The sequence below is a fragment of the Mytilus edulis genome, chromosome 13, assembly GCF_963676685.1.
Source record: "Mytilus edulis chromosome 13, xbMytEdul2.2, whole genome shotgun sequence".
Classification (NCBI taxonomy): domain Eukaryota; kingdom Metazoa; phylum Mollusca; class Bivalvia; order Mytilida; family Mytilidae; genus Mytilus; species Mytilus edulis.
This window is the reverse complement of record NC_092356.1, coordinates 21908766-22030155: the sequence shown is the minus strand read 5'-3', so window position 1 is coordinate 22030155 and position 121390 is coordinate 21908766. Positions and strand designations below refer to the sequence as shown.

Here is a 121390-nt window from a genome sequence, read left to right as displayed (position 1 = left end):
AATCCTAAACATTTCCTATTTGACATACGAAATTTTTAGAACATAAAGATGCAGTTGTGTAGGAAAATATCGAATATTGCAGATTTATTCTTTATGATTTAATTCGAAGCATTACAAAGACACCATATTATTAGTAATCAAGAGTAGTATCTAGAGCAACTTTGTGCTGATAGACATGTAACAGTACGTTTTTTACAGAGCATTTATAAACAAGATGACATCTTAGATATTGTTCACTGAATACACCCCCGATATATATGCTTCTACATGTCGGTTCAAAAATATGTCAACAGTTTGATCAAGCATTTTAGTATGTCAATCAGATTAAAGTTTGGCTTCAAATGAAATGTGCATATAATATTTGGAGCCGAATAATTAAGAAAATATTCAAAGTGAACAGTCAACAACTGTTAGTCGAAGACAGACAAAGACACAGCCATGCAGCACATTGTCCCCCAAAAACAGCATACATTTCAAAATCCCCTTTTTTCGAGTTTAATATTTTAAAATATGCCATTTAAAGTAATGCTAACAAGTATTATACTTAATTCCATTTTTTTTAAAGAGAACATTATGTCAACACAGTCTGATCAAGCATTTTAGTATGTCAATCAGATTAAAGTTTGGCTTCAAATAAAATGTGCAGATAATATTTGGAGTTGAATTATTAAACTAGGAGAAAATATTCAAAGTGAACAGTCAACAACTGTTAGTCGAAGACAGACAAAGACACAGCCATGCAGCACATTGTCCCCCAAAAACAGCATACATTTAAAAATCTTCTTTTTTCGAGTTTAATATTTTAAAAAAGCACCATTCACGGAAATGCTAACAAGTACTATACTAAATTCCATTTTTTTTTAAAGAGAAAATTATGTCAACACAGTCTGATCATGCATTTTAGTATGTCAATCAGATTACAGTTTGACATCGAATGAAACGTGCATATACTGACACAGCTGAATGTAATCAGATTGATTTACTTAACAGCTTGATCAGCATTATTTACAAACAGGGAAGAAGTCTTATCACAGTGTTAGCCAGCGGTTAACTAGCAGGTTTGAAATAAGAGACTTAGCTATCCTGCTTCCGTCTCTAACATATTGCACTGAATGTACTGAACTATTATAATTCTTGAGTGACTTCTCGTTATTTCATTGACTTCTCGTGATGTATTAATTGAACAAAAGATATCTTGAGAATCGAGGTATTAATTTGTCATGCCAGGGGCTTAAACATGTGTTAAAGTAAAGTTTGTTAGAGATGTTATTGACGTAAACTAATGGTTTTAATGAGGAAGTATCAGCTACGTACAAGTAAGTCTTAAACTTTGAAATATAATAATAAACGTATATAACCAAAAGCGTTCTTGAGTTCAGAAATAAATACGTTAATTTGTTGTGACAAAAAATAAAAAAGAACCCAAAATAAGCTGAAGGCTATTTTATACAGTACGATATTTACGAGTCTCTTGACGTCGTGTACTAAAAAAAAAAACGTAAAAAAAATATCTAGAAAATAATGGGAAAAACAAAAGAAGAGAAAAACATGCACAAAGTATAAAAAATTAAAATGATGTGGTCTTAAATAGAAGAAAAAAGAACATTTATAGCATAAACACCCAATATAAGGAATATAAAAATAAAGACCCTCTATCCAGATTATCATATACTGCTGCTATGCATAAGGTTTTGCGTTGTGTTTGTTAAACCTTTTTTGGTTCATGGTCATGTTTAGTGTTTATTTTGTTTGTTTGTTCGGTTTATATTTTATATTATTGACCTCTTTAATATGCTCTACCACCTATCAGTTATCACAAACGAATCAGAATGTATAAAGGTGTACCACGGTCTTTCCAGTGGATAACTATATAGTATATGACCCATAAATTAAATGCACCATCTTCATAAAAACAAATTTTGAATAGTAAAACTTCCAGAGTTTGTTTGTTGTGTAATAATCATTTGATAACAAAACTTCCTTTAATATTGTGATCTAAAGATCGAGACGTGGTAAAACAACTCAGTTTTTTGTAATATTCTTACAGTGACCGTTTCACCTCCTTGTTCTTTAATCTTTAATTATAATTACATTAGATGAATGTTTCATTATAAAACGTTGTTTTAATTGGATAATAGCATTATCGCGTCATTCTGAAATTAACATTCATTTCAAATTGGATAGAAACATTTATGATGACATACGTTTCCACAATAAAGTGCACAGGTAAATAAAAGAAAAACTTGATACTACTTATCTTGTTTTCATGATCATAGAAAAAAATATTATAATAAGTATTGAATGCTATTTTAGTAATTTCATATGGTGCGCACATTTTAAGAATGAAGCGCTTTTGCGCTTCATACAATTGTACTTCGATCAACGCTTTTACACCCAAATGAATTTACAAAAAAAAACACATTATATGATTGTCTTATAATTAATACTCATTGGGGAAAAGGTATAATACTACAAAGTGTACTTTTCGAATCCTTTGTCGTTATTTTAATAAGCCAAATAAAATAGTTTTCTAAGACTTTGATTTCCGTAACAAGACTGTACTGAATATATTTGTTTTGCTATGATATTAAATATGTGTAAGATAAAAATATGATGATGAACAATTAAATATGAAAACCATTATCAAGTTTAAATTGTTGCTTTAATTAACAAATTCAACAAGTTACTTTTGTGTTACACTATATCAACCAACGAAACGAATTCAGAACAGCTGTCTTTATCCTAACTTAGTATTTACATTGCCTGAAGAAAAATGAAGAAATGCATGGGGGTTTGAACTGGCTTCAAGTGTATTTAAACACAAACATACTCACTGCGCCAACATCTAGTATATTGTACTTTAATCACTGTTCAGACTAAAATATAATTAACTCAACAATATGAAATGAAACTCTATATAAAACAAAAGGTCAAAATGGTCAATCAGATAATACTTCATTTTGACAAAAGCCTTAAAAGTAAAATTAAATAATGCTGAATATTTAGAAACTACACAACGATGATATGTGAATAAATTAACCGATTTAATTGACAGTGTTTCATCTCAGTCTTAGATTGCTTCCATTTTCACGATCGAACAAATTACGTGGTATGTGGGGATAATTTTATCGAATGAAACCCTGACTGTGTTGCATGATTATGGCATAGAAATTAGAATAGCTTTTACAAATGTGTCCTTTGAAAGCAAATTATATTCGTTTTTAAATCACGGGTCGATCATGGGTGCCACTGATGGTAATTTTAATAGTTTTTAAAAGTATCAGTCTTATAATTGAATACGCCAGACGCGCGTTTCGTCTACATAAGGCTCATCAGTGACGCTCAGATCAAAATAGTTAAAAAGCCAAACAAGTACAAAGTTGAAGAGCATTGGGGATCCAAAATTTCAATAAAAGTTGAACCAAATACGGCTTAGGTAATTTATGCCTGGGATAAAAAAAATAAATAATCCTCAGTATTTTGAAAAATTACTTTTGTAAACAGGAAATTAAAAAATTAATTGTGTCAATATAACATATATAAGGTTAAAATTAAACAGACAACGCCATGGCTAAAAAATTAAATGACAGAAAAACAAACAATAGTTCACAAAACACAACATAGGAAACTAAAGACTGCGCAACATGAACCCAACCTCAAAATGTGGATGATCGCAGACGCTCTGGAAGGGTAAGCAGATCCTGCTCCAAATGAATAAAATAACTAAAATACCGAACTCCCGAGAAAAAAACTAAATCGGAAAGTCTCTAATCAAATGGTAATACCAAAAGCTCAAGCACATCAAACGAATGAATAACAATACTCCAGACTTGGTAAAGGTATTTCTAATGTTGAAATGGTAGATTACAACTGTTTTATAGTTACCTCGACCTCTCACTTATATGACAATCGCATAAAATTCTATTATATTGACAGCGATGTGTGAACAAAGCAAACAGAAATAAAAGGTTAACATGTAATAATATGAGGTAAAACAGTGAACATTGTGTTATAGTTTTAATCACTATAAAAACAAACAAAATGTAACAATTAAACACAAAAAGGCATATATACAAAGCACATAAGCAAAAATGATAGACAAGTATGTAATTACATTACTTCCATATAGGAGTTTATTTTTCTAACAGTGACATTAATCAACGAATGACTGGTTTTTCAAGGAGAAATTTTATTTTTCCATTGAAGGAACTTCACGGAGAACAAATGATATTGTTTTAAACTAATAGGAAGTTTACCTGGTGGGAAAAACATCAACTGATTATGACTCTAAACTAATTTTAAAACCTTCAAGAAATTGTTTGAAAGCTTATCAAGATGAAGAGGAGCTAAATTTTGAAAATGCTTTTATTTCTTTATTTTGTTTCTCTCTTTTTTACCGTTCAGTAGATTTTTTTGTCGATTTGAATAAATTCTACTGTACAGTGTTTAGACTTCCATTTTATCACACCTTTATGGAAATATTTTATCATATAGATTATTAATTTTCCAGATTTTATTGATAAATGAATTGCGTTGTTGGATATCGAAATAACAGGCACAGTACCAATGGCAGGCGAGACACTAGGTACCACAGAACCATTTATGAGTTAAAGCAAATACGGAATTAGATAATAAATACGCAATAACTTCATGCTGGATTACATGTATTACATAAATTATCCTTCCTATTACAGCACTTTGACCAAATTAATGTGAAGTACCTGAACGACCTGCCATTAATTAGACAGAATAAATCTATAATATTGTAAATCTGGATTTATTCGTTATTTGATTAATATTAACTTGTTGCTTCTTCTTCTTCGCTTGCAATAGCATGAAGTACTGCTGGAGAATATGAGTGATAGAATTTAACAATGAAGTTAATATATACATTGTAGTTGGTACAGAAATCCCTATTCATGTTAATGTTGTGTACTGTATAGTTATGGTATAAATATGACAGCCAACTTGAAGATTTTTAACCAAAACTTATAGTCTCAACAGTGATATCATGTGCAAAACTTTCCAAACCTATTTTATGGTGAGCTGATTGTGAACATCAAGATCATTAGTAGTAAAAAGGTACTGAGTATATTTGATTTTTTTCTGCAATGTCAAAATTGAAATGTTTTTTCTTAGGCAGTAAGGTGACATATAAAAAATTAAAAAAAAACTTGAAACAACTAAATAGCAACAAATGTCGGCAATTGAAATTCAGGCTTCTCACCTGGGACAGGCACAAGTATTTATTCTATAGATTGTTGATGTTAATATTAAATGATAAATTGCGGAAAAAATCATAACATGTTCCTTTTTTCTATATTTCATGAAGTATTCGGACAATTCCGGATTGGACACTATATTGAACCATTTTTTTTCTGTTTTGAATTGTAAAGTATACACCCAGGAAAATCGAAAAATTTGGACTGATTTGTTTTTAAGGAATTGAACTGTTCCCCATCTGATGATACGTGTTGTACAGATTCATCTTCACAGAGAACATACAGACTACCATCTTGTAGTGTAGTCATTGAAAATGGGATGGATGGTAATGTTAATGTGTGTATTTTTTCATCGGTATAACTGTACCAACAGAGGTTTTTTTGCATGTCGTCAATGTAGAATATTCTATTATCAGAAACATTTATCTCTGATGGTTGGTTGTGTATTTCTATATGCTGTACAATTTGTTCCGTCTGATAATCAATTATCACTATTCCCCTATCTACACCAACTATTAATTTGTCATTTATCATTGTAATGCCACAAGTTTCCTCAAATTCATAAAGTTGTATGGATTTAAGCTTGTATTTATTGTTTATGTCATACAAATCAATACGTGGATGAATGAACATTTGTTCTATAGTTACAGCCACTGTTGAGTTGTTGACAGCCGTCATATAACATGGATCATCGTCGACTGGTATGGTTTCTACCTGTGATCCATCTGTGTTATATATTGCTAATCCCTCATAAAAGATCGCATACATCACAAGCCTACCATCATCCATCATCACGGCAAGTAGTGTCGCTCTCTGCAGTAATGTGTTGAGTACTGATTTCGAATCAATCTGATAATGTTGATAAAAGTTTATATCTTGTCCAAGTTTGAAGGGGCTTAATTGTCCTTCAACCATGCCTATGAAAAGGAAATAAACATTTTTATATACTTTTCACATAAGGAAAACTTTTGATTTTTTTTCCTGTATTCAATTTACAAATGCCAATGTAACAGTTATGTTGACAATTTTATATTATTTTGATTATTAATTGTTATTTCAGTAAACTATTTCTCAATACAACGAGAATATATAAATTCAAGATAAGGAGCATGTTTGTCATTATAATTTACTGTAAAAAAGGCTGACCTTGTTCAATCATTTTTGTCTTGCAGAACTGACGATTGGCTTCATTTCTTTGGATCCTCAATACTTCCTGTTAAATAAACAATAAAAATAATCAGGAAAAGTCGTTAGAGTACAAAAAAGACATGGTTTTGATTGCTGTACAGCTATCCGTCGGAGATCAAAATCAGTCTTTTGGCGAACGTTCAACGCTTACACTGTCGTCGTATCCGGTCTCGCTACATTTTGGGTTCATACGATTTCTTCCTTTTATGAGTTATACTTGATTGGACTCTCTCTATTCTTACGAGATTTGAACATTGGTGAACAACTGTCGCCTAATTACTTTAACTATGAGCAAAACTTATATCATTGTAAGCTTGAAATGTCCCCTATAAGGCAAAATTTGAACCTATTTAAACGGGAATCAACAGCTTAGTTTATGTAAAAACCAAACAACAAACAATCGAATTACATGTTCACAGTATATGGAGAGTATGACTCTTTAAGATAACAAAACGCAAACGGAACGGTGCCCAAACGTTATTTTTTTGGTATGGATGATTAACGAACCAAAATATCATACCATTAATCATTCGATCGATAAATGATGTCCCAAACGATCGTTTAGCGTACGTACATAGTTTTATTTAGCTTTCATCGTTGTCAATTTTTTTTTCTACGTCAGCCTATTTTTTTTCAAATTTAAATTATTCTTTACCAAAACATCTCTGTATTATAAACTAATCTTGTAATTCATGATAGTTTTTAAGGTGTGTGTGTGTGTGTGTAAGGTTTATAATCCACGTACATGCACAACTTAGTTAACTAACCCTGTGCATGCACGTCGTTAGTCAACCAACCCTGTGCATGCACAACCTTAGTCAACTAACCCTGTGCATGCACAGCCTTAGTCAACTAACCCTGTGCATGCACAACCTTAGTTGACTTACCATGTACAGCATTTAGTTGCAGAGGCTCCCCAAGTCAAATCAGTTTTTGTGGACATTTGGTCCATAAACCCTTTAAATTTAACTGGACTAGACCGTTCTTTACTGGACATCAACATCAAGTTGCTTGCATGGACTAACACAACAGACTTAGTCCATGCATGCATGGACGATTCTAATGCAACAACGTTTGTAACGTTCATTTTGATTGGATAACGTCACTTATTTACATGGCATCAATCGACAATTGATGCTATCGGACGTACGCGCAAGCGCAGACGGCATATGACAGATTTTAAATGCATGTTTTAACGTTGTTTTCTGTCAGTTTCATTAGAATGGAATTAACGCGTCGCCAGTAAACTTAATTTGCGACCATCAAATCCACAATTGATGCCGTCGGAGCTTAAAGTACAATACATTTATCTCCCAAAGGCAACTAAAGCTAACTTAGTCCATGTTTGCATGGACTAAAACAACAGACTTAGTCCATGCATGCATGTACGAAGGCAACTAACGTTAACTTAGTCCATGCGTACATACGTACTAACACAACAAGCAAGGAATTTATTGAATCTGGAATAATTATATATTCCTTGGAATATGAAATGATTTTGTGTATGTTGTTCTAAGTCTTTTTATATAAGATAATTAAAAAACAATGATGAATTTTAGGAACCTATATATACAAATATGATGATCTTCAAATAGGATCACATTTATCTTTTAACAAATCTATAAATAAGAAGTACTTCCAATGTTTCGAAACAGGTTAAGACTCACACACAAAATGCACTAAAACATATGAAATAGATGAAAACTGTTCTTAAATTTACATATTAAAACCAAGAGACCTACCTCCAACGCAGACTTGATTCCTTGAGTGTTGATCTGTAAAATTTATGTTTTTATAGTTATCATATCATACTAAGCTCAAAGCAATATGAGGCATATATAATCAAAGTATTCGATCCTTTATTACTGGGTATGGATTGTTCAGTGTTTAGAAGAAAAAGTGGCAAAATATATCAAAGGGACATTCAAACCCATTTAAGTCAATAATAAACTGAAAACGACATGGCTAATTAACAAACACCAGTACATAAAACACATCATAGAAAACTAAAGACAGAGCAATTACAAACCCCTATAAAAACTGGGGGATGAGTATAACGATAGATCTGTCTCTGAGACGAGCAATGCTATTTATTGTTTAGTTTAGTTATATGGCGGTGGACGAATAATGAGTTATGTAGCATGAAAATCAACAACTAACCTTCGACTATACATTGACAAATTCAAGGAAACGGGAACACTCCGTCAACAATTCACTTTAACAAATATATGTTTGCTTTACCTAGTTGTATCACATTTCCCAAATCTTTAAGATTAAAATGTCTTCAAATGTTTCGAAACATACACACACATATCATTGCACTAAAATATACGAAGAAGATTAAAACTCTTCTCAAATATGCATATCAAAAACAAGAGACCTACCTGTAAAGCAGACTCAATTCCGTGAATACGAGTGTCAATCTGAAATAATTCAAAGTTATAAAGCTAAATCTTAATATTGATTATGTATAACAGTGATGGGATGCAGGTAAAAAATACAATTGCACTAGTTATTTAGATATATGTTTGAAAGAGCTATGTGTGTTTAAAGTCGTTTGAATTTGTCCCTGGTCAAGTGATGCTGTTAAAAATACAGGGGTTATTAAGTATGAGACCTGAGCTACTTACGTATTCTATATATTCTTTAACCGTTTACATATGCATAACTTTGATTTTTTTTAAATACTAAGTATTTTCTACCTTTTAGAATTAACCTTAGCTGTATTTGGCGAAACTTTTAGGATTTTTAGGAGTCTTTTGTAGACGAAACGCGCGTCTGACGAAAATACAAAATTTCAATCCTGGTATCTATGATGAGTTAATTTACAACCACTGGGTCGATGCCACTGCTGTTGGAGTTTTAATTCCCCGATGGTATCACCAGTACAGTAGTAAGCACTTCTGTGTTGATATGAATTATCAATGAAATGGTCATAATTATAAATAAACTGTTTGTAAAACTTTGAGAATTTGTAATACTGAAGCTTTCCTTCCTCAGGAGTAGATTACCTTAGCTGTATTTGGTAGAACTTTTCGGAATTTTTGATCCTAAATCTTATTCAACTTCGTACTTTATGTGGTCTTTTTATCTTTTAGATTCAAGAGTCACTGAGTAGTCTTTTGTAGACAAAACGCGCGTCTGGCGCAAATACAGAATTTCATCATGGTATTTATGATGAGTTTATCCTTTGTTAGAACATCAAAATTTAAATAAAGGTTGACATTTGTTGGATATTCATTGTAAACGATATAATAGTCCATGTATTATACAAATATTTTATGTACCGTTTTGAACTGTTCAAAGGTAAAATGTATAGCTACTAAAATAAGGACATTACAACCCCTCTTTTAAAAAAGAAAAAAACAATCAGACACGCAAACTGCTAGTAGTATAGTTTATGGTTGAAATGTTATGCATTCATGATACGATATTTAAAATACGTATTTGTAAAAGTGGAAAGAAGAATAATTGCTTACCTCATCGAGTTTTTTGTGAATATTCAAAAGATATAAACTGTATATGCTACACAGTCCTTCATCAAATGGTCTGTTCTCTATCCTGATGAGGTCTTCTTGTCTATGTGGATCTAGCTGTAGGACAAACTTAGTCAGGTCTGTCCACAGGCTTTTATACTCTGTATCGGTAATTTGACCTTCAGTGTTGTGGCTGAGATAATTATTCTTGTAGCGACGTAATTCACGTACAGCGTTTTCCTCAGATTGTTGAAGATTGCAGCAATTTAATAAGATTAAACTTGCTAAAGTTATGTCAAGCTGCTTCAACTTGACTGGGTTTGCTATAAACTTGCAATGACAGTTGTGGCCAGATTGGCCTGTATTTTCAGTGTACAACAGATCCCATTGGCAGTAAATCAGTGGAAGTTTTGAGTTGTTTCGACAGTTGATTTTGTCCTTACAGCAATAAGCATTTCTGTGTCGTAAGTGAAACAGTACATGCATTACTGGTAGAGTGCTAAGAAAAGCTTGTAACGACCCTATTCCTTTACTAGAGTAGTCATTTTCTAATCTGGTTCTGAGCAGTGGTTGAACAATCTCCAAAATGACTGATCCTACGATAAAATACCGACGACGGTCATCTGCATCCATCCTTTGGATAAAATACAATGAAAATTATGTACTAATGTAACGATTAAAATAATCTCATCTCATATGGAGTTTTTTTAGAAGGATAATTCTATAGAACTCTGTTGCTGTTTGCTTCCATTCAAGTATTGCATGCACAATTGTAAACTGTGTTGTTGTCAGCTGAATATATAGAACCTTTAAGTATACCATCGGATAAGTAACCAGTATTTCGGTCCTGACGTGATTTTTAGCATATAGTTCCGAGACTCCCTTTGGGTAGATTAAAAGCTTTCAAAGAAGCTATGGTTCCAACTCCTATAGATAAAGATGAACTTAACTTGCTATACATGTGAGAAATATGATAAGAGGTAGAGGCCTAGGCTAAATCTAATAAACTAAATAAAAATTACAAAGGTATAATTGAGTAGTGGATAAATATGTAAGATTTTTGGGAGATGCCAATAAGATATTTTAGAAATAACCTGACTATTAACAGGAGTACAAAACTTAAAATGAAAGTAAAATAGTTCCAGACAAATCATTTTGCTGTTTGTTAAGTGTAAATTGTGATTGTCGCTTTTGGTATCAAATTATCAAGTATTATAATGTCACATACCTTTTAAATTGAACTAGCTAAATGTTTTTTGGAGCTTAAACTAGCAAACATTTCAAAGGCGCCATACATTGGAAATCCCCTTTGATATTAATAGTAACAATCACAAAGCCATGATATTGTTGTTAAGGTAAGCATTCGTCCGAACTTTAAAACAATTTTTAAAAATTGAAAAGAAATATAAAAGAAGAATATTAATTGGAGTTGTGTACACTTATGACAGTTAGTTTTCAAATTCTAAAAGTCTCTTTAAATGAGATAAATTATAAAAAGCCTGTCGTATCCGAAGTATTATTCCACTATTTGTTTTAATATTGATAACGAAATCAACTTTTTATTGGTTGAGACTTTCCCCTTTGACGTCGAATAAAACTTCATATCCCCTCTGAGCGTCGGGATTTCGTTTATAACGTTTTATTCTAATTCTAAATAAACGCTATAAAATGTAAGCGTTTATTTAGAACTAGTCTTGTAATTTGAAAATGTTTAAGACCTAAAAAAACAAAAAAGAATTAATCATTAACTTTTAATCTGTACTGATTATTATTAAAAGAAATGATATGCCGTGTTTTAGTTATAAGAAAAAAGCTGATAAGAAAACAATTTATGGAAATATGGATTCTACCACTGCATCGGGAGTGATATTATATTTATCCACTCGAGACATTTAAATTTGAAATTTAATACGCGAGACTTGCCGAGTTTAAATATAACTGTTGATAGTGGAGTCACCAACAGAAAGTCATGCGATGCCCTCGTGAAATAAGATTTTTCTTGGGTGAACAAAATTCTTCATATCTACCTCAAGTACGATAAATAAATGTATATTATAGTATGATTCTATTAAAAAAACTGATACCCGGGTATTGAATCTGGTATTCAAAGAGTCCTATGTTTGAAGAAAGTCTTGTAATTAAAATTTGAAGAATATTCAAGATATTTTTACGAATTGTAAGCTTTCTCATGATGTGATATATTTAATCATGCGCAAGTTGGTCATTCTACACATGTAGATATTGTGTATCAGCGGAATTTGGTAAAGATCCCGATTTTCGTTAATTTAAATCGATTTGATTAGATTTGACCTGGTATCACAAACAAACAGTAACATGTAGTCAATTAAAGCAATAACCATAGCTAGAATTCTATGGTACAAAAAGCCTTATATATTTTCCGTACTCTGAAATAACAGGCAAAACTCTTCTACTCTAAAATTGTTTCCCCATTTAACAAATAATTTCATAACAAGAAAAAAAAACTTTGTATAGACCACACATTTTTATGATAGCATAATCGAGATCACTAATGTTTTTAATGGGAAGTTGTCTTTTGAAAGACACATGTGTACTCTTTCTAATTGTCACATGTTTAAATACTGTGATTTACAACTATTGTAATACTGAGGATCACGAAAGATTTTCGATCGTTTGATTAAAAACTTCAAAAAAAAAATCTATAAAAGTATTTTCGAAAAGGACAGAATAGACATTTTTATTTTGTTTTTGAACCTTTGCATTTTGAATATATAACAATGAAACTCTATCATTAGTAGGGATTGGTTGGACTTCCAAGGAGGCGACTTCACTTTTTGTAGTACATTTCCGTGAACAGGATACAATTGAATTGATCTATGTGCCAAACAAAATGAAATTGATTTACAATTAAGACGTGCACTTGTTGAACAACAAAAGGTTGTTTTGTTTTTCAGACCAACCTTTCCTGTTTTGATGTTATAAAAGAGTAATTTGCATACTAGTATACTAGCTCTGTCGATACCTCTTACTTACTTACTTTATCCTCTTCATCCCCAGTGGGACATAAGGCCACAATAAACTGCCTCCGCTTCTCTCTGTCCTTAGCCATGTACTGGGCTTGGCCCCAGGTGTAGCCCATTGCTTCTAATTCTGCTGTTACAGTTCTTCGCCAGGTGATTCTAGGTCTCCCTGGTTTCCTTTTTCCTGGTGGTGTCCAATATAGAGCTGATTTAGGTGTGCGTTGTTGTGGTCACTAACTAAAACACGTCAAGTTTCTGAACCATACAGAAGGACAGATTCGATACCTCTGCTGTTTACTAAAGCTATGTCACTAAGCTTGTATTTATCAGTCTTAATGATCATTTACTAGAATGTTTGAATAAAAAGAAATTGTTTTTAAAATCCAGTACTGATATAAAGAAAAAGAAAAATTATGACCCCTTTCTTTTTTCTAGCCACATAACAAATAGCTATTTGTGCAATCTTTCACTAAATTAAGTTATTTCGATAATCTCCTCTTACAAGCAAACATAAATATTTTTTTTTTAATTAGTCAACAAGTTGACTGTACTGTTTTTATACAAGACAATATCTCCGTCGATTACATGTGTATTGAGGTTTATTACTTATTACACATAAGGGATACAAAGACATGCATTCATAAGCAAAAAAACTGTGCGACCCATTTAACATGTTTAGATGTTACATTACATATACCAAAAAAACCTGTTAAATTCAAATATCGTTCAATCATAAAGTTGTAAAACTTTCCCTTTTGAAATAAAGTCTGTTTTGTTACATAATTTACGTCAATTTCACGCTATTTCTGAATTCCTTAACAAATACTAGTAGTCAGACTATTATATCCTGAGACAGATGCAGTATATTTGATGAACATATCATATTTTATTGTATTTTTCTAGAAAAAGAGTGAATAGTATTTTTGATTTTCAATAAAACTTTTACGGCTTTTTGAAAATTAAATTGATATTAACATTAGCTGGGTTGAATGGTTGAACATCTTTACTTAGTTATTTTTGTCATATCTGCCGTACGTGGGCGATCATGATACAATTTGTTTATTTATTTTTTAATTATTCACTAAATTCCAGTGCATATCTTTCTGTCTACATGCATGCAAAGTAAATAAAAGTTTTAACGATTATTTAGAGAAATAAATTTAAAAAAGATCACTGCACTTGGTTCCCAATACATTTGTGTAATACTTGTTTGTATGTTTTGAATTTAAATGTATTGATCCGCCCTGCTCGTAATACTATGATCGTCATACATCATATTATTTAAACGACATATTTTCGTTCGCCATATTGTACCTTTTGACCAGGTAGTTCACGTTTGAATGGTTTTCTTGGTACGTTGTCATAAGAGCATTGAACAGGAAGTGTCTTTATTGAAATATGTAAAATCCGATTAAGGTCAAAATAATGGTAAGTGTTTATGATATTTTGTTAAAATAATTGACCTAAAATCATAGTTTAATTATAAGTTAATTGAATTCAATCCACCATTTCTTCTGCTTTGAAAATCATTGTACCCAGTCAGGAATATTAAAGTTGTTGTCCATTTGTTTGATGTGTTTGAGCTTCTTATTTTGCCATTCGATTAGGGACTTTCCGTTTGGAGTTTTCCTTGAAGTTCGGTATTTTTGTGAATTTACTTTTTAGTAGCCATCTGAATACATTTTTAAAAGTAACCGGTAACCCACAAACATCAAGTAACCATAAGGAATAGCACAATATCATATTTAACTATGTGCAAACGTAAATGATAGTTTTTATCGGCTATATATATACATGTACAACTTATTACTGAATACATATGGATTTGTATTTGTATGGATTTAATATTAGAAAAGTAGTGACGTTTTTTAAAATGATTAATGAGAATATTGACCTTAAAATCGATGACCGAAGAAGAAAAAACAAGATCTAGGTTAACGTTATATTCTTTTAATGCATTGTAGGGTTATCCGCCCTTTGCCATAACCAATAACTAAAGAAAACCTAAAATAATTTAAAGACTTTTTTCAGTTCATCACGTTATCTATAGTAAAATCATTCAATGCATGGTTAAAGAAGAAAAATATTTTTTATTTCCAATTATGGGCCCAAAGGGCATAAACATTACAACATAAATATTTTTTTTATAATACTACAAACAATTAAAAAATAATAATAATGAAAACAAATTTATAGAATAGTTCTTTATATGATCAAACATATTTCATTATAATGTCTGAATATATCATTTTCAAATTGATGATACGGATATGCTTTGTTTTAGAATTCAGATACATGCGTGTATGGATGGCCTATTTTTACGACCCAATTTATATTATGATGTACATATATCATTCTGTTCGAGATATTAATTGCCATTACTTTTATTCATATACAGACTTCTTGCTACAACTTTTTGAACATTTTTTTTATTGTATTATGATTGTATTATTGCATTATATGTCTTAATATTGTTTACTCAATATTAATTAGAAAAAGCATAAAAAAATTTAATTATTTAAAATAAAATCAAGGTGGTCGGTTTAAGAGGAAGACTAAGTATTAATTTTGTTATAATTTATGATTCAAATGCAAATTAAAGTTTAAAAGGCTGACCTCAGTGTTAAAAATTCTTTTCATGAAATTCAATGAATTAATTAAAATGCTAATGTACTTTCTTCAAAACTGTAAATTAATAATTGAAATGCAAATGTATCAATCTTCAGTACTGTAAATTAATAATTAAAAATGCAAATGTATCGTCAAGTCTGTAACATTTTAATATTACTTAACAGTCAGTTCGTTATATTTGTGTAAGTGTTATCACACGGAAACACATTGTTTCTAAAACGAAAGTTAGTGTGGGTATTACATCTATGGTGTGACTAATTAATATTGTTCCCGCTTCCTGCTTATAATTATTTTGCACATTTAAAAATTCTTCCAATGGTTTACTAGTGTACATTAATGACAAAACCAGGACGTTTAATTTAAAAATTATTTAAAGTTTCAGAAGTGACGTGTATAAAATTCTCTAGGATTAGGTTTCAGCAGGATTAAATAAACGTAATCAGTTTGTGTATTTCCTTCTATAAAACTGCACGTACATGTACATTGTAAGTATTTAGTTATACTAGGACTTTCTTCTTTGAACAAATTTCTGTATCAAACATTTTTTTGTTGGTGTAATATTATAACAAGAAGTATGTTGAATAATCGTGTATATACTGTAACGCTTACTGTTATCTGTCACAATGTATAGTAATTTAACTGTTCAAAAATCGCTTCAGCATATATATGCATAGCTGCAAGTATCATTGTAACACACAATCACCTCCCCCACACCTTCTGTTTTTTATGTTTGATTTCTCTATTGATCACGTAAAGGATACAAGCCACCCTCCCCCCCCCCCCCCCCCCCCCCCGCAAATAAAAACAACAACAAAAGACGAATTCAGATACTCCAATATTATTAAACACTCAATAGGGTTTTCATTTTTAAAAATGTATGATCGAATTGATTTGAATACTACATGCATTTTTCTCCATATACACTTTACAACCAAAACTATACATATTAAAGGTGTAATTTTCCACTTATTTACTTACTTTAACTGAATATATATTATTTCTTTTACTTTCAGGTTTGGAAAATAAGGATGACTGTCCAAGTGGTGCTGTTTGTAGTCATTCTTGGTTTAGCTGAAGGTAAAATAAAATTAGGTTACATTGTTATTGTTTTAAAGACCTTTTTCAACCGCTTAATAGAAAATAAATAGTATGATACATGTTCATAGACATGATAATTGTATAGTTGTATGGTTTTACATTTAAAAAAATGTTTTTATGGACATGATAAATATATAGTTATAATTTATATTTTGATTTCTATAGTCTCTCATAATTCTTTGTAGAATGGCACTTGTATTTTAATTTATAAAATTATTGTTTTATTCAATGTATATATATATTATGATGATTGTATAATATGTATTACAAGTGGTGAGACTCTAATAAAATATTGAATCTGTACCTGTATCAATGATCTCACCATCGCAGTATTTCTTTTATTGATTACTTGCCATAGAGTATAAAAACTAATGATTGCTACATGTATCTACATGTAATTATTAGCACTGTTATATTCGTGCTGTCTGTCAATATTGATATTGGCAGCAGTATACAAGCAGGGGCGGATCCAAACATTTTAAAAAGGGGGGATTCCCAACCCAGGATAAAAGGGGAGGGGTTCCAGCTATATGTCCCAATTCAAATGTATTGATCGGCAAAAAAGGGGGGTTCCAACCCCCAGACCCCCCTAGATCCGCCAATGACAAGGTCAAGTTTTTTCAAGACTGTGGGTAGGAAGTTTTTGCTCAATTCATTGGGGGTTTTCTGAATAATTTTAACATAAATCGAATATTATGTGCAGTCAAATTCATAGATTGAAAATAAACTGACAACGCCATGGCTAAAAATAAGAAGACAAACGGACAATATAAGTCGTGGTATTCCACTGCCCTATGATAGCTACATTCTCGCGAGTGCGAGAGTCGATCATCGAGAAGGACTTAACTATTTTGTTTATACTAACAACATAATTTATTTATTAGTCGAGATTTGCCCTTGATGCCCTTGACCTATCTTGTAGAACTGCAAGCACTTTGATATCAGTAATTTGTTGTTTTTGGTCATTTTGTTGGTTGCATTCTGTCATAGATTTTCGTTAATTTTTGTTGGTTTTAGCATACATCCTTTAATTTTATCTAATGAATAATTGCTTAACATGTGTTTATCCCGCCCTAGTATATCTTATTGTAAGCTATTGATTTAAGAAGATGTGGTATGAGTGCTAATGAGACAACTCTTTATCCAAGTCGCAATTTGTAAATTAAAGTAAACAATTAAAGGTCAACGTACGGTCTTCAACACGAAGCCTTGGCTCACACCGAACAGCAAGCTATCAAGGGCTCCAAAAATTACTAGTGTAAAACCATTCAAACGGGAAAAACATTGTGGCCTAGTATTTTTAAAAATTAGAAACGAGAAACACTTATGAACCACATCAACAAACGACAACCATGAACATCAGGTTCCTGACTTACTAAGGACAAGTGCACATAAACTCAGCGGGATTAAACGTTTTGATAGGTACTAACCTTCACTCTTATCTGAAACAATAATATAGCATCACAACATAGCAAGACACACTATAAAATATAAATTCTTTGTGAAATGACTCAGGAATAATAATTCCATTTTTTTTAGGACTGAGAGTAAAACGAGATTTGTTCCAGCTAGCTGAGATGATTGTAGATGCCACAGGAAGAGATCCACTCAACTTCAATGGATATGGATGTTACTGTGGATGGGGCGGTAGTGGCACCCCTGTGGATAAAGATGATAGGTGAGTAGTGAATATTGAATGAAGATCCGGAATATCTGAGTAATTTGAATATATATTTGAGTAACTGGAATATCGGAGCAACTGCTATCTCAGAATAGGGTTGATTGTTGTGGAATATTTGAGGTACTGAGTACCCGGAAAAGGATTAATTGTTGTGGAATATTTAAGTAACTGATTACATGTAATCGGAAAAGGGTAGGTTATCTTGGAATATCTGAGTAACTGATTCTTCAAAAGGGTAGATTATCATGGAATATCTGAGTGACTGATTCTTAAAAAGGGTAGATTATCATGGAATATCTGAGTGACTGATTCTTCAAAAGCGTAGATTATCTTGGAATATCTGAGTGACTGATTCTTCAAAAGGGTAGATTATCATGGAATATTTGAGTGATTGATTCTTCAAAAGGGTAGATTATCTTGGAATATCTGAGTGACTGATTCTTCAAAAGGGTAGATTATCATGGAATATCTGAGTGATTGATTCTTCAAAAGGGTAGATTATCTTGGAATATCTGAGTGACTGATTCTTCAAAAGGGTAGATTATCTTGGAATATCTGAGTGACTGATCCTTCAAAAGGGTAGATTATCTTGGAATATCTGAGTGACTGATTCTTCAAAAGGATAGATTATCATGGAATATCTGAGTGACTGATTCTTCAAAAGGGTAGATTATCATGGAATATCTGAGTGGCTGATTCTTCAAAAGAGTAGATTATCTTGGAATATCTGAGTGACTGATTCTTCAAAAGGGTAGATTATCATGGAATATCTGAGTGACTGATTCTTCAAAAGGGTAGATTATCATGGAATATATGAGTGACTGATTCTTCAAAAGGGTAGATTATCATGGAATATCTGAGTGACTGATTCTTCAAAAGGGTAGATTATCATGGAATATATGAGTGACTGATTCTTCAAAAGGGTAGATTATCTTGGAATATCTGAGTGACTGATTCTTCAAAAGGGTAGATTATCATGGAATATCTGAGTGACTGATTCTTCAAAAGGGTAGATTATCATGGAATATATGAGTGACTGATTCTTCAAAAGCGTAGATTATCTTGGAATATCTGAGTGACTGATTCTTCAAAAGGGTAGATTATCATGGAATATCTGAGTGATTGATTCTTCAAAAGGGTAGATTATCTTGGAATATCTGAGTGACTGATTCTTCAAAAGGGTAGATTATCATGGAATATCTGAGTGATTGATTCTTCAAAAGGGAAGATTATCTTGGAATATCTGAGTGACTGATTCTTCAAAAGGGTAGATTATCTTGGAATATCTGAGTGACTGATCCTTCAAAAGGGTAGATTATCTTGGAATATCTGAGTGACTGATTCTTCAAAAGGATAGATTATCATGGAATATCTGAGTGACTGATTCTTCAAAAGGGTAGATTATCATGGAATATCTGAGTGGCTGATTCTTCAAAAGAGTAGATTATCTTGGAATATCTGAGTGACTGATTCTTCAAAAGGGTAGATTATCATGGAATATCTGAGTGACTGATTCTTCAAAAGGGTAGATTATCATGGAATATATGAGTGACTGATTCTTCAAAAGGGTAGATTATCATGGAATATCTGAGTGACTGATTCTTCAAAAGGGTAGATTATCATGGAATATATGAGTGACTGATTCTTCAAAAGGGTAGATTATCATGGAATATATGAGTGACTGATTCTTCAAAAGGGTAGATTATCATGGAATATCTGAGTGACTGATTCTTCAAAAGGGTAGATTATCATGGAATATATGAGTGACTGATTCTTCAAAAGGGTAGATTATCATGGAATATCTGAGTGACTGATTCTTCAAAAGCGTAGATTATCTTGGAATATATGAGTGACTGATTCTTCAAAAGGGTAGATTATCATGGAATATCTGAGTGATTGATTCTTCAAAAGGGTAGATTATCTTGGAATATCTGAGTGACTGATTCTTCAAAAGGGTAGATTATCATGGAATATCTGAGTGATTGATTCTTCAAAAGGGTAGATTATCTTGGAATATCTGAGTGACTGATTCTTCAAAAGGGTAGATTATCTTGGAATATCTGAGTGACTGATCCTTCAAAAGGGTAGATTATCTTGGAATATCTGAGTGACTGATTCTTCAAAAGGATAGATTATCATGGAATATCTGAGTGACTGATTCTTCAAAAGGGTAGATTATCATGGAATATCTGAGTGGCTGATTCTTCAAAAGAGTAGATTATCTTGGAATATCTGAGTGACTGATTCTTCAAAAGGGTAGATTATCATGGAATATCTGAGTGACTGATTCTTCAAAAGGGTAGATTATCATGGAATATATGAGTGACTGATTCTTCAAAAGGGTAGATTATCATGGAATATATGAGTGACTGATTCTTCAAAAGGGTAGATTATCATGGAATATATGAGTGACTGATTCTTCAAAAGGGTAGATTATCATGGAATATCTGAGTGACTGATTCTTCAAAAGGGTAGATTATCATGGAATATATGAGTGACTGATTCTTCAAAAGGGTAGATTATCATGGAATATCTGAGTGACTGATTCTTCAAAAGCGTAGATTATCTTGGAATATATGAGTGGCTGATTCTCCAGAATAGGGTTGAATGTTATTGAATATTTGAGTAACAAAGTAATCGGGAAATGTTACAATATTATAGAATATCTAAGTTGATGAGACTGATTTCTCAGATTAAGTTTATTTAAGAAAACAGTGACAAATAGTTCATGCGTATTATTCATGGAGAGTTAAATAGAATAAAGAAATGGGGTCATACAATTTCCGGTAGATGAAATCTAAAACTGTCGTTTACTGGCGTATTGCTTTAGATAATGATTTATTAAACAACTTTTTACACGTTTTTACACGTTTTTTGTATGCTCAGCGGTTTTGTTCATATTGAAATTCTATTTACATTAAGACCATTGGATGCATACAAAATAAAATCTTAACACCTACATTGTATACATAAAACATGTTATTGACAATTAAACGCGTGTTTAAATAAGTTGTAACAAACACCGGTTAATATTTGTATAATTTAATTTCAATTCAATGTTATTGTGGATGCCAGCCATTTGAGTAGATGACAGAAATCATCCATCTACACGATTCTTTAAGTAAACTATGCCTTATTTTATTTATTTTCTCATAGGATTTTTAATTGTATATACTATTTCCATATACATTTTTCATGTAAGTTCACATAACAATAAGAGTAAACCCAAGTACTAAACAACAATGTGTCCATAGTACACGAATGCCCCACTCGCACTATCATTTTCTATGTTCAGTGGACCGTGAAATTGGGGTCAAAACTTTAATTTGGAATTAAAATTAGAAAGATCATATAATAGGGAACATGTGTACTAAGTTTCAAGTTCATGTAACTTTAACTTCATCAAAAACTACCTTGACTAAAAACTTTAACCTGAGCTTCGCACTATCATATTATATGTTCAGTGGACCATGAAATTGGGGTCAAAACTATAATTTGGCATTAAAATTAGAAAGATCATATCATGGGGAACATGTGTACTAAGTTTCAAGTTGGTTGGACTTCAACTTCATCAAAAACTATCTTGACCAAAAACTTTAACCTGAAGCGAACGGACACACAGACGGACGGACGGAGGCACAGACCAAAAAACATAATGCCCCTCTACTATCGTAGGTGGGGCATAAAAATACAAGCCTTCATTCAGGTATAAGTAAAAAATAGAGCAGGAAGTCATGTTCTATAAGGGTAACAGCTCCTTTTTACATATTGCGCCAAAGTTACCCGTTGAATAAAAGATATAAGCGGAGATGGTGTTTGTTAATTTTACAACTATCCACCAATACTCAATAAATGAACGTAACAAAAAGTTCCTTCACTCTTTTTTTTTTTTTTTTTTTTTGTCAGGCATTTGGAATTCTCTTGTTTTATCCATGTCGTGCCAATAAAAAAAATTGCCGCTGACCCCTACTTTATTTTCATAATTTTATGAAATATTGTTTAAAACTGAGTCATTTCTGAAATCTTAGATAATTCCTTGTTATCTTTTTTTTACTTTTTTAAAGAAAAAAGGACTTAAGTATATAAGAACAATCTGAAGAGAATCACCTCCCGCCAAATTGTAAATGACATATATCTAGAATCAGTCACATGGTGGACACGGACAGGACCTTATTTTTTTCTGCCTTTTTAGTAACTTTCAATGTATAACAGTCTTTTGTTAAAAGCTTGTTGTTTTGAAACAAAGTAGCGAACAACCTCAATAAAACTCTTACTCTATTTTAAGATGTTGTCAACAGCACGATGACTGCTACGGTCAAGTAACAACTGACCTTCCAGACTGCTCACCAAAATGGAATCACTACACATGGAAAATCCAGGATAAAACAGTTGATTGTCTAGGTACGTACCATGGTTGTGCTGATTAATATACTCATCTGTGTTTCAAAGCAGAAGACCGTCAATAATTTACTCTTTTGGCTAAATATTGTAATGAATATTAAAGAACACAACAAATAGACAGGTTTAAGTAGAGATGTAGGACATATACCCTTATTGTAATACAAATTATTTAAAGAAAATCTTCTAGTGGTACAGTACACATTTGGCATTAAACTTCTCAGTAGTACATTTTTGTTAAATACAAGTAAAATGTATGCGTAATACATGAACAATGAACAGTCATGTCCATTGGAAAAAAACACCTTTAAAATTTAGGTATTCATGTATAACTTTGTATCAAGTGCATTAAATATGGCTTATTTCATATCAAACACAAGTTCGTCTCTGACTATATAAAAAGTTTCAATACTTGTTTAAAACGACTAGTCATGTCAACAGTTGTAGACTTGTGTATTCGTAGTTTCTTGCACCATCCTTCAAGTAGGCAATTACATTTGTTTTTGGACATGTACCTCCATGTTAAGCTTACATTTGTCAGCTATGCACATGACATTTTGAATTAATTAAAGCTTCGGCCATTTTTTGTCTATTTTCCAACAGATACAATACTGCAACACTGTCTCAAAGAAAACGCTCAACTATAGGTGCTGTATTTTAAGGAAACAAGAAAAGGGGGGGGGGGTGTTAAAGTAACATTAATTCTGGAATGCCTCATTATTGTTGTCTGCTATTCTAAATTACTCAAATATACAATGCAATTGATGAGATATATCTTTTATTTCAACAGATCAAACGCAAAAAGTCAAAAGTAAAAGTTCCGCCATTTTATTCAAGCGCAATGAAAATTGTCCAAGACGTATCTGTAACTGTGATAAAGCTCTAGTGGAATGTTTATACAAAAACCAATATCATAATGAAAACTACAAACTGGATAAAGGATTGAAATGTAAAAGTGCCGACAAAAAAGGTCAAATGTAATTTAGGTCAAATAAAATGTGCGCGGGAAAGACAACGATAGCATACAGCACGAATATGTTGCTGAAGATCTTCTCTCGAATGTTGCTGCCTACCACTATGGACATTGACTTTCATTAAAGACGTTGGCTTTGAAAGACCTAGGAACTTTCAGTGACATTCTAGAACCTAGTTTAGCAACGACCATTTAACTTCAAGGTCTGTGTAGGGGTAGGGGAGGAGCGGGTGTGGTTTTTACTAAATAAATATTATTAATATCTCCAATTTGAGGGAAAACATATTCTGTTCAAGCAGAGGACACAAAAATATAATGAATCCAGATTCCCCCTATTTCTTATATTGTTGAATTTAAGAACAAAATATTTGACATACCCCCCCCCCCCCCCCCCCTGAAGTTAAATGGTTGCTTCTTATATCTTCTTTTATAAATTTCATTCTATTTAACATGTTTAAGGGTTGGGGAGGGAAGGGGACGGTACGTTTTTTTTTTTTTTATCAATTTCAATTTAAGGGTTGGGGAGGGAAGGGGATGGTATGGTATTTTGGTGCCCCTAAAGACAGTGGAAATACTAAACATTTTCAGAGTTCTTTAGTCATTTGTATTTCACATAGTTTGATAAAATATTCCTAGAGAATAAAGTTATTTATATGGAATTGTATTCGTCTGTTTAAACATTCTGTCGCTTGCTTATCTGCTAAATGATAAGGTACATGCATGTGTGAATTAAAAAGAAAGAGAGTATATCAGAGGCGGATTTAGAGGGGGGGCCCAGCCCTTTTTGAGAAAAAATTTGGTTGCTTATATAGGGAATCACTGAGGCGTGACTGAAGCGGGGCCCCCTCTTAGGTCAGTCAGTGGGCCCCCACTTATGAAAATTTCTGGATCCGCCACTGTATATTGAACAGATGAATAAGTACATTGTTTTTTACTTATTTTCATACGTACACATCTGCATCGGTCAACACCAAAGTAAACGGATGAGACGACAAAAATAACTTGAAAAAATATCTGGAACCAAGACAAAAACACGACACAAATTATAAACAAAAACAAAAATTCCGAAAGCATATAAAACAACATGTTATAAAACTACAAAATATCGAACGACAAATTAAAGGAACGATTTTTGTTGGTTATGTCCGTTAAATATCTGTTTTTCGTAAATGCTTTTGTTATGAGTTGTGCCATAATTTGTCTCGTTTGAATTTCTTTACATTTTTCATGTCAGCGCCTTTTATATACGACTATACGGTATGAAAGTTTATAATTTTTGAAGGCCTTAATGTTTACTACCACTGAGTTTCAGCTCTGTTGGATAATTGTCTCAATGACAATAATACCACATCTAAAATGTATATGGATCATCTTTTATTTTCATTTTTTCTTATTTCTATTTTCTTCAAACGTGTCTGTAATTTGAAGGCCTGGTATTTGATTTGTGTCTGTCAAAAATACTGTCCTAATAAAATCTAGATTGCTTAATCTGTTTAAGAACCAACAGAGACATATACATGTATACACATAACATTAGTTACTTAGTGTGCTAGTGACCTAATACGGTATATATATGGGGTCAGTAAATTCCATGTGGGTTGAGAGCGAAGCTCGAATTCCCATATTGAATTTACTTACCCTGTATATACCGTATTAGGTCACTAGCACACTATGTAACGAATTTATCTTACCGACTATCTTAACGTGTGACATTTAGATTAGAGATCGACCTATCAAAATGAGCAAGTCTTCAATACTGTCAGCATTAAGAAACTACTTCCATTGATCCCACAAAAAGAGATGCAAACAGTAACAACTTGTTAGGTTTAAATGTGTTTTATGAATTTATTTCAATCTTAATCATCAATTTCTTTAAGATTTTTTCTCAGTACCGTTTTGTTTTTGTAAAGGGACGCAACACCACTACTAACCGTGTATGAAATAAGCCCCGCCTCCCTTCTAACCTAATATGGAATATTTAAAGGAACGTAACTCCACTACTAACCGTGTATGAAAAAGCCCCGCCTCCTTTCTAACCTTATATGGAATATAAAGGGACGTAACTCCACTATTTATTAACTGTGTATGAAATAAGCCCCGCCTCCCTACTAACCTAATATGAAATATACATGGTCTCCACGAGGACGCTTTTAACCAATCACATTCCTATAAAGGTTTAGGAGGTAAGATAATATGTGTATATATTTCTCCCGAACCAATTATATGAACAGTGGTATCAAAATGTGTTTTCGTATAAAATTGGTAGTCACCAACGTCAAACGTTCAGTTTCCAGGTAAACTCCAGCTATCGCAGTCTCACTGATGGAAATCATATCATCTTTTCATTTTGATAGTGAACTCAGTTAACAAATAAGCAACATTAGGCCGCAGCACAACCCCAACAACAAACACAACCAACATCGTATAACAACAAGTTCAAAAAGATGACAAATGCAAAACAATTCTAATGGAGAAAAACCCGCCTAATTCGTCATGTACACAACAATTAATCCGCTTTATTACAAACTCTTGGTGAACAGACACATACATATTGTGGCGGGCTTAAATATGTTTGATGGTGCTCAACTCTCCTTTACATAGGACAGAGGTGTAACAGCACAACATATAAATAGTTAAAAAAATTATAAGATTTGTACAAATCACAGAAAACACTACCAAAAAACACAATAGACACAAAGTACAGTACTGTGAGTTTTCGCATCATTATCAGTCAGAGAAAAACATGATCTTGTTTTCATAAACTTTATCGCTTTTTTGTGCATTTTTCCTTTGATCTTTTTTTGTGATAATTTTTCATATCATGCTACTCCATGTACTCGTTTGAGGTGGAAAATTATCGCTAGAATCTAAGCAGGCACGTGGCGTTGCTAACGTAATTGACATGAAATTGACAACGTCGTCATAGGTAAAATAGCGATAAACAGATTATCATTGGTCATCTCAACTCGATTGCCTTTCTCGTTGAGATGATCAACGATAATCTATAAATAGTTTATATCATAATAGGCATAAATTGGCATATACCTCATCTATAGATATATCTGTTTAAAGCTTATTGTGCATCTACATATTGTATACAATCAGATGTCAACAGGACAAACACAGGGGATGTCACAAAAAAAAAAAAGGTTTTCACCGGGGAAACTAAGAGATAACAACACTCACGGTGATCGAATTTTCATAAAAATTATTGCCATAACTCTGTAACATGCCATTTAATTTTATTAATACACCATGTAGTGTAAAACAGGACATTTAGAAAATGCCTGTACCAAGTCAGGAATACCACAGTTGTTATCCATTCGTAAGTTGTGTTTGTTTGTGCTTGTGATTTTGTCATTTGATTACGGATTTTAATTCATTTTTTGAATTTTACTCGGAGTTCAGTATTTTTGTGATTTTACTTTTTTTGAATTTTCAAAATGTAAAATAGATCATGGAAATAGGGAATGTGTCAAAGAGACAACAACCCGACCAAAGAGTAAAAACAACCGAAGGACACCAATGAAAAAATCCCGCACCCGAAAACGGACTTCAGCTGTGTTTTGTATATAATTTTTATACATGTAATACAGCGAATTATCTAAAGTTACTATGTACGCAAAACATGTTAGTTAACCAAACTATCCTGTGGATATCCGTTTACTGTAATAGGCGCAATCCTTCTTCCTGGTGTGTACAAATGTACTTATTTATGTCAACTACTCAAATATTCTAAATTTTAAAGTAAGGGGTTACATTTTGTAATAATTTGATAACAATACAGCAGAATGGTAAGTCCTTTTGTTACGTGTTTAACTTTTTATCCACGCGTGAAACTTTTTTTTTTTTTGTGGATTTTAGACACAGGCGCTTGGGTATATGATACAGATTTTTTGGGGGATTTTTTTTTTTTGCTGATTAAAATATTAAATTTTCTATATTTATAATACATATCTATCACTTCTGTGCATGTCTCACCTAGTTTCGAGTGATTTAAACGACCCAGAGAAAATACCCAATTTTACTATCCATACTTTGTTTCTTAGTATGGATAGAAAAATCAAAAAAAAAATCTGTATCATATACCCAAGCGCCTGTGATATTAGATAATGGGGAAACTAAACTCTATCTTTATTTTTCAATGAAAAGCAAAATTTCTATATTCTTTCAGTGAGACATAATGATCATCATCAAATTGAGAATGAAAATGGGGAATGTGTCAAAGGGGCAACAACCTATGTAAGATTGCTGTTTTCGTTACGTCGCTGTAGCAAAATCAAAAGGAAAACAATAAAATTTGACGCCACTAGTTTACTTATCTTAAACAATTCAAAGAACTGGTTTTACACGTTGCTGATAGAAAGATATCCAATGGTTTGTAGTAAATCACCTAAGAATAAAAAAAGTAATTATAAGTATATTTTCTTTAAATTTCCTTCAATATATTTAGAAATTATGAAAAAACAACAACAAAGGTTCAACTGTCCAGAGCGGCTGTTTGCCAGGTTGATATGATCAGATCAAACTCTTGGCATGTTGTATTTTTGTCTTCGTCGAAAAAGAACTTTCGAGTTTCACAGCTTTATTTTTAGCAGGAATTAGGAATTCGAAACTTTTTTTGGCACGAAATCAAGAAGACATCATCCCCCTCCCCTTTTAAATTTGACAAACGCTTTTACATCTGGACTTACTTTAAAGACTTAGTAATAACCTTGCCTTTGATACAACCAGTCAAGTAGTGATCTAAAAAGTTTCCACAAACTACCTTTGTATACTGGCTTTTTTATTGACATCACGAAAACCATTTAGTATGCAACAAAAATCTATCAATGTAGAACTTCGTGGCGTTATGTGTGATTTTCATTTATATACATATTATATATTTACATAAAAGGAGTCATTTTTGAAGAGATGTCCTTTGGTTATTTTGGCTTTGTATATATTTATACATTGCTCAAATGGTAAATCCTGTTCAGTGTCCGATTGGATGGATGAGCTATTCATTCCACAGTTTGAGTTCTGTGGATTAAATAACATAGGTATGTATTGCGTTACAAATAGATGGGACAGAGGGTTTTAAATATATTAAGAAGACACAAAGTAAAATGGTAGTACATATTTACTATAAAAATACAATAGCAGACTATAACAATTAACAATTACGCCTCCATTAGATATTGGTGTTATTGTGTCACTATATTTTTCACAGTATTAAGGGAGCTACCATTTGATTTTTATGGGGGGGGGGGGGGGGGGGCTAGGATGAAATTTGAAAAAAATAGGCAGGACAGGAGTTTTGAGTAAAAAAAAAAGGCAGAATGAGACACTTTGCAAAATAAAAAAGGCAGGATGACAATTTAGGTAAAAAAAGTCAGGATAAACTAATAAAATAAAGGCAGGACCGAATAGAGTTAAAAATAAAAAGGCAGAACAGAGATTACAACTAAAAAAAATGCAGGACAAAATTTTTCAAATAAAAATCAAATGGTAGCTCCCTAAGTATCCCTGCTCAGTCTAGAAGGGGTTTGAATAAGTTATTGTTAACACTCTTTGCCTTCTTATTAAAACAATTATAGTTTAAATAAATCTTCATATTCTATGGTCACAAAAGGGGTTAACACGGTGGTGACCCTGTGCTAAAGTGGATGAAAAATGTTATTAATGGTGTATTTTTCATATTTTACTCCTTATTTATAAAATACCTAAATACAAGTTATTAATATACAAAATGTATTTCATTTTTTCTTTAACTGTAAAATAAATGAAAATAAAAGAGAAATCTTTCTAAAATATTATATACAAAAATATGTGAATTTTAATACACTTAATTTTACTGATAAACTCGTGATTATACTAAATCCATCAACACCAAATGATGTAAAAGCAGTTGTTTCTTTTATTAAAGGGTCATTAGACCTGAGGAAAGGAGAACAATAACTGTTTTTATCATATATATATCTCTTATAATATTGTCGAGTTTTCATTATGTTTGATCATGTTTGTTTTGTCAATGTATTTGCCATAACCAAAATTGGATTTTGTCTGTTTTGCAAATAAAGAATTGGTATAAGTAGGAAGGTGTCACAGTGGTATGATTTATGTATAAAGCAATAAACGAAAAACAAATATGATGCACAGCAACAATCTACAACCACTGAATCAAAGGATCCTCGTTTTGGACAGGCACTGCCACATGTAGAATATGGCAAGGTTAAATATGTTTGCTGGCTCTAATCCCTTTATCTTGGATATTTTTGTTACCTTCTAATGTGAGTTTACTGTGCGATGTATTTATCATGATTTTTGGTCCGAGACCACAATTATTCCGTAGTGCATTTCTTTCTTTTAAAACATAAATGAAAATTTAAAAAATCCCACCTGCGCTTTCTCAACGAAATTTTTACAGTGTGTTGTACTACTTTTGGGACAAATTATATCAAAATTATAGAAAACTTCATCGGCTCTAACTCAAAATATGGACAATTTTATGTTGAAATCTTTTGACAGCTTCCGAAGTGCTGATTTTTAACCTTTTTCAGCTGGACCAAATCACTACTTTCCTTTAAAATTCTGGACCCAAATTTTTTTTAAAGTGTAATTTCACCCCCTACAAGCAATTTGAGACATTAAACATGGATAAATAAATTTGGAATGGGTATAAAAAATTTTTGTAATATATTTGCTAATATAGATATAAGAAGATGTGGTTTAAGTGCCAATAAGACAACTCTCCATCCAAGTCAACATTTGTAAAAGTAAACAATTATATGTGAAAGTACGGTCTTCAACACGGAACCTTGGCTCACACCGAACAGCAAGCTATAAAGGGCCACACAAATGACTAGTAATAAAACCATTCAAACGGGAAAACCAACGGTCTAATCTATATAATAGAAAAACAAGAAACGAGAAACTCTTAACCTGGAATATTGTTGTTACCTTCCATTGTGCGATATATGAATGTTTAACAGGGGCGGATCCAGCCATTATAAAAAAGGGGGGGGTCCCAACCCAGAGTAAAGGGGGGGGGGGTTCCAGCTTTATGCTCCCATTCAAATGCATTGATCGGCCAAAAAAAAGGGGGGGTTCCAACCCCCGGAACCCCCCCCCCCCCTTCTGGATCCGCGCCTGTTTAAAGAACCCATTGGTGGCCAATCTAGTTAAAAACCGATCTCTCATCGTTCCGATTTCTGATATATTGATTGGTGACCTTCGGCTGTTTTCTGTTCATTTGTCGGATTGTTGTCTCTTTGACACATTCCCCATTTCATTTCTCAATTTTAATAGTAATATAATTTTTTTTTAAATAATAAAGGAAAGTGATTCTCTCCAAAAGATATCAGGGAATCTAACAAATAGGAATAATGCATTTGTTATATTTCTCCGATCTACGATGGAAGCAGTAACCCACAAGTAAAAATGTATGAGAGATCGATTAAGGGAAGTTACGGAATTATTCGGGTTATGTTGTGAGGGATGTATAAATACCAAGACGCATCCGGTTTTATAGAGATAACACAAGTCTTTCTGGAATTAAACAACATTGAATAGAATAATTATGTAGGAGATTCATGGGTGTCCTTGCGTCAGGACCATTTCTGCCTCTTATTAACAGGCCGTCATTTTCATGGCCAGTCCAATACTTTTGTTTCAAATGATCAGATTTGTTCTCATTCTGAAATCTATCAAATATTTGCCACTAGACTTTAAATATATGACTTTATCAATCTAAAATCCGGGGTCTAGCCGCATTCTGAAAAAGTTTTAACGGTCAGTTATCTTATATTTGACCCTTTACACCTTTCAGAGACCAAAGCAAGTCACCATCTTTGCCAATTATACAGATGTTGTTCCTGGTGCTTTAGTTAAATTTTGGACAAATTACAATACTAGAGTCAAGTGCACCGTAGACCTGGATAATCAAGTTGACTACTACATTTTCACAATGTATGGTAAGCATTTTTATAGTTATTTTAACACTAGACACATGAAACTGAAGATGAGTGTACAACTCATATGTGCATCTGCTCTTTAACCATTTTTTTTTATAATTTTCATTTTAAGGTGGTACCTAACACTACAGGGAGATAACTCTGTAAAGTTAGCTAAACGTTTTAATTACGTTGTGTTGTAAAAGAAATATTAAGCTTCTCAATGATCAAAATTGGTGTTTGTCAAATTGCTATATAACCAGTGTAATTTTTCTGACAAAACGGTTGGTTCAATTTTTTTTTAATTTTTATCTTTTTGTTTATGTATTTTATACTTTGACAAAATTTTATGAAAATTAAACGAGCCAAATTATTTTTAGTAAAAGTATTGGGTACCACCTTAAGCATGGAACTATGTTAGAAAAGAAAATTATATAAAAGTTTATATATATTTTTATTTAATTATGACGTTTGATTATTTTCCTCGGTAGTTTTGTTATTTACTTTATACTACAGTTAGTATTGCCAATCATCAGATTAAAAAATATTAGATTTAAGGTGTGTATTTAGTTTTCAAATGCACACCTGATTTTATCTGCATAAAAATGAGAATAGCTATGGGAAATGTATCAGAGAGACAACAACCCTACCAAAGAACAGAAAACAGCCGATGCATGGGACTTCAACACAGCAAGAAAATCCTGTAGTATTATACAAGAGAAATTTGATAAAAATCATACCTGAAGAGTTATCAAATTCATGGGTCACTTCCTGTCCCTCTTTCTGTCTAGCTTCAAACACAACAGCATTACATCCTGTACCAATAACCTGACCTAGGTCAAATGATTCCAGGAACAGTTGTCGAAAAATTGGACTGCAACCGGATGTTGGCTTCAGCTGGCCCCTTTAACGAAATGTGAATTAAGTCAGTGAAAATGGACGTCACACTAAACTCCAAAACATATAAATGAATTAAAATTTAAAACATACAAGCACAAAGGCTCCTGACTTGGAACAGGCGCAAAAATTCAGCGTGGTTAAGCAATTTATGTGAGATCTCAACCATCTACCTATATATCTAGCCTATGTAGAATAAACAAACACAAAGCAATACGCACAGTAAAACTAAGTTTAAAAGATGTCAAAACAGGTAACGAAAGAAACTAAGCAAATTATAATGATACATAAATAACAAAGGACTACTAGCAGTTACTGACATGCCAGCTCAAGGCATACATTCTATATATGATACTGTATATATATATATTTGCAAGCTGATAGCAAGAATAAAACACAAGTCATACTGTCATGATTTTTCTCAATCCGATCAAGTAACAAATCTTGTTTTCTTCAAAATAAAATAAAATGTTTCATGTTTAAGGGAAGGGGAAAACTGGTTTGTTTGTATTGACAATTAGCAGGATAAAAATTAAATTCAAAACTGATTTTGAAATAATAAATCTCGTTCCTATATAGTATTTAGTAAATTCGAAAAATAATATATATGCCCCATATAAAAGACGAATGGTAATCATTTCCTAAATAGGAAAGACTTAAAATTAACTTGCCATTGATCACATTGCCATCTTTAAAGGACGAGTGCCTGGTGAGCCACAGGAATTAACTAGACGTGACTGGATTGCACCATTTAACAACTTTACAGAAACACAAAAACGTGGTTTCCGTGGCCTTTATGACTGTGACGGATGCGGGGGATTTGTAAGTAATCGTATATTATATTAAACAACACAAAAAAAAATACTGTAACATAGACACCAGCGCAGCAGGAACTTCTGAAACTTCTGAAACTTCTTTTGAAACTTTTTCTAATGAAATCAAATTGAAAAAATGACTTTACAGAAGATTTGAAAATTATTCAACTTTTTTCATAAAATGATTGGGTTTTTTTTAACTGCAAAGTAATTGTTTTAGGAGAAGATAATTCATTTTTTAACCATTTTAAATTTGAGAACAAATACCTGAAACAAATACCTGAATGCCTGTTTTTATGATAGATCATTTTTGCTATATTATCGAACAGACGACCATACGATCGGCATTCCGCAATCATATGCAAACCTATCGTACTTCATTTCTCGTCGACCTAATATTCCAGTCGAATGAAGCCAACATTGCATGCACCAGCCTTAGACTTGCATGTCAAGAAACAAAGAATATTAAGCTAGCATTATTCTTTTTACATTTTGCTATATAAATGATATACCTTCATTAATTGAACAAAATAAGTGTTTTGTAATCATGTTGGTTGCAGCTAACTATTGAAATAGAAGAAATGAGCATAACGAATACATTAAGGTCCATTACACATTATACCTTGACTTGCATATAAACTGGCATTGGTGAAAAACGGTTAAGGATGAAATGTCTTTTCCCTTTTAGATCTTTAATTGTAGTTGTACTGTAATGGGGGTTGCAACTCCCTGGATAAGAAAATTAAAAATTATCATTGATTTAATCATTTATGTTTTTTTATTGATGTTATCATTTCCAGAATACTGGTTTTAAGAAATGTGACCGAAGACTTGTTAACGACTGTTACAAAGCCAACGCTGTTTGTGAAAAAATTATCATTGATTTAATCATTTATGTTTTTTTTTCATATTTCATTTTATTGATGTTATCATTTCCAGAATACTGGTTTTAAGAAATGTGACCGAAGACTTGTTAACGACTGTTACAAAGCCAACGCTGTTTGTGAAAGAGATGATAGACATGAATGCAAATGGCGACTTATTGAACCATGTAACTGATGTTGAAAGATTATTCACAGTATTTGTGTTTGAATTTATTGAACCATCTAATTGATGTTCAAAGTTTTTATGCCCCACCTACGATAGTAGAGGGGCATTATGTTTTCTGGTCTGTGCGTCCGTTCGTTCGTTCGCTCGTCCGTCTGTGCGTCCGTTCGCTTCAGGTTAAAGTTTTTGGTCAAGGTAGTTTTTGATGAAGTTGAAGTCCAATCAACTTCAAACTTAGTACACATGTTCCCCATGATATGATCTTTCTAATTTTAATGCCAAATTATAGTTTTGACCCCAATTTCATGGTCCACTGAACATAGAAAATGATAGTGCGAAATTCAGGTTAAAGTTTTTGGTCAAGGTAGTTTTTAATGAAGTTAAAGTAACATCAACTTGAAACTTAGTACACATGTTCCCTATGATATGATCTTTCTAATTTTAATTCCAAATTAAAGTTTTGACCCAAATTTCACGGTCCACTGAACATAGAAAATGATAGTGCGAGTGGGGCATCCGTGTACTATGGACACATTCTTATTTATACTCTGTATTGGTGTGTGAATTATTGCTTGTGTTTGTAGTAAAACAAAAAAATAGATCTAAATTATAGGGGAATTAGTTGTTTCATAATATTATGAACTGATGGTCATTTTCATTTTTTCATTGTTGTGGTATCGTTCGATTCTAAATAATCTTGTTTATTTCAGTTTAGTCACTGTACGGTTTCCAACAATGAGCAAAACCCATACCGTTTAATAAGCTATAAAAAAAGTTCCACATGACAAAATGTGATTTAATTCAAATGAGAAACTAACGCCCTGATTTATGTACAAAGAAATGATTCAGATCAAACAGCGAATTTGACAGACAGTAGCAAACCAAAACTACTGAATGATAGGCTACGGACTTCGTACAGGCACATACGAAATGTGATGGGGTTGAACACGTATGATTGCCCTACACCGTCCCCTAGCGTTGGAAGTGTTGTAACAAGCCATTAAGACCAACATTATTATCAAAATTCGTATGTTTCGTCATCCTGAACATGCATGAAATATTTGTCACTGAACGTTAAGCAACCAACAATCAATCCATAATTATAATACGGTTTTACATCGGATGACAATGTTTTTCTTGAGCTAAAAGTGAAACATTTTTTTCATGTCCCGACTCCGTTGAATTTTTAAAAACTAAAAAATAATATATGTGTATTATCTGCAGTAGCATACGACCTGTGTGATTATTTTGATAATGGTCTGGACCGAAAAGCTGAATTTATATAAAGAGCGCGAGGTCATCAGTGTGGCATTTGTCGAATTCCATCAAATTATCATTTCATAACATTCCCAATTACCATCTGAACTACATGTATGTGTTATTCATATATTGTTAAAGTATATATATAAAGTTAATAGTTTGATAATTGTTTTCGGTACATTTAATAAGGTGTTAATCGTGTCTTTGGTTAAATTAATCAACCTGGGTCCAGTATTTATCATTTTCGCTAAATCATGTATTATTATATGCAGGGGTAGTAACCTCACCTTACACATCCTCAGTGGTTTCATTTTTTCCAATTTTTTTTTGTTATCTTGTTTTTGAGAAAAAGAGGTGGAAGGCAGCAAGGAAACATTCAAAAGTCATTTACGAAGAGAGAAAAACTGACAACTAATGGCAATACAAAGAATAGGGTGTTAATTATAAATTACACGGAAACCACAGGCACTTGTCAAAGAAAAAAACCTATATACCTTAATATTACATAAACATAAAAGTATCTAACATGAAGGTGTACACATGTATATAAGGGGATAAAATTATGAGACAAGTGCCTGTGACCTAACAATCAAATTTATGCTATGAACATCAGATTCTCCAAATAACTAATTAAAATGATATAAGTAAATCATGCACGTGCTCTTAGGGGTTGCTTACATCGGACGAGCACGCCTGAATATGTGGTGAGGATGAACTTATCAATCATACAATTGTGAGATCTCATCCTTCTCCTTCTATTAGTTTTTATGCCCCACCTACGATAGAAGAGGGGCATTATGTTTTCTGGTCTGTGCCTCCGTTCGTCCGTCCGTCTGTGCGTCCGGTCGTCCGTCCGTCTGTGCGTCCGGTCGTCCGTCCGTCTGTGTGTCTGTGCGTCCGTTCGTCCGTCTGTGCGTCCGTTCGTTAGTCCGTCTACAGGTGCGTCCGTTGATTTCAGGTTAAAGTTTTTGGTCAAGGTAGTTTTTGAAGAAGTTGAAGTCTAATCAACTTGAAACTTAGTACACATGTTCCCTATGATATGATCTTTCTAATTTTAATTCCAAATTAAAGTTTTTACCCTAATTTCACGGTCCACTGAACATAGAAAATTATAGTGCGAGTGGGGCATCCGTGTACTTGGGACACATTCTTGTTTTCGTCTGGTTCAAGCCGTGTGTTGAAATAAAAAATAATATGTGGTACGATTGCCAATAAGACAACTATCCACCAAAGTTGAAATGACATGAACGTAATCAACTATAGGTAACGATACAGCCTTAGACCCATACGGTATAGTCATTTGAGAAAGGGAACTACTTTACAAATTGTGAAAGAGGTAAAACGAGAATACTAACAACCTGATTTATAAAAACACAAATTATGAAAACAATAACCGACAATCACTGAGTTACAAGCTCCTGACTTGGGACAGGCACATAAAAGTCACTGTGGCGGTGTTAAAAATGTTTGATGCCTAGTTTTGAGTTGTCTGTATCATTATGGTTCTGTCTTACTAACCTTAATCCTGTATCTCCATTTATTCATTCTTAAAAATAAACTCCGTGGATGGATTCTTCAGTAATAAACCTATTCGACACATGAATTTTCAAAAATAAAATCGCAGTAAATTTGAATAACTGGTGATTACTTATTCGGGTTTGAGAATAAATTATTGCCGTCTATTGTTTGATTATAGTGCAGTGCTGTACCTATAGTTGTTAATTTCTGTGTCATTTTGGTCTTTTGTGGACAGTTGTCTCATTGGCAATCATACCACATCTTCTTTTTTTGTATATTCAGAAAGATTAGAATTTGACACTTAATTGTCTCATTTAAACCTTCTTTTGCCTTAGTTCCAATAAACTTTCTTTTTTATTTCTATTAGAGAAAAAAAAACTTTATCATAAGACCGAAGTGCTTTTCAGGATTTACACCTTCATTGGGAACACGCAATGCCAAATATTTTAAAGCCAGGGATGTATAGTCGAAATAGTACCAGTTGAAGAGCTGTAGGACCAAAGGGGATCGAAAGAAAAATACACAAATCTATCTAACTTACAGAGTCTTCATAATTTAAAATTTCACCTCTATTTTAAAAACTAGATGTGTCAGTGACACGAATGACCTCGTCTCAAAAAGTTGAAAAATCTGCAATTTCTATAATACATGTGGACACAAACATGATGGTTGTCTGTTATAAATCAGCTCAAAATCTGGAGGCGTATAGAAAAAAGTGTTTAACTGTGATTTTTACTAACAATTTATCAAAGTCTATTATAGCCCTTAATTTTGGCAAAAATTAGTCGAGCAGAACAAAACTTACACTTGATCTGTAACTCATCTTGGTTAGCTCACATGCAAAAAATCAGCCCAATATCTGAAAGAGTTTAGAAAAAAAAAGTCCTTATAACTGTGATTTTCAACAATTTATCAAAATCCAAAGCCCGTAATTTCGGCAATAATTAGCGGAGCGGAACGAAACTTAAACTTGATCTGTAACTTAGCATGGGTAACTCACATACCAAAAATCAGCCAAATATCGGAAGGCGTTTAGAAAAAAACTCCGTATAATGATTTGTTGCGGAATGATGGAATTTTGGAATTTTGGAATTACGGAATTTCGGAATTACGGAATTTCGGACAAAGGGTAAAAGTATATGGCACCGATAACTTCGTTGCGGGGCCATAAAAAGAGGTATGAACGCGTCTGCTGATTAACAGGTAATGCCAGGGGTGGTTAACCTCGAGGCCGTCAACACAATGTACTGTCTAAACAAAACACAACATACTAGGCTAAACCAGTTTAAAGTTAGCCTTTTTTTTTATCAGTATATTTTCCCCATATTTGGACAAATAACATTCCATCATGATATGCCTTGCTCTTTAATAGTTATCCCATAAGGACGCGGTGTATCAGTGTAAGATCATCCCGATGGCCGGAGGCCATGCAGAGGGTGATCTTACACTGACACACCAAGTCCGAATGGGATAACTATTTTACATCCCTGCTGTTCAAGATTAGACGAAAAACCATTTACAATTCATAAAATCTAGTTTAGAACGCCACACAACCATTATAATATACTTTATATATTACTATATGATGTATACCCTTTATGACCCTCTAACACGATGAGTAGAAATCAAACAATGTCAACTCGCCCCACTGGCCAATCGGCGCACACTATATCGCCACTTTATGAAAAAATCGCCCCACTCTTGTAACCGACTCGCCCAACTTTAAAGAAGTGTAAAATCAAATTGAACAATCAGTCTGACAACTCATTTATTTAACGAAAAGGGTTTAAACCCCACTGAGTAAAGGTCTGCCAACTCGCCCCAGTTATAAAAATATCTTGCTTCCTTTAAGTATGTTAAATTTCTAATGGTTCGTATCCAGTCTTCCTGGTGAAGTGGTATGTGTCGTGGCATGATATGCTAAAGGTCTTGAGTTCGAATCCCAGCATATAAACTGGATATTTTTCTACGTGAATTTTGATAGATAGTCTTCTCCGTATAATTAATTATAAGTTTTATACTGGATTTGACATTCCCGCCAAAATGTTAACGTGAAAACAAAGGAAAGCATGCATAACTTTCTTCACTTTTTGTGACTTGTATGTTTTTTACGGAATATATTTGAATTTTTATAGAATTTTAAGCTTTTTAGTGTCTCATAAGTCGTTTTTATGGCTGGATATTGATTGTTTTATGTGTATATATTTATATAATGTTGCTTATATTTATGTCAATCAGTATGTGACACTTTAATAAACTATTTACTTACTTACATAACAAAGAAACTTAAACTGGGGTGATCTGGTACAGATCACCCCTGTTAGAATAAATTAAGGAGCTGGGATGTAATTAACAAGAAAACATGATTTCTGCGTCAATATACTGAACACTAATTTGAATCATTTTCACTCAATTTAAGCTTATTATCACCATTGTAACTCTTTAGCACATATATCATGCTTCATGTATTTGTGAAGTAAGAGTCAAATACTAAGTTATTAGATCATTTATCAGCGATACCTGTAAAATAAGGTAAGACCTTTTGAAATATGAAATTTTCCTTTTTTCTTATGATTTTATCATGTCTATTTTTTTTTTTTTATTATTTTGTCGTTCTATATTTCTTCGTTACTTTATTTATTTATTTCTGGTTTTAATCCCAGAAATTCTTTCACACAGTTCTTTGAAAATGTAGCAATGTTTTATAATAGAAGGGTTGGGGTTTACAGACTAGAGAATAATGGCTAAAAAAAGAAGGAAAAGAGAAAAATTAGAAAAATTATTGAAGATTAGAGAATAAGGAGGTGCAAAGGTGTAAGGAATAACTATTGTGGAAAATGAAAGAATAAGTTAATAATTTTTTTTTATTTCTTATTACAAAAATGAACGATATACAGAAATAAAGCCTAAATAAAATAATATAATTCATAGAAAAAAGAACAGTAAAATCATGTAATTGCTTGAATGTTACAGAAATACCACTATTTTCAAAGATCAAGAAAAATGCCATGTATATTATAACAAAATATTAATATTATTATTATTTTATTATTATCATTTTCACAACACATCACGTACAGTTTGTCATATCATGTGTTTTTTTTATAAATGTCCTTGGAGATCGTCTGTCCTGCCATGACGATTTTTTAGGGGGAAAAGGGTGGGAGGGGGGGTGGGGGGGGGGGGGGGGGGGCGGGGGCTTAAATGAAATTTGAAAAAAAGGCAGGACAGGAGGTTTGAGTATAAAAAAAAAGCAGGATGAGCAACTTGGCAAAAAAAAAGGCTGACAATTTATGTAAAAAAATTCAGGATAAACTAAGAAAAAGAAAAGCAGGACCGAAAAGAGTGAAAAATAAAAAGGCAGACAGAGATTACAACTAAAAAAAAAAATGCAGGACAAAATTTTCATCCTAGCCCCCCATAAAAATTAAATGGTAGCTCCCAATAAGTTAAATTAAATCCAAAATATATTATATTGCATCATTATGAAATATACAAATAGGTATAATATGGTTTATTTCTTCATCTAAATTATGAGGGTCTGGATGGGGTTTAAAGAATAGAAATAAAACTTTACAGGCACAAATTATGGCCCCAAAAATATAGAATAGACAACAACTAAAATATAAAGACAGCCTTTATTAAGAATAGACAAAAAAAGAATGGAGAATAACGGGGTTTAATATAAAATATAGAGAATAATATGGAATATTTTTTTAAAATAGTAGAAAAGTAAAGAATATTTAAATGAAGGATCCACCTAAAGAGACTCTGTTATTAATTTTAAAATTCTGAACATTTATTGTTTTTTTTTATTCCATAAAATAAAACTACACTTAGTCTAGCTCTTTATATATATTATTTATTAAATTACAGTTCTTCAAAACAATACTTAATTGAGATGAGCAGAATGGCGGCACTAAATAACAAAATCATCCCTATTGAAATATCCATGCGGAGCCTAAAATCAGAGGCAGCCGCTGGCTCTCGAGGAAGAAGATACTCCATCAGCACTAGATCTAGTTCTACATTCTCGCAGAATGATCTGAATGAGGCCATTATGAATATGCTTCATTCAGCGCCAAACCAAACATGCCGAAGAATATGTGTTGGTAAGTCCTCAATATGTACATGTAACAACACGTGACTATTTTGATAGGTTAACGTGAGAGGGGGCGGGGCAATGTCTTCAATTTGAATAAAAACTCGGAATAGTTGAGTGTACGTCATCAAAAACATAGCAGCAACATTGCAAACATTCCAATAATTCAGAAAAAATATTTTGATGTCAATATGCGATTTACAAATTAAATGATAAGTTATTTTTGAAGTCTTATCGAGTCGTCAGGAGAAAGAGAAATGGAGCACCAAAGGGAAAATAAGCCAACAATCTTACAATTTCACATCTCATGTGAAACCCGAATATTCAATCTCTGTTCATATATATGGAATATGGAATATGGGCTCATATCACTTTTCAAAGTAACCAATCAAATTGCATCATGAGCAGCTGACCTCGATGAATATCATATTTCTGGGTTGATAATTATTGAATCATCCCTAGTCATCAAAAGACACTAATCTGTATCAATAATTGTGATATAATTGGAAAAATTTTGTTTTTTAGTTATCTAGACTACATGCAATTTTTTTTAGTTAAATGCTATTAGGCTCGAGGGTATAAAAATTTCAGAAAAAAAATGAACATTTGTTTTTCATTACAAATTTTATTTATTACCTTTAGTAGTTGTTACTTTATCAAATGATACAAAAATCATTCAAAAAAATCATTTCGTGTTGACCCCAGATGACTTTTAAAATGTATATAATCATTGAAAAAGTTCCAAATTATCTCCCTTTGATGAATGCCATTTTTTTGGCATTAAAATTGAAATATCTTTTTTTAACTCATCGGTGACCTATTAGATGTTTTATTATAATTTCCATATAAGCTGTACTGAAACTAAACTATTGTTAAATTTGAGCGATTTCTGTAATAAATTTCTTTTTTTATTTCGATATTAACTTTATTTCTCTTCTTAGTTCAACAGAAAAAGCACCTTTACAAAAATGTATGCTTCTTTCGAATGCAGATTGTGAGCGCAAATGAACGGTGACCCCATGTTTTTATTTATTTTTCTATTTACTATAAGATAAAGTTAATTTATAGAAAAATATAGAGAAATTTTATATTAAATAAAAAAAATTGACCTTCATCAAGAACGCCCTAAGTCTAATATTACAAAGCCAATGATGTATAAGAATCAGAACAGATGGAGAACTATAAAACCAAATAGGATATGCGAAATGACCAAACTGATTAAAAGCTCACTATCTTAATAAATTACAAGTGTGGACACAGATCAGTGTGGATAATTATGAGTGTGGACACATATCAATGTGGAAAATGTGGTTATTTAACATTTTGCTCTTACACACAGTGAAAGTTATCTGTTGCCCTCAAAGGGTTTCATAAGACACTGTGTTGCACGTACAGTGACAGCCAACATGTACAAAACACTAAACAATTAGAAAGGTCGTTTATTAAATATTTAGTTCTAATTTATAAACGGATATTTTTTAGAAAGTTTTTTAACGATTTAAAAAAAAACCTTGTGACTGAGATAGATAGTAAGTATACTGAATTATTCCTAACTTACGACAAATCTTAGTCTTAAGTTCTTTTTTGAAACCCACTCCAGTTTCTCTACAAATATGTGAAATAAAAATTAACGTCATATTGATACATGATTTGATGAGATCCTTTGCGTGATCTTACTGTACGGTATAACACATTTGAAATTATCTTTCTCAATGTGCAAACTAGGCTGTATCATTCTTTTATTAATGGAGAATCGTTTGTTATTAATGATCATAATTGTGAAAATTTCAGTAACGATTCGCATTTCAAAACCCCCTAAATTAAAATTGAATACTTCGACGGATTTATACATTCCAGGGAACCCAATCTCAGTTATTGGACAGAGAAAACAAATGGCAAAAATGCTGGCAGTTGTTTTACTTCCATTATTGATATTGACAACCATTACAGCAGTGGATTTTTCTAAATCCTTAACAAGTTACATCAATACCGATGCGATAGCCGAACAAATAGAATTTGGAGTAAAAGTTGGTGGTTTTCTACTGGCCCTGCAAAAAGAACGCGACATGAGCTCCCTTTATTTAAGTCAACTTGGTCTCGATTCAAAGAGAGAATTATTGCTAGCTTATCCGGAAACAGATGGCGCTTTAGATAATTTATCTTCGTGGCCTGTTAGTCCGAGTAATAAACAGAAACAATACAAGTCACGTGAGCATTTCGTCAATTTTCTAAATAGACATCGATACGAACTAGATTCTAATAATGCGACAGCGACTGATGAAATAAGTTTTTACTCACAGACTATTGAAATATTTATTAAGTGGATGTACGACTCAGTCAGTGAGTTCGATACTGGAACTATTTGGAAAACATTAGTGGGGTATCAAGAATTGATAATTGCGAGCGAGTATATTGGCCGAGAGAGAGGCTATGGAATATATTACTACGCGACAGGTGCATTCATGGACCGCAAGCACTATTTACTCTTTATGGAAAGCCAAGACAGCGCAAGAACACATTTTGCATCTGCTAGAATGTATTCTGTTACGGCTTCTGATATTTATCATACAGCCCTTGACGCTCAAAATCAAACGCTGCGTGTCATTAACGATTTGAGAGAAGATATCAAAGCTAATAATTCATTAGTCTCGGAAGGATCGCTTGAAAAGGCAAAACGGTGGTATGCAAATATGAGTATCTACATGGATGTTATGAGATCTGCACAGATGAAGTTAACCGCTAAGATCAACGGACTTCTGAAAAACAACTCCAATGCTGATATGAAAGAAATGATAATTGCGGGTGTTATCTTTTCTGGAATTGTAATAATAAGTCCAGTGATAATAATGTTTGTATACAAATTGACATCAAATATTCAGAAGTACTCATTAAACATCGCTAAGAAGTAAGTATAGTCATAAATATGGAATTGATGTTTTATTTCATAGTCATTCATAATGGGTTTAATACCTGACTTTACAGTAGGGATTGTTCTCATTGTTAAAGGCCATACAGTGTCGTTAGGTTGCTTTATCGTTGACTTTTACCCTAAATTGTGTAAATTGCATTCATTCAAACTTTTATGTCACTACCAAGTTGCGTTAGCTGATGCGCATAAACAATAGGCTGTTTGGTCTTTAAGGAATGACTGTAATATTTTTTCTGTCTATGAAGAAATAACATAAAAAATTTGGTGCACACTGAATAACGCGCGTAGCGGGTTATTTAACAGTGTGCATCGATTTTTTTTTATGCTATTTCGAATACTATTTTAGACTTATTAATAGTAGAAAACCATGAAAAAACGTTGATGACGTTACGGTCACATGACTAAATTAGGTCTATGGGCTGATAACAAAATAACGTCAGCCAATCAGAAGACGTTTTACATCCAAAATTAACTTATCTACACATGTTTTGTAAAACACATGTACATTTATGAAGAAATTGCATTTATGTTGTTTATTTTTTTGTGTTCAATGAACACACACTTATATATTCATCACACACTTGTTACTTGTTATAAAAGTTTTGTTTTTTTTATCAAATCTACAGTTTCGACCGCTTTAGATGTTAATGAAATTTATTTTAATGTTGTGGTGAAACTGCACGATGATGATGCATGTATTTATAACAAGTTTAATCTCGTTAATTCTGTATTTCTGTTTATTGCATATTAAAGAACCAAAGCAGTAAATAGAGAAAAGAAGCAGAGTGAAGCCGTTTTGTTCCAAATGTTACCGAGGACAGTAGCTGAGGACCTGAAACAGACAGGAAGCTTCAATGCTGAACATTTCACAGAATGTACAATATTTCAAAGCGACATGGTCGGTTTCACCCAGCTATCGTCAAACAGTTCACCCTTTCAAGTGACAGACATGTTGAACACGTTGTTTTCTTGTTTTGATGATAGGATTAGTATCTATGATACCTATAAAGTGGAAACAGTCGGAGATGGCTACATGGTGGTATCAGGTTTTTACTTTTATTTTATTCATTACTTACTAATTAATACTTACTTATTCGATAAGTGCTAATATTTCAATGATAACTACATTTGTAAATGTATGGCGGCGGTTTAAATAACGAGAGGTCTAAATTGTTCGTCTACAGTAATCAGTAGATGTCCTGTAAACTCTCGAGTTCTGATTGACTACATTCTTGAATGACAATAATGCTATAATTATTCTTCAAAATTCAGATTTGTCGAATTTACTCTCTTGGATTGTTTCATATTTTTTACAAGCCTTTTCTAGCTTACTGCTAGTATGCGGTATAGGTTTTGCTCATCGTTGCGTGCCTTACGGTTATCTGTATTTTTACACAGTTTTGTAATTTGGATATTGGTCTCACTGGCAAAAGAACCTTATCATCTGTTTTTGTATCATGTACTAGTATATGAATATATTTATTATCAAAAACGCCAAACAATCTCAGTTAAAACTACCAAAGGTTAATTTTGCTAGACGGAGTTTCAACTTTTTGTTTAAAAATATTAGTCAAACCATTTCCGTGACGTCAGCCTATTCAAAAACGGGCTCATAGTTTCTTTTTCAAGAACCAACGCTTATCCATTGTATCTATAATGCATAATTCACAGTCAGTGGTCATTTTAGTAAAGATATATCATGCATTTTATATTTTAAGGTGTACCGAGACGGAACGGATCGAGACATGCATCTGAAATAGCCACTTTGTCCCTAGATTTGTTATATCATGTAAACAAGTTAGAACTTCCACATTTATCTGGTGTAAGGTACAAGCTCAGAATAGGATGTCATTCAGGTAAATTTTATCAACTCTGAAACAACCTTAAGAAAAAAGTAAAATCACAAAAATACTTAATTCAAACGGAAAGTCCCTTTAATTAAATCTAACCGGGCTAATCAAATGACACAACTCAAAAGCTAAAACAAATCAAACAAATGGATAACAACTGTCATATTCCTGACTTGGTACAGAGATTTCTTACCTAGAAAATGGTAGATAAAGCCTGGTTTTATAGCTAGCTAAACCTCTCAATTGTATGACAGTTGCATCAAATGTCATTATATTGACAACGATGTGTGAACAAAACAAACAGACATAATAGGTAAAATTTTCATAAAAGGGTTACAGCAGTTAACATTGTGCTATAATCGTAATCTAAATTAAGGGTTTGTTGATGGTGGGATTAAAAAAATTTGTCTAATTACATGAGAATTTTCCTTTTCCCTATGTTTGACCAATACAAACGAGTTGATTGCTAGATATGCAGACTTGTTAGTTAGAACACATAATTCTACAGTTCTATCAAATAGATTTATTGAAGACCCATTGGTGGCCTTCGGCTGGTGTCTGCTCTTTAGTCGGGTTGTTAGTGTTTCTTTGACATATTCCCCATTTCCAATCTCAATTTTATTATTGATATTGTGTAGGTCCAGTAGTAGCAGGTGTGGTTGGTTCAAAGAATCCTAGGTATTGTTTGTTTGGGTCTACAGTACGAATAGCAGCATTGATGGAATCATCGGGAGAAAGTAAGTGGTGTTAATGTTTTTTTTTACATTTTACATAAAATAAACACTCAGTCAACATTTCGTTTCGGAAATGCGACGAAATCGGTAAAATTGGGGACCACTAAATAATGCGGTATAAGGGACAATGAAATCAATTCCACTCACAAACAATGACACAACGTACAGTGAAAAGAATGTTATAATGTTTGGCTCGATTCCTACCCCCTCATCCCCCACTCGAAAATATGATTAAAAAATGGAATCAAAACATATTTATTGCTGGCAAGACGTAAAACCAATCACATGTGCAGCTTAACATATATTTTCGAATTTCGCCATTTCATATTCTACTGTAAATAATAGGGATATGTGATTTCATTGAAATTTAGACAACTATTATTATATATATCTACCAAATGATTTTAGCAAGGATTTGTATAGTTAGACTATACAAATCCTTGATTTTAGTATATTTAAGCAGTGATAGGTCGCTATATGGTCATAAATTAATACATATTTAATCAATTCAGTTTTATTGTATAGCAAACAAAATACAGATCAGCCACTCCTCTTACTCCCTATTGAGCACCATTGGTGGATTTGAAATGGAAGAACGACAAACGATGACTGTTTTTGTAAGTTTTGCATTGTTTCTTTTGTTGTACGTTTCATGTTTGTTAAATAAATGTTCGATAGGCTTGTTTTTGACTTTGTTGTCAGACATTTGAAATACTCTATGTAGTGCCATTAGAACTTTAGCCCGCTAGCTTATACCCGTTTATTTTCATAATTTTATTACATACATGTATAGTTTACAAGTTACTTTTGATAATCTTATTAAACCTTTGTTACTTTTTCATGGTCTTTAAAAGAAAAAGATGTCAATATTACACAGTATGCTAGTGACCTATATTACGATATTATACTTGATTATGAGACAAAAGCAAAACAGAAAACCTAAGACGTGTATGGCCTCCTAAAGAATCAGTTTTTTCTCCTACACTTTTGAAACTCATCTTCTTCTTCTTCTGGAAGTCCACCCTATCTGCAGGGTCACCGCATTTAAAAATTTTGTTTATTTTTAAAATTGCGTTATTTAAAATTCTATCTACTGGTTAAAATTTAAAATAATATTAACAGAGTTAGAATAGGATAAAACTAAAAATTAGTTAAAACAGGAACTTGTATGTACACTATACATTTAAAATTATAAAATGGATAAAAGTATAAATGTAATCTTATCAGTTGTTTAAATTCTCTTAGCAAAGGAAAGTGAAAGGAACTCATCATAAGGTTCTTCAATGTAAAATTACCGCCTTAGTGTTCTCGTAGCAGCGTGTTAGCATTCAGAGGTCGTGGGTTCTTGCTGTTTCTCCAATCAGCACGTTGCATTAACGAGTAAGAACAAAGACTGGTCGGAGACATAATAATGTATAAGGGGACTCATGTTTTCCTGCGGACTGATGCTTTGTGAACTAAGACTTTAAAAATCCAGCTGAGTGTGTAGGTCTAGTACAATCAGTGTTTCACTCTCATACTACATTAACATTTTCTCGTCCTGAATATACATATTAATTTGAGGCTAGACGTCAAGCAACCGTCCAACATCATCATCAATGTAAAATAAATTGACAATGTTAGTCTTGTTTATAATGTTCTATTATATTACAGCGGATTCCATTGAGTGTGTAGCGAAAGGTAATATCTTTGGTTAGCTTGCTTGTTAGCTGAACCGTGAAGTCATTATTAGGTCAGGTATACTACCCGCCTTTCGAAGTAGCATAGTCCAACATACAGATTAATAGGTTTTCTGTCGGACTAGTCTATTCTTAAAGTAGGGTAGTTTACCTAACTTAACAATGACTTCACGGTTCAGCTAACAAGCAAGCTAACCAAAAATATTACCTTTTGCTACACACTCAATGGAATCTGCTGTAAAAAAATCATAAAACTGTTGTAGACGAAGGATGAATTGAAGAAACACAACTGTCCAGAAACGACCTACTGGTTGATTCAGAAGGATTTCCAAGACTGGGAAGGTTATTCTACTATTTCAGATGCCTCATCATTTGGATATTCATTTTGAAATGATGTTTCTTTTATTTTTGTGTGTGTAATATATTTGTGTATCTCTTTTATTTAAATAAATATGATTTTTAAAGTTCAAACAAAAACAAACCAGAGTGCACACACTGAAACGTCTCGCCTCCTTTTCTAATAATTGATATTATGTTGATAGTCCTAAATATAAATCTTTACTACAATGTATACTTCACATAATCAAAGAAAATGAGGTCAAGGACTCAAGGTCATATAAACCAAACAAGAAATACATGTACACCTTAAAATCATTCAATACACTAAATATAGTTGACCTATTATAGCTTATAGTTTCTAAGAAATAGATTTAACCAAAAAAACTAAACATTGACCAATTCAATGAACCATGCAAATGAGTTCAAAGTCAGATGAACCATGCCAGGCAGACATGTACAGATTACAATCTTTAATACAACAGATGAAGTTGACCTATTGCTTATAGTTTTATGAAACACAGACCAAAACACAAAAACTTAACACTGAGCAATGAACCGTGGTAATGAGGTCAGGTCAAATAAAATCTGCAAGACTGACATGATTATGATAAAATATTTCCATACACAAAACATATTAGAAGAAAAGACCAAAACTCAAAAATTTAACATTGACCACTGAACCATGAAAATGAGGTCAAGGTCAAATGATACCAGACAGTTGGACATGTACACCTCACAATCATTCCATAGACCTATTGCATACAGTATAAGATAATAGACAGAAACACAAAAAACTATAACCACTGAACCATGAAAATGAGGTCAAGGCCAGATGACACCTGCCAGTTGGACATAATCATCCCATACACAAAATATTGTCGACCTATTGCATACAGTATCAGGAAAATAGACCAAAGCACAAAACCTCAACTATAACCACTGAACAATGAAAATTAGGTCAATTTCAGATGACACCTTGCAGTTGGACATGTACACCTTACAGTCCTTCCATACACCAAATTTAATAGACCTATTACTTATAGTATCTGAGAAATGGACTTGACCACAAAACTTAACCTTGTTCACTGCTCCATGAAATGAGGTTTAGGTCAAGTGAAAACTGTCTGACGGCATTGAGAACCTTGCAAGGTACACATACCAAATATAATTATCCTATCACACATAAGAGAGAAATTAACATTTCAGTAAATCTTGATTTTTTTTCCAAATAGTCACAGAACCATGAAAATGAGGTCAAGGACAATGAACACATGACAGATTGAAACTTCGTAACCTAAGGCATCTATATACAAAGTATGAAGCATCCAGGTCTTCCACCTTTCTAAAATATAAAGCTTTTAAGAAGTTAGCTAGCATTGCTGCCAACTCCAAATCACTATCCCTATGTTGAGCGTTCTGCAACAAAAGCCACAAGCTGGACAAAAACTATAACTGAAGAACAAACTCATTTCCAAACTTCTATCCTTATGCCACCTGATCTATTTGATAATATATTCAAAGTAAAACTCTTACTTATTTTCTTTATTCAAATATAAATATAGCTTCTATTATAAATATCACAGTCTAGCAATACAGCACATGATTTTATCACAAATACACATTAAATAAATCTAAAGCTTGAGTATTTCAAACTAAATAATATATTTCTCTTTTCATAAGAAGAAATAAACAACTTCCAGAAAAAATACTTCAATTGTACAAAAAAAAGAAGAAATCATTTTCACATATATAAAAAAATATCCCTATAATGTAAAATCACATTTACTACATGGCACCATGATTTAACTCTATGATAATTTACTATTAAGCCCTGCTGAGTGTCAAAAATCTACGAAATAAATATCTAGTGAAAACAAGTTGTAATACTGCTATTCGTTTAATATCTGATTGAAATACAGATTTTGGGTCTGTCATTTGTTTGACAACAATCTGGTTCTACTTTATGGTATAAAGACCTTTTGGGGTCCTCTGGGTTTTTCATAACGATATACACCTTCAAAAATTTGAAAGCTAAAATTTCGTTGGCTGATGTAATGATTACCATAACAGAAAGTAGAACACATTCTCAGATCCGGACATCCTGGCATTTACATTTTTCAGGGGGTGATGCCATCAGGAATCCTCTAGATTTTTCATCTATTTGAAGGTGATTACTGATAATTTATATTTCGGATTTATTTTTAACCAGAGGTTATAGTATGTTAAAAATCAAAATGGAGATATTATATAGTGTCTTTAACAATATTAAAAGAGTAAAATTACTATATTCAACTGGTAACGATATATATCAATTAAATTAATTTGCATTAAAGTCTATGGAAAATCTAGAGGATTCTTATCCGCATCACCTCTCAACATTGTGTACATAACACAAATGCTAATCATTGATTGGTCTGAGTTACATGTTGTGATGTCACTGCAGATCTGAAAATTGTTGCAGGCAAAACTTGAGACACAGGATCTGTATTGTAATTAGATAATCAATTCTACATCTTAAATGACTAGACAAAAAGTGCAATAAACTCTTCATAGAAAACTCTCAACTATCACAGACACAACTTGTAGTATTATTTAAGTTTAAGTGCAAACAATTATAACATACAAATAGGGAATTAAAATCTTAATTAACATTTAGTAACATTCATCCTTAAGCATGTTCACTCCTCTTGTTTTGTTCTATTTTTGCCAGATATTTGGAATCCTCTGGTTTTATCCATGTAGCGCCATTAAAAATTTGCCTGCTAAATCATACTTTCTTTTCATTATATTTTATTACATAAAATTTTAAAAGCCATATTGGAAAATCTTATAAAATATTTGTTAATTTTCATTGTTTTTGAAAGCAAAAAGGTGCCAATGTTAAACAATGAAAATTCTATGGCTGATATCTAGAAAACAAGCACACACTGACACATCAATTTTTTCTGCTTTTTATGTTACCTTAAATACATACTATCAATCTTAATAAGTCTTTTAAAAAGCTTGGTATTTGGAAACAGTAGAAAACATTTTTAAAACAGCAATAGAGTGTATATATACTAAGTAAAAAAAGTTAAGCAACAAATATTTAATCTTATTTATAAATAAATAACTGATTTTTAAGTTTTTAACCATAAAAATAAGTATGTAAATCAAAAACTTATTAAACTCAGTTTAACTACATAAAAGGATGTAATTAAGCAATTCCTATTATAATATGCAGAAACAAGATTTTTCTTATTTTCAAAACATGCCACATTTTTAACGCACTAATAGCACCAATAAATAACATAACTAATACATGAACTACAAATACAACTTAAATAAGGTATTTTGTGAACAAACCTAATTTTCTCTCAAATATCACATTTGGTCCGAGACCACCATTGTCGTCCCTTGATTTTCGTTGTTCACAAATATAGTCCCTAGTGTTGACAGTGGGTTACTTGCCATTAATTTTTATACCCCTTCCAAATTTATTTCTCCATGTTCACTGCCTCAAATTGCAAGAAGGGGGTTGAAATTACACTGTAAAAAAATTTGGGTCCAGAATTTTAAAGGAAAGTAGTGATTTGGTCCAGCTGAAAAAGGTTGAAAATGAGCACTTCGGAAGCTGTCAAAAGATTTCAAGACGCCCTAAACATAAAATTGGCCATATTTTGAGTTAGAGGCGATGAAGTTTTCTATAAATTTGATATAATTTGTCCCAAAAGTAGTACAACACACTGTAAAAGTTTCTTTGAGAAAGCGCAGGTGGGATTTTTTTTATTTTCATTTATGTTCTAAAAGAAATGCACTACGAATTAATTGTGTTCTCGGACCTAAGAGGTGAAATCTGTAAATATAGAATTTGTACTCTGGCAACTTCCCTAAATGATTTGATGGTGTCAACTTGTCAAATAGCATGAAACTAAAGGATTTAAACTTTTATTTTATAGAATTTCTGCCAAAACGACCAATTTTGACATTTTATGGTCAAAATAGGCATTTTATAACTTTTTCAATATTGATGCATAAATGTCATCCTGACTTTCTATCTGACAGGTTTTTATGTGTCAATATTTGTGTTTCTATGCCTTTACCTGCTTCTTTTACTTATTTATGAACTCTGAATCTACAGAAAAGAAGTTTATCTCAGATAAAATGTGCAAAATGTGTTGTATGAATGACCCTTGTCTAACGCCTTGTTTGGATGAAGGCAATAGTGGGGAGCTTGGTATATAAAATTTGATGTCCATATTAGAGACTTCACTAAATTTGTATCAAATGCACTTTACAATGTCTATTGTACCTGTTCCATTTCACATACTATATTTCTTTTCTTCTGTAGGATAGCAAGTGGTTTAAATATAAGCCTGTTGAGAATAAATTGCATGAAAGTTTTTCCCTAAAAAGGCAAAAATCTTTGTTTCAGCCCATACTGCTTGTAAGAAAAGTTATTTGCAAGAGTCTTTTTGTGCTCAGATTTGTTGTATCATGTCACATGAGTATAGAAATGATAAAAAAGACACACATTTTTATTTTTTATAGCCTCAATATGCATTTTTAAATGTAAATATGTGGCACGGCCTTAATTGACCCTAAATTTTTTCCAGTCTTACTTGGCCTAAGACCCTTTTAAACTAATATGATATGTTATTTGTAACTTTTCTTTCCATTTAAAGTACTTTAAATACATATGTAAGGATTATTTATAACCAAAAAGCTTCACAAATTTAAAATTGCTGGAAAATATTACATCTTCATGTAAGGCTCCACTTCATTGAAAAACCTGAATTTTTAGGCGCAGGCTCATATAAATTTGACTTATGAATAATTATGCCAAGTCTGATAAATCAAATGAGTACTCTATTGCTTTTAGTACATGATAAGTTATATATTAAGGCATTTAACAAGTATTTTTTTGCAATATTTAAATTTTTAAAGCCCCAAATGTTGATAGTTGAAATTTTTCAATTTTAACGTCAAAATTTTACACGCAAAGATGAGTATAGAACTAAACTTAATGTCTATAATATACATCCTATTGTCATGAAACTTTGTAAGTAGTGTTATAATACATTAAGCTTTGTTCATACCAAGTTTTTTTAAGATTTGTCTACTCTTTCTACCCTATTAGGTCCGAGACCACCATTGTCGTCCCTTGATTTTCGTTGTTCACAAATATAGTCCCTAGTGTTGACAGTGGGTTACTTGCCATTAATTTTTATACCCCTTCCAAATTTATTTCTCCATGTTCACTGCCTCAAATTGCAAGAAGGGGGTTGAAATTACACTGTAAAAAAATTTGGGTCCAGAATTTTAAAGGAAAGTAGTGATTTGGTCCAGCTGAAAAAGGTTGAAAATGAGCACTTCGGAAGCTGTCAAAAGATTTCAAGACGCCCTAAACATAAAATTGGCCATATTTTGAGTTAGAGGCGATGAAGTTTTCTATAAATTTGATATAATTTGTCCCAAAAGTAGTACAACACACTGTAAAAGTTTCTTTGAGAAAGCGCAGGTGGGATTTTTTTTATTTTCATTTATGTTCTAAAAGAAATGCACTACGAATTAATTGTGTTCTCGGACCATTTATCAAACTAGTAATGGGCAATTGAATGTGTTTCGAATGTAATGAGTTATCTCCCATTTATCAGCACTAATTTACATGTTCCACCATGTATCTAAATTGGTCTTTAAAATTAGGGTGAAGTTGCAAATTGCCTTACCGTAGATTAACTGTTATAAATATATGACATTACATGATCAAATCAAGAGAATTTGTACATGATCTTCTTTTCTGCCTTTTCATCTCTAGCAAATCTGGTTAAATTATAAAAGCTTTATAAAAACTTAATTCAAAATTCAATTTTGCATCTTTTAAAACCTTTAACATGTTTAACTTAACGAATTTCTTTAGAAATTAGCTTTCCATTTTTCGAAAAAAAATGTTAAAATTCTGATGAAATCATTTTAATGAGGTCCAATCAATATTCAATTGGCTATACTCTATATGGGTAACATTTTCAAAGCTTTTCTTCAACATGGGGATAAAATTATCAATAATTTTTATATAACCAATAATCTCTTTCCAACAGTTTATCAACAGAACAAAATAATCCCTAAAAGCAGGGGCGGATCCAGCCATTTTAAAAAGGGGGGGTTCCCAACCCAGGACAAAGGCGGGGTTCCAACTATATGTCCCCATACAAATGCATTGATCGTCCAAAAAAAAGGGGGGGTTCCAACCCCTGGAACCCTCCCCCTGGATCCGCCACTGTAAAAGGTATTAATTTGTTCCTTTCAATTATAAAAATACTAAAAACTACAGCATCAATAATTAGTTGGTTCTGTCTGCAAGACAATTTTATTTGATATTTGACATTCACCTCGTGGATTACACCCTAAGATTACAAACTGATATTCAATGCTAGACTCTAATCCAAATACACGATGGTCTTGTCGTCCATATAAAGGAATGGTTTTCCATGCTCTACTCTGGCCTAAGGGTCTGTATAACAGAAAATGAGATATTTGTTGGTCAACTGTGATGTCCTGCGGACTTGAGCTGTATACTTGTATTGAAGACGTAAACTGGCGACATAAACTTTCAACTATCACAGGCACTGCAAAAGAATGACAGCTAAATATAAATATATTCAAAGGTGGGGATCTACAATTTTATAGGGACCGGCCGCAAGTGAAAGAAAGTTGGGAGTGACACTTGTAAAAAGTCTATGCAATAAGCAAATATGTAGCTCATTAATAGGGGCCGAATCCAAGCAAATCAAATATTTGGCTGGACAGCAATAATTCACTTATGCTTTACATTAACTCATGACTTAATATGTACAGTTGAGGAAAACTTGCATTACATGGATATTTAATTTCATGGTTTTCAAAATGTCTGCATTTAATCATACTACAAATTTGATATTCGTTGAACATTTCAATTCTCTGTACCCACGAAATGGATGGAAATTGGTATCCAAAGAATAATAATGAATCCACAATAGTTTCTTTAATAGTTATTCTCTTATAGACATTTGTCTCCCTTTGTTTTCTTTAAAATCATGTTTTTTTATTTAGGTTTAAACAGGATTCCTGGTAAAAATAGATGCAAGAAAAAAACCATTTGTATTTTAACATCTATTAATAGCCTACCTGGTATAACACTTTCACTATGCATCAAAGTTGTACATTGCACCACTTCAGAATTAGGGGATTTCCCTGACAAGTTGCTAGCACTAACACAGAAATAGTATGTGGTCCCTTTACACAGGTTGTCTAGCAGTATAACTACATTAGCATTATTGGATGGCAGGCCCTTAGCCACAAGTCTGTCATCTGGTACATTCTTCACTATCACAGTTTCCTGTAAAAAGAAAATAATATAGTGGATACTTTTGAGGCCTGTCATTGGGGTGTCCAAGTAATCACATAATCACAATTTCCGGCCTAAGGAAAGGAACATTCATGCTATGTTTGGTTTCATTCAATTCAGTGGTTCTCTAGTAGAAGACTTTTGAATGCATTTCCCATATGGTCCTATCTTAAACTAAGCCCCCTGCTGGCGGCCATCTTGGATGATGGATAGGCTACAAAGTAGCAACACTTGGTCAGCATCTGATAAGTAACATTCATGCTATGTTTGGTTTCATTCCATTCAGTGGTTCTCTAAAAGAAGACATTTGTATGTAATCCCAAAGGGTCCTATGTTAAACTAAGTCCCCCCACTGGCGGCCATCTAAGATGATGGATCGGCTACAAAATAGCAACACTTGGTCAGCATCTCATCACGAACATTCATGCTATTTTTTGTTTCATTCCAATCAGTGGTTCTCTAAAAGAAGAAATTGTATGTATTTCCCATAGGGTCTTATGTTAAACTTAGTTCCCCCACTGTTGGCCATCTTGGACGTTGGATTTGCGACAAAGTAACAACACTTGGTAAGCATCTCATTAGGAACATTCATGCTATGTTTGGTTTCATTCCATTCAGTGGTTCTCTAAAAGAAGACATTTGTAAATATTTCCAATAGAGTCCTATGTTAAACCAAGTCCCCCGCTGACGGCAATCTTGGATGATGGAATCGCTAACAAAATAACAACACTTGGTCAGCAACTCATAAGGAACATTCATGCTATGTTTGGTTTCATTCCATTCAGTGGTTCTCTAAGAGAAGTCATTTGTATGCATTTCCCATAGGGTCCTATGTTAAACTAAGTCCCCAGCTGGCAGCCATCTTGGATGATGGATCCGCAACAAAAAAATAACACTTGGTCAGCACCTCATAATTAACATTCATGTCATGTTTGGTTTCATTCCATTAACTGGTTTTCTAAAAGAAGTGATTTGTATGCATTTCCCATAGGGTCCTATGTTAAACTAAGTCCCCAGCTGGCGGCCATCTTGGATGAAGGATCGGCAACAAAGTAACAACACTTGGTCAGCACCTCCTAAGGAACATTCATGCCATGTTTGGTTTCATTCCATTCAGTGGTTCTCTAGAAAAAGTTCAAAATGTAAAAAGTTTACGCCAGATGACGACGGTGTCAGGACGCCAAGTGATGAGAAAAGCTCACTTGACTCTTCGGGCCAGGTGAGCTAAAAGGGATACATGCATAAGGATCTTTTCTACATTTTGTATCATACATCAAATTAATAAACAGTAGGCAGATCCTTTATGAAAATGTAAATGAATAATTACTGTACAGTTAACTGCCTCCATAACTATCATAAAACAAGAATGTGTCCTCAGTACACGAATGCCCCACTCGCACTATCATTTTCCATGTTCAGTGGACCGTGAAATTGGGGTAAAAACTCTAATTTGGCATTAAAATTAGAAAGATCATATCATAAGGGACATGTGTACTAAGTTTGAAGTTGATTGGACTTAAACTTCATCAAAAACTACCTTGACCAAAAACTTTAACCTGAAGCGGGACAGACGGACGGACGAACGAACGGACAGACGGACGGACGAACGAACGGACGAACGCACAGACCAGAAAACATAATGCCCCTCTACTATCGTAGGTGGGGCATAATATCGTAGGTGGGGCATAAAAATTAAGAAGCACCTAAGTAGGGACAATCAGGCCCTTATTTTGTCCATATATTACTACAAGTTATCATGCATATTCTTTAATTGTTAAATTTTGGTACAAGGAATCGAAATAAAAACAAATTTGACATTTAACTTGTTACCATGGCAACAAATCAAGAAAAAAATTGTTTATTTCATAAAATTTCTTGATTTCCCTTGTTTTTCTTCAAAGTTTAGATATACTTTAGTTTGTCAAAGTATGTGCACATCCAAGAAACAACTTTATATTTGGTGAGATTTTGTCAATAGTTATTTGATGTTTCTTGGCTGCACATAATGACAAATTAAAATGTTCAACATAGTACAAATTTCTATAGGCACAAGCAGACTTTGAAAAAAATAGGAAATCAAATATCCACACAATTTGCGAATTTTCCTTAATCCACTTAAAAGAGGGGAACAGTCAAATTCATAAATCAAAAATGAACTGACAACGCCATGGCTAAAAATGAAAAAGACAAACAGACAAGCTCCGTGTTGAAAGCTGTACCTTGACCTATAATGGTTTACTTTACAAGAGTTGTCTCATTGGCACTCATCTTCCTATATCTAAAGGGGCCTCTGTGGCTGAGGGGTCTAAGTAGTTACTACTGTAATCACTAGCCAGTCAACACTGAGGTTGTGAGTTCGAACCCTGCTTGTGCAGGTGCACTTGACTCTAATCTTAATTGACTAGGACTGTCAGTTTTCATATCTCAAGTTAAAGTTCACATAAATAAAGAAATCAACAATAGATACAAACCTCAATTTCAAGCGACTTCTGCTCTTCAGAACAGTAATGAATTTCATACTGATCAATAACATCATGTATACTTTGTGGTGCTGATAAAACTAGTACTACACAATCCTCACTCCTCGTACACCGGCTGACATCAACTATTGGTGTCATTGGAGCTACAAAAATGAAGATTTAATATTTACATTATGTTTGCTACTAAAATTCAAAAGAACAACTACTTCATAAAAGATTTCCCTTAGCTCAATATATAATATATCTTTATGGCAAAAAATAATTGGTGACTGTTTTTGAGATACATGTGTAACCATTTGAAAAAATAAGATGTCCATGGATTTGTTTTATATGAAATGTATGACTTTTGTGTAGAAATAAAACTTAAATAGTATGGAAAATATATAAAAAAAAAAGAACATGTCCATTTTTATGTTCAGTGGATTATAAAATTGGGGTCAAAACTGCAATTGGGCATTAAAATTAGAAAGGTCATATCGTAGGGAGCATTGTGTACTAAGTTTCAAATTGATTGGATTTCAACTACATCAAAAACTACCTTGACTAAAAACTTCAACCTGAAGCAGGACAGATGGACAAACCAACAGACTCACAGACAGAAAATCATATTGCCCCTAAGTAGGCCATAAAAAGAAGTGGTATTGCAATTGTTAAAAAATTGACAAAATTGCATTACTACATGTACTAATTATTGTGATTTTAGGAAATGGTACATCCAAATAGTACTACCAGTTAAAATGAATTTATTTGCAAACCCAGCTATCTAATTGCAATTTTTGTAATTATAAAAACATAGTGAAACTGTCTTAATCAACCATGATATATACTGCTTACCCGACAAATAATGAAGGTCTCGTAGTACGCCTTTCTCTTTTCTAAAGTCAACAACTTTTGATGCTAGGGATTCTAAATCACTCTGCTGACTCTGAACACTTTGACAATCAATACTAGCTTTTAGTAACCTGACAACAAAAGAAATACAGAGTGAATTCCAGTTTATAGATTTTTGAGATTTGAAAATTAAATGTCATGAATGTTTAGAAAAACAAGAGGCTCTCAAGAGCCTGAATCGCTCACCTTAATTCTTTTGGTTAAATCTCTCATCAATGATTATTTTGGCTTTTCAATTTATTTAAATGTTTTTTGGATCGTCCTATTTTCTTCAAAAGCCAAAAAAAATAATCATTTTCTCCTATGTTCTATTTTAGCCATAGGAGCTATGTTTCTTGACATACAAGGAAATTAAAATATAAAATTTATACTAGATACTCTGAAACTCATTTAGCCTAAGTTTGGCTGAAATTGATACATACAGCAGTTTCAAAGGAGAAGATTTTTTAAAGTAAGTCAACATGATGAACAAATTGTGAAAAAAGTCTTTAAAGGGCAATAACTCCTTAAGGGGTCAATTGACCATTTTGGTCAAATTGACTTAATTGAAGATCTTACTTTGCTGAACATTATTGCTGTTTACAGTTTATTTCTATCTATAATTATATTCAAGATAATAAACAAAAACAGCAAAATTTCCTTAAAATTATCAATTCAGGGGCAGCAACCCAACAACAGGTTGTCTGATTCATCTGAAAATGTCAGGGCAGATAGATCTTGACCTGATAAACAATATTACCCACGTCAGATTTGCTCTAAATGCTTTGGTTTTTGAGTTATAAGCCAAAAACTGCATTTGACCCCTATGTTCTATTTTTAGCAATGGCGACCATGTTTGTTGATAGATCATAACTTCGGATACAATTTACAAACTAGATACCATAAGGAACATTCAGTTAAAGTTTGGAAGTATTTGGCCCAGTAGTTTCAGAGGAGAAGATTTTTGTAAAAGATTACTAAGATTTACGAAAAATGGTTAAAAATTGACTATAAAGGGCAATAACTCCTAAAGGGGTCAACTGACCATTTCCTTCATGTTGACTTATTTGTAAATCTTACTTTGCTGAACATTATTGCTGTTTACAGTTTATCTCTATCTATAATAATATTCAAGATAATAACCAAAAACAGCAAAATTTCTTTAAAATTACCAATTCAGGGGCAGTAACCCAACAACAGGTTGTCTGATTCATCTGAAAATTTCAGGGCAGATAGATCTTGACCTGATAAACAATATTATCCCATGTCAGATTTGCTCTAAATGCTTTGGTTTTTGAGTTATAAGCCAAAAACTGCATTTGACCCCTATGTTCTATTTTTAGCAATGGCGACCATGTTTGTTGATAGATCACAACTTCGGATGCAATTTACAAACTAGATACCCTAAGGAACATTCAGTTAAAGTTTGGAAGTATTTGGCCCAGTAGTTTCAGAGGAGAAGATTTTTGTAAAAGATTACCAAGATTTACGAAAAATGGTTAAAAATTGACTATAAAGGGCAATAACTCCTAAAGGGGTCAACTGACCATTTCCATCATGTTGACTTATTTGTAAATCTTACTTTACTGAACATTATTCCTGTTTAAAGTTTATCTCTATCTATAATAATATTCAAGATAACCAAAAACAGAAAAATTTCTTTAAAATTACCAATTCAGGGGCAGTAACCCAACAACAGGTTGTCTGATTCATCTGAAAATTTCAGGGCAGATAGATCTTGACCTGATAAACAATATTATCCTGTCAGATTTGCTCTAAATGCTTTGGTTTTTGAGTTAAAAGCCAAAAACTGCATTTGACCCCTATGTTCTATTTTTAGCAATGGCGACCATGTTTGTTGATAGATCACAACTTCGGATACAATTTACAAACTAGATACCCTAAGGAACATTCAGTTAAAGTTTGGAAGTATTTGGCCCAGTAGTTTCAGAGGAGAAGATTTTTGTAAAAGATTACTAAGATTTACGAAAAATGGTTAAAAATTGACTATAAAGGGCAATAACTCCTAAAGGGGTCAACTGACCATTTCCGTCATGTTGACTTATTTGTAAATCTTACTTTGCTGAACATTATTGCTGTTTACAGTTTATCTCTATCTATAATAATATTCAAGATAATAACCAAAAACAGCAAAATTTCCTTAAAATTACCAATTCAGGGGCAGTAACCCAACAACAGGTTGTCTGATTCATCTGAAAATTTCAGGGCAGATAGATCTTGACCTGATAAACAATATTACCCCATGTCAGATTTGCTCTAAATGCTTTGGTTTTTGAGTTGTAAGCCAAAAACTGCATTTGACCCATATGTTCTATTTTTAGCAATGGCGACCATGTTTGTTGATAGATCAAAACTTCGGATACAATTTATAAATTAGATACCCTAAGGAACATTCAGTTAAAGTTTGAAAGTATTTGGCCCAGTAGTTTCAGAGGAGAAGATTCTTGAAATAGTTTACGACGACAGACGACGACAGACGACGACGGACGCCAAGTGATGGCATAAGCTCACTTGTCCCTTCAGGACAGGTGAGCTAAAAAGGAATGTACAATTTCATGGTAAGTTCAATACTGATTATGATTTTCTGCCTATGCACAGCATTTAGCATCTTTGCTAGCCAAGGGTTACGATCCACTCCCCTCCTCTCCACTCTAATGGCAGATTAAGCCAACAATTTTGTGAAAACAATGTTGTGCCATCTATCCGTAGATTAAACTCACGCCCATTCAGAATACATTATTCTTGACCAATGGTAGCACTTGAACTCTTCAATTTGGAGGTGAAAACACAGTAGCATCTAGATTTTTCACACTTGGAAAGACAGTAAACGAATATATATGTTGACATTCATGCATTTGTGCAAGAAACATACACAGAACTTCTATTAGCATGATTAGTTGATTAAAAACATTCAAATTGTCACTAGTATAGTTGTATGTTTAGAGATGTAAAAATTTGTTGCACAATAAGCACGTGACAATTGTTTAAATACACTTTCTACATTTATGTTATGATCATGTTATAGGCGCTTTTTGATTGGATGCAGCCAGTTTCGACTGCAACCAATGAAAATCTCTACCTTGTGTCTCCGAAATTCTATCTCAATCTGCCAAGGGTGGAGAGGAGGACAGTGGATCATAACCCTTGGTTAGGGAAGATGAGCATTCAGAAGTAATTATTAACCAAAAACATGAGAAAAAGCCACTACATTTTTAGGCACGTTATAATAAATTTAAGTGTTCTGAGATATGGTGTGTTTGTTTGAAGTTGTTTTAATGTTAAGGAACTCCAACTATATTGTTTTTTAATTAGAGTTATTTAAATGACTGACAGTTCACTGGGGTAAAGCTGATGACCGTAACTGCATTCACGGTCATCCCAAGATGTCGGATGAAAAATTAGGTCAGTTTCTGTATTGTCTGTTAAAGTGTTTCTATATCATTTTCTTTACAAATCTTACATTGAAACGATGTAAATTTATAAAAGAATCACTCGAAAATCACTAATTACTTCCGAGAAATGTGCATGAAACGGGAAATTCGATTTGAAAAAATCGTTAAGATGACCGTAAATCATAATCAAAATATTTTCAAGATGACCGTAACATAAAACAAGGATGACCGTAATTGGTAAAAAGATGACCGTAACTTGTAAAGGATGACCGTAATTTGTAAAAACTGACTGTAATTTATATAGGACGACCATAACTTTTATAGGATGACCATCAATTCTAAGAAATATCCGTATTGTATTCAAAGCTTTTTTGTTGAGTTTGTCGATCTCAATAAGGGCTCGGTTAGCGGATATAAATATGTTTCATAAATTTCTTTTTAACCTGATTTTTGTGACAAAAATGTCGGTTATTGATTTGGGGATGTACGGCGGGCGGGCGGGCGGCAATCAAATGTTGTCCGTGCATTAACTCATGAACCGTTCAACCAAAGCTTTTAAAATTTTAATATAATGTTACTAACAACTAAATAAAGGCCAAGTTCAATAATGGCGATTTTGACTTTTACCGTTCAGGAGTTATTGTTCTTGAAAGATTGAAAAATGGAGTTTCCAGTCGTGTCCGTGCATTTACGCATGAAATGTTCTACCTAAGCTTCCCAAATTTTAATATGTTGTTACTGATGACAAAATGGAGGTCAAGTTCAATAATGACGATTTTGACTTTTACCGTTCAGGAGTTATGGTTCTTGAAAGATTGTGAAATGGCGTTTCCATTCACGTTGTTACATTTACTCATGAACCATTCAATCTAAGCTTTTCAAATTTTAAGATGTTGATACTGATGACAAACTTGAGGTCAAATTTGATATTGACGATTTTCACTTTCATCATTCATCAGTAATGGTTCTTGTGATATTGCCAGGACACAAATAAATATTAATAAATCCGGTTTGCTGTCGTTGTGACAGCCTCTTGTTTTGAACTATAATATAATTGGCCATATTTAGGATTTATAACAATGATAGTAAATTGCATATTTCTCGTAAACAATGAAATATTTATTGATATTAAAATTTGAAGAAACATGAATGTGTCCCTAGTACACGGATGCCTCATCTACACTATCATTTTCTATGTTTAGTGGACTATGAAAATGGGATAAAACTGTAATTTGGCTTTAGAATTAAAAAGATCATACCATAGGGAAAATGTGTACTAAGTTTCAATTTTTTTTTAACTTGAAGCTGGACAAACGGACAAACAAACAGACGAACGGACGAACGTACGCACAGACCAGAAAAACATAATGCCAATAAATGGAGCATTAAAAACATTAATAATACATACGAATATTTGGTAATCGAGCCCATGTGTATGGTTCCAGAGGAAGCAGATTAAAATCTTAATTTGTCTTGATATATGCAGGCGGAAACACTTTTTAAATAGAACAAAAGAATCGAAGCTCTGTGTTTATCGAGAAAGCGATAAATGTTAACTGTAATGTTTGATATAGTAACAAAATTTTAAAAAGTTAATAGAAACAAATAAAACGACAATTTTCTTATTTTAAAAACACCATTTGCATAAGTTTTCAATGTATCTATTACATAGTAATGCAAAACAATAAGATATCAAGTCGACGACATGGTTCTTATCGGGGCCTTTTATAGCTGACTATGCGGTATGGGCTTTGCTCATTGTTGAAGGCCTTACGGTTACCTATAATTGTTAATGTTTGTGTCATTTTGGTCTTTTCTGGATAGTTGTCTCATTGGCAATAATACCACATCTTCTTTTTTATATATAGTATCTAAAGTTGGATGTAGAAAATGCATAACCTCCGATTTTTTTTTATCACGGACGGAGAACATATCAATCTTTTAGTTCAGAAATTTTCGTGTCTGCCCTTCCATTATGTGAATCAAGAAAAAATTCCCCAAAACAGGTAACGATTGTATCGAAAAGAGAAAAATCGAGTGCACCTTTTTATGTTAAGGCATGTTTGGGGTGTATATTTTGTCTTTAAAACGTACAAAGCAAAAGTATTTTATATAGCATCTCGCTTCAGATTTTATCATTATTATATATCAAAGCTACAGGTTGACTTTATAACGTAAAAAAATGACAGTACGAAAAGATGAAATATATGGGTCAAGTGAGATACCTATCTAATGAATCACAAAAACAGAGTAGGTGTGTTCGAATAGCTATTGTTTCTATACTTGACGACAGTCTTTTAATTTGGATGATGAAAATGGATATCTTCGAAAAAATATGATTTTCTTGTGTGTGATAATTAGGGTTTATAATCTTCAACCACTGAAAATGTTTAGTCTGCCCTTCCACGAAATATTTAATTAGAATTTTTTAAATGCTTAAGAATTTTCAAAAATTCCATCTGACATCCGAACAGACAATATTTTTAAGTTGAATCAATGCAGACAAGATCATTAACTAATGCTCATTAGCTAGTAGATACATTTGTCTTTTAAAATATAACTTACATATAACGATCGATCGTAATGGTGCTATGTGGATAAATTTATCAGTTTTCAAGAGCAAAATTGGCAGAGCGTCATCCCTACAATGGCTTCCATTTCTACGATTGTGAGCATGAACTGGCGTAATCACTAATGGGGAGATAATTTTGAAGAAGTAGAATCCTGACTGTATGAATAACATTTCTGTATATATACAAATTGACAACGTTCCGCCTTGTGATACGCTTTTCGTACAATACTATTTTAAGGATCTACTTTGCTGGAGCTCAACTTCACTCGTTTATTCGAATGATATTTTCAAAATATTTCTGTTATTTTATTTGCACGACAAAATGAAAGACTATATAATATCAATGGGTGTACATGCAATTTTTTGGCATTTTTAAAAATGTGTGTTTATTATATGTCATTAAAAGGAATCCCAGAAACAAACAAAAATCTTTTGTCGAGCAGTTGAAGGCTGTGCACCCCATTTTTTTTTTTATTATGCTTGTAAGGTGTCATTTGATCGTGCTTTTGTGGCATGTTTTCCCTTCCTGTTCATTTGCATGTCTTTTGGCAATCATTTGATACAAAAAGATAGTTATATAATTACGGATATTTCTTAGAATTGAGGGTCATCCTTTAAAAGTTACGGTCATCATTTACAAATTACGGTCATCTTAATAGCAGTTACGGTCAGCCTTGTTATGAATCGCTGATTCTGTTACGGTCATCTCGATTATGATTTACGGTCATCTTGGCGATTTTTTCAAATCGAATTTCCCGTTTCATGCACATTTCTCAGAAGTAATTAGTGATTTCCAAGTGATTCTTTTATAAATTTACATCGTTTCAATGTATAATTTGTAAAGAAAATGATATAGAAACACTTTAACAGACAATACAGAAACTGACCTAATTTTCCATCCGACATCTTGGGATGACCGTGAATGCAGTTACGGTCATCAGCTTTACCCCAGTGGACAGTTGTACCCAACTAACAAATTATAATTTAGGTCTACTCACTTTTCATTTAATGAACAGGCCTCCTGAAAATACAAAGGATTATATTTTGTTTACTGTGTTATCTCCCCTTAACTGCTTAATTGGGATTTTATTACTTTCATAAAAACTATTTCGTTTGTGATAAAATTTTTAAACATTTCCATTTCTTTTCTTGAAATTTATAGGTCAATTGTGAATTTTATTTTAGATATATCTACTTCTTTTCTTGAAATTTTAAAGTTTAATAATAGGACAAGTGTACTTGATAAATTTGAAACTTCTTTTTCACTAAAAATAAATATCATAATAATTGATAATTTTAAAAAATACTGCAAATTACTATCAAATATGAAACGAAGTTTAAAAATTTGTTCCTGTACATGATGTTTATTGTACTAATTAAAAATAAAGTACTTACCTCAAGGAATTCTGGGACATTTTCTTTGAGAAGTTCTTTTGCAAAGTTTTGTAGTGCTTGAGATGACCCCTGTATTCTTTCAATGGCTTTTACCATATCTTCCATGTCATTTTGTCGAATTCTTTCTTCATATTCAAGGTCAGCAAGAAAAAAATTCCTTTTATTTTCTATTTCGGCCATTAAAGCATCACAATGCATATTTATTTCGTCTCTTCTTCTATTTATAGCTTGCTGTTAAATAGAAAATATAGAAAGTTACATTTCTGCATAATGACTTCTCAACCACAAGAGACATATAAATACAAGAGATAAAAACCTAGGTAGCATCTATTCCTGTCAAGCTCCTCTTGCGATCTCATTTAAAATGTTGAAGAGCAAAATTACCAAAAATATACAAATTACTCAGAAATCCTCTACATTTTTTATCTGTACATAAAAAATGAAGTTTGAATTTTTTTGGATAAAAATATATGTCTTTTAAAATTCAAATGTAATATTTGTATCAATTCTTTGAAAACTAAAGAAAAAATAGAAGGAGTTATCTCCCATTACAAACCATTTTGCAAACTGGATATGACAATTTCCATATTCATAAGATGTTGCATTATATACATGTGCTAGCTGCTCATGTATAAATACTAGAATTATGCATTTTATCACTTTCCCATATCATTTATCATGTCAAAAGAGATTCAAAAGATCACATGCATGAGAGGAGGAATTCAAAAAACAAGATTTGAATCTATCTAGTAAGTCAGATAATAAGCATTGTCATTTTTTAAATCTGTGAGAGAAAATTTACAAAAATCATATTGCATCATGATCATGATATAAAATAATCTTTGAAATTAAGCAATATATCATTGTGTTTTTGAAACTGTTTCTTTTTTTTGTCATGGGCTTAAGTGGCCTGGTTTTCATATACAGCAATCACTACCCTGCCTGTCAACACTAAGGTTGTATGTTTGAAACCATACATTGTAGGTGCATTTACAGCGGATTCTATTGAGTGTGTAGTGAAAGGTAATATCTTTGGTTAGCTTGCTTGTTAGCTGAACCGTGAAGTCATTATTAGGTCAGGTATACTACCCGCCTTTCGAAGTAGCATAGTCCAACATACAGATTAATAGGTTTTCTGTCGGACTAGGCTATTCTTAAAGTAGGGTAGTTTACCTAACTTAACAATGACTTCACGGTTCAGCTAACAAGCAAGCTAACCAAAGATATTACCTTTTGCTACACACTCAATGGAATCTGCTGTAACTAACTTTTTTGACTGGGAATGCTAACTTTCCCTGCTGACATTTACTGGTTTTTAATGGTACATTTTCTTTATCAATAAAAACTCATAACTGGCCAACGCAGTATAGTCGAGCATGCTGAAATTGGTGTTAAAAACAAACAATTAATCAATCTATTTTCTATCAAATTATACTTTGATGAATATAGAAGTCATCCTGATTAAGAACTAATAGTTATAAGATGTGGTATGAGTGCCCATGAGATACCTCTTCATCTAAGTCACAATTTGTAAAAGTAAACCATTATAGGTCAAAGTAATACCTACCTGCATATCTTTTAGGTTATCTCTTTGGCATTTTAATGAAGTTGTAACATGTGCTTGAGTGTTGTCTAGTTTGGATAAACTGTTGTTTAAAGAAATCTGAAAAAAATAAGTAGAAAATAAATTGAGTTATCTCCCATTCACAGATTGTTTCATTTATTCAGATGTCACATCACCAATTCAAAATCTGTATATATTTAACCATCTTTAAACACAATTTTTGCATCTCTCTATACTGTAAATTCAGAAATTATTGCGTGCATTTATTATTGCGATTTTGTCATTTTACACTTGAATGCGATTTTAATTTTTACGATTTTGAGAAAAGTCATGCTTAATTCTGTTGAAATATTACAAAATGCGAGTTTTAATTATTGCGTTTACAACTCAGTCGCATTATTCGCAATAATAAAAACCTCGCAATAATTTCTGAATTTACAGTATATCTTACTTTAAGAGTTTAAACTTAGTACATAAAACCAGTGTTATCAGGGGCGGATCCAGCCATTTTAAAAAGGGGGGTTCCTAACCCAGGACAAAAGGGGGGGTTCCAATTACATGTCCCCATTCAAATGCATCGATCGTCCAAAAAAAAGGGGGGGTTCCAACCCCCGGAACCCCCCCTCTGGATCTGCGCCTGGTTATTAACTACTATAAATATGAGAAGAAGTGGGTCTACTTTGAGACAAGGGAGGATGACATGAAATTCTCATTCAAAAAGTCAATCTAATAGAATCATTTTATTTGTAACTAACCTTAATAATAAGAACAACATAATAATATTTTGAAAAAGGTGACAGTGTCAGTAAGGATGAACGGTTATTTAATGAAATCTGAAAAATTATTAGAAAATAAATAGAGTTATCTCCCATTAACAGATTTTTCATTTTTATTCAGGTGTCACACCACCAATTCCAAATCACTGTATATATATTCAACCTTTAATCTTTATATATGATTTTTACAGTTGTAGCTTTCTTGAAACTTAAGGTTAGAATTTAACTTAATACATGTGTATTTATTTCTTATCAGATCTGTAAAATGGTTTTTGTGTAAATTCATTTAACAATTGCTAGTTTGCGTTCAACAAGACAATAACATCAAAACACATTATTATATCAGATAAGGACTACCATTATGTTTCCAAAGTATATATATGTATGACTTCAGTGTTTGTTTTTTTTATTTGATGTTTCTTTTTTTATGATTATTAATTGTCATGACAAAGGACATTAGCAGTATGAAATCATAGCAAATCTAATTTTTGTAATTACCTTTAAATCTGAATATGCATCTTCAATCAAGATTATGCTATGTCCTCTATGGCACTCCATACTTTTACATTTTGTACAACATGATTGTGAACATTCCGAACAATATAAAGTTAATTTCTCTTTATGTAATGAGCACTTTCCTGAATGAGAAAACGTCTGTATGGATTCAGTCTTTTTAATGAGATCTGTTCTTGGTTCCACAATTTCGTGACATGAATACGGCTCTCTCGATGGATGAGAATGTCTAAAGCACCTGCTGCAATATGAAGAGCAGCAATCAAGGCAAGATTTTTTGGCAAGTTTTTTCAGTGACGAATCACAATGCTGGCATAAAATAGGACTTTCAGCAATTTCTTCTATAACTGTTTGAACTATATGTTCCTCGACAGGTGAAGAAGATTTTTGTTTTTCTTTCTCTCCTTTCCGTTGGTCTTCTTTGTATCGACATATTATATTTTCAAGGGCTAGAACTCTTGGTAGACTACTAATTCCTCCACTAACATAACAGTTATCACGACACACAGGACAGCGAATGAAATTAAAATCAAACAGGTGTTCGGCACATGGTTCTCGACATAAAACATGAGAACACGGAAGTATGATTGGATAAGAATATAATTCTAAACAGACTGGACATTGAAGATCATCATCGACATCCATCTTTATGTTTCGGGTTGAATTGCTAGACTTGCAGGATTTTGACTGTTGTGCAGATGTGGCAGGGTTGGTTGGCCAGTCTATGCTCGACCACAAAGCAGCATTGTTGTTCTAAAAATATAAATAAATAAAAAAGCATCAGTAATAAAGACAGATTGTTTGTTTCCTGCTAATTTGTTGTTTGATGAAACCTGAAAAATAATTTTGAAAAATAGAGTTATCTCCCATTAACAGTTTGTTCATATGTATTCAAGTGTCACTCTACCATTTCAAAATCTCTATATATTCAATCATCTTTAAATAAAAATGTATCTGTAATTACCTTTAAGTTAGATTTTATATATAAATTGTGAAACTACTATGAATATTGGAAGAAATGATATGTTTTTAATTTAACTTTTGAAGTCAAACTTGTTAAACACCCCTAAATAAAGTATCTATAGTGAAAAACTGTATTTTCATGGATTATGTGATTTCAAGCCCTTCTGCCATTTAGCTGTAATACACTGTTAAAGTTTTTATAGATAAATTTTATGCCACAGCTGAAATTGTTCGATTAGAATTTATATGTATGACTTTTCGAGAAAGTTATACCACTCTGGCCGGGCCAAAATCTGATATTTTACAAATGTTTCTTTATTTGAATCACAGCTTATGTTTTCTACCCCAGACATTATATAAGATTGGTTTGGCTATATTTGGCAAAACTTCTCAGAATTTTAGGTTTTAACTCAACTTCATAATATGACTTGAACTTCAACTGTTTTAATCCAAGCCCCACTGAACAGTCATTAGACTAAACATGTGAATGGCATACTGAATTACATGAGCAAGGTATCTTCTACATGTTTTTTACTGATCTTTTGGCAAGGTGCACTTAAAAAGCTTGTTTAAAATTCATAAAATTGTACCTATTACTTTACATGCACAACTTTCATAAAAACTCTCACTATCTCCTATTACAAATCCTTTAAACATGTTAAACAGTAAGTTTAGAGTGTGACAAGAGGGAATTCATTACATAAAAACTAGCGCTATCTTCAATTATGCACCCTTTAAATATGTTAAACAGTAAGTTTAGAAGGTGACAAGAGAGAATTCATTACATAAAAACCTAGCACTATCTTCAATTATGCACCCTTTAAACAAGAAGTAAGTTTAGAAGGTGACAAGAGAGAATTCGTTACATTTAATTGACAGGTTACTTTAGTTATATCATACAACAAGGGTGTGAAGAGGATTTAATAACGATTACCTAAAGATTTATTATTGACAAAATATCTTTGTACCTACGATTCTCTGATATTTTTATCATTAAAAGTTAATATAAACTGTCCATAAAGATAGGCTACTGCTATTTTAATAAAACGTAATTCAATACTGTAATATATTTAGTATCTTATACCTGTCTTGAGCAATATAAAATGAGGGAGAAGATACATTTATGATTTCTAAGTATTCTAAAATAAGCCTGAATCCAGATGGAAAATACATTTCTGCACAGTTTGACCTGGGGAGACTTCCCAGGCCCATCTAGATCAGCAGATAAAATCATTCAAATTACAAGAAGCATGCATATATTTATTTCTTTTGTTGGTTGCTGGATGTCCATGTAGTGACAAATATTTCATGCATCTTTGAAGAAAACAAATTTTATTATAAATGCATTAGGTCAGTCCTGTAATACAAGCTCTGGGTGCAAAATAAAATATATGTTCCTCCACTGCTTAAATAACTTGAAATAACATATCTTATGCTTTTTATGACTTTAAAGTTTCATTTTACATGGTAAACTAAAGTTCATGCAGAAAATAAGTAAAGTATACATTCACCTACCATATACAATGCTAAATCAACAGAATCATCCATTATCAATGAAAATGTTCCTTAAAAAACACCACACAAAGTAAGAATTGCTTATCAAATCTTTCCATTAACATATGGCACAGCTAAATTCATTTTGAAAGTCTTCCAATTGATAAACTCTGGCAATACACAGTTTAACTGTAATCCAGTTTAATCAGCTTAAGATTAAAGTTAACACTATTTCACAGTGGATTTTAAGTTTGACATATGTCTGCTTGCATGTATTATAATCAATTTACTTTTCTTATAATCAATACATAAAGGAAACTAAAAATTAAATACACAAATAGTCTTTATGTACAGAAACAGTATCTGATATAAGAATGGAGAAATATCAATTTTTATGTTTCAGAGTTTAATGAAAATCAATAGTTTAAGCAATTTCCTTTACAAAACTAGAATTAAGACTTTATAAAATTAGATGACTTGGCAGAATTCAATATCAATTAATAGAGTCGTGGGTTATTTGTCAATGAGACAGTAACCCAAATATACGTAACACGTGAAATCCAAATATAGAGATATAAGAAGATGTGGTATAAGTGCCAATGATACAACTCTCTATCCAAGTCATAATTTAAAAAAAAATAAACCATTATAGGTCAAAATTAATTAAGGTCTTCAACATGGAGCCTAATGACTGACACTCGATGATGCATGCTATAAAGGGCCCCAAAAAATTACTAGTGTAAAACCATTAAAACGGAAAAACCAACAGTCTAATCTAAAAAACGAGAAACGAGCACCTCTTAAAACAAAGCACATGATTACAAACGACAACCATCCAACATCAGATTTTATTTTATTGTAAAATAGGTGTCTTTTTGTGATTCTAAGATCTAACATTTTAGATTAAAGCTGCACTTAAAAATTTAGATAAAAATCAATAAATCTGTTATTTGAAGTTGTTGCAGAAATCTTTCAAATATGCAAAAGAAATCTGCAGTATATATATTTCAGAGCATGTTAAGGTAGTGTATAAAAAGAAATATCGACATACCTCACAATTCTGAGATTTTCCTATTTTTTACTTGAAATAAGTCCAATTAAGCTAACAGACGAATTTTTTATACAGATATAAGAAGATGTGGTATGAATACATTATGAGACGACTCTCCATCCAAGTCACAATTTATAAAAGTAAACCATACTAGGTCAAAGTAGGAACACAGAGCCTTGTTGCCCCTTTTTCATTTAAGAAAACTGCAACCAAATCTTAATTCAACTTTTAACTGTTAAAATCTCACCAGTTTGCATGCTGCTAACATTGAGGTGCATTTATAATAGAATTAAAAGGCAATATTATCATACATGAAATTTATTATTCAATTTCATTCTATGGAGGTAAATTTCATTAAAATACCCATTCAGAAAGTAAAAAGAAATCATAAGATAAAAAATTTATATCATATTTTAAATAAAATAAATATACGTTCAAATTAAATTCAATTCATTTTGCACCTATAGGAAATAAACAAACCATTTAAAATTGTATAGAAATTCATAACAAAACCTCAAATCAAAGTTATACCTTTAGTGAAATTTAAAAGCAATAAAAATCTTTTTTGAACTGATACCAAATTTAATCTAATAAACATGTTTTAACAGTTATCAAAAAGTCCAACTTTTCAAACAAACTTTCTTAATGATTCGAAACTGATGTAAGGGAAAACTTTTAAATAATATGATTTAAAATCTTATTTTGTGATCTAAAAGTTGAACATTTCATTTTTGCACTTTTTTTAAATGTCAAATATATAATACCTGTTACCAGCCTCCAGACTGAAAAGTTGGGTAAAATTAGTTTATTTTCTTTACGTTTTACATATTCTTTTCACTAATAAAAGGAAATAATCTGGACTTCAAAGACATTACATATAATGCTTACTACACATTTCAGGACATTGATGCTGCTTAACCAAAATGTCCATCAGATGTAACAAATTAGAAAAGGGAGGGAGGCAGGGGACACAACTTCTTTTTTTTTTGTCTATGGGAAATAACTTAACAGTATTCTAGGTCAGATTCATAATTTAAAAAGAAAACACTTAATTCATATATTAGTAAATTACAATGTGTGTTTTGATTTGCAAAGCAGTCATAATATTCAGAAATAGTTTTGTGAAAAACAAAATCCCAAAATAAAGATAACATCAGAAATTATTACATTTCCAAGTAGTCTTATTATAAATGCTTAATTTTTCTTGTCCTGAACAATGCATGAATTATCTGTCACTGTACTTAAAATAAAAAATAATCATTTTAGTATTCATTTCTTGCGCATGGTACCTTTCAAATCCACTGCATTTGTTTGCACAGGTCCTAAGTCAAAAACATGATGTTCAGAGGTTGTTTGTTGATGTGGTTCATAGATGTTTCTCGTTTCTTATTTTTTTATATGGAGAAGCCACTTGGTTGTTCTGTTTAAATTATTTTACACTTGTCATATTTTGGGCCCTTTATAGCTTGCTTTTTCAATCTGCACCTCCATGTTGAAGACTTACAGTACTTTGACGTATTATGGTTAAATTACTTTTACAAATTGTGACTTGGATAGAGAGTTGTCTCATTGGCACTCATACCACATCTTACTATATCTATTTAAAATACAAAGCTATCAATTGATATCCAAGATATACCTTGTGACAATCAAAAGCACTGGATGTATTTAAAATACAAAGCTATCAATTGATATCCAAGATGTACCTTGTGACAATCAAAAGCACTGGATGTTGAAAGCCCATATTTCCAACAATAGTCTTATCATTATTCTGTTTATTAGAGAGTATACAGTATCTACCAATTTCACCTGATCAGGCTATATTTTAATTTTCAATGCAAGTGACTTTAATCATAGAATATGATGTTTATATTGATTATTTAAATAGTGATGCTACCAGCCTATTCTATGTTTGAACATCACAAATCAATAAATATGAATTGACTTCAATAACATTGTGCAAACTTAGTAGTTCAATACAAAAATCTGCATGTATTACATTAAAAAGTATAGAATATTCAATAAGATGCTCGGCCTCACCTTAGTTCTTATAAAAATAACTTATGCTCCCTCACCTTAGTTCTTATAAAATTAACTTATGCTCCCTCACCTTAGTTCTTATAAAATTAACTTATGCTCCCTCACCTTAGTTCTTATAAAATTAACTTATGCTCCCTCACCTTAGTTCTTTTAAAATTAACTTATGCTCCCTCACCTTAGTTCTTATAAAATTAACTTATGCTCCCTCACCTTAGTTCTTATAAAATTAAATTATACTCCCTCACCTTAGTTCTTATAAAATTAACTTATGCTCCCTCACCTTAGTTCTTATAAAATTAAATTATACTCCCTCACCTTAGTTCTTATAAAATTAAATTATACTCCCTCACCTTAGTTCTAATAAAATTAACTTATGCTCCCTCACCTTAGTTCTTATAAAATTAACTTATGCTCCCTCACCTTAGTTCTTATAAAATTAACTTAACTTGTAAATTCTGTGAAAGATAAAAGCTAGGTCAATACCAACCAGAAAAAAATAAGGAAAACTAAAATGATTTTTTAAGTGCAGTGGCAAATATTTCATGCATTGTTCAGGACAAGAACAAATTAAGCAACCCTTCAAATAAATAGGTGCTGTAAATTTTGGTTGTTGTAAATTGAGGGTGAGACATAAATACTACCACTGGAGAAAGAGATGATTTTTTTCAGAATAAAATGTTACTAAAAAATCACAGTACTAAACAAGTTAAAATACTGATTCTGAGACTATTTTTTTTAAACTAAAATTTTAACATCTTCAAGTCCATAGTCATATTTTGTACGTTTCTAAAAATTTAAAAACCAAAAGAAGATGCACATTTGACTTTTATCAATACTCATCCATAACACACGTACATCAAAGAATTTACACACACAAAATCAAATTTTAATTTGAAAAGTCATCCCGTCCTAAGTCACATATTGTAAAATATATCCAAAACTTAAAATTCATTTCACTGTTGTCATAAAACTAAGTACCATTATAATTGTTTCTTTTAAAGTTTAACAAGTAAAAGCTCCGAGAGATGATCACAAACACTTAAAGGATTAGATATATTGTATACAAATAAAGGTATTCTATCGGTAAGAGGTTTTGTCAACATTTTACGGCTATTATAGCTATAAAGATCATTCTGTGTCTATATGAAAAGAAAACTCGATAGGATATAAAAATATTATGGTTACCAAGTCACTAAATTTAAAGTCAACAATTTGAGATGATGTAAAGGAGAAGAGGGCAGACTTTTAAAGCTTTAACAATATGTTAACGGAGATTAAGAGCCATTATATCTAAATCTGGTTTGGGCTTGCCTCAGGACTATTTTAAGTTTTGTGTGAACTTCAAGGTCAAAGGATAAAATGAATGACACTTATGCTTCCATTTATCATAAAAAAAATTATGTTTGTTTGAATTTACTGTACCATCCATGTTTTAAGTTACATTTTTCCATGTTTTAAGTTACATTTTTCCATGTTTTAAGTTACATTTTTTCCATGTTTTAAGTTACATTGTTTCCATGTTTTAAGTTACATTTTTTTCATGTTTTAAGTTACATTTTCCCCATGTTTTAAGTTACATTGTTTCCATGTTTTAAGTTACATTTTTTCTTGAAGATTGAATCGATAATTCAATGTCTTGAGAAAATAAAGTCGGTCAATGTCTTTGGGACAAGAACTAATTTAGCCATTGACCATACAATGTGTTATAGTGCTGTTTTCAGTTTGCATCCAGAATGTTAAGGTGGTACCCAACACTACAGGGAGACAACTCTGTAAAATCAGCAGAACGTTTTAATGACGTTGTGTTGTAAAAGGAATATTAAGCTTCTCAATGATCAAAATTGATGTTTGTCAAACTGCTATATAACCAGTGTAATTTTTCTGACAAAACGGTTGGTTCAAAAAATATTTAATTTCTATATTTTTGTAAAAGGGTCAAAGTAAATAGTTTGACAACATTTTATGAAAATTAAACGAGCCAAATTAATTTTAGTGAAAGTGTTGGGTACCACCTTAAAACTACAGATAAATCAAGAGGTGATTCAGTTACTGGGAGCATAATAAAGATTTCAGGTGTATTTTTACAGAGACAGCAACCCACCAACACATATAACCAAAGATATCTGGAGGCCTATGTCAACATACTGTCAGTCTTTAACAAAAGACATGTGTCTGAATTAACAATTTCAAAGCTTTGTTATCAAGACCAAATTCTCTAGGAATTGAAAATCATTAAAATAATACAAAACATAGAACCTCATGGGCTCCAGAGGCTCCTGTTCTGGGACTTTTAGGAATAAACTGAAACACAACACTAAAAGACTGTTTGGTGAACACAGACCTATTAATAACACGATGTGTCCTTAAGTGTACTGAAGCATCACTTTAACCATGCTTAGTGTTTTAATACAAAACACTAAATGATGATAAATTTGGTAAAGGCAACATGAATAATTCATCAGTTTAAGCATAAAAGATGCCATACGCCACTGGTATGCATAAAACTGAGCATGAACAATGAGTCTAACAATAATCCCTTCTTAAGCACCATTCGGGACATACTAAGTGTTTAAACGTCTTATGATGTTTCAATATTTACAAAAGATATTACATAGATTCTTCAAAACATACAATGTCTATGTCCTTAAGCCTATAATGGGTTGACATAAGGACTTAACATTTTTGAAAGAATAAAAAGTGTATGCATACAAATATTCGGTACCAATATTATATTTACCAAACGTATACTATAAAGAAAATTTGTTAACTTTTCATAGCACAGAAATTTTGCATGAACCTTAAATATACAATTGTAAACGTCTATATTTCTTTTTTTTTCTAAACTTGAAGTTTGGTTTTTATTGATTTAAGATAAATCAGACTCGTGTTCTGCAATATGTAAATTAGAATAATATTTAAGCCTATGAATCTTTTAATTAAGGTAATGTCAGGGTACCCGAATTGCACCCATTTGGACAGTTTTTTAACCTACGTTTATTTATACTTCAGACACACGTTTTCATCATATGTTTATTTTGTAGATATATCATTATTCATTGTATATGGTTTCACCAATTTAATTTTGAATCCATATGGAATCATAGAATAAACGGCTGCGCCATGAGCACATGATACGCCCGACGTCTTGTGTGGAAGTTTTATGCAATAATCATAAATAGTTTCTGAGAAAGTTTTAAGCAATAACCATATATTGTTTTTGAGACACGGCGGGACATGTGAAACCCCCAACCCTGTTTTTTTTTACAAAAAAACTAAATATCACTAAAATAAAATTTTGAATCAAAACCAAAATGTATACAGATCTTTAGATTAATATAACAAAGAAGTGTGTAAAGTTTTAAGCAATATTCATAAATTAATTTTGAGATACGGCACGACATGTAAAAAAAACCTCCCCTGTTTAACAAAATACTCAATAACTCCAAAATAAAGTTTTGAATCATCACCCAAAAGTATACAGATCTTTAGATTAATATAACAAAAAAGTGTGTAGAGTTTTAAGCAATAATCATAAATTGTTTTTGAGATACGGCACAACGTGTAAAAAAAACCTCCCCCTTTTTTACAAAATACTCAACAACTCAAAAATGAAATTTTGAATCATCACCAAAAAGTATACAGATCTTCAGATTATTATAACAAAGACATGTGTAAAGTTTTAAGCAATAATCATAAATCATTTTTGAGATATGGTGCGACATGTAAAAAAACCCTCCCCCTTTTTTACAAAATACTCAATAACTCAAAAATAAAATTTTCAATCATCACCAAAAAGTATACAGATATTAAGATTAATATAACTAAGAAGTGTTTAAAGTTTTAAGCCATAATCAAGAATTGTTTTTGAGATACAGTGCGACATGTGAAAAAAACACACCCCTGTTTTAGTTACAAAGTGCCGTAACTCAAAAAGTTTTAATCTTATTTTCACCAAAAAGTATACAGATTGTTTGACCATCATAAGAAACAACTATATTAAGTTTCATGAAATTTGGATAAGTCGTTGTCAAGTTACGGTGCAACATGTTTACGCCGGACAGACAGACGGAGGGACGGACAGACACCGGACATTTGTATACCATAATACGTCCCGTCAAAATTTTGACGGGCGTATAAAAATTGGTCTAAACAGACCTCCAAACCATCAATGATTCTGAAATGAGGAGTACCCAAATTGCATCCATGCTTAAATTTGCATCGTCAAAAGTATAATAACAGAGCTTTTGTTTAATTTTTTCAAATATTTTAAACAATTGGATATAAGTCCATGCTTACTCTTCGTTTTTTAAGGAAAGGATACTTGTAACATATTGAGTTTGCTCATTTTGAAAAGATGACATTTTGATGACGTCGCATGGTGACGTTTCAGTAGATTTTGCTTTTTCAGTAAACACTTCATCTGTTGATAAATACTATGAACAATTTGTGCTTATCTAAATATTTTTACCTATGTTGAAAGACGTGCATAGTATCAAACTATAAAACTGCTATTTTCGCTAAAAAGGTGCAATTTTGGTACTCGTTGCAATTTGGGTACCGTTACGTTATATGTATATTATATGAAAAGTTTCTGATCTTTAACAAATTTCAGGGAAAAAGACATAGTTAGACTTTTTCACAAAGTGTCCATTAGAAATTTAATAGGGTCAGCATGACCTTTATAATTGCCAAGAGTTGTCAGATCTTAAGCCGCTTTTGATCAATAAAAAAACTCCAATGTATTTTATAAATTATCATTTTCATAAATTGGAATAAAAGTAATTTCATAGAAAACAAAGTACAATTGATATGATTTACACTTTTAAGGTACATTTTCTAAAGAGACAATTTGACAAATCAAAAAGATCATAACCTTATATAATTGCTCAGCATTGTCAGATCTTGTTTTACATCAATATAAAAAACTTTAAAGTATATATATATATATCATAAATTTCATTTTGTTTTACATCAATATAAAAAACTGTAAAGTATATATATATATATATCATAAATTTTCATTTTTATAAATTTTCAAAATTTCATTTTATAGAATGAATTACATCTGTAAGATTATAGCTTTTGAATTTCAAATATTTTTTCTAACAGTAGATAAAATGTAAGTAAATTTTAACCTACCTTACCTTTCAGTCAAATGTCATGAATGTATACTAAAGAGTCATAGTCCTAATCTGTATCTATAGTAAAACTGTAAAACTTAAGATTGTTCACATATCAGTTTTGTTTGTTTCTCCATTCAATGAGAAATGCCATATCTTATACTGTAAATTTTAAATTAAACTTTTCAAATCTGTATGTATTATAATAGATCTGAAGTGGTTTATTACGGGGGTCGAAATCTCTCTCGGTATGATGTTATAGTTTGATAAGGCAGTATGTTGAACAATACTTTTACGAATCTGATGTGGGTAATATTACGGGTGCCTTAATCTTTCTCGGTATGATGTACCTTGATAAGGCAATAAGTTGAACAATACTTTCTCGAATCAGATGTGGGTAATATTACAGGTGCTTTAATCTCTCGACATAAGATGTAGCCTGATAACCCAATATATCGAACAAATTACTTTCTCAAACAGAGCTAGCTAGGTGAAGTTCAATTGGCGGAATAATAACGGTTTATCTTACGATTATTAGTCACAATGTTTGTTCAATAAAAAGTGAAAAAGTAAATTGTTTGACTTGGTAAAAATAAAATAAAATGGAAATGTGACTGCATTTAACTGATCTTTTGATAAATTACAATTGGTGCATGATTCAACCTGTGATAAAAGTTTTATGAATTTGTTATAACTGGGAAATTATTCTAACTGATGATTTTCAAGATATAACACACAAGGAGGGCATGTCAAGTTTTCTCCTTTGAATAAAATAAATATAAAATTAAAGGTATTTGATGTGGGTGGGGAGGGGGGGGGGGGGTGTCTGAATATTTAAGAAAAATCAAAATCAAACGATTTATAATAGTAATAGTTGAATAAACACCTAATTTGCCTGAAAGCTTAGTGTCTTATATAATGAACTGAAATTTTTAACTACATAATACTTAAAGAAACAACATATAACAATTTACATGATTTTTTTTATATGTTACGTTTAAAAACATTTTTTTCATTTTAATATTATTGAACATTGAAAATAGTAGATCTGTTTGAGCCAACATTAATTTAAAAGTGCCAGTGGCGGATCCAGAACTTTGTAACAGGGGGAGGGGCACCTACTGCCATAACGAAAGGTGGATCCGCCTATGAGAACATTCTTATTATAGCGAAAGTAAAGTTGATTCCAAACCGTTCTCTATGAAATGCAAAAATAAAATTCTCCTTAATTTTATTAGTATTTTAATTTTTGTACATGCAACGCTTATCTCCCCTGATTTTAGTTCAGAAGCAGGAAATGCTACATTGTATATGGTTTTAGGCAAACTTATTTGTGCATTTTGTTGCATAATGTAGCTGTAAACTACAAAATGTAACTTAATTTGGTGTTTTAAGACTTTTCTATCCAAAATCACTCTGAAATAGTGTTGTAATTAGGTCTTTCCACTTTTCTGTGGAAAGACCTATTGTTTTTCTTCTGATTATTTTTTTTTTTTTTTTTTTCTTCCGCCTTATTTTGTTCTTGCGATAAACATTTGTTTCGCAATATGTCACTTAGATATTTGGTATATGATATCGAACAGTTTATGCGCTTTTGAAATTTACCCTGCGTAAACGAATACTTTTCTTTGTAGGAGTTATCTCCCCAAACACTGTTTTCCTTGTTAGCGCATCTCCTTCGCAACCGTAAAATATTATGACAAATTTATTTTACAAAATTGCTCGTTATATCCTTCGCATGATTTGTCCTATTTTGACCGAAGTGATATGAACGCTCCATATGAGAGTTATTTCCCCTTATGCATTTGATATAAGTGATATGCATTTCTATCTTGTAAACCATAAGTGCTAAAGACCAAGGATCTTTTGATTTGAGGTCCTTGGTCCAAAAAAATAAAAATTAGGTCAAGGTCAAAGGTCATGGTCATATTCCAATTTTTGAATTTGGCTTATTTCCACTAATTTCAAGAAACTGTATAAGATATCGACAAATTATTTTTTCTAAATTGTTAGTTGCGACATGTTGTAACACGTAAATTTTGATTGCAAGGGTACGTTGAATGTAAAAGTGAGTTTTCTCCCCTCTTGTATTTAAAAATACGTGTATGGTGATATAACTGATTAACCAAATATAATTAAGTCCTATGGTCTTTTGATTTGAGGTCCTTGGTTTATGACCTTGAAATTGATCTCAAGGTCATAGATTAATTTGACGTTCCAGTTTTTGACCTTTGCTTTCAGCTCATATTTATACATGATATATCCATGAGACTTTTGGCGAAAGGTATCAAACCATCCCCGGCGAGAAGAAATTCATGACTTCATGAACTATCATGAATGGTTCGTGAATGTTCATGAATGGTACATGAAAATTCATAAATAATTCATAAATGAAGGTTCATGAATTTAATTCATGAACTGTTCATTAAAAGTATTTTATGAATGTTCATGAAGTTTTGATGAATCACTAGCTGCTCATAAAAATTCATGAAATGTTCTTTAAAAGTATTTATGAATGTTCATGAAGTTTTGATGAATCACTAGGTGTAACATTTATAACTTACATCACACGTATAAATAAGTATCATAGGTACCGTTTCGACCATTTAGAGTAGAACATTTTACCTAATTATTCGTGAAATATCATAAATGTATGGTGTTTTTATTTTTTTATTCCTGCAAAATAAAAAAATAAAATAAGATGAAATAGAAGTTGTAGCTGTATTTTAAGATAGATATTATATACAAAACTAAAATTTTAAAAGGAAAACGTATATTTTAATGAAAGTGAAATACATTTTCAAAACATTCTCAAACACCCATATTAAGGGGAAGTAACTCTTGTGATTTTAAATTTCTACAAACCGGCAAACCCCGCAAATCGGCTGTTTCCGTAGTCCAACGGTCGACCGATTTTGAGAAGTTCACTGAAATACCATAACAGGGACGAATCAACTTCGGGCCGATATTATATGGGACGAGATTGACACCTTGACTTAAACGCACTTGCAAATATGACGTCATATGATTACGCTGGATAACAAAAATGGAGAATCCAAACGCAGATGTTTTCAGATAAGTATTTGATTTAACATATAATGATTATGAAATACAATTTGTTGAGGCAATATAAAACATTTAGGATTTTAATCTGAGCAAAACATCAGAAAGTTTAGGCAGACAATAAATTAATGAAGAATGATAAATTGATATATTGTTGTCACATTCATAACAGACATATCGTAATCTGACATGTAAATGGTACATGGGTATATATGATAATCTGATATGTAGAAATTAAATTGTGTGAATAATATTCATCGTAAATTAACTTGGTGAAACGTCAATAATAATTTATAAGTCGCCAGTTTCATCTTCAAGGGTTAAAGAGGGGGGGTACTAAATTTGAGTTTAACTTAAACTTCCAATGCAATTTAAGATGCATAATGCTGTTTCTATTGAATGTATTGCTTCATACAATCATTACCTCTTGAACAATTGATTCTTTGTGGATATTTTTGTACTTTTAGGGGATTAAATATGAGCTGCCAGCAATGATATGAAACAGATTTTATGCAGACTCCATTTTAATACCTTTATTCAGCAATTATTGTTGGAAATACAGAGACAGCAAGTTTTGAATTACAGAAAGGAAGAGAAGTTTATATATCACACATAATTTTTATATTAGTTAATCAGTTTGTGGATTTACCAGTGATAATTCCAGTGGAATCTACTGGAACAATTCATGAACAAGAAAGGTTCATGAACATTTAAGTGTTCATGAACTTCAATGTTCATGAACAATTTATGAACAAAGTTCATGAACAATTCATGAACAAGAAAGGGTTCATGATCATTGTTGTTCATGAACATTTAAATGCTCATGAACCTTTCTTGTTCATGAATTGTTCATGAACATTAAAGTTCATGAACATTACTGTCGATTTTCAGTTCATGAATTGCTCATCAAATGTTCATGAAGATATGATGAACTGTTCATGAAATCTGTTCATGAACAGTTCATGAAATGTTCATGCATATTCATGAATTATTCATTATCATCTCACAGGGGATTTAACCTTGAAAAAAACAACCGGAAGTGACCTTGTGTAAACCGGAAGTAGCTATTTTTGTACTTTATTAATAAAAAAGTATATAGAACCAGATCTTTTTGGAATCAGTGTCAATTAAATATTCAAATATTATCGGAAGTAACATTTTTCAAACCGAAAGTAACAAATTATCTCCCTTATTTAAAAAATATTGTATAGAAACCATATATTTCTGGAATCAGCGTACAATAACCTATCAATTGACGATTGAAATGACATTTTAAACTTAATTTTACAACTTTCATATTAAAATACATTGTTTTCAGTGGAAAGACCTTCAATTGTTCTCTGAACAATTGGTTTTTAATTTTTTAAGGTTGTTGTTATATTCAAAATATGCAAGATATTAGATTTAAAATTTTACATATTTGCAACGATTTATATTCACATTTTTTCAACTTTAAAATAAAAAGCTCACAAAAAGTAGTTTAAAATTATAGAATTTAAAAATCTATTTACTATTATTATCCATTTTATCAAGTCAAACTCATTTCAAATCACAATTTTTTTCACAACAATACATCGTGCATGCACCCCAATTTTTAAACTCAAAATAGACAGAAGCGAAACAAATAATTACCTGGTATTCAAACAGCATCCTAATGTGTTAAAACTTTCACTCTAGGAACCATTTAACTTAGGTCCCATAAAGACTCCCATGTGAATAAATTTAGAAATTCACATGACTTATAGAAGCCAGGTCTTATTCACAGAAAATGTTTTAACTTCACTTTCTATTATAGAATTGTATTAAAAGTAATTTGTATATTTAATGAGTTTAAATATATTCAATAAGTGTTTAATGTGCAGAACGTCAATCAATACATATCTCTTGTTCATACAATACGGGGCTCCATCTAGGTGAAAAATTTGTATTCATGAAGTTCACAAAAACAACATGTAGTACAGTATATTAAATGCTCAATTTTTTTAAGATAACAAATCTTGATTTTCAATGATATTTAGAAGGTGCAGGGGTGGATCCAGCCACTTAAAAAAAAAAGAGGGGGGGGGGTATTCCAACCATATAATCCCCATTCAAATGAATTGATCGTAAAAAAAAAAAGGTGAGTTTCAAACCTGAGAACCCCCTCCTCTGGATCGACCAATAGGTTGCTCTAGATGATATTCCGTTTCCGTTAAATTCGAAATTGAATACTTTATCATGTTTATCAATGATGAAACTAGTGTGAACAAAATGTTGTAATAAACATGTATTAGTAAAGAAAATATGAAATAAATAGATATCTCTTGAGGGGCCTGTGAGATCTGAGAATTTTATCTATTGTATCACTTAAAGCTGCTCATTCAAGGTTGTAAATTTGAACCCTGCACGTAAGGTTCCACAATGTTTCCAATAAAAAAAAATTGACTCCACAATATTATTCAATAGTGCTTAAAGAGTTGGTTTTAAGTTCCCACAAATCTATGACTTAGAGACCTCATAAGGTGTATGTACTCACCTATAGGTCATAATACTGTCTTCAACAATAAGCAAAACCCTAACCATTAAACCATCAAATAAGCTATAAAATGTTGATTTAGACATGTTGGTAGTGTTACAGACCATTTGAATTTCAATTAGAAACTTCTAACAAATATTTTATAAATCATATCATTTATTAAAAACAAGGCTGTGCTAGCTCAGCTTAGTTTTATCATTTCTTCAACCACAAAATATTTAGTGATATATGCACCCTTTAAATACCCCCTTGTCATTCAAAATGAAAACAAAGACATTTTAAATGTAAGCAAAGCTTTTCTTGTGAGCTATTGTAATCTTGAACAATTAAACTACCAGGTTCTTTTGTTACTTGGAGTTAACGGTTCTTTTTTTATCAATAAGTTTAAAATTTGAATTCCATTCAAGTTTTCATTTCATCCTGTTAACAATGCATATCGAAATATTAAATTCTCTTTAACAAAATCCAATACACATCAAATAAATTCAGCTATTTTAACAGTGTTCCCTTTTAACATCTTTCGCACAATCTATACATTATTAAAAATATACGAAGTCTTCTTTTTAAATATAGTTTGATATTAATCAAACTGCTATAGATCTGGGTTTTCTTAGGTTACTACGAACCCAATACAATGCAACCTTTATTTATATGTATAATAAACAAATATATAACTCAAAACATTCTCTAAAACAGTTTGAATTTCTTTAAAACAATATTAAAATCTTTCGATTTTAAACAAATATATATACTCAAAACTTTCTCTAAAACGGTTTGAATTTCTTTAAAACAATATTACAATCTTTTGATTTTAAACAAATATTCAAGTTCTATTTAAATATTTGCTTTTATCAATCAAATCCTAAAATATTATAAAATACACTTACAGAGCTAGAATTGTGTAATTAAACCACTCGATATTGTAAAACAATATGTACAGATCGTGTCAAGTTGACAACTTAAAAACTTGGCAATAATATAATGTCTTATTATATGCAATGTTATGATATGATTTGTTTAATATGCTTGGTTTAATTTAAACATATTTTTTTCTGGTAGTTATGGTCTTCTAATCAAAGGTTGTAAATTAAAGATCTTTTTATTTTTTTAAATAGGGAATTAAGGCATTAAAAACTGTAATTTTTATAAGAAAACATGAAGTCTTATTTCTTAAGGTAAAAAACATCAATGTTTTAAATATATGAATGTTTAGAGTGAAAAACAATTTTCCCAAAATTTTACTATAGATCTCAATTGGTTAGAATTTCACCCCTCCCCCCCCAAAAAAAAAAAATCAATAACAAAACCTCTGGACACCCTGCCCACAGAAAAAAATCACAAAATGACCCACTTTTTCTCTAGCAAAACTTTTCACAATAAATGCATGTTTCTTATTTTTAACAGCAGCAAATAACAATCTTTAATCTGTATGCCTATTTCTTTTTTTGGTGGAAACTCTTGACATGATGATGATAAGATTGGTTCAAAAAATTAAAAAAAATATTTTTAAAATAAGGTTGAATTTGTATGTATAACAATGTCTACTAATTTCGAAATTCTTGAAGTTCAGTAACTCAAGTGGCATCTGATTAGCAGTTAATTTGTAAAAATGATTAACTTACAGTTTTAAATCAGACTGAAACTGCTTACGCTTTTTTTATTGCATTTCCTTAAAACTGTAAGGAGCAGGGTCAGATCCAGCCATTTACAAAAAAAAGGGGGGGGGGGGGGGTTCCAAATCTAGGATATAGTGGGGTTCCAACTATATGTCCCCATTCATTGATCGTCAAAAAAGGGGGGTTCCGACCCCCCTGGATGCACCACTGAGAAATCTCTATATACATTATATAGGTTTCAAATAAAACTGACCTTATAAGAGCATCTGACCTCACTTCACTTCAGATGGGACATATCCACAACTACATTTGTATATCATAATTCCTAGAGTCAAAACTGATGAGAATTTTAAAACAAATTAGCTCTAACTATATTATTCAGAAGCATCATATTTTTAAATCAAAAGTAAAAAAAATATAACAAATAAAAGGTATCCCTTACCTTAGAAATTTATCTTTTTACTATTATAGTAACACATACTATTACCTCAAAGTAAGTAACAATCTCAAGTTAATCCTAGATTATCCAATAAATACATTTTTTCTCAATTTCTTATAATAATCCATATACTGTATATATACTAAAATTCTAATCCAAAAGCTACCCAGCTATTTAAACATGAGTATTATATATAAGGCCAATACACAAACGACCCCTACCTGTTACAGTTGACACAAAGACAATTTTATCATATAATCTTAGTTGTAATCTAAATGTTTTGGCATAGTTTAATAATCCTATCACATCAAAAATTAAACTATCAATTAAAACATCAATAAGAAGTTATTGAAGCATACAACTGAATTTGTTAAGTAATTTGTATAAAATAGTTTAAAGTTGTTATATTGCACCAGGAAATCATTCGATCAACAAGGGGGTTCATATTGTTTAAATGCATATATAGGTTTATAATTATGCATATAATGCAATTTAGTGAGTTTTGGACGGGAGCAGTATATCTATGGTCAATATATATGTTCCTACAGGGGCGGATGCAGGAATTTTCGAAAGGGGGGGTGCTAACCCAGGGCACCCAGGGCAAAGAGGGGGTGCAAAACATATGTCCCGATACAAATGCATTGATTGGCAAAAATAAAGGGGGGGTGCGCACCCCCGGAACCCCCCCCCCCCCTGGATCCGCCACTGTCCTAGTTTTGGCAAATCTGAAATTTGATACATTTATCTTTATGCAGATCCATTGAAATGCAGGCTCCTAATTTGAGACAAACACATTGAGAACTTTGCTAAAGTCAGAAGATATGCTTATTTTGTTATAAAGAATTGAAAATGTACAAAAATGGAATTTGGGGCACAACACAAGATCCAGTCTCCCAGCTCCATCTTTATTTTAATGTTGGGTTCCAGGCTCCTCTTATCCATAGTCTGAAGTTTGAGACTCTGTTAGGCACAGAGCTCCAGGGCTCAATGATTCTGCTATGAGGTCTAGTACTAAGGTCTAGTCTCAAGATTCAAGGGCTTGAGGGTCCTATTGTGAAGCCTGTATTATAATCTCATGCAATATACAAGCCTATTCATGCTTACATCAAAAACTTAAAATAGAGTACCTTGTTCTTTCTTGATCTTAGGTTAGACTTGTCTTTGTGCCTTTCTGTACTCCAAAAACTACACTGGGCCATTACCGTTTCTTGTCTCTAGCAGCACCACCGCTACAATTAAAAAGAAACAAACTTTGTAAAGTCTTACAACTCTGGAACAACAAACGAACTCCATAAATATAAAAGAGGGGCAAAAATATCAGAGGGTCATTCAAACTCATAGATTGAAAAACAAACTTACATATTTGTTTTTCGTTCATTTTTTTACATAAATAAGGCCGTTAGTTTTCTCGTTTGAATTGTTTTACATTGTCTTATCAGGGCCTTTTATAGCTGACTATGCCATATGGGCTTTGCTCATTGTTGAAGGCCGTACGGTGACCTATAGTTGTTAATGTCTGTGTCATTTTGGTCTTTTGTGGATAGTTGTCTCATTGGCAATCATACGACATCTTCTTTTTTTTTATTGTCAACGCTGTGGCTAAAACAGAAAAACTTTTTAAAGAGTAACAGACAATCAATAGTACGCACTTAGACACATTATAGAAAACTAAAGACTAATTTAGCAACACTAAATCCACCAAAAACTTGGGGTGACTTCAGGTGCTCCAAAAGGGTATAAGCAGATTTTGCTCCACATGATGCACCCGTTGTGTCTGATTCCAACAGACTGCATCAAATTTAAAAAATATAATTTTCCTTGACACAAAATTCAACAATGTTGTAAACATCACACAAATTTTAAGAAGATATATACAGCAACCATGATAGCAACCACTGGCGGATCCAGGAGTTTTTAAAATTCTACATACAGAAACTTAATATAAATTATGTATTTTGTTTTACACATGAATCTGTGTAAACACTTGAAAATCTATAGAAAAGTACCCCACCTGTAATGCACCCATAATATGATTCCAAAATAAGGCTTGTTCCTATCTTTGACATGTTTGATATACAAATATAAGACCAAGTATTTAATTTGTATCAACTGAATAGGATTTACTTTTCGCAAGTTAACAGCCCCTAATGCTAAAGCAAAGAACCAAATTAAATATATATGCAATAACTTTTAAATTAAATTAAACTTGCTCAAAGAAAAACTATAAAACAACAAAAGATTTGAAAACTGAACAGATTAAATACCTTACAATATTGTTGAAATAGATCTCTCATTTTTTCCCCACTTTTCCATAAATATGTAAATGGATCAGGTTCAGTTATGTCATCCCGGTAAAATATCTACCGTTAATTAAAAACGTCTCAATGCATTCAATTTGTCAAGTAATAAATTGTGCTTTTATCACGTATAATCTTTTGACAAAGTTAAAAATAAAATCATGCTTTAGTACTCGAATGGAAACCTTACGTGTCTACAGATAACATAAAGGTATACCCATTTGTCATGGGAATTAATTATTCGTTTAACTTTGAAAGTGTACATGGAAATGTTGTATGTGTTAAAACTTAAATAAGTAATAAATCGTGGTCGATTATTCTAACTATTGTTATCGTTACCTGAACAGGATAAAAACTTCAGAAGCCCGCGATTTAAAAATCAATGTATATGTTTTCTTTCCAGACAGATAAATCCATTCCACTTAAATGCATTTTAAACCTGAAATGAAATTCTCCTTCTTTTTATTATTGTAAAACCATTCAACCAGATCATAGCATCCCTTTCAAACATATTATTAATCCTAATGTATATATTGAAACTTTCCCTCTAAAGTATGGACAGGTAGAAACCTATATAGAAAAGTCATCCCATCAAAGATTTTGATTTGATTTTCAATTCATAAACTACTTAATATTCAATTTTGGCTTAGGACATTGGCTTACAGTTGTATTATCCATCGTGAAGTGCATTACCGTATTATTTCTTATAAATATTACAACTACAACATAGTGACTAGTTCATGATGAATGTGAATAAGGGATCATGATTTTAGATTTGAAAGAAATATGACTTTTTAAGAAAGGCATTCAAACTGAATTTTCAAATTTTTAAAAAGGAATATCATTTTGGTAAAACCATTATCTGCATCTTTGTTTAATACCCAATAAATTTTCAAATGGTACCATTTTCTTCAATTATTTCAAAAACAGGTATGAATTAAAAAAAACCAACACGTTTGCTAATGGTTATAATTATTCATATAAAGAACAAATCAGGGTAAAACAACTTTTTATTTTATGTATTTTGAATTTTTCGTGGTATCAATAAGGAATTTGGAATTTTCTGATTATTCATACCGGTAAGCATGGTGAGTCGTCAAATATTTTTTTTAAGGTAAAGTTGGTAAATTTTATATGTCTGCTGACACAAGCATTAAAATTAATCCCATTTTAATTAAAACTAACTAAATATGCTTATTTGACATCATAATCCAAATGTATAGGATTAACCATAGAATTAAATTAGTGCATATAATTTACAGATTAACATCTGTCTGATGCTACTTATAATAGTCAGGCATTACTTAAAGTTAAAACCATAAGTGAAAACTTTATATTTTCCCCTTAAAGCAATTGGTTGATAATAAGTTTTCTCTAATTTTTGTGCTATTTTCACATTTTTTGATCTGTGTGAGAATATTTCTCCTCACTATTGAAAGAGGGCAATATCTAAAAATAGCAAAGCAGAGTAGGGTATGTCTTTGCTGCAACAATGGAGACATTGAAGATGAACTACATTTTCTTTTAAAATGTTCCTCTTATAACTATGTGAGAGATAACCTCATTAAAAAATTAAATTATAATGTCCTATTGAACAACAAATTACCTTCCTTATCACATAACTTGCTTAGGCAGCAACCATTTGATTTTCGGGGGGGGGGGGGGGGGGGGGGGGTTATGGTTTTTTTTTCTGTACAAACTTTTTTTTTCGCGACAAGTCGAAAACAATTTTTTTCTTTCAATTTTAGCATTACATATAGTGGCAGCTGAGGGTGAAACAAACAATTTTTTTTTTCTCAGAATCAAAAACAAATTATTTTTTTCTCCAAAAACTGGAAACAAACTTTTTTTTCCAAAAAAAAACCATAGCCCCCCCCCCGAAAATCAAATGGTTGCTGCCTTATATCAATTCTAAATAGTAATTCCCAAACAATATTAAAAATTGTTGTCAACTATTTGAATGAATGCTTGTTGGTGAGAAACTCATTATTAAAAGGTACTTGATTTCTGTAATAATGTACCTATATGCTTCTCTTTTATTTTTATATATTTCTGTCATAATTATCCACTGTCACTCCTTCATTGTAAATATGTTATTGTAGTTTGTCTTTAATTTGTTGCCATAACCATGATTTATTGTCAATGTGTTTGAGTGCTAATATTTATCTTATCTTATCTTAAGGTGGTATTTGGGTGTCTTCCTCCATCTTGGATTGTAAAAAACAGTGAACAAAAGGTCCAGATTTTCTTAGTCTGTAAATAATCAAGTTAGCAAAATTTGATGCAGGAATGCAGATATTAAATATGAATTTTCATTTAAAAGAACCAATTTATAAGAATATAACTTATAAATATTAATATTTTTGCAAATGTTGATTATTTTTGTTTGTTTTTTATGTATTTTTTTAAATTGCCATTTTAAGGGGAGGTAACTCTAAAATAGTGCATTTTCTGAAGGATTCTACATGGAATTTTCCTATTTTGTATTTTAGCCGGAAAAAACTCACAATGACCCTATCTTTTCTTTTGAAATTCTCAAGGCATTGTCTGATTGAAAGCTATATCTTTTCCTTAAGTATTTAACAATTCTATCATTTTGTTTAATTTCTAACCACAAAACAGTGTTTTTTCCTGTATAATCCTTACAAAATGTGTTATTTTGTCGCGTCCTGTAGCTTGAGAAAATGGCGGTGACCTATCATTTTTATTATATGTTTCAACATATATCAATAGAAACTATGTTTTGGCAAAGTATGAACAAATTCTATCATTTTTATTTTAGACTCTGGCATACCACCTTAAAAGTGAAATATCTGTTCTCGGCAAATGACTAGTCAAAATTTGATTATGATGTCAAAATGTTTTTTTTTTCTTCTAAATTTTCCTATTGTGACGTCGTCATGAAAAAAGGCAACCATTTCTGATGACGTCGCACATTTTAAGAACACAAGTTTCTGAAAATCTTTGAAAAAGAAGGATAAAACTCATCAGAGAAACAGATTTTTTTAAACCGGGACCTCAGGATTTCTAGGATAAGCCCTAGAAAACAAACTACTCCCCCCCCCCAAGATTATCTTGATATACAAAGAGAGATAACTCTTAATTTTAAGTTTTCTAAAAATAAGAGAATTTATCAATTATTTTACATTTGATATATATTTTAATAATATGATGTTTTTCTTTTTTATATTTCAATAGTATGTATCGACCTTTTTGTCTTATGATTCAGTTCACAGGCACTTGTCTTATCCTCCCCCTGCTCCCTCCCCTCCCTATATGAGACAATATCTGAAAAAGTCTAATTTCCATGTCCCGCACTTCACCAGCAATTATTTTTTTATTCAACCATCTTTTTTGAAAATTTTAAGTTTTAGTATAAACTAAATTATCTAATGCACCATGGCCTGCCAATTAAACACTCATTCTTATATTTCTTCCAATAAAATATTGTAATTTAAATGTTCAACCCCCCTAAAATCATGTTGTCCCCTGTGTTTTTTTGAAAACTAAAACATTCAAATAATATCCAAATTAACTAAACAGGCGTCCGATTCTCACATATATGATATATTATTTAATAAACTTGCCCCTAATTTGTCTTTTTATAATATAACTATAGCATGTAATAAAATTTTGCAAATTTTAAGAGAAAAAAAATTTGTCCCCAGGGGTGATATCCCTCCTGTTACCACTGTTTCTTTTTTACCTGTGGAAACGTTTACAAGACCAAAAGTTATTTTCCCATTATGTATTGTGAAGAGCATCATTCCCTGAATGTATTAGTACAAAGAAATAGTTGGAAAGGCGGCCAGGTTTAAAAATTCAAGCCCATCCAAGGTAAGAATTTATAGAAAAATACTTATTGGTGTTCTATCCTGTTATAGCCTTTTTTTTACACTTTCTGAGAATATTTTTAAGTGTGCACCACAAAATTAAGTGTGTTTTTATATCATCTTTTTAAAAGTTATATGTCACAGGAAATACACTTACATTTAATGTGATAAAAAGGACAAAAACTATCGCGTAATTCCTTTCTGTTACGTTCTGTCATGTTACCTGATCAAAAGTAACAGCATAACCATCATCGGTAACAGGAAGGATGTTCAAGACAATTTCACTGAAGAATCGAACAGTTAATCTACTATATGCCAACCATTTCATTTAATATAAGTTATCACCCCCATTTCAAATAAATTTCAAAATAATATACAGTATATTGAATAAAAAAAATAGGTTTTTTGCTTTTGATAACAGCAGAGAACATTGTGCAATTCTAGTATAGTAGATAGTAACAGAAAGGAATTTATTTTAGAATTTTTCATTACCACAGTGGGCAGATTTTTCATCTTGCAAATACAGTTTCAAAGGATAAATGACATTGTTTGCTGTTATCTTCCAATTGTGACCAATCTAAAATGATTTATTTTTCTTAAACTTTAAAATTAAGCAGAAAAATCCTTTCTGTTACCAACTCTGTCCTGTTATAATACCGTTGTCCTGTTACTCAAGATTCTTTCATGTTACCGACATATCTGACTATATTTAAGTATTATTTCTAAACCTTTTGTATTGCAAATGCTAAAATCAATAATTGGCATTTGATAAACTATTGCAGGATATACTAGTAAACCACAAATAGTGTCTTAAACTTATTCCTTATTCCCATTAGAAACTTTTTAAAATTGATTAACTCTGGTAACAGGAAAGAACTGGATTTTTTTTGTACCATTTTTTAAATTGCCATTGTTTCCTTATTAAACAAGTATTTGAATTACAGACAACAGTTCCTAGATCCCCAATGTGTGTTCTTCGATTTGTGCTATTAAAATACCGGGTCTAAAGAATTTTTTTTGTTTTTTTCTTATTGCCAAAAACTAGACTTTTTCAGATATTGTCTCATATATATAATGACATGATATACCTTTTTTTCTGAGACAAGTACCTGTGACATTTCATTGTGATTGGTTGACTATTAACAAACGTTATAACCGTGGAAATTCAACTATTCATTAACATCATCAGAATGAGTCACAATAAAAAATGCTAGGGATTTTCAATTCATGACTAGCTCCTTCTCTTTCTTCTTTCCTCGGTATCTTCCTCCATTAGTTGGAGTACCGCAGCCTTACTATGCAAAGGTTGGTCATACCTGACAGGGGAGGATCCAAGCATTTTCCAAAGGAGGTGGGGGGTGTTCCGGACACTATATAAAAAGGGGAATTCCAAACATATGTCTCCATTCAAATGCATTGATCGCCAAAAAAAAGGGGGTCCAAACTTGAAGATCTAATCAAAATAATCCCGAAGGGAATGAAAGTAATTAAGTGCCCTGACACAATATCCATTCCCAATGATTAATTTTAAACCCAATGTAGCATTATAAAAACTTAACTATGAAAAATAACAAATCTAAGATTTTTTTTTATAGTTTCTAATAAAAAAGTATGACCAAAATTTCATACACGGCCGTTCTGTGTTATAAGAAATATGTAATACCTGAAGCAAGACACGGCCAAATACAGTACGCACCATATGTGACAGTTTGGTGCAGTGGATAAGGACCAACAGTTAGTGTACGGTTTGCGGAAAAAAAGATTGTATCCAGTTTATAAGGATGACAAGGATGTACTTAGGTGAAATTAAAAGAAACAAGAATTTTACAGTCACTGTTGCGGATCCAGAACTTTTCATAAGGCTAGGGGCCCTCTGACTGACCTAAGGGGGCACTCCAGTCATGCTTCAATGATTCCCTATATAATCAACAAATTTTTCCCACGAAAAGGGCCCCCCCCCCCCTCCCTGGATCCGCCTATGTTTAAAATTGATAGTTTTAGTTGGAAGAGCATTAGCAGAGGCGGATTTAGGGGGCCCAGGAGGCCCGGGTCCCCCTTTTTGGGGAAAAAATTGGTTGCTTATATAAGGAATCACTGAAGCGTGACTGGAGCGGGCCCCCTCTTAGGTCAAACAGTGGGCCCCACTTATGAAAATCTCTAGATCCGCCACTGATTAGATAAGGAACAAAAAAAGACTAAATATATTGATAGGTCATGGAGCTGCTTTTCGAGATATTTTATTTTAAAAATATGGCGGGAAAAGGCTGACTCGGACTTATCTTATATCTGCATTGGTTTTATTAGGGTCTCAAATCAAAAGAATAAAAATCAAGAATATGCTTAAACTTTGGCAAATGACCTTCTATTGGCTATTCAGTATTGTATGAAAAGATAAATGATTGTTATATATATATATATGGAGTAAAATATTTACATTGTATCATATGGAAAAAAAAACAAGGAGTCCGAACATTTCGATGAGATGCCGTAATAATAATTAAATTGTTTTGAATGTTTTTTATTATGATAATTCTAACTTAATGATATGAAGGAAAGGAGACGAGTTTTACACGATTGTGAACTTCGGAAGCTATCATGGTTGGAAATCGTAGAGGATGTAATTATTTTCAATGTTGTTCATTAAATCAATGCTTTATTACTTTGTGTTTCACAAACTTATAACAGATGCAAGTTAATGAAATGGGTCTGTAATTTACTGCCCTTTGTTATTGTTGTACCAACTCTCTCGACTATTGAAAAGTTGTTTAGTTAATTATTTTACAAGTTAATGAAGCCTTGCGACAACCCTGCCTGAGGGGTCTTTATGTTGCCTGTTAAAATGTCTAGCCTATCGAACACACCATTCGATATGAAAGTAGCAATCCAATTGGTGTGAAATTCATTTTTACCACCCTATCAGAACCTACCTGTCGTGTTTAGAATTGTCAATAGTTCGTAGTTGCATATGCATGCCACAATTGCCACAGGAAATAATGCAGGCACCAGTGAACAATCTACCAATCATGAATCATGAAATTGTTCAACAAAAAGCTGAGTCAATTTTATGATAAATGAACAAAACAATGAAAGATACGAAAATTTGGTGACTAGTTGTATGAGTCACCTTGGAAAAGAGAACCGAAACATACCAGAGGAACACTCAAACCCAAAAGTCGATAAAACTGATAACCGCGCCATGACTATAAACTTAAGGTAAAAGACAACAAGACAAACAATAGTATACAAAAAACAACATTGGAAAAAAATAATAATCAAAACGAACCCCACCAAAAACTGGGAGTGATCTCAGATACTCCAGAAGGGTAGGCAAATCCTGCAGTGATCATGCATATGTGGCCGCCGTCGTGTTGCTCATGTACAAACTCGATGATTAGTCTAATTTGGATGGTCACATTCAGGGAAAATGGACGGATTGTAGTTACGACATTAGGAACATATCCGTTATCATCTGTGAAACTAATATTACATAATGGTAAACCAGCTCATGACGGCATCCGTAAAACTAACAAATGGCGGATTTCAACTTTGCCACTAGGAACTCTTGGTGAAATAGCTTTCTTGTGAGCAGTAACCCTCTACCAAGGAAATCATGATAGGAAATACAAGCCATGGAAAATTGCATCAACTGGAAAGTCATGCCCAACAACAAAACAACACAAATAAAAGAAATTATGTCCTCTGGTACCAAGTTGCCCACAACAGTAAATATACAAAATAGTTATCTGCTTTAATTTAATTATAGTCCTGACAAAAAGGATAAGAAACAGACAAACAGAGGTCTAAAAACCCATTTGGATCACGCTATAAAAATATGTTCATCTTCAAAAAAAAAAAAAAAAAATATTCCATTAATGTTTCAGTGTTTTATTATCTCAACCCTGACCAACCTATAGGTAGCTACAATGTATAAGTAAATTGTTAATTTTCTGTTTTGTTTTGTTGTCTTTATTTTCATTGACCTAAAATACACTTTATTTCAATCATTTAGCTTGACGTAGTTATTTTTTTTCTTTATATTATGTATAGATTTCTTGAAACACAACAAATATAAGAGGAGAACTACAATGCAACATGCAGAAACACAACACTAAAATGTAACAAATACAAAAACGAACTATATATAATATAGCAATGGCCATTTTCCTGACTTGGCACAGGACCTTTTAAGAAAAAAAACAATGGTGGGTTGAACCTGGTTTTGTGGCTAGCAAAACCCACTTTTATGGCAATGTTTAAAATAACATTAAAATGACTTTACATGACAGGACTACAATACAAATAAATGGGAGAACATATAGGACAGAGAAACACGGATAAAAGTTATCAAAAGGTACCAGGTCTATAATATAATACGCCAGACGCGCGTTCCGTCTACACAAGACTAACCAGTAACGCTCAGATCAAAAATGATCGAAAGCCAAAACAAGTATAAAGTTATAGAGCATTGAGGACCAAAAGTTCCAAATAGTTGTGCCCTACATAGGTTGGTCCCCTTCGTAAAACATTCAGTATGCCTTCGGAATATACAAATATTGTCAAGAATTTCAATAACGGCCGGGAAACAGACTATGCCCTACACGACTAAGGTTTTCTGTCTGGGATAAGAATATCCTTAGCATTTAGAATAATTTATACTTTTCAAACAGTAAATTTAAAAAAAATGACTATATAATATATATACACATGAATGATAACATCGAAGTGGTGACTAATTACAGAATATAAAAACGAATACATAAGGGTCATTCTAAAAAAATGTCCAAATTCAAAACCAGAAGATTTATAAAAATGATAAGCAAGTCTAAGATAAAAAATGACTTTAATTAGAACTCTAACTTCTGCAAAACATGAAAATACAACTTAACATCAACATGAACAATAACTTTTTTGTAAAAATATCATAAAACATACCCTTGCTGCTTGCAAGTGTCCATGGAGTTACCGATTAAGAAAGCACTGATATTTAAAATTGGTCAATTTCAGATTATGTGTAAAGTCAAAATAATAGCCTGAGTATCCAATATATGTGTTATCAAATTACGTCCACCTTATCCTAAGTTCCAAAGAAGTGAATTTTTCACTTTCATACTTTAGGTAGAGGCATAGTAAAAAACAACTTTGTTATTTTTCTCTTAAATCTACTTTGCAGGATCAATTTCATTTGTTTAATATCCCATTGTGTAAATATTATTACTTATATCATTTGAGAATCTTCTTGAATAAGTTTATTTGCAATGAATTAAATATTTAAAAGTAAAAGAGGATGGTAACACAAAGGACAAAATATAACAACAATGACATAAATAGTATCATCAATGACATTTTCAGCTAAAAAAACCGTTATTTATCAAAAGGAAAGAAAAAGTGTTATAAAGAAGGTATCTGTCAAAGAGGATTTTAACATAAACTTGGTTATTCTATGATTGTCAGAAATTTCTTAAGATTATTCACTTTAAAACATCATATCAGTAGGACCAGTAACTCCAAGGACGTACCAAAAATAGATGAAATACTTTTCTTGTAAAAAGAAATTTGAAAAAAATGAAATATTAAGAATTTATAAATTTGCAATAAAGAAAATCAATATGTCTTTTTGGTCCCTCATTTTATGCTTAATTTGACTAAATTAAGAATGCACAATACCAAGTCAAATGTTTAGTTTTCTGAGAGCACTTTCCCACAATTGATTGTCTACAAAATATTTTTGTCCTACAAGTCTTGGTTTAGGAATGACTCCTATGATCTTATCCATACCGTACCAACATTTATCTCGAACTGCGAGTGGCCAATAAAACGTACTCGTTCTTAAAGTCTTTCCTAATCTATGCATACAAGTGACATATACTTCAGCTTCATCACAATCTATTACTTTGCCAGGATATGGCTTATTGTCATATTCAACGAGAACATAACGATCGACTAGGTATTGAGGTGTTACATCATTTGGATCAAAATTCTCAATAGTATCCTTTTCCTCCATTTCAATATCTTTCAAAGCTGCTACAAAATGATTTGGAACCCAGTTTTTCTCATTCATATCTGTTCTTGTTGATGTCCACATTACATAAGCTGTTTCAAGGCCTATGTTTTGTCTAGGTAGGATTAACCTATGAAGATCATTGCGAACATTTGGATTGCCTAGCATAGGATACACAGAAAATAATGGTCTGCACAAAATACTTGAAAGTGAAAACAGTTGCCAGATTCCCATATAAGACCTGTTCTTTGTAATTTTCATTACTTCCTGTTTGTATACCATTTCCACTTTTCGCAAAGATAGTCTTTCATTTGGAATATACTCATCTGAGTACATGGCATAAGTCTTTGACAAAGCGTTGTTTGTATATGAATTATCTGTACCCCGTTTAAGGTAATCTTGGTCTAGGTAGCAATCCTTGAAAATAGTCTGTTCAATAATCATTCTGACCCGAATCTCTTCTGCTCTTTTCTGGTCACCAAAGGCAAATACACTGCCTGTATAAGGTAGACAATTACCATCCGCTCCAATCCTAACAGGAGTCAATTCAAGTAATTCTTTCTGAGAAATATCCTTTGGAAATATTTGAAGAGAATCCTCATCAACACTGATGCCTGTATTCAAAATGGATGGAAAATAGTTGTAATCTATGTTGAACTGTTGTCTTTCTATCTCGTTCTGTATCTTGGTGCACATTTTGTGTACATCAGTAAAAGTTGTACAACTTGCCAAATTATTTAAAGTCTTTAAGAAGAATGCTTCTCTGGTACTAGAATCTGTATCTTTAGGGACATATCCATCAGGTTCTTGATGATCACAGGATTTTTTATATTTTGTTTTAGCTTCTTTATCTTCTTCCCTCTTTTTCGAACCACTTTCTTCTGGAATTAGCCCTCTCAAATTGCTGTCTTCTCTATCTTTTTCTTGGACATGTTTGCTATTTACTATTAATACTGCTTTTTTCCAATTATGTCCATATTCCGAACAACTCTCAACACATGTGCAGCTGACATCTCTGTACCAAATTTCCCCACATATTGACGTTCTTATCTGATGCAATTTGAATGTTCCAGGTACAGCTTTTAGATTCTGAGATGCTAGTAGATGTGTTTTTTCTGCAATATGTTCTTTTACAACTTCATACAGCATCACCAAGGATTCTTGCTCTTGAATACTCTCCACAAAAGACTTTGCACTTGTGATGTCCTTTCCACGTAAAACTAAATCGTTTGCTGTTCTCTTTAGTGTGCCACCAACACCATCAGGGACCCCTTTCCCATGTCCACTCTCATGAAAATTCCAAGTAGCCTGTAATCCTCGTTTTGACATTTCCTTTGATAACAGAAAAAAGTTACCCTTCTGACGGTACTGGCTGCATGGGCCATCACTGAAGAAATGTAGTGTGTCTACATTTTTGTTCTCATTTATAATTCTATCTAAAATCGGATCAAGAAATGCCCAGATAGCACTTGGATTGTGGTCTAGGCAATCCGAAACTCCGCAAAACGTTTGGGTTCTTCCTTTAGTGTAATACACACCTGTGTGCAAAGTGATTTGTTGCTTGGATGCACCGAAATGCATACTTTGAATTTCTGTTGAAAGCTTGCAAAGGAAGTTCTCAGCAAAATCAATGTGTATTAAAACTTCATTTTCTTTTAAGTTTTCTTTCATTTTCCTGTAGTGATTGAATTGGTTGGTGATATTGAAGGTGTGGACTTTGAATCTTTGCATTTCACTCGAAAATGTGTCTATCAAACAATCTATACTGTCAGTTACCTTTTCCTTAACTGTTAGTGTGACTTCTTTCTCTTGATTATTTATAAGTCTGGTTTCCTTCTTTGTTTTCCACTGAAACCATTCAATATTTATAGTACTATCAGTTTCTGATTGAAGAATGACATCTTTGCATTCCATACATCTTCCGTACATGCAATCCATTTTGTTAATGTCACAGGCAAACATCTTAACGATCTCTTGTAGTCTTTTCGATGGAAGACAGTTTAAACCGTGAAGAGAATTGACAAGAAATTGCATGTTTTCGTGGTATTTGCATGCGCATGTTTCTCTATCTGAATCCTTCGGTGGTTGAACCCAAAATGGGCGCATTCTGCAGAACGTTGGATAACTGATCTTTATATCTGTATTTTCAAGGATAAATCTTTCGTGAATAATCTCAATACTTTCGGTCATAACTCGTCTTTGCTTCTTTATTCCATTCTTTGTTACCGTATCCTTGATTCCTGGTGTGATTCTACTTATGTCATCTCTTTCATAGAATGAGCAGACTCTGTCTGTCAACCTTTTACTTAGTGAGCCTTTCTTTTGACGTTGTCTGCCTGCTGTAAATCTAAATTCATTAACTGCTTCTGTAATGATTTTGTATTTTCTCATTAGCTTGCCCCGTATAATCTGTGATAGTGCCTGCTTTCCTTTGTTCTTTGATCTGTACTTATTCATTAGTTCTGCATTTAATGTGTATTGGAACTGTAGTGCTTTCTTTGCTTGATTTTTCATTAATCTCCTTTTAGCTCTGGATCCTTCACCTTTTTCAGTAGACCAATGTCTTAGAAGTTTTCTGGCTTTTGACCTTGGAGTGTCTTGACCTGTTGGTGTATTCAAAGAGGATTTCCGTTTCAATCTTAACAGGCGCATCTGAAGCCTATGTGCAAGTCGTTTTTGCTTTGCAATTTCCAACCTTAGCTGGTCATTGTCCCTGTAGCACTTTGCCATCAATCTTTTCTTCCTGCGTGTACTGTGATGTTCTGGAGGGATTTGTTCTAGAGCTGGTTGTGGTGAAGAAGGCGGTGTAAGAATGGTGTGATTACTTTTCTTTCTTTTTCTTTGTTTTGATTTTATTTTCCTCCATTCTTTTCTCTGCTTCCTTTGTTCTCGTGGTGTCATTTCAATGATGCGTTTGCGCTTTCCAACACCTATGTCACTTTGATATTTTGATTTACATATTGCCAGGAATTCTGCTCTTCTGTTGGGGTCACTGTCTCTCTTTTCTCTATAACGACGTTGTTTTTCTGCGTTCGTCAACGGCATGATGCTCTGTAAAATAATTTAGATAGATAAGATGCAAAATAAATGATAATTTAAAAAATGCATCATGAGAAAAACGTAAAATCATATCAAATTTCGAATTCAATAAACATACAAAAAGATTATTTTTTTAATCTGTTTTTTTCCCTGGTGTTACTATTCTTTTTGATGTTTGTGGTTGTATTATTCTCTACCGAACATGTATAGAAATGTGTTATTAATTATGAGTTTAGGTTACCTATTTACTCAATATATTTCTTATTTATAAATGTACTTTTTTTCATTGTTGACGCTTTATTGTTGTTTATGTGTCCAGTGTGTTACCATTATTTTCCCTGGTGTTACTTTCTAACTGATTTTATAATAGTGCATACGTTTTGTATTGTTTACATATATCATGACTTACACTCGTCTGTTTTGGTTTTATATAAAATCGAAAAATGTTATAAAATTCTTTTATATCATCTTTTTCAAAGGTTTAATTAAACATTTGTTCCTTCACATAACCGATTCTGTCCATTATGTTACTTATTTTTAGGTAACATAATGGACAGTAACACCAAGGATATATTTACGGGAAAACATTACCAATTGAAAAATTACTGCTCCCCAGTCACAAAATAAAATCTCATGTGCAACGTATTTTCATAAGCATTTCGCTTGTCTATCATTTTTAGTTTATGCTTATTTATAAGACAACCTTTTTTTAATAACATCATGGACCTAAAAAATACTTATGGTGAAGTCAATACAAACCTAAACACTGAATTTCTTTGTATTATACCAAATTGTCGTCTGCTTTTGTCACAAGATGTCTGCAAAGGAAGTTGTCTTCAGGGATCCATCATTAAAGAAGAGTTGTTGTAAGGTACATAACTCTTACACATTCTAAATTGTATTTGGTAACAACAAGGACATGGCAGATGGCACCTTTGATTTTTAATATTTTTTTCATTTTTTTGTAATTCTTATTGAGATATATGTTCACATTTGTAATTAACAAAAACATTTGTGATGTAAAACTAGTAAAAACTATGCATTTTACTTCACAAGAAAGTTGAATTCATTACAGTAAGTGCTTTCAATGGCGAAATCACATGCAAAATAAGAGCAATCTGGAGGTATTGAAGAATATTTTTTTCCTTATAATCATACCCACAAACATTAAACTGCCGTTTCTGAATCTAATTTGTGTCACCATTCACAGTACAGTACATGAAACTTGTATATATTGTATATTTTTGTTGGAGTCTTTCGTTCACAAGTATTTGGACAAAATTTGAGAATGACCCATAAAACAACCTAAACCAGCACATAAAAAGTCACGAACGAGTTAGCCGAAGAGATCGACGCACAAAGTGACGTCACATTTGAATTTCAAAAAAATTCACAAAAATAGGATAGAATTAGGATAGAATTCAATATTAGGTTTGTAATACGAATATAACATTTATTAATAACAATAAAAATTACAATACAAATTAATATGTACAATTGTGGTAGAAATTAGATAATTAATTGTTTTATCTATAGCTAGTTATGAGGGTGTTTCTTCTAAATTAAACTGTAAACCAAATATATCGTATAAATTTAATTGACCTAAACTAAAATCTAATAAATGAACTGGGAGATTAATTATCTTTACCATAACACACTAATACAACAGAAAAAAATAAGATTTTCAACTACAAACGATAAGACATTTGACAAAATTTCGTTGAAAAAAAACAAATATTACATCAAAACTAAATACATGAATTTTGGATAGAAAATAAAAGTACCTTGACACGTCTTATAGCAATGCGAACTCAAACTCAGCAAAACAGTCACACTCGGGAATAAGTCACGTTCGGCATTAAAAGATCAGACGACGTAATCATGGTAATGACAAACTACAGTCTAACGCGTCACCGGTAAAAATGTCCTTAGTTACCGCTAATACTTTGAGTTCTTTATTTCGTTCTTTTTTTGCATTTTACTTATTTGGTTACAGACTTAAATCAAAGAATCCAGATCTTTTAATTAATTTTTATGGTGTATATTGTGATGTTACACCACTGTGTTAGGTTATTGAGATGCATTCCGGGACGGGATTTTCTCGCTGTGTTGAAGTCCCATGGGTGGCCTTGGGCTGTTTTCTGCTCTGTGTATGGTTGTTGTCTCTTTGACACATTCCGCAATTTCGAATGCAATCTCAAATTTATAGTTTAACCCCATAACACCCACAAAATATGTACCTTATACGGAGGATACTTTCAGTCGTCTTTAATTGTTTTACGCTCGTTGTTTTGTGTGAAATCAGATTTTCAGATTGTTATTTTTAATTGTTGCGATTAAGTGATCACGGGGCCTTTTCTTTACATGTGTGCGTGTTTAGCTCACGTACTGTTGTGATGGCGGGAAGGTTATGTCTTTTGTCTTTAATTTTATCATGTTATCTCATGAGCAATCCCATTTTTTTATAGACTAGTCTACGAACATCGGATTGTCAATAACATTTTATATTTTTAAAACATCGCTTTTTATTGTAAAAATATACACAAAAATCACTACATATTAACAGAGACATATAATATTATATGTCTCTGATATTAAATTCAAATTAAAATTTTTTTTTCATTATTTAATCACAGCGCCCTCTCCTTTCGGGAATTTCAAAATTAAACACAATAATTCACACTAATACATTTATTTTATTATAGTGTCGCATATTAATTGACAAACTATTTACATATCACAGCATTCAATAAAACAATCAATACCCAGTCATCAATTTGACATATGAGACACTTAATTAACATATGCTTGATATACATGTATACATAATAATATAGTCTCGCAGTAAAATTCATAATTTTAAGTCATAAATAAAAAAGTTAAAACATATTTATGCATTTAAAAGCATATATATAATTTTAGCAAAAAATAAAAATCTGAAATGAACACTCCATACCAATCTTTCTCACTCCGCTTATTCTGATTATGTTAATTGTAGGGGTGCCAATTGTGTCAGTACACTGAACATACCGAAAAGTGATTGTGTAACGCATAATTCATTAAAGTCCAGTTTGTGTATAAAGGGAGATAACTCGGATTGATATAATTAGTATTTTCTCAGGTAGATCATTATAATCAAATATATACAGATTTGTAATAACAAGCAATTGCCAGTGACAGCAAGATTGTCAGTTTTGAACGATTCCACACCTTTCACAGCCTTTTATGAATATCAATGGTACTGATTTCTTCGTCTGCGTTCAAAATATCATTACCCGCTTTTACTTAATTACATGCTAAATATAAGAAATATATTACTTAAGATTTAGTGCATTTTTCAGAAGAAAAAAAAAGAATAGTCAAAGAAGATAGTGATAAACAAATATCATAGATTCGCTTTTTATGCCTATGTGTCTTTGAATAAAAAAACTGCATAAACTTTTTTCATCATGTTCATTAAAAATCTTCTTGCTGGATCTTTTCAATTATCATTTATTCATACTTTTTTTTTATTATTAAATTATCGAATATCTGTGCCAAAAACAATCAAGGCGTATATAAATTATGCATGATTGTTTAGTTCATTTACGACTACCAGATTTTTTTCATCTTACAATCTGCTTCAAGTGAAGTTATCACAGGGGGGGGGGGGTCTCAACATGGGATTTTGGGTACAGGTGTGCAGCTGGGATTTTAAAAAGACCCCCCCCCCATTCATATATTGAATAATTGTGAAATCCCTACCTATACATATATTTCACAGCGAAATCATAACCCATTCATATATTTTTGACCCATTGATATATCACAATCGGTCAATTACTGCTTATTGATATATTTCCTCGGTAAAATTGCACCCCATTGATATATTTGACGGATCAAAAAAGGGACCCATTCCAGCGGCACATATGTAAATACCTTTATATAGGAAGAGACCCCCCCCCCCGTGGAAGTTATATACCACAATGAATATATTAAAGTTATCAAAAGTACCAGGATTATAATTTAGTACGCCAGACGCGCGTTTCGTCTACATATTATGATTGGAATTAAGGGATGGTACACATGTATATAACTTTTCCCCCTAGTAAACGGGAGATAATTCAATTCAAACAAATCTAAAAATTTATGATATTTGGTATCAATTATGCATGATCTTATTTTCCCGTAAGTCTCTTACGAAATATCGTTTTTTTTAAACCGGTCTTGCTAAGTTGGGAAGCAACAAGGTTCCCTTTCCCATTGCACATAGATAATGTCGTATTTAAACGGACAGCGTTGTTCGTAATTTGTAATGTTTTGGTGTATTTTTGTTATTCCTCTCATCTTTTTTCTTTTCAACGTTTTTACGATTTAAGCGTTACATATGAGACACATGCATTGCTCTGGTACGATTATATTGTTTCATGTTACCAACCTCCGTAATGACATATAATCAATGTTTTGGTATAAATAATGAGCTTTTCATAATTAATACTTGAAATACTTGACTTAAGGTAGCACAATACAAAGATTTTTCATCCCCAATCCGACATCTTTAAACTGATGTAATTCCACTCATCTTTCTTTAAATTTTATAAATGAGGTACCAAAAGAAAGAAGAAGGATTAATCTTTCTAATTGTGATAATTTCATTATGACATAATTATTACATAATAAATTGTTATGTAATTAGTTGCCATTCTGTGATGTCCATACTTGAATGAATTTAGCTTCTTTGTTCTTCATAGCATCCTAAAAAAATTATAGATTCTTGCACAACACAGTTTTACCTCCAAAACTGTGTCTCAGATTTTTCCTATTGTATTTCATTCTCTCATAAATCTTCAATGAAGTTGGCAACATCAATTCATTATAGACCACAAAATTCAATTGGGTATAAAATTTGTTCTATTGATGTTTTTGGAAATCTGAGACACAGTTTTGAAGGTTAAGCTTTCTTATATAAGAATCTATAAAATATTTTGGGATGCTATGAAGAACAAAGAAGCTAAATTCATTCAAGTGTGGACATCACAATATAGCGACTAATTACATAATAATTAATTATGTAATAATTATGTCATAATGAAATTATCACAATTTGAAAGATTAATCTTTCTCCTTTCTTTTGGTACCTCATTTATAAAATATAAAGAAGGATGAAATGAATTACATCAGTTTAAAGTTGTCTGATTGGGAATGAAAAAATCTTTGTATTGTGCTACCTTAACTTCTTTGTTGTAAATCGAATTGTGAAGAATGCTCGAATATCATAAGACAGAAAGCAACTTCGAAAGTTGTCCACCGTGACCGTTCCAACATAATATAGAAATTTATTAATAATTAATGTTACTGAAAATTACCTGTATGTTAAAGGCATTCCTCTAATATTTGAAATAGCTGTATTGTCATAACTGCTGGCCGATTCCTCTACACCAAATGCCTCCTCTGTAATAGGAGGAAGTGGTATCCGACAGTTTCGTGGATCATACGGTTCAATTGACCGAAACTCGTATACTTCTGCGTGATCAGATATCTCAAGTTCTGTATATCTTGCTCCACTTGGAACTACTTGAGTTGGATAACCAGGAGACTCCACTTGAACAGCTACACAATTATAATTATGTAAAAAACGATTATTATTGGGATTGTTAAGAAAGAAAAAAAAAGTTGAAAAGCGAACGGATAATTAAAAAAAATATCTGCTTACAAATACATACAAACTTATGGCATGTTTTGGTTTCCCGTATTTTATTCAGGTAAACTAACCAGAGAAGATTATATTTTGGCAGTGCCTTACAGAAAACAAGTTTATTATATTTCGTTAAAGTCGTCCGAAATCTAGACACCTTGTAGCGTATAAGAAATTATTTTTTATTGTACAGAGAAAATTGAAAATTAAAAACTTCCTTTAAAAAGCACCCGACTTCGGACGAGCATAATTTCTATATTTTTTTCAAAGATTCTAAAGTATTCCTTTGATTGCGATTGATTGATGATTGACAAACGGCACACATGGCTGACACAGGATAACTTACAACCAATAATGAGTTCACTTAAAGTCCAAAAATTATGTTATCGACACTATAAAGCTTCAATAAATGACAAATATCGTTACGAAAGTAAACTTATTTGAAACGCCTTTTATAGTTTACTTTATATGGTATACGATATTGGGTTATCTCAATATTGAGGTCCGTACTGTTACTTAGTTTACTTCCATACCTTCTTATTTCCATGGAGCCTGTCATGCTACTTTAAAAAAAAATAATATTTAGAAATTCAAAAATCGTCAATTAAAATATTGCAAGGTATGTCTTATTTGGTTTCCGAACAAATCAAGATAGTTCAACATCTGAAAAAGGCATACTTTTACATTTTATATATTCAGTTTTCCAGAAAAGGATTGTTTGTGCTGGCTGGAATGAATTGAATAAAAAAGTGTTTAAAAGATTTACAATAAATGACATAAATTAGGAAATTAAGAAACAAACATGCCACTGCTGGTGGACGTTTCGTTCCCTAGGGTATCACCAGCCCAGTAGTCAGCATTTCGGTTTTGACATGAATATCAATTATGTGGTCATTTTTATAAATTTCCTGTTTTCAAAACTTTGAATTATTCGAAAAACTAAGGATTTTCTTGTCCAAGGAATAGATTACCTTAGCCGTATTTGGCACACATTTTTGGAATTATGGATCCTCAATGCTCTTCAACTTTGTACTAACTTGTTTGGCTTATATAACTATTTTGATATGAGCGTCACTGATAAATAAAGGCAACAGTAGTATACCGCTGTTTAAAACTCCATGGACAAAAAACAAAATCGGGGTAACAAACTAAAACTGAGGGAAACGCATTAAATATAAGAGGAGAACAACGGCACAACATTAAAATGTAACACACACAGAAACGGACTAAGCATTTGATAAAATCCTATGAGACTAACAAATATGTAGACGAAACGCGCGTCTAGCGTACACAACTATAATCCTTTAGCCTTTTTCACAAAAAATCTAAAGTGTAAAATTAATTTTACGATAAAAATATTTAGTTGAATTGTCAAGGAATATCTTAGACTTACGATAAATTTTACATTAAGATTTTTTGTAAAAAGGGCTACTGGTACTTTTGATAACTATTAATTTATCAACTTTAAAGAAAAATATACATCTTACCTTCCATAATGATTCTGTATGTAAAGCAACCTTAAGTACAATTTAGAGATAGGATCTGTCTATTTTTCTGTAAAAAAATCAACTTTAAAGAAAAATATACATCTTACCTTCCATAATGATTCTGTATGTAAAGCAACCTTAAGTACAATTTAGAGATAGGAACTATCTATTTTTCTGTAAAAAAAGGTGACAAAATAAAGGATGGAAAACACCTGTTCTTAAAATAACTTATCGATTGCATAGTTTATCTAGAACTTGTTAAGCAAATTCTTATAACCCTGGTACCTTCCATAATGATTCTGTATGTAAAGCAACCTTAAGTACAATTTAGAGATAGGAACTATCTATTTTTCTGTAAAAAAAGGTGACAAAATAAAGGATGGAAAACACCTGTTCTTAAAATAACTTATCGATTGCATAGTTTATCTAGAACTTGTTAAGCAAATTCTTATAACCCTGGTGCCTTTGATAACTATTATTATAGTGTCACATTAGAATCTATAATTATAACATTTAAAAATTTGGGTATTTAATCGTCAAATGTGAATCCTATAATTCTATTAGCAGAATGAAAAATTGTTTTTATGAGTTTTTTTAGCTCTAAATATGTCCATCCTGACATAAAGAAATATTAATCGATTCATTTTTGATTTTCTATGAAACTATATGATTTTCATTATAAAGTGTAAAAATGGTCAGTATGGTGACAAATGAGGAAACATTTGAAAATTTAATGAACCGAAATACCTCACGGCTACTTTTGGTCTTATTTTGTACATAAATATAATATCCTTTGATTAAAGCATGTCGTGAAGTGTCAAAGTAATGCAGATTTTTGAAAACTGCGTTCAAATATCAAAAGGGGGGATTTTAAAAAATTGAAAATTTTAGACATTTTTGACAAATTCTCGGTAGTCTCCCATCATTGCCCATGTTAAATGAAAACGGCAATTTGACTATTCGTACCCGCATGCGGATATGCGCAGACACTGCCATTTTACTTAAGGGACGGTGCAATATTTATCAGACAGGTGGGACCGGTGCAATTTTGTTTTATCGCATAATAAAAGTGAATGTCCTATACTTATTTGGGCTGTAAAAACTCTATGTCCTATGACTTGAATACAGAAAAAAAGTCTGTGTCGTATTACATTATAAACTGGTCTGAAAAAAGTAAAATGACAAAAATACTGAACTTTGAGGAACTGACATATTCTGAAAACAGAAAAGACCATATTTTGACTGGTCCAGCACTGTTTGTATATGACTTAATGTAATCTTAACAGTCTTTGATCTCATTTTTGCGAATTTTAAAATGAACTTGGATTTTCAAATTAGTGTATAGAAATCTTAATTGTTTTTTGACCTTATAGAATATCAGGTTGTTTGGTAGATTGGTGTATTGCTGTAAAATGTATGAATTTTATTAACAGGCAAAAAGAGCTAAACTTTTCAGTTTTAGGCAAAATTCAGATAGTCAGCTTTAAATTTTTTCATAACTTTTCCAAATCAACTTGGATTTTCATATTTCTTTACAGCTATCTTATTTCTATATTAATCTTACAAAATACCAGGTTGTTTGGTAGATTGGTGTATTGCTGTAATTTTTATGGATTGAATCAAAAGGTAAAAAAATGTTAAAATTTTCAGTTTAAGGCTAAATCCAGATAGTCAGATGTATTTTTTTTTATAACTTTTTCAAATCAAGTTGGATTTTCATATTACTCTATAGCTATCTGATTTATATATTTATCTTACAGAATGCTAGCTTTTTTGTTTGTTTGGTGTATTGCTGTACAATTTATGGATTTAGTTAGAAAGGTAAAAATTAAGGCCAAGTTCAGTTAGCCATCTTTAAAAATTGGTATAACGTTTCCCAATCAACTTGAATTTAATAATACTCTACAGCTATCTCAGTTTTATATTGATCTTACAGAATGTCATGTTATTTGGTTGTTTTGTTTATTTTTGTCAAATTCTATGATTTAATAAAAAGGGAAAAAAAACTGCATCAAAGTCAAAAACTTGTCTGCCTTTGCTTTAAAAAGATCATAATTTCTTTCTTAAAAAGTAGAATAGATAAAGACATTGTATATTTGAAATATAAACATGCACTTAGTTAGTAACACAGCATATGCTAATATGTCTGGAGCTATAGTCCCTGAATTTAAATCATTTCCTTTATCAATAAGGTATTTAAAAAATTGTATACAAATGGAGTCATTGGATATTTAGTTAATAAAAGTGTTTGATTGTTTACAATAGTTAAAATAAATCTTCATGTTCTAAGAAAAATATGACAAAAGTTTCATACATGGCCGTTCTGTGTTATAAGAAATAGGTAATACATGAAGCAAGACAGGGCCAAATACAGTACCTTGACTTGTTGAACACCAGATGTAAATCAGTGTCAAGTAAACTATAAAATAATACTGGAAGTGACATTTTTTTTCAAACCAGAAGTAACAAAGTATCTCTTTTAAAATAAATGTCTAGAAACCAACTATTTATGAAACCAGCGTACAATAAGCTATCATTTCACGCTGGACATGACATTAACCAAAATTTTGATATTTCAGTCGTATCAAAATAGATTTTTTCGGATGGAAAGACCTTCAATATACAGAGGGAGCAATATTTTCAGTCATCCATTATTGTTTTCTACTCACTGTGAGTGAACTCATGCTTTCAGTTTTGACAATGTCCTTTTTAATGGTGCATTTTAGTCATCACAGGGCCTGTTCGTTATATGTGTTAAACGTATTGAGCTCACTGTTCAGTTCAGAATGCGATAAGGTGATACCTTTTGTCTTTTCTTTTTATCATGTTGTCGCATTAGCAATCCCATTTCTTTCAACATGTTCAAGACCAGTCTACGAACATCCGATTGTCAATGAAATTTTTACATGTATAAAATATCGTTTATAATTATAGAAATATACATAAAAATCACTATATATATAAATATTAAATTCAAATTAAAAATTTTCATTTTTTTTTAATTTCTTAATCTCAGGGCACTCTTGGGCATTACAAAATTTAACACAATAATTCATACTTCAACTCCAATCTTTTTCACTCCGCTCACTCTAAATTATGTTGCTCAGTCGATTAGAACATATAAACATGCATGCATAAATCACAAAAGTCCAGTTCTTGAATAAAGAGAGATAACCCTAGCTGATTGTTATAATTAGCCTTTTCTTTTTTAACAGGTAGAGTGAGTACAGTTACATAATAAGCAATGGACAGCAAAATTGTCAGTTTTGATCAGTTTATATAATATATATACACATGAATGATAACATCGAAGTGGTGACTAATTACAGAATATAAAAACGAATACATAAAACAACCTAAACCAGCACATAAAAAGTCACGAACGAGTTAGCCGAAGAGATCGACGCACAAAGTGACGTCACATTTGAATTTCAAAAAAATTCACAAAAATAGGATAGAATTAGGATAGAATTCAATATTAGGTTTGTAATACGAATATAACATTTATTAATAACAATAAAAATTACAATACAAATTAATATACAATTGTGGTAGAAATTAGATAATTAATTGTTTTATCTATAGCTAGTTATGAGGGTGTTTCTTCTAAATTAAACTGTAAACCAAATATATCGTATAAATTTAATTGACCTAAACTAAAATCTAATAAATGAACTGGGAGATTAATTATCTTTACCATAACACACTAATACAACAGAAAAAAATAAGATTTTCAACTACAAACGATAAGACATTTGACAAAATTTCGTTGAAAAAAAACAAATATTACATCAAAACTAAATACATGAATTTTGGATAGAAAATAAAAGTACCTTGACACGTCTTATAGCAATGCGAACTCAAACTCAGCAAAACAGTCACACTCGGGAATAAGTCACGTTCGGCATTAAAAGATCAGACGACGTAATCATGGTAATGACAAACTACAGTCTAACGCGTCACCGGTAAAAATGTCCTTAGTTACCGCTAATACTTTGAGTTCTTTATTTCGTTCTTTTTTTGCATTTTACTTATTTGGTTACAGACTTAGATCAAAGAATCCAGATCTTTTAATTAATTTTTATGGTGTATATTGTGATGTTACACCACTGTGTTAGGTTATTGAGATGCATTCCGGGACGGGATTTTCTCGCTGTGTTGAAGTCCCATGGGTGGCCTTGGGCTGTTTTCTGCTCTGTGTATGGTTGTTGTCTCTTTGACACATTCCGCAATTTCGAATGCAATCTCAAATTTATAGTTTAACCCCATTACACCCACAAAATATGTACCTTATACGGAGGATACTTTCAGTCGTCTTTAATTGTTTTACGCTCGTTGTTTTGTGTGAAATCAGATTTTCAGATTGTTATTTTTAATTGTTGCGATTAAGTGATCACGGGGCCTTTTCTTTACATGTGTGCGTGTTTAGCTCACGTACTGTTGTGATGGCGGGAAGGTTATGTCTTTTGTCTTTAATTTTATCATGTTATCTCATGAGCAATCCCATTTTTTTATAGACTAGTCTACGAACATCGGATTGTCAATAACATTTTATATTTTTAAAACATCGCTTTTTATTGTAAAAATATACACAAAAATCACTACATATTAACAGAGACATATAATATTATATGTCTCTGATATTAAATTCAAATTAAAATTTTTTTTTCATTATTTAATCACAGCGCCCTCTCCTTTCGGGAATTTCAAAATTAAACACAATAATTCACACTAATACATTTATTTTATTATAGTGTCGCATATTAATTGACAAACTATTTACATATCACAGCATTCAATAAAACAATCAATACCCAGTCATCAATTTGACATATGAGACACTTAATTAACATATGCTTGATATACATGTATACATAATAATATAGTCTCGCAGTAAAATTCATAATTTAAGTCATAAATAAAAAAGTTAAAACATATTTATGCATTTAAAAGCATATATATAATTTTAGCAAAAAATAAAAATCTGAAATGAACACTCCATACCAATCTTTCTCACTCCGCTTATTCTGATTATGTTAATTGTAGGGGTGCCAATTGTGTCAGTACACTGAACATACCGAAAAGTGATTGTGTAACGCATAATTCATTAAAGTCCAGTTTGTGTATAAAGGGAGATAACTCGGATTGATATAATTAGTATTTTCTCAGGTAGATCATTATAATCAAATATATACAGATTTGTAATAACAAGCAATTGCCAGTGACAGCAAGATTGTCAGTTTTGAACGATTCCACACCTTTCACAGCCTTTTATGAATATCAATGGTACTGATTTCTTCGTCTGCGTTCAAAATATCATTACCCGCTTTTACTTAATTACATGCTAAATATAAGAAATATATTACTTAAGATTTAGTGCATTTTTCAGAAGAAAAAAAAAGAATAGTCAAAGAAGATAGTGATAAACAAATATCATAGATTCGCTTTTTATGCCTATGTGTCTTTGAATAAAAAAACTGCATAAACTTTTTTCATCATGTTCATTAAAAATCTTCTTGCTGGATCTTTTCAATTATCATTTATTCATACTTTTTTTTTATTATTAAATTATCGAATATCTGTGCCAAAAACAATCAAGGCGTATATAAATTATGCATGATTGTTTAGTTCATTTACGACTACCAGATTTTTTTCATCTTACAATCTGCTTCAAGTGAAGTTATCACAGGGGGGGGTCTCAACATGGGATTTTGGGTACAGGTGTGCAGCTGGGATTTTAAAAAGACCCCCCCCCATTCATATATTGAATAATTGTGAAATCCCTACCTATACATATATTTCACAGCGAAATCATAACCCATTCATATATTTTTGACCCATTGATATATCACAATCGGTCAATTACTGCCTATTGATATATTTCCTCGGTAAAATTGCACCCCATTGATATATTTGACGGATCAAAAAAGGGACCCATTCCAGCGGCACATATGTAAATACCTTTATATAGGAAGAGACCCCCCCCCCCCGTGGAAGTTATATACCACAATGAATATATTAAAGTTATCAAAAGTACCAGGATTATAATTTAGTACGCCAGACGCGCGTTTCGTCTACATATTATGATTGGAATTAAGGGATGGTACACATGTATATAACTTTTCCCCCTAGTAAACGGGAGATAATTCAATTCAAACAAATCTAAAAATTTATGATATTTGGTATCAATTATGCATGATCTTATTTTCCCGTAAGTCTCTTACGAAATATCGTTTTTTTTAAACCGGTCTTGCTAAGTTGGGAAGCAACAAGGTTCCCTTTCCCATTGCACATAGATAATGTCGTATTTAAACGGACAGCGTTGTTCGTAATTTGTAATGTTTTGGTGTATTTTTGTTATTCCTCTCATCTTTTTTCTTTTCAACGTTTTTACGATTTAAGCGTTACATATGAGACACATGCATTGCTCTGGTACGATTATATTGTTTCATGTTACCAACCTCCGTAATGACATATAATCAATGTTTTGGTATAAATAATGAGCTTTTCATAATTAATACTTGAAATACTTGACTTAAGGTAGCACAATACAAAGATTTTTCATCCCCAATCCGACATCTTTAAACTGATGTAATTCCACTCATCTTTCTTTAAATTTTATAAATGAGGTACCAAAAGAAAGAAGAAGGATAAATCTTTCTAATTGTGATAATTTCATTATGACATAATTATTACATAATAAATTGTTATGTAATTAGTTGCCATTCTGTGATGTCCATACTTGAATGAATTTAGCTTCTTTGTTCTTCATAGCATCCTAAAAAAATTATAGATTCTTGCACAACACAGTTTTACCTCCAAAACTGTGTCTCAGATTTTTCCTATTGTATTTCATTCTCTCATAAATCTTCAATGAAGTTGGCAACATCAATTCATTATAGACCACAAAATTCAATTGGGTATAAAATTTGTTCTATTGATGTTTTTGGAAATCTGAGACACAGTTTTGAAGGTTAAGCTTTCTTATATAAGAATCTATAAAATATTTTGGGATGCTATGAAGAACAAAGAAGCTAAATTCATTCAAGTGTGGACATCACAATATAGCGACTAATTACATAATAATTAATTATGTAATAATTATGTCATAATGAAATTATCACAATTTGAAAGATTAATCTTTCTCCTTTCTTTTGGTACCTCATTTATAAAATATAAAGAAGGATGAAATGAATTACATCAGTTTAAAGTTGTCTGATTGGGAATGAAAAAATCTTTGTATTGTGCTACCTTAACTTCTTTGTTGTAAATCGAATTGTGAAGAATGCTCGAATATCATAAGACAGAAAGCAACTTCGAAAGTTGTCCACCGTGACCGTTCCAACATAATATAGAAATTTATTAATAATTAATGTTACTGAAAATTACCTGTATGTTAAAGGCATTCCTCTAATATTTGAAATAGCTGTATTGTCATAACTGCTGGCCGATTCCTCTACACCAAATGCCTCCTCTGTAATAGGAGGAAGTGGTATCCGACAGTTTCGTGGATCATACGGTTCAATTGACCGAAACTCGTATACTTCTGCGTGATCAGATATCTCAAGTTCTGTATATCTTGCTCCACTTGGAACTACTTGAGTTGGATAACCAGGAGACTCCACTTGAACAGCTACACAATTATAATTATGTAAAAAACGATTATTATTGGGATTGTTAAGAAAGAAAAAAAAAGTTGAAAAGCGAACGGATAATTAAAAAAAATATCTGCTTACAAATACATACAAACTTATGGCATGTTTTGGTTTCCCGTATTTTATTCAGGTAAACTAACCAGAGAAGATTATATTTTGGCAGTGCCTTACAGAAAACAAGTTTATTATATTTCGTTAAAGTCGTCCGAAATCTAGACACCTTGTAGCGTATAAGAAATTATTTTTTATTGTACAGAGAAAATTGAAAATTAAAAACTTCCTTTAAAAAGCACCCGACTTCGGACGAGCATAATTTCTATATTTTTTTCAAAGATTCTAAAGTATTCCTTTGATTGCGATTGATTGATGATTGACAAACGGCACACATGGCTGACACAGGATAACTTACAACCAATAATGAGTTCACTTAAAGTCCAAAAATTATGTTATCGACACTATAAAGCTTCAATAAATGACAAATATCGTTACGAAAGTAAACTTATTTGAAACGCCTTTTATAGTTTACTTTATATGGTATACGATATTGGGTTATCTCAATATTGAGGTCCGTACTGTTACTTAGTTTACTTCCATACCTTCTTATTTCCATGGAGCCTGTCATGCTACTTTAAAAAAAAATAATATTTAGAAATTCAAAAATCGTCAATTAAAATATTGCAAGGTATGTCTTATTTGGTTTCCGAACAAATCAAGATAGTTCAACATCTGAAAAAGGCATACTTTTACATTTTATATATTCAGTTTTCCAGAAAAGGATTGTTTGTGCTGGCTGGAATGAATTGAATAAAAAAGTGTTTAAAAGATTTACAATAAATGACATAAATTAGGAAATTAAGAAACAAACATGCCACTGCTGGTGGACGTTTCGTTCCCTAGGGTATCACCAGCCCAGTAGTCAGCATTTCGGTTTTGACATGAATATCAATTATGTGGTCATTTTTATAAATTTCCTGTTTTCAAAACTTTGAATTTTTCGAAAAACTAAGGATTTTCTTGTCCAAGGAATAGATTACCTTAGCCGTATTTGGCACACATTTTTGGAATTATGGATCCTCAATGCTCTTCAACTTTGTACTAACTTGTTTGGCTTATATAACTATTTTGATATGAGCGTCACTGATAAATAAAGGCAACAGTAGTATACCGCTGTTTAAAACTCCATGGACAAAAAACAAAATCGGGGTAACAAACTAAAACTGAGGGAAACGCATTAAATATAAGAGGAGAACAACGGCACAACATTAAAATGTAACACACACAGAAACGGACTAAGCATTTGATAAAATCCTATGAGACTAACAAATATGTAGACGAAACGCGCGTCTAGCGTACACAACTATAATCCTTTAGCCTTTTTCACAAAAAATCTAAAGTGTAAAATTAATTTTACGATAAAAATATTTAGTTGAATTGTCAAGGAATATCTTAGACTTACGATAAATTTTACATTAAGATTTTTTGTAAAAAGGGCTACTGGTACTTTTGATAACTATTAATTTATCAACTTTAAAGAAAAATATACATCTTACCTTCCATAATGATTCTGTATGTAAAGCAACCTTAAGTACAATTTAGAGATAGGATCTGTCTATTTTTCTGTAAAAAAATCAACTTTAAAGAAAAATATACATCTTACCTTCCATAATGATTCTGTATGTAAAGCAACCTTAAGTACAATTTAGAGATAGGAACTATCTATTTTTCTGTAAAAAAAGGTGACAAAATAAAGGATGGAAAACACCTGTTCTTAAAATAACTTATCGATTGCATAGTTTATCTAGAACTTGTTAAGCAAATTCTTATAACCCTGGTACCTTCCATAATGATTCTGTATGTAAAGCAACCTTAAGTACAATTTAGAGATAGGAACTATCTATTTTTCTGTAAAAAAAGGTGACAAAATAAAGGATGGAAAACACCTGTTCTTAAAATAACTTATCGATTGCATAGTTTATCTAGAACTTGTTAAGCAAATTCTTATAACCCTGGTGCCTTTGATAACTATTATTATAGTGTCACATTAGAATCTATAATTATAACATTTAAAAATTTGGGTATTTAATCGTCAAATGTGAATCCTATAATTCTATTAGCAGAATGAAAAATTGTTTTTATGAGTTTTTTTAGCTCTAAATATGTCCATCCTGACATAAAGAAATATTAATCGATTCATTTTTGATTTTCTATGAAACTATATGATTTTCATTATAAAGTGTAAAAATGGTCAGTATGGTGACAAATGAGGAAACATTTGAAAATTTAATGAACCGAAATACCTCACGGCTACTTTTGGTCTTATTTTGTACATAAATATAATATCCTTTGATTAAAGCATGTCGTGAAGTGTCAAAGTAATGCAGATTTTTGAAAACTGCGTTCAAATATCAAAAGGGGGGATTTTAAAAAATTGAAAATTTTAGACATTTTTGACAAATTCTCGGTAGTCTCCCATCATTGCCCATGTTAAATGAAAACGGCAATTTGACTATTCGTACCCGCATGCGGATATGCGCAGACACTGCCATTTTACTTAAGGGACGGTGCAATATTTATCAGACAGGTGGGACCGGTGCAATTTTGTTTTATCGCATAATAAAAGTGAATGTCCTATACTTATTTGGGCTGTAAAAACTCTATGTCCTATGACTTGAATACAGAAAAAAAGTCTGTGTCGTATTACATTATAAACTGGTCTGAAAAAAGTAAAATGACAAAAATACTGAACTTTGAGGAACTGACATATTCTGAAAACAGAAAAGACCATATTTTGACTGGTCCAGCACTGTTTGTATATGACTTAATGTAATCTTAACAGTCTTTGATCTCATTTTTGCGAATTTTAAAATGAACTTGGATTTTCAAATTAGTGTATAGAAATCTTAATTGTTTTTTGACCTTATAGAATATCAGGTTGTTTGGTAGATTGGTGTATTGCTGTAAAATGTATGAATTTTATTAACAGGCAAAAAGAGCTAAACTTTTCAGTTTTAGGCAAAATTCAGATAGTCAGCTTTAAATTTTTTCATAACTTTTCCAAATCAACTTGGATTTTCATATTTCTTTACAGCTATCTTATTTCTATATTAATCTTACAAAATACCAGGTTGTTTGGTAGATTGGTGTATTGCTGTAATTTTTATGGATTGAATCAAAAGGTAAAAAAATGTTAAAATTTTCAGTTTAAGGCTAAATCCAGATAGTCAGATGTATTTTTTTTTATAACTTTTTCAAATCAAGTTGGATTTTCATATTACTCTATAGCTATCTGATTTATATATTTATCTTACAGAATGCTAGCTTTTTTGTTTGTTTGGTGTATTGCTGTACAATTTATGGATTTAGTTAGAAAGGTAAAAATTAAGGCCAAGT

General features: G+C 31.8%; 6 protein-coding genes across 13 annotated transcripts; 3 read left to right on the top strand and 3 right to left on the bottom strand.

Annotated features, from left to right (window-relative positions):
• Positions 1-4000: 4000 nt before the first annotated feature.
• LOC139501360 (uncharacterized) lies at positions 4001-11189 on the bottom strand. The gene is made up of 6 exons (XM_071290401.1): positions 11115-11189; positions 9890-10520; positions 8795-8833; positions 8153-8185; positions 6369-6435; positions 4001-6139 (listed from the first exon to the last, which is right to left on the bottom strand). Exons 2-6 carry the CDS (start codon positions 10517-10519, stop codon positions 5358-5360), a joined length of 1551 nt encoding a protein of 516 aa, XP_071146502.1. The 5' UTR covers position 10520; positions 11115-11189; the 3' UTR covers positions 4001-5357.
• A 2996-nt stretch (positions 11190-14185) lies between these two features.
• LOC139502026 (basic phospholipase A2 PA-12A-like) lies at positions 14186-24325 on the top strand. Of its 2 annotated transcripts, none has more exons than XM_071291348.1 (5): positions 14186-14313; positions 16530-16593; positions 18154-18292; positions 22581-22696; positions 23484-23977. In XM_071291348.1, exons 1-5 carry the CDS (start codon positions 14311-14313, stop codon positions 23672-23674), a joined length of 513 nt encoding a protein of 170 aa, XP_071147449.1. In that variant the 5' UTR covers positions 14186-14310; the 3' UTR covers positions 23675-23977. The 2 variants fall into 2 exon arrangements, with proteins under 2 accessions (XP_071147449.1, XP_071147448.1); XM_071291347.1 differs by lacking the exon at positions 14186-14313 and adding an exon at positions 15688-16001 and having other exon boundaries at positions 23484-24325.
• A 3015-nt stretch (positions 24326-27340) lies between these two features.
• On the top strand, positions 27341-35785 carry LOC139502025 (uncharacterized). 4 transcript variants are annotated; one of them, XM_071291346.1, is made up of 5 exons: positions 27341-27460; positions 28564-28708; positions 31432-31621; positions 33195-33319; positions 34252-35785. In XM_071291346.1, the coding sequence occupies exons 3-5, from the start codon at positions 31615-31617 to the stop codon at positions 34369-34371; spliced, it is 252 nt and encodes an 83-aa protein (XP_071147447.1). In that variant the 5' UTR covers positions 27341-27460; positions 28564-28708; positions 31432-31614; the 3' UTR covers positions 34372-35785. The 4 variants fall into 4 exon arrangements, 2 of the variants coding, with proteins under 2 accessions (XP_071147447.1, XP_071147446.1); XR_011658712.1 differs by lacking the exon at positions 34252-35785 and adding an exon at positions 34113-34207 and having other exon boundaries at positions 27344-27460; positions 31477-31621; XM_071291345.1 differs by lacking the exon at positions 28564-28708 and having other exon boundaries at positions 27386-27460; positions 31477-31621.
• Positions 35786-40971: 5186 nt separating this feature from the next.
• Positions 40972-48912, top strand: LOC139501306 (uncharacterized). Its single transcript, XM_071290336.1, has 7 exons — positions 40972-41249; positions 43097-44144; positions 44922-45214; positions 45887-46024; positions 46657-46755; positions 47278-47369; positions 48695-48912. Exons 1-7 carry the CDS (start codon positions 41039-41041, stop codon positions 48818-48820), a joined length of 2007 nt encoding a protein of 668 aa, XP_071146437.1. The 5' UTR covers positions 40972-41038; the 3' UTR covers positions 48821-48912.
• Positions 48913-54642: 5730 nt separating this feature from the next.
• LOC139501804 (E3 ubiquitin-protein ligase Midline-1-like) lies at positions 54643-89245 on the bottom strand. 4 transcript variants are annotated; one of them, XM_071291020.1, is made up of 9 exons: positions 89145-89245; positions 69702-70469; positions 68431-68526; positions 66864-67094; positions 66467-66489; positions 59448-59575; positions 58605-58756; positions 55914-56124; positions 54643-55375 (listed from the first exon to the last, which is right to left on the bottom strand). In XM_071291020.1, the coding sequence occupies exons 1-9, from the start codon at positions 89214-89216 to the stop codon at positions 55083-55085; spliced, it is 1974 nt and encodes a 657-aa protein (XP_071147121.1). In that variant the 5' UTR covers positions 89217-89245; the 3' UTR covers positions 54643-55082. The 4 variants fall into 4 exon arrangements, with proteins under 4 accessions (XP_071147121.1, XP_071147124.1, XP_071147122.1 ...); XM_071291023.1 differs by lacking the exon at positions 89145-89245 and adding an exon at positions 86850-86910; XM_071291021.1 differs by lacking the exon at positions 89145-89245 and adding an exon at positions 85080-85222.
• Positions 89246-99815: 10570 nt separating this feature from the next.
• Positions 99816-104471, bottom strand: LOC139500181 (uncharacterized). Its single transcript, XM_071288918.1, has one exon. The coding sequence runs from the start codon at positions 103188-103190 to the stop codon at positions 99816-99818; it is 3375 nt and encodes a 1124-aa protein (XP_071145019.1). The 5' UTR covers positions 103191-104471.
• Between the last annotated feature and the right edge of the window lie 16919 nt (positions 104472-121390).

Coding starts and splice junctions, on each gene's coding strand:
- LOC139502026 (XM_071291347.1), top strand. Junction 16,594..18,153: donor CATTCTTGGTTTAGCTGAAG/GTAAAATAAAAT, acceptor CATTTTTTTTAG/GACTGAGAGTAAAACGAGAT. Junction 22,697..23,483: donor TAAAACAGTTGATTGTCTAG/GTACGTACCATG, acceptor TTATTTCAACAG/ATCAAACGCAAAAAGTCAAA.
- LOC139501306 (XM_071290336.1), top strand. CDS start 41,039: ATGAGCAGAATGGCGGCACTAAATAACAAAATCATCCCTATTGAAATA. Junction 41,250..43,096: donor ATGCCGAAGAATATGTGTTG/GTAAGTCCTCAA, acceptor TATACATTCCAG/GGAACCCAATCTCAGTTATT. Junction 44,145..44,921: donor TCATTAAACATCGCTAAGAA/GTAAGTATAGTC, acceptor TGCATATTAAAG/AACCAAAGCAGTAAATAGAG.
- LOC139500181 (XM_071288918.1), bottom strand. CDS start 103,190: ATGCCGTTGACGAACGCAGAAAAACAACGTCGTTATAGAGAAAAGAGA.
- LOC139502025 (XM_071291345.1), top strand. Junction 31,622..33,194: donor CTACATTTTCACAATGTATG/GTAAGCATTTTT, acceptor CCATCTTTAAAG/GACGAGTGCCTGGTGAGCCA. Junction 33,320..34,251: donor GTGACGGATGCGGGGGATTT/GTAAGTAATCGT, acceptor TATCATTTCCAG/AATACTGGTTTTAAGAAATG.
- LOC139501360 (XM_071290401.1), bottom strand. CDS start 10,519: ATGGATGCAGATGACCGTCGTCGGTATTTTATCGTAGGATCAGTCATT. Junction 8,186..8,794: donor GAATTGAGTCTGCTTTACAG/GTAGGTCTCTTG, acceptor TAAATTTTACAG/ATCAACACTCAAGGAATCAA. Junction 6,140..6,368: donor GACAAAAATGATTGAACAAG/GTCAGCCTTTTT, acceptor TCCTTTTCATAG/GCATGGTTGAAGGACAATTA.
- LOC139501804 (XM_071291020.1), bottom strand. CDS start 89,216: ATGGCCCAGTGTAGTTTTTGGAGTACAGAAAGGCACAAAGACAAGTCT. Junction 67,095..68,430: donor ATAACCTAAAAGATATGCAG/GTAGGTATTACT, acceptor TCTATTTAACAG/CAAGCTATAAATAGAAGAAG. Junction 55,376..55,913: donor TAGTGAAAGTGTTATACCAG/GTAGGCTATTAA, acceptor ATTCTTTTGCAG/TGCCTGTGATAGTTGAAAGT.